The sequence below is a fragment of the Lagopus leucura genome, unplaced genomic scaffold (genome assembly GCF_019238085.1).
Source record: "Lagopus leucura isolate 7727_CA_CO unplaced genomic scaffold, USGS_WTPT01 Super-Scaffold_100015, whole genome shotgun sequence".
Taxonomy (NCBI): Eukaryota; Metazoa; Chordata; class Aves; order Galliformes; family Phasianidae; genus Lagopus; species Lagopus leucura.
The window spans coordinates 8,383,393-8,524,373 of record NW_024962269.1 but is presented as its reverse complement, the minus strand read 5'-3'; the positions used below and the strand labels follow the sequence as shown (position 1 = coordinate 8,524,373).

Here is a 140,981-nt window from a genome sequence, read left to right as displayed (position 1 = left end):
TGTTTGAAATGATTATTCTCAGGAGCATGTTTTTTCCTTACTTTCTTATCTCTCACCATGTACAGGAGGAGGTACTGAGCCTTCCTGCTCCCTTGTTCCTTTCCAATTTGGACAGAGGAACCCCCATGTCCATCTCTAACTGCACTGACAATGTGGATTCCAGTATTCAAAACTTTCCACTACATAAATCTTAATTTCTAGTAGCTACAGATCTTTCTAATTCTGTTTTTGCTTCTCCATGCCAAAATATCCTGGCTTCTATTTCAGCCTTTATAAATAAAATAACAACTCAAGCATTCTTGTTTCAGTAGCTCTTGCAAAGCAAAGCCACCAAACTGATCTTGTCCTCCAACAGCAGCATCCAAAACCATTCTGTCGAGCAGAAGGTTAAGCATGGGACCTTGCCTTTTATCTTTTCAAAGAAGAAGAAATCTGTCATTTTGAGTAAACTGTACTGTACTTTTTATTTTTTCATTTATTTATTCCTCTTTGTAAATTCTAGACCCAAATTCTAGAAACAAGTGGGCAAAAATTTGTTCAGCTAATCCAGTCTGTAACCACTGGCCAACTTCTCCATCAGCAAATATTTCAAAATTTGGCATGTTGTCAAAGATTAAGCCAAAAAGCAAGCTGTCTTACTGAGTGAACACCGTCAGCTTAAAAGCAAGCATCCTCAAAATCTACCAGTTGAATTTCTTAAAAGCTGAAAGTATTGTTGTGGGGAAGAAGTAGAAAGACCTTTCAATCTACATAACACCACTTGCACCAGAAGAGCAATGTAAAAATGAAGTAGGTGTAGGAAGCCTTTAACAACATAATCACTGATAAGCATTTTACAAGAAAAGGGTGCTGATATGCTGCTGTCACCAGAATAAGTGTGACTTCTCAGCTTCATGTCACATCATCAATTATATTCATATAATGATATTGCAAAAGCATCTTTTTTTCATAGTTTTTCTTGAATGTTGTAAATGGTACCAACTTCATAAGGGTGCCATCATGCAACTTTTCAACTATCTAGCAATATCAGATGTCAGTTTAAGATTGAAAAACAAGCATATGCCACTTAAACAGTAGTGAAGGGCAGGAAAACAAAATGGATTAACAAAACCATGAAAATTTGGACTCATGCAGAAATTGTCCCAGAATCATGTTTATTGATAACACAATTCCTAGGGTTCTGGTCTTGTGTTTCACCTGAAAGGCAAGCTCTTAAGCTGCACAGTGTAAAAAATGATGATCCTTCACCACACTCTAATGTTTCCATGTCAGAAATCATAAGACTTTTGTCTAGATGATCACTTTTAGATAGGTAGCTCAACTCTTTCTCAAATGACCAGTACAAGCCTCATTCCACGTGAAGAATTCCTCACTGGGAATCTCTGTCCTTAGCAACAAACCAGATCCAGATGTGTGGCCATCAGACTGGCAGTTCTTAAACCACAAGTGATGTGCTGAGAACAATGCCAGCTTCTTGATTAAACCATTACTGGCTCAGGAATCATTTATAACACAAAAGATGTTTCTCCTCATCCTGTCTACTAAATGGCAGCAGATCAGTCTTGTTCTCAGCACTTAGAAGGCATTTGTAAGCATGCCAGCAAAAGAATACTGTGGACTTAAATATGCCTGTTCATTAATGTTCAGCTTCAAAATAGGAGACTAACAGACCACTTGGTTTTTGTGTCTACTCTTAGTCTGGGAAACAGCTCTTACATTTCATAACTGCCTCCAACATCACAACAAATTGGAGGGCTTAACATTATATTGAGACACGGCTAATTGTATCTTGAATCAAAGTAAGGACATTAATCTATACAAATACAAGTAGGGTGAACCTTAAGCAAGCACATGAAGATCAATTCAGGGATTAAGAGACTATTTATAGATCATGGAAGCATTGCTCATGTGTTCACATACAGCTCTGCCAAGCAGCAAACTTTCATTGCATTATGATGCCAGCTACAAAATACCATCCCAGTGCAAAACAACTTGTGTCACTCAATTTCACTGAACTAAGATGGCAGATTCTTCAGAGTATATTCCCTTTATTTGCAAATAAGTTTTGAAGGCAGTAGAAGTCAGTAACCAACTGACCAGGTAAAGATGAATTAAAAGATGAATTAAAAGCTTCATGATTGGGGCTTTTGTTTTATTTATCCATTTGCTGGGGGGCAGCTTAAACCACATATAACAGTAACCCCTTGACAGCTTTAAATCCAACCTATTTTATTTGTGAATTTCTTGCTAGTTGAAGGCATAAGACCTAATAAATAATGTTGTATTGTAACACACAGACTGAAAGGTTCACCAGAGGCAATACAATGTAGTTCATATGGTATGCACTGGGTGTCAGGAGGGCACCTGCTAATGATCTGCTGAGGATTTGGGGGAATTCCCCAGCAACAATCACACTACCAAAGAAACAAGCCAAGAGAAGGTAGTCATTAGTGTGCATTTCACTTACAAAACTGGAATATTGGTACCGAAATCATGGAGCTTCTTTTTGTATTACAGCCTGTCTCCTCAGCAATGAATAATCTCAGAAAAAGAGACATTTCAGAACAAAATTAATAGGCAGTAAAAGAGAGTATGTATGTCAGTTATACTATGTGACTTAAACTGCAAGTGGCAAGAGCGCGGCTTCTCAGTAAGAATCTTGTTAATCATGTGGAAATCAAAATGCTAGCTGAACACCTTGTTAGAAGGGGAGGAGATGTGTCCTCTGTCTGAAGTAATGTCGTGCCTTGACAGATTGCAGACATTTAGCAGCGACTGAAAAGCAAATAGTTTCACAAAATATTCACTGTTCAATTGTAAAGATATCTTGGTAGGAAGTAGTAAGCAAAAACAAAGGTTTTTCTCGCATTTGCTTCTCCAACTACACAGTAACAGAGTCTATTGTTTAAAGAGTAATTGTTTAAAAATATGTCAAAGTGTAACATTTTTATAGGGCCTGCCGTGTCAGTGTTGGAAATGCTATTTAAAATAGGTATGTGGTGAGAGAATCTTCTAAGCCCTAATTAATTGGTTTCATAAAGCGTTTTCAGATAAACAATGTGAAGAATGCTATTTCTTGTATATCTTTGAAACATGTAAGTGTGCACAATGAAAACTGAAAGAGCTACCTCCACAGCTGGAGTGACTCAAAATTTCCATGATGTTTGTGCCACTCGTACACATAGTATTCTAACTTAGGATTCTGGAAGTGTATTCTCAGGAATATATTTATTAGCAGGAATTAGCAAGAATCACTTGTAGAAACGATATGGCAAAGAATTATAAATTTGAAAGCAATCTGTGAAAGTTGTATTATTGTCAGCTTTAGATTACAATAAATTTTCTAATAGAGGAAAAGACATCAGCTGCTCTTATTTTGGACTTTTAATCAACATTATATAGGCACTATAAAAGACATTAAAAAAAAAATAAAATCCTTGCCCTTTAGTAGGGCAGCAATGTAAGACTGAATTTCTTGCATGGATCCAGTTCTCCAAAACTGCAAGGTCACATTACCCGTACACTCCAACTGAAACAGTGCAGGTTGATGCACACCAGAAAGAAAACAGTAACAACCACAATAAAAAGATCAAGGAGATAACTTTATTGTTATTATTTGAGAGCATTTTTGCTATGAATTTACATATTTGAATAATTTTAATGCTAATACTAATTCAGTTATGGAAATGTATGTCTGACATTCACAGCAGTAGTATGAATCAGATGTAAGAGATTTTAAGAATGTAATTGAGCATGGAAAAGAAAAGCTGTTAAATTGTCCTAACAAGGAAGTTTAATCAGAAACAAATCAATTATTTACTCTGAATTCTTTTTCCTCTCAAAGCAGAGAAGAGATACTACCTACTTATGAGAACAATTGCTAGTCCCTGTAAAAATACGTGCCAGTGCAAAAACTCAGACTGTAACAACAAACTGCATACATCATAGCAACAAACAAAAAGCTACTTAGAACATGCACAAATCTGAGTTCATGTGAGGAAAAGGAAAGGGAGGAGAATCTGAATAACCTCAGGAACAAACGATTGAAAACAGTGTGCTTTGTAACCCAAGCCTTGCTGACAGATCTCACAGAACTGGCTGGGTTTAACTGGAAGGGCCTCTGGGCAAGTATTCCTGTCCCTGGGACCTCCGTGGCATCACAAGTATCTCAGAAATCCCTGCAGTTTGATCACCAAATCCTTCAGTTCTTCTTCAATACAAGTCAATTCAGCTTCTGCTCTATCCTCTTGCTGCTGGGGAAAGGAATCTCAAAACAAAGTTTTACGAATTTCCATAGCAAAAAAAGCCACAGCATGAACTAGCTCAGGCCATTACACAGACCTTGAAATTGTGTTGCTCAAAAGCATAAACACTCCCTGACCTTCTGTTTTGCTGGCTAGCGATCAGGACAACCTTCATAGCTATATAATACAATACTGTTGAGCTTTAGTCAGCCGTTGATTTGTAGCCATTCTGTTACATGAGATCAAACAAAAGCTTCTGCTAGGGCCAATTTGAACTGCTACAGTTAGATGATCTTTCCCCCTCAGTATTAATGCCTACTATATTTCCTAGATAAAAAACTGAGCATATTAAGAAGGCAAAGGAACAGGACAGCATTTTACTGACAATCACATGTAAGACCTTTTGGGAAAAGGATTTTTTGCAATTTTTTCTAATTTGACTGGTGAATATAATCCCATGACTTCACATTTAAAAATGGCTATGATCCATCAGATAATCGTACAGATAATGCCAAAGAAAAGCCAGCTGATTTTTAAAGAAGGAGCATAGCATAAATATTACAAGGTGAAGCAAATGTCTGAGGCTTATTGTCTACATGTAGGGAAAAACAAGAAAAAAGCCACCTACACCCATCCCCCCAAAAATCACAAGAAAATGTTATTTAGTATTCAATTAGCTCTCACTTTCAAAACTTTTTGAATTAGTCCATTTGCCTTTTATCTGATAGAATTTGATAGGCATCAAGGTTGTAATTCTTCTTTCCTTTGTCTCATTTCCTGATTATTTTCCTTTTTTTTTTTTTTTATTTTTTTTTTAAGACTCTAGATTTCTTTCATGCTATTTTCATTTCTGTTCCCTCATTTTTCAGTGTCAACTTTTTTATTCCTTTCTTAGGCTGTCTCACAGGTCTTTCTTAGTTTTTCTCTCTTGCATAGCTTTCTCTTCCTCTGATCGAGGCTGCCCCAACCATTATCCTTTTTGTTCATTAGCCTTTCCCTCTTTTCTCCTCAGCCCTCTTCCATATTAATTAGCTTTCTGTAGAATGCAGTGTATTACTGACATTGTTCATGACGTGTTCACATTTTCACAGACAAAGTTCTCTGTAAGACAGGCAGTCACAAATGTTGGCTCCCACGTGACAAACCAACCTGTGAACGATCATAGAAAGATAGGAGAAAGATAACAGTGAAGAAAACTTATTAATGCCCAGGTCATCCCTTGACTGAAAAAAAAATACTCCCAGACAATAATGTATCCATCCACATTGTCACCATTTCCCTCATCCTTTTTTTTTTTTTTTCCAGTTCCCATGACAACTGATTCATTTCATAAAAAGCTGGCACTTTATTCCCCTAAAACAAGCTCTCAAACTGGTCTCTTCAGGTTCCCCTGAATGTAACAGGTATATGGCAACGAATCAGCAAGCTTCACAGCTTCCAGGATTTTCAGAGCCTCAGCTATTGGAGGGAATCAGGGCTTTGCCTCCTTGCCACTCCATGTGTGCCTTGAGGCAAGGAAAACACAAAGGTGCTAGTTTCGTTCTTCCAAGTCAGCAGCATGACTTTACTTTTAAATATAGCCTCTGTGCTACTTGCTGCTGTATGGTTGGTATACTATGTCTTCTTGTGCCCTTTATCCGATTTAAATCGCTTCCATCTTGCCTAAGGTTCCCTAAAATTCGTTCTGAGAAGCACACCGCATTTTCTTGGTCTCAGTTTTGTCCTAATAATAAACCTAAACGCAGAGAGGTGACATATTATACTCCTCTTTTAGCCACACGCTGCCATAAATGCTGACAAGTCAGGAGCTGTGACGAATACCTTTCAGCTCCATAATTTAAATTGCTGCTGTATTTACACCAAAGCTCCAGCAGATGGCAAAAAGATCCACCTTGTGTTTCTAAGGTCAGCGCCTGCTCTGATAGGACAACGGAGTCTTTCTTCTCGCTTTCGTACCTGAAGCCCATAAACGTATTAAATCAGTAACCTTGTTCTGTTTGTCAGAATTTGCCGAGTTAATCCACAACTTTGGGCCACTGCTGGAACGAGGATGTTAAATACGATGGCCTCCGATGGAAATAAACGCACCCGGCCATGTGCCTTGAGGCTGTTTGGCCTCATTTGCCTTTAAGTTGTTCGATGCACACACCGAATCGATTGCTTTTATACATAAACTGCACAACGCACACACCCAACAGGCGTCCATATTTTAATGTTATTCCACAAATAGTTAAAAGAGGCGCCCATGCTTGTTTTGCCTGTTAATGCACCGAGACAGATCTCCGCACCGCGGCACGGCACTCCCTCTCGCCTTCGCACGGCCCAGCTCGGCCCTCCGGCGGGCAGCACACCGCCGCGGCACGCAGGGCAGCGCCCGCCCTCACCAAACCGCCTACGGACACAACCCCGCTCCCTCCCGCCGCCTACACGCGAGCATGGCCGCGCCTGCCGGGCGAGAACGGTTCCGTCGCGCGCTTGCGCAGAGAGGTCGCGGCGCATGCGCAGCGAGCTGCTGACGTCGCGGCGCGCGGCGGAGATGCTCGCGCCGCCGGCTGAGTGAGGGTTCGGCCCGGCGCGGCCCCTCAGGGCGGTGATGGCGGCCGCCGCCGGCGGTGCGCCCGTGGAGGCGCCTCCCGCCGCCACCGGTGCCTCCGCCGCCGCCACGAGCGGTGCCGCCGCCGCGGAGAGCGGCGCGGTGCTGCAGCGGGAGCCGCTGTACAACTGGCAGGCCACCAAGGGCTCGCTGCGGGAGCGCTTCGCCTTCCTCTTCTCCAACGAGCTGCTGAGCGACGTGCACTTCGTGGTGGGCAAGGGCGGCCCGCGGGGCGGCGGAGCCGGGGCAGCGCCTCCAGGCCCCGGCCAGCAGCGCATCCCCGCCCACCGCTTCGTGCTGGCGGCCGGCAGCGCCGTCTTCGACGCGATGTTTAACGGCGGCATGGCCACCACCTCGGCCGAGATCGAACTGCCCGACGTGGAGCCCGCCGCCTTCCTGGCGCTGCTCAGGTCAGCCCCGGAGCCGGGAGGTTCGGGTTGGCCGTCTGCGCTGCTCGGCCTCGGCCGGGAGCGCCGCGCATCCTGCCCGCGCTCCGGCCGCAGTCGGGACGAGGGCGCCGCGTCCTGCCGGCGGCCTGCGGGCTGCTGCCGCTCCCCGCGCTGCCTTCCGCGAGAGGAGCGGCCTCGTCGGGCTTTTCGATGATGTAATTGCGGTGCGGTGATGGGATTTAGTGACTCGGTAATCTCTGTTGTCGCTGCCCGACCCCCGAGCAGCGCCGGGAAGGAACTGAAACTGTCGTGCTGAGCTTTTCATTTCATTTGATAGTTTGCTTTGAAAATGTACTCGTAGAATCCTAGAATATTCCAAGTCGGAAGGAACCCGTGAGAATCATCACATCCCACTCCTGGCTCCATGCAGGACCGGCACTCCTCTTACAGTGAGCTTTTTATTTTTCAGAGGCAGAGCAAATTGTATCACTTTACCAAAGTAGTTGACATCCCTTTTGAAGTCAACACGTTTCAGATACCTTTGGCTGGAGAGAGCACACTGCAGAACGCAGTTATCTGATCTGATGCACAAGTCACACAAGTGAGAGCAGGAGTGCAGTGATGAGGAAGAAGCATGCAAAGCGGGTACTGATTTCTGATTTGACCACAGTAGGTTCTGTTACTTCTCTGCCCACAAACCTGTCTGCATTTTATTTTTATCCAGCATAGTGGTAAATAATCGTAGACACAGTTACTCATAGTTTCTCTGTGCATCATGCTTGTTGCTGAGGTGTGGTCATACAACTCATCTGCTCAACGTTAGGATTTTTTTTTTGCTTGGCAAAACTTCTATAAAATGCACTAAGCAGATTTCCATAATTAACATTTAGAAAATAGCAATATTATTGCCTGGAAGGAAATTTGTAGTGTCTCTGAACTGTAATGGAAAAAAAATAGCTTTCTTTTTTTGTTTTGAGGTGAGAACAGTGAGAAGAAGAATCACACAGTGCTTTAGCAATTAGGGAAACAAGGTTTGCAGCAACTGATTTTGTTTTAAGAAAATCCACAGAATGGTGACTGTTGCTTAATAGCAAACAAACTGTATTTTCTGCTTTCATAGCCAAGAGGGAGTGGCAAAATGTAAGGTGAGGGGTTGGTGCTGAGTAGTGGGAAGTTGTCTTCCAAGCAATAATGGTTTCAAAGGTTAGAAGTAAGTCACTGTGACGTGTGTGTGTGTGTGTGTGTGTGTGTGTGTGTAAGACAGCCTGTTTTTTTCTCGCTGTTGGCCATTAAAGTACTGAAGTAATGCAAAAACTGTTGGAGATAATTTACTAGTGGCTAGAAACTGAAGAATTTTAACACCTCATAGTCACCAGGTGATTTTGATGACCTTTTCAATTTTTCCGTTGGATATATTTATTCACAATTTTATATTGGCTGCAGTTGCACCCTTTTTTTTTACAGAAGAAGTGATGTTCAACCCCACTGAGCTGAGTGGAGGAAGAACAGCAGCATTAACACAAAGTCGTGCCAGTTCAGGCATGCCATGAATGGAAGTGTCAACAAAGAGATGGAGCTCTTGGCTCATGAGCAGGGAGGTTTTTACAGAGAAGACACACCTAGAGTTCTTTTTTATGAGCAGATGAATGCATCGTGATTATCTGTCCATATACTAAAAGGAGCCAGGATTATACAATAAGCACAATGCACTTTATTACCATACATAACAGTTCTTATAGCTACCTTTGGGCTTGGCAGATCTGTACTTTTTAGTAATTGCAGAGGACTTCCGGCTGTGAAAATTGCAGAGAAGTATTGGCATTGTCAAAAACTTGAAGTATTGAACTTGAAAGAGTGAGGACAAAAAAGTCCTGGTATGTGACATTCTTAAAATCTTTTGGCAGTGCATAGTGTAAGTTTTCTTAGTTCAGAAGTCTGCACTGTCACATACTCTGTTCCCATCGGTGCTTATGCCAGTGTTGGTCCATGGCTAGAAAGAGATCGTGAGGTCAACGTGATGGATTTAATGCTGTGTGACTTTCTGTTATCAGAACTTTAGCTACTGAAGTCCCATTAGTTTTGCTGTTGACGCACTTCTGGTTAGGGAGTGTCTCCTTGGTGTGTCCAGGCATGCACAGCAGGAGAGAGATGGGAGCATAGAGCTTCAAGCGTGTCTTCCATGGGATGACAGAACGTCCTGTGGCTAACAGAACACACTTGAATGAAAAGCTTGTGTGCGTATTCACTGTTATCACATTTAAATTCCTCTATTTTGGCTGTGTAGTTGTATTTTGTGTGTCGATTGGATGGGGCAAAAGCCTGCGAAACAGGGAAAAGAAGCATTGGAAAAGAGCAGCTTGGAACTGTACCCTAATTCTCAAGGCAGTGCAGAAAGTGAACCAATCCATACGTTGGCTGCATGTTGTACATACTTCAGGAATAAAATCAAAATTGTGTTGTAAAAACAATTTGGTGGTTTAACTTTTTTTTCCCTTTGTTAGATATAATGCAGCTTTTTTGCAATCCGTTAATTTTTGACTCATGTAGTTTTGACTCCAAGTTTCATAAAGCTATGGAAGGAAGATTAGGATTTCTTGAAGCAGGCTTTTAAAAATCTTAAAACCAAAATCTTGGTGTGCTTTTCTGGTATTTAATAAAATGCACAGAACTGCAAGATCAGCTTTAAATGTACTGTCTGAAACTGCTAGCAACACAATTCACCTTTAGTTAAACTCCTTTCTAAAAGCTTTGGTGTAAATTTGGTTTAAAGAATTAGATCTCCCCCTGCTGCGAACAAATGTGAGCCTGTTGCTTTCACAGGTTACTTCTATTAAACACAGAGTGATTGTTATTGCATCAGAACCTATTTCTTCCATCTCAACTTATTGTTTGCCATTTGTTTTTAGGAAGTCTGAAAAGAAAATACAAAGAACTGCAAAGAAAAGACTTGCCCTTTGTTGTGCAATTCATGCATTCAAAAACGTGTCCTGGTTTATTATATTTAATCACCTGTGTTTGTTGGGAGCAGAACCATGTACCACGGATAAATGTCTGTAAATCTGATGAAATATTGATAAGGTTATCTTCAATGTCATCTGTCATTGTAAGGAAGGTCATTTTTAAGAAATTGTCTCTTCCATACAGAGCCTCAAAACAAAGCTTATCTCACCTGGTCTCAAGTAACAGCTGTCAGTATAGAGGGGTTTGTGCCTGTTTTTATGGAAACTTTTATCCTTTGGTTTGCTCCTTTATGCAAAAATTTCAACAAATCATGCAGCCTCAAACAGTGCAGAGAAGCCAAGGCTTTTCTTGTTGCTGCCTGCAGCAAGAATAGAAGAGTCAAGGTCATCTCTTAGAATTCTACTCCCTTTTCCTTCTGAGCATTAGAGAATGGTGACTGACACAAGGCACACAATTATCACATCAGATGTTGACACTCTTTTCAAGAGTTGCAATGAAGCTAATGTGCATTTCAGTAGATTGAGATAAGTAATACAGCCATGGAGGGTTATGTGTTGATATGTGCACCAAAGATGTGTTTTTATTATATATATTTGTATATTGATTTCTAGGTTTCTTTATTCAGATGAAGTTCAGATTGGTCCAGAAACAGTCATGACTACTCTTTACACTGCAAAGAAGTATGCAGTTCCAGCCCTGGAAGCACACTGTGTAGATTTTCTAACGAAGCACCTCCGAGCAGATAATGCCTTCATGCTCCTCACTCAGGTAGGTAAATTTAAGCTTATTTTGGTTTTCTATGAAAATTAGTGTCTGGGGGGGAAGTGAGCATATAGTATTACTTCACAGTGGGTTTACCATCACATAATCTAATTTTTGTGTGAAAATAATTTTGTTGTTTTGTTGGCATTTTTACAGACTTTCTTGGCTTCTAGTGATATTAATGTAGAGGAAGAAAAGAATAAAACCTTTTTTGTTGTTAATATATGATGTATTGGGATGCTTCAGATGGGTTCAGTTTATTAAGCTTATGTGAATATCTCAATTGGTTGTTTGTTTTTTTGTTAAGACAGTTTACTGTGACAGATTTGGTGTCTACTTCTTCAAATTATATGAAATGAAAAATACAAACATGAAGGAAAACCCAGATGGAGTATATTTTCAATTATGTACTCCTCTTGGAATTTAAGTGCCCTGGAAGATAGAACCACAAGGTGTAGAGAAATCATCCTATTTTATTCTAGACCTATACTAAATGAAAAAAATACTTGCTTATTAGAATTAGTAGCTTATCAACAGGATGCTTGCAGCAGCAAATTAACTGAAGATGTACTTTACTTTCTTAGGCTCGTTTGTTTGATGAGCCTCAGCTTGCTAGTCTTTGTCTTGATACGATAGACAAAAGCACTATGGATGCAATAAGTGCAGAAGGATTTACTGATATTGATATAGGTAAGTTCCTTCTTGTGTCTTAAGCATTAAACTTCCCAAGGGAATCATGCTGTTGTGTTGCTACACACTATTTCTCTTTTCAGGGTTGCACAAATCAGATGCAATGTACAGAATTTGTGTAAAAAAAAAAAAAAAAAAAAAAAAAAATCTAAAATGGTTTGAAATTCTGCTTGTAATTCTTCTGGTTTCAATGTTTTTTCTTTTACAAAAAGTCAGCAGTGATAAATCAGTTTAGTTAAATTTGATTGTTACTGTGTCTATATAACATTTCACTTCAGTTCATCTAGATTATGTCTCAAACTCAGACTGAAGGAAGGCATTCCAGCTGCTTCAACATCTTGTAAAGTGGCTGTTAACTTGTGTTCAGTGGACTGATACCCAGACTGTGAATGTTGATCTCTACTCTTGATAAATCTCAAATCCAGCCTGCATTTCTGATATATATTTTATGACAGCAAACATTGCTTGCTCAAATTCAGGGCATATAAAAACTTCTGAAGACACCAGGTTCAGAATGCAAAACCAGCTTTTTAGATTCATCATCTATGATGAACTGAGAGGAAAACTTGGACAGACTAAATGTTAAATGGCCTATAGAATTTTTTTTTTTTTTTTGCTTAAATTGTTTATGAAATGCAGCAGTGAATAAGAAGTACAGGAGAAGCTGCTCCTGTAAAATGCATGCACCTTTCCTCCCACCCTGCGTTACGCCTTCAAGCTTTGTGGGAGGCAAATGTGTCAATGTTTAAAATCCTTTTCATGCATGTTTAAACTGGCTTTATGTGCACCACTGCTTTGTGTGTCTGTAGTTGATGCAGACTGGCAGACAGGTACTTGGATGAGAACGTGGCAGTGCTGTCATAGGTGATTTGGTTTTTTTCCTAGTGTACATTAACATCATGTTAACACTTTACATGATTGCTGCCAGTTTTGATCTTGCCATAGCTTTGGAAATTCTGTATTAAGATTACTTAAAATATGTAGAACTTGTTTGGATGAATAGTGATGTACATCTGTTAACATTTTTTCTTTAGACACATTGTGTGCAGTTCTAGAAAGAGATACCCTTAGTATTCGAGAAAGTAGACTCTTTGGAGCTGTTGTTCGTTGGGCAGAGGCTGAATGTCAAAGACAACAACTGCCTGTGACATTTGGAAACAAACAGAAGGTCCTTGGAAGAGCTCTTTCCTTAATCCGTTTTCCATTAATGACTATTGAAGAGTTTGCAGCAGGTAAGTTTTGGGATTCTTTGTCTTACTGTTAGACCATAGCTCTGCACTGCTGGTCTGAGTGTTGAGTTTCTTAACGCTCTGTTATGTTATTAACACCTTACTAATAAGCATTGTGATGCAATCTTAAGGAAAGCAAAACATCTTGTATATAATATACCCTGGCTACTGAAAAATATTAGCATCATTCTTGGTTTGCAGATAAATGTGGTTTGAATACAGCAGTTGGAGTAGTTCTTAGAATTACCTTAGAAGTTTTTTCTTTTTGCAGGCCCTGCTCAGTCAGGAATCTTGTCAGATCGGGAAGTAGTAAATCTTTTTCTACATTTTACTGTCAATCCTAAGCCAAAAGTAGATTATATAGACCGACCAAGATGTTGCCTCAGAGGAAAAGAATGCAGCATTAACAGGTTCCAACAAGTGGAGAGTCGCTGGGGCTACAGTGGAACAAGTGATCGCATCAGGTATGGCTTTGGAAACTATTTGAAGGAGAGACAGAAGTGTGGGAAGAAAGGCAGGGTATTACTCAACTTCTGCTTTTTGGCAGAAGATATAGTAACAAACATTTATCAGAGAACCAAGTTCAAAAGTCTGGAGTCCTGGAGTGTTTGCTGCATATCCAGTTTTGAAATACTAAGTCTTGATCTGTTTTTATTCCAGTAATTAATAAAAAAAAAAAAAAATCAGGTTATTAATTTTTTTTTAAAGCCCAGTGGCAAAATGTCACCTTATAAAGCTGATACCTTAATAAGGTGGGGCTTTTCCTTACTATTGACATTTAAATGCAGAACACTATTGAAAATATGAATGCCGTGCTATTTCTGGGTTAGCTTTCTACACTACAATGCGAGTCTTTCTTGCTTGTCTGGGAACAAGTTAACAGACCCATCACAGTTGCTTAGATTCCTTTATTGGCTTCTGTTTTACTAGGTTCACAGTTAACAGAAGAATTTCCATAGTGGGATTTGGATTATATGGATCTATTCATGGACCCACAGACTACCAAGTTAATATACAGGTACAGTGTATTCTATATACGCTTATTTAAGCAGAAACTATGCTTAATACAAAAGGTTTGGAGTATATTTGGATAGAGTAGGAGCAGTCTGATAGGTCAGGAGTCTAACCTGTTTTATCCCCAGCAGTCATAACTGGATGACCGGGGAAATGTAAGAACAGTATAAAACTTACCTTCCTTTTCAGTCTATTCTTCAGTCATTTTCAGAATAGGTATTTCTTGGGGCCGGTTTGGTCTTTCAGTTTGGTAACTCCCAGTGAATTGTGCTGCAGAATACTCCTGTGGTCTAACCTCAAATTCCTGCAAGTTGTCTGTAACTGAATTTCACAGCTTTACAATCGGTTCAGTTGTGCATTAAGTCTGTCCTCTTAATAATGTTTCTAGTAATTCAGGAAAGAATTTTGCATTTGTCATTAGCAGCTGTCAGAAATTATTGACATATGTAATGACTGCCAAAAAAGTCTGCTAAAAAAGCCCACTGTGTCATCATGAAGGTACTAGAAAAAAGATAAGATGGCACTGTGTTACTTCATGAAAGCAGGGCATGCTCGCATCTTGGGTCCTGTGGGAAGTATTGGTCTCTCACTGTAAAGTGCAGAAGGTAGTAAAAAGAATAATGAAAATTATTCATAAGCTACTGCTTTATGAAAGTGTGACCAGAAATGCTAGGACACCTTGTGTTTGTAGGGGAGGAAGTAATGAGCAGAGGGGAGCAATACTTGTGAGAGCAGTGGGTAAAGTATCCTTCTTTTGGATCTGATTGTGTTTGAATGTGTGCATTCACCTATGGAAGACTGCTGAGAAGATTGTAGAAGAGAGCTGTGCACTAAATCTTCCCTAATGAGATAGTTCTGGATGGTGGGGGAATGGAGCTCAGACTCTTATTTTAGCTTCTTTTGAGCCAGCTTCCTTATTTTCCTTTTTGAAGTTCAGCACAGCTGTGGTAGATTTGATTTTGTTGTTCGTGTAGGAATGTTGACTCTGAGTATATTATGGACACTGTTACATAGTGTTTCCATTATGAAATTTTAAATCTGATCCTGCTAATCACTCAGTACCAAATGAAGGGTTGTGTTTCTTCCTACTGAGCAAGTGGTGAGCAAGCTCATGAAACGATCAGTGATAGTATCTAAAAATGTCCCCCCTGCTTCGTGTCCTGATGTGACACTTGCCCAGTCTGAGAGGCTAGTTGAAGACGCCACTAAAACTGTATTTCCTGCTCCTGTAGCCTGTCTGATCTCTCTTAGGACGTTGTGCTGAGGATTGCCTGCTAGTAATGTTGATCCACCACTGTATCCTCCCCTTTAAAGTATGGAATTTCAATCCATTTGAATTCTCTTACTGAGTTTAGCTTTGGTTTGATTCTAAGCTTTCTAACAAAGTTTTAACTTTCTGCAGCTGCACTGTTACTCTGTGCTGTGCGTGTCAAAGCCTGCAATTACAACGCTGCTTTGATTTACTGGGTGTGGAAAAATTTGTGAGAGAACCTGTGACTTCAGTTAGGAACACACACTCCCCATCTTATTTGTCCCCACCTTATTTGATAGACATCTAGCATTTGCTGGTAATTCTGTTTCAGTTTATTTCTTCACGCTGTATTTAAAGGACAGTTTGTCTTCTGCTTCCTGTTTGATGCTTACTGCTCTGTTTTGTACTTAAGGACAGGAATTCTGTGCTGCCTACCAGGTTAAATCATACCAGTCTGTTATGATAAAGGAATATTACTTCAATACTAGAATTGTTAGTATTTCTTTTGATTGCGGATGGAAAAAAAGACCATGAAACCCTGTTTCAGGGAGCATATCTTGCCTGAAAGAAGGACTTCATGGTTGTTGTTATTGTTGATAGTTTCTAGTGGAATAGTCATTAGAAGTGTGCATGTTACTGTAAAGCTCTGATATCCTACTTCTCCAAGAAATGTTCAGCAGTGTGGATTAGAAATGGAATGAGAAGTGTGATATCTGCTGTTTGTGGTGTCCTGGCTAGTGATTCCTGTTTGCCAGTAAAACTGAAGGCAAAAGAAATATGAGATGTGAACATAAAGACATAAACAGTGTAAAGCATGGAAGAACAAGTCCCTGCTTTATTCTAAGAACACGTCATTGACTGTTCATCTGTAAAATCTTGTTTACTGAATGAGCCACAGCCAGTGAAACATTTAGGTCCAGCCTCATGCGCTTCTCTCATGCGGGCTGTGTAGGTGTGCAAAGATCAGCAAATCTAAGTTACAGGATCGCGTGTAGATTATTAAGGTCAAATGCTAAAGGTTTAAGAGCTATTTATCTCCTGTCAGACAAAGCCTTTAACCTGGTTGGTGTGGCACTGTGGGCTAGATCGGGCATACAGAATGGACAGCCTGTGTAAAACTCAGAATCTGTGGCTCAGCACAAGGCCAGGTCAGCCCTCACAGTATTACTGTTAGGAAATTAAAGCTACCTTTTAATCTGAGGTGCACTGTTGTTGTAATTAAACTGGGTGGAATAGGCAAATGTTTTCTTGTAACGTTCCAGTGTGCATACAGTGAGAGCCTTTTGCAAGTTTGTAAATGTAAAAGCACAGTTCTCATGTTTTTCTGCAGATAATTGATTATGAGAAGAATCAAACTCTAGGACAAAACGATACTGGATTTAGCTGTGATGGAACTGCCAATACATTCAGAGTTATGTTCAAAGAACCTATAGAGATTTTGCCAACAGTTTGCTACACAGCCTGTGCAACATTAAAAGTAAGAACGCTTAACAGTATAAAGTAAAACATTATTGTAATGCAAAGGTTTATCTTTTATCTGTTTTGTGATGGGAATGTGTCGTCTTGGGGTCTTATTCTTGGTGTTGTGTGGAAAGGAGGCAGTAGCTAAACTGTGTGGTAACTTTTAAAGCTGCTTTCTCTTTGTTCTGTGCACAGAATTTATAACTGGATCCTGTGTGACTTCCCACTTACAGGAGTTAAATCCTAATGGAAGTCACTGTGGATCTGTGTGGGCAAATGCACTATTTGGAATATTTAATCTGGCAGCTGTCTTTATCAAAACTTGTTTGATTTCTTTTGTTAAGGACCAGTTGTAATCAAAAACACTGAGATCTTTCTTTTCTTGCTTTTATATGCCAGTGCTAAAATAGAGGAAAATAATGATTTGTCCTAGGAAAATTGACTCATTCAATGTTTTCTGTAAACATTTTTTATAAATAAAATTATTTTAAAGATGATTCCCTGTTCAGAAATCAAAATCAAGTGGATTGAAAAAAAAAAAAAAAAGTGCTGCATCTGAAGTGGGAGAATAAGTGAGAATATAGACAGCTTGTATGACAAGGAGAAGTATGAGAAAACGTTTATTCATTATTAGTGGGATAAAACCAAGTGGTTTAGATCTACTGTCAGAGAAACCTTTTTTATTTAGACTCACAGAATCTGTTTCTGTTATCTGTAACTTATTATGCAACTTGTGTTATGTGGATACAGACATTTTTACTGTTAAAATGATTTAAGTCAGTGGTGTTTAAGCTTCAATATTGCATGGGTCGTGCTTCCATTTCCATTCTGCTGCTAATCTCTTGCTGTTTTTCAGGGTCCTGATTCCCACTATGGAACAAAAGGATTGAAGAAAGTAATCCACGAATCTCCTACTGCTAGCAAAACATGCTTTGTCTTTTATAGTTCGCCAGGTAACAATAATGGTACATCGATAGAAGATGGACAGATCCCAGAAATAATATTTTATACATAATTTCATACGATCATCTACATGTCAGCATATCAGTGGACTTTCAGGGTCACCCCTAGTGAGCTAGGCAGTGCTGTGAAATGACCTGGATGTGTAAAAGCGGAACTGACTTGTTTGAGAGGTACCAGGAAAGCGATTTTATCTGCGTCGTGGTTGGTGGAACCTAATTTAACTTTTCCTTTTAACAAAGTGTGCAGTAAGTACTCTGTATACTGAAGATTGTTTTGAATGGTATGTTGTGATTTAATGGCTTTGTATTTTGAACCCTTTGTTTCTCATACAGTTGAATTAATTTCTTGAACTGGAAAATACGTACTGGTTATGAATTTCATCTGTACCTTTTCCTCAACTCATCTAACAAAGACAGTGCCTCTGCTACTGTACTCCCAGCTTGCACTTCTCTGTAAAATAACCTTGGAATGACCCTGTGGACATGAATTACTGCTGTGTTTTTTTTTTTCCAAGTACATCAGCAAAGCTGGATTCATATTGCTATCAGTGGTGAGTTGTTGAATGAGTCCTGGAGCGTTGATGGACTTAGCACTCCAGGCAGTATCTGCAGCTGCAGTGAAGAAATGCTATAGCAAATCCTGCAAGGAATGGGTCTTTCCAGAATCTCTTTTTATTAAGAAGGGCTGTTTTGGAACATAGAGCCGGTTATGGAAATAGCCACTGTATATACATATGTGCCTATAAGAAAATGTACAATGTGAAAATGGGAATACAAGCCTTGTTATGATATTATTTTGACTGGGTAATAATCTAATACTAAAGAATTATTATCAGCTGTGGCCTATTTGCGTGTAACTTGCTCTGTGGTCATCTGCTGCAGGCCATGGAAGCCATCGTTTCCGGTCGGGTTTCTCCGCGGCGGGCGGCCGTGCCGCGCATGCGCAGCAGAGGGGCGGGGCCAACGCCGTTCCCGGAAGGGCCGCGCCGAGCCATGCCGGCCCTCGCCGGCTTCCGTCAGCGGCTGGCGGCACCGCTACGGGCCCGCGGCGGGGCCATGCCCCGGAAGGTGCGGGCGGGACGGCCGGGACCGGCGCCCAGCGCTCCGTGCCGGTCGTCCCGACGCCCGTTTCTCTCTTTCAGGGAAAAGCGGCCGGGAAGGAGCCCGCCGAGCCCGGCGCCGCCGCGGTGCCGGTGTTGGCAGCGGGCGACGGCGGCGTCAGGGTGTCGGTGCGCGCCAAGCCCGGCTCCCGCTGCAGCGCCGTGACAGGTGGGCGCCGCCGGGCCGGGAGCGCGGAGCGGGGCACGCGGCGCCGCGTGATGCGCGTCGGGGCCGGACGGCGCTGTGCGGAACTGCGGAGCGCGTGGCCGGGCGGAGCCGCGCTCTCAACTTTCGTTCGGATGACGAGCGGCTCTCTTTCGCTTTCCTGCACGTAACGCCGTCCGCACAGCCGGCTGGTCGCGCGCGGATCGGAGCCGCGTTTCGCACAGGTGCGCAGCGCCCGCGCTGCCGGTGGCTGCGGGTCTTGGTGGCGTAAGGCGGCGCTGCGCCCGCAGCACAACGGGGAGCCTCAGCGCTGCGCCCGGCGGCTGCGGTGCCGAAACCGCGCGCGGCTGTCCGACGCTGTGCTTTGTGCTGGAAGCATAGCGTTCTGCGCTGCCAACAGCTTTAAGGGCTTTAAAGATGCAGAGTCGCCCGCAGATATGGGAGTTAGTCGGGTCTTAAATTAAGATGCTTTTGAAAGCGTAAACATCCATTTCTAGGGAATGACAGTTAGGCACTCTGAACGCTTGTTCCGTTCCCCGTTGTAGATGTGACAGCCGAGGCGGTAGGTGTGGCTATTGCTGCACCGCCTTCAGAAGGGGAGGCGAACGCAGAGCTGTGCCGCTACCTTTCCAAGGTGCTACAAGTGAAGAAGAGTGACGTTATTTTAGAGAAGGTACTTTTTTTTTTTTTTTTTCCTTGCTTTTTTGCTTTTTTTCCCCTTTCAGTCTTATTCTGTTGCGCTGTAAATTCGAGGCTCTGGGATGTTATTCATAGAGTACAGCAAGCTCAGTCCAAAACACACTTGAAAAGCTTTCAATTGACTTAACAGGGTGGTTTGCTAAGGAAAGAAAACTGGGATAAGAAGAACCACAGCTGATCTTGAGATCTTTAATCAAAATAGTTCTAATTATGTGTTTTCAAAAATGTATTTGGGATGTGCCTTCTGTGGCTCTTAAAGAGCCTTTTGTTTCCATTTCAAATTCAGCTCATGTAATTTGTGTTTTGCAGAAAAGGTGCATTTTAGGGGGAAAAAAAATTGCATTCATTTTTTGAAGGCACTTCTGTATTTTCTGACAAGTACCTGTGGCACACAAGTAGGGTGTATGGAAACATCACTGTTACGGCTGGGCCTTAGGAGTTTCTTCACATGAGCTGTGTTGTGTGTTGACATGTGTTGACTATGTTAGGGTGGAAACTGTTTTATTCATCATGCTGAATAAATAATTAATTTCACTTTGTGAAGGTGAGGACTCAATGAAAAATGGTGCCTCTTATTTTTCTATATTTAATGCACTAGTTGGAGAAGTCTTTTAAAAGATGGTCAGGGCAGTATGATCAATGAACTGAGCCCTGCTTTGGGGAAAGGTAGAGGTGCTGAGGTTTGATTCTTTTTTTCCTGACTCCTGTGTAGATTCTTTAATTCTGTCAGCATTTTACAAATTACAGTTTTCCTGCCTTGAAGAGTTGTTCAGATTTAATTAATAAATATAAATGCTAAGCAGAGCTAAGGATAAAAGGGACCAACATTTTCTGACCTTCTTAACTCAGTCCTCCAGTGTCCACATAAGTACAAGCTCGTGTTTGTTTTCCTCAGACCACTGTTTGTTCTTGGTGGAGCACTGTGTCAAAGTTTGTACTTTATTTGTGTCTTTCCATTCTGATTTGCTAGGTGCACACACTGAGTGGTTTTTGTACTGGTTGCTCTCTGCTGTGTGCTACTTGCTTCGTGATAACACTGACAGAACAATCCAGTGTGGCGTGGTTTGGTATAATACCAGGCTTACCACGTTTCTATCCAAAAGGCTTGATTTTCATTATCAACTGTCCAGGCTGCTTCAAAGGACTATTTTTCATTTTAAAATTCCTGCCTTATTTCCACATGGCAGGGTTAAGACATTTTTCTCCTTCAGGAGGCTCCAAGTGGATCTTCCAAACTTTTTATTATGCATAGGTTAAAATGTAGCACGTTTGTTTCTCTTGTTTTTGCTGAATCCTGGCAAATGTGTAGCTTCAGGCAAAATGAAACGAAGTTGCATGTTTACCAGTTCTGATGTAAAACAGCAATTTTGTCAGTAATATAAAAACATGTCAATGATATTTAAAATAACAGCTATTTGAATCCAAATATCTTATATGCTATATACAGTGCAGTTTGTTGTCATTTAGTGGATATTACCAAGTGGAGAGTTCAGCTTAAGAGTAACTAATACTCTGTTGGAGGCAGTGCTGAAAGATCCGGAAGTCCGCATCTACCAAAAGTTTGTGGTAACTCTGTAAAACCTCAAACAAGATACAGTTGGAATTTTGCTTCTAGCTAATACAGTAGAATAATGGAAACATATTTTTTGTTCTAGCCAATAAAAAAGGCAATATTTCAGGGCATGCTCTGGGAGCTGTAGCTGTTTTTAAAAGGAGAATAGATAAGACATCGCTTTCAATCTTTAAAATAACAAGAAAGGATGATGATGAACCAATTCTGAAGCCTGTTAATTCTGCATAGCTACTCACTGAGAATTATTTTAACTATCTATGTGATATATTGGCATCACAGCTTCTTTGAAATGCGTGTTTGGTGGTGATTCTCTGCAAGATGACTTTTGTGTGTTTCTAATGCAGGGTGGTAAATCACGTGATAAAGTGGTGAAGATTTTGGTATCGCTGACACCAGATGAAGTGTTAGAAAAACTGAAAAAAGAAGCTTCCACTTGACCTAAAACAAGAGTGGAAAATGGAACAATGTTATGCATCTTGGTGAACAGAATGATGGTTTTTTCTTATGTAAATTGGTCCTTCTGGGAATTTGGATACTGACTGGGAAAAGATATGCTCTTCTGCTCCTTCTTTCTTTGTTACTGGCACTGCTGTGTAGCTGAACTGTTCATGTAGGTTTGGTAGGAAAAGTGGTGTTTACAGAGGCTCTGTGTCTGCTTCTGTCAGTAACACTTGTCCTTTTCCCTGCTCTCTCAGGGTTTCTGAATGCAGCAAAATGTGGTTCATAAAGCAGAAGGCTTGGAGTGATGGGCTTCAAAGGCATCAGTACAATGTGAAGCGCGAAACAGTCTGGGTGGTACAGACCCTGGAAGTGTTCTCTTTAATATCTGGTGCCAGGTGTTGGGTGCAGTTCCACACTATGCTAAATATGCATATCTAAAATTAATGTATTTAAAGCTAATGTATATACTGTGGTTGGTCATCACACAGGCAAGCTAAAACCAAAATTACTAGTCTGTAATTAGTTACCTGAAAAGCAGAGCTATAATTGTGGTAGCTCTACAAAACGTATCTCAAATGTAATGACTTTTTAATAAAAGAGCAAAAAAAATATTACCAAACTTTGTTTTGCATTTGTATTTTTAACAAAAACATTATTTCCCAGGCGTTAGGTACTAGAACATTACTTTAAACAGAACTATTATGCATTTTTTGTCCAGTTTAAAAATGAGCATCGTCCTACCCTGTAGCAAAACTAGTGGAGCCATGGGTAGAACAGAACAAGAGATCTGAAACACAATGGGCAACTGTAGCCCAGTCTTAAGGGTAGTGAGAAAACTGAACTTCTTAACGTGGTTCAGCGGTCAGAGTAAGAGTTCAATGTATGAGATAACACATGCATCTGGTAGGAATTTGCTTTTTCATCTGAGTCACCACTGATGTCTGAAATTGTTTTATCTTTACTACAATTGCCATATTTTACACATAAAGAAATGCATCTATATATTTAATAGCTATGGTAAAAAAAAAAATAAAGTACTAACGTTACATATATGAAAGTTACAGCTAAATTCCTCTAGCTAGTCTCATCTGCTGCAAACTGGAGCTCACAGGTTCCATTTTTCATTGTTGAAAAGCTTTTGTTTTTTTGAATGTTCTGCTTCCTATTATCCTAAATATTGCAACGATCATTTTTGGAGTCGGAGAACTCACATTTGTCACCTCCATGAAGGTATCTTATTTTAGGAGATTTTACGAAAAATCTTGTTTGGACTGTTTGGGGAACTGACTCTAAATTGTGACTGGTATTTGCTTAATGTTTTGCAGCTGAGCTGCTTATTTTCTCAGCCTTATGGCCAGCCATACATTGCCTTACTTGCATTTGCTTTTCAGACCATATGGGCCTATGTCTATGTACTGTTCTGTCAGCTTTGGTTTGCAGCTTGTTGCCATTTCATCTCTTCTTGCCCAGCAGAGGGGTGCCATGTCCTGCAGAAAAGTCAAAGCAAGCTAAAAGTAAACATTCATGGTTGGTTGGTTGGTTGTTCTTGTTTTGATTTTATTTATTTCTCAAGCTTCTGTTTACTATGATGGGAAACAGCAATGCGAAGATGGAGGAATCCTGCTTTCCTAGCACTGCATCCTGAGATGAATGCTGCAACAGCTGTTATACAAATTTCTCCAGAAGCTGGTACCATGTGTTACATGGCATGTACTATATGCTGTATTGAAATACTGTGTTATGCTTTACTCCAGACCCTGATGGAGCTGGAAGCTGGGTAGGCAGGTGTAGTGTCTAAGGTGCGTTGGTCGTTGGTGGTTATCTACAAAAGTAACCAGTTTAATCTTTTGATTTCCTCTCTGCTTTTGTTCGGCCTGCTCTGGGAGCAGCATGGCAAAGAAAGCCTTCATGTAATGAAAACAGAACTTACTTGGTATCACCAATCTAAATTATTTCTGAAGGATAATATAAGTAACTCTGGAGTTGCTGTGTCTGAGGACCTCTTACATCAAAGTTTTCATGTAGTCTCCCTGTTATAACTATAATATCTGAGTCCCTGATATGTTTGTCCTGATGACTTGCCTGGGAGGCAAGAAGATATTGCATGACACAGCAAAGAGGCACAGTGGAGTTAAGTGGCTTGTGTGCCCAAACAAGATGTCAGTGCCACAACTGCAATATAGGCCTGGCTCCTTTACATCGTATATTGAAGTCCAAGCCCATCAACTCTCCTCATGAGCACAGTAGAACACTTCAGTGCTATTTTCAAAATGGGGGTGGCAAATATTCTATCACTTCTCAGCAGAATGTATTTTTAGTAGAACAGTGCCTCGTTTTACCTACTGGTCACCCCCTTATCCATGTGCCTAAAAGTATCCCTTGCTCTAAGCAACGTGATCATTCAACTGCTTGAAATCCTGCTATTTACTGAAGCTCTGCCCTCATTTCCTAATGTTTTGTTTGACTGATTTCAGTAAGTTCTGATGTGATTTCATATCTTAGTTGTGGGCAGTCTGTGTATTTTTGTATGTAATTGAGTTGTTTGAACATGGAAAGTAGAAGTATCTGAATGCATTCTATGTCTATGCAGTCTTACGGTGTACAACATTCTTGCTCTTTCTTCCTCTCAATTAACATTTATTTTCTAAAATCAAACTTTGAAAGTAGGTATATGGTGTAGGTATATGGTTTCATTGCAGCACTACTCTAAGATGCTAATGAAGGCTATTTAATTACGTCCTCTGAGGCTGACCTCCTTGCTCTTTTAGTTTCAATCCACTCCATTTATCATCTGCAGCACATCCCCATCTCTGCTTTTAGTCCCATGTGATTTTAAATCCCCATTTCTTCCTGTATCATCAGTCCAAATAATCCTGTGTAATTGACAACTCTGTCAATAACTGGCAGTGGCAATTTACCAGAAAGTGCAGTTTAATATCTTCCTTCCTTCAGCCTCCAGGAAGATAGATACACCTGCTCCTTCTCCTCATTACCTCACATCTCTCTCTCTCTCTATTTCCCCTCTCCTACTGTTTATTTGCATATGTAAAACCTGAGCCAGCTGAATCCACCTTTTATTATTATTCCAGCCCACTATATTCCCCTCCTAATGTTTTTTGCCTTTATCCCATGGGGATGATTCACTGCCACATTAGTGTGAAAATGTGCTGCCATCTCCCCCTGGGAACGCAGTGCTTTACCTGCATGTAAAGCCTCTCTTGCTTATTACTCTCTGCCCCAAGTGCAGCAGCCTTTCTTGGCTCGTAATGTAGCCAACACAAAATAAGCAGACAGAAAGCTGCTGAAGAAATGAAATGCATGCCTGAAAGGAAGAGCCTGGTACTGCTCTAAGGTAATGGGAATTCATTTCTTCCTGGTCCTTCATATATAACTTACAAGTAACTGTTAGTAAGCCATGAAGAACTTTGCTTTCCTCTGTAAATACTTTGTTTGTTTTTGTATTGTCTCCAGAGCTGGGAGAGCTGAAGTGACAAAGTAGGCTACCACACCATCTTACTGCATGCAGCTCAGTTTTTAGAAAGTTGTTTAAATACCATTTGGAGTTTCTAAGCTCATGTGGAAAAAGAAATGTATCGAGCATTGCTATAGCAGTCGGTCACTATAGAAACATGCTGTAAAGATAACAATTGACTTTGGCCTTAAGGAGAAAAGAATTTGAATGAATTTTCAAAGCCTCTTCTGTGCTGCTCGCATGAAGCAGTCTGCCTTATGAGAATAAGTGGGGTTACAAATGATCGTCCTGGGGTAATTGCCATGAAGCTGCCTTTCTTCTGTTACAAGGTAGGTGTGCAGTGCGCTTGGGAAAGGCAAGCAGCGCATTGTTCCTTCAGCCAGCTTTTACTGTTCGTGTCTTGCAAGGATTCATTGAGGCACAATTAAAAAAAAAAAAAAAAAAAAAAAAGCAAAGCTCCCAATACATGTTAGGACATCCTTTGTGTCCACCTGTCTGCAAGGGGCACCAGCAAGTTGAATTTTTGGAGATAAACTATTTATATGGAACCTTTTTATTTTTTTAGTGCCTCTTGTCAATAGCTTCTTCTAATTTCTTCTAGATGCTACCACATTATCTTTCTCGTTCCTTGGGGCTTGACGGCAGTTTGTGTGAATTTGAATGCATGTTCATTTTGGAAGGGGAAGAAAGACCTTGTGAGGTGATTTTTGCAGTCAGAGAGCAAAGCCATCCCTCTGGAGGGGCCCTGCAGCAGCTTTGCTGCCTCCTGGCATTTGCCCTTTAATAAAATGTCTCCTTTTGTCTTCAGTGAGTCTGACAGCAATCAGCTAGCACATATTCGAGGTCAAGTTCCTGCTATGAGGAAAGATTGCTATTTGCTATGAGCGTGCACTTCTAAACAGGAATTTTCTTCATTGTTTCAGCTTCTTCATCGCTGCCTTTTGACAGTGAAAATGCAGACTGTTCCTAATAAACGTGATAGGTTCATGGGTTTTCTTTAATTCCTTTTTTTTCTTTTTGTTTGGATATCATGATTAAGCTCATCATTGTCTGAATATCAGTCCTGATACATATGGAGAGGGGACCAGCCAGGCAAATTGTACTTGACTAATTTCACTTAATTAGGATGTCTGATTCTGCTCGGTCACTTCCTTGCAGAGTTCAGGTTCAACTACTAAAGCAGACCCAGAGCTTTTTGGTGAAATATTTTTAAAAGATGATCAGCTTCTAATGATGTTCTTCAGACTTCTTTTTGCTGTGATTTCTGTCATTTATCAGCTAGAATTTCTAATGAAGTGCCAGGTGATATTTCTGGCAAGGTGTGAATGTGAATTGAGAGCATCTGAAAGCAATGATTTGACAATAGCTGTCATTAAATTGCACTCAGGGAAGCAAGACAAAAAGAAGGTGTTGTGCCAGCTGTATTGAGGTTGGCATTGTATGGGGATTTGAAAGGGTTTTTTTTAAATCTTCCTATAAAATTGATCTCCATGAGATAGAGGTTTTTTTCTTGCGCCACTGCTTATATCTGCAAATAAACATTCCACTAAATATATGTTTTATGAAAAACGTTTAACAACCTTTTATTTAGAAAAGCTTTCATTTCTCAGCTGCATGCAATTCCTGCTCAGCCCAGTGGACCAATTCAGTCTTTTCACCTGAGAAGGATCTCACAAAGTGCTCCAAGTTGTACATGCCTGGGCCTATAAATTTAAACAAACACATCTTGTTAGTTCATTTGAAGGTCTTAGCTATTTCCAGACTGGGTTCTTGTCTTTGTCCCACGGGTTTCCATTGGGAGGTACCTTGATTAGACTCTCTGAGGAAACAAAATCTGTTTGCTTGTCGTGGGTTTGTGTAATAGGTAAACTTCTCATATCTGAAAATGAAGAAGATAAAACATGAGGAGGGGGAAAAAAGGAATAATTTTTGTTTTATAAAGGTCATTTATTGGTTTATTAGGCTGGGAGCAGTTTTTCTTTGCTTGTTGGAAGTATTGACTTTATATCCTAAGCTCTGCTGGAGGAAATCATGCACAGAATAGAGGAGAAACTCTGGATGTTTTATAGCACTTTGCTGCTTAGCACTCAAGTCAAAATAGGAAAAAACTGTCACAAGAGTAATACTTTTGTAGGCATATTTTCAAGGACCATAAATCTAATAATTTGCAACATAATTTCCCCATCTTCCACAGTTATTTGTTTGCTTACAATCTGTGAATCCAGGTGGAAGGAGGATGTTATACTGCCTATAGCCCTCTTAGTGTGAATTGTGAGCCCTTAAATGCCAAACTATTTTGTTGGGTTTTTTTTTTTAGGAAGTAGAGATTCATCTTCTGAAATCAGAGATCCACGCAAAGGCTGCCCATTTGTTATATGGAAAGAGCATCTACTGGTGCTGTTGTTATTTAGAGGTGTGTGAGTTAAAATACAAATATAGATGGAAAAATCTGTGCACTACTCAGAGCTCATCTATCCTGCCTTCTCATCTCGTGTAAGTGAACTGATTCTACAAAGGCAGCTACAGTTTGGTGGTGTTTTTTTCTCTCTGTTGACTGAACTTCTGCCTTCACAGCAAGTCAGGACTAATGCTTTGTAATTGCTCTGAGGTTGGCGCATCCCCCTGACACCAGTGTCATCCAGCTGCATCTCCCAAGGTCCCACCTTACAGCAGAGCTCCCTCAGAAGCACTGTGAGGTCTCCCACAGGTTTCCACGATGCTGACCTGGCAGCCCTGTGGTCCCCTTGCAGTGGGGCTGCTGCCAGAAGTGCTCATTCAGGTTAGTGCGCCCCGTGTGAGTTTGCTCTGCAGGGGGAGGATAACCGTAAATTGTATTAAAAATTGTTTCCAAATGAGACATTCCTTTCTTTTTCTGTGTCAGGAAAGCAGTAAGACTTAATTAAAAGAGAAATTCAAACTCAGAGAAATTCGTACCGATCATTGCTCCTCTGCTGTATTAATTTCCAGTGTTACAAGAGGACAAATACCAAAGGGGATGACGTGTCAAAATTTAAGTGGTAACACTTAGGAATGGTGAAGTCAGGTCTTCTGATTAAGTGACTCTTTTCAACAGTGTTGTACATGAGAGGGAAAATCAAACACTTGTTTTCTTTTGCCTTGCTGCCTGTGAGCAGCATCAAGCTGAAGTGTTACACAGTTGTTTTCGGCCACAACAACCCCAGGCGACGCTACAGGCTTGGGGCGGTGTGGCTGGAGGACTGTGTAGAGGAAATGGACCTGGGGGTATTGATTGATGCTCGGCTGAACATGAGCCGACAGTGTGCCCAGGTGGCCAAGAAGGCCAATGGCATCCTGGCTTGCATCAGAAACAGTGTTGCAAGCAGGAGCAGAGAGGTGATTGTTCCCCTATATTCAGCACTGGTGAGGCCGCACCTCGAGTACTGTGTCCAGTTTTGGGCCCCTCACTGCAAGAAAGACATTGAGGCCCTGGAACGTGTTCAAAGAAGGGCAACAAAGCTGGTGAGGGGTCTGGAACACAGGCCATGTGAGGAGAGGCTGAAGGAGCTGGGAATGTTCAGCCTGGAGAAGAGGAGGCTCAGGGGAGACCTTATTGCTCTCTATAACTTCCTGAAGGGAGGTTGTAGTGAGCTGGGGGTCGGCCTCTTCTCTCGTGTCATTAGTGATAGGACCAGGGGGAATGGTTTCAAGCTACGGCAGGGGAGATTCAGGCTGGACATGAGGAAGTATTACTTTTCAGAAAGGGTGGTCAGGCACTGGAATGGACTGCCCAGGGAGGTGGTGGAATCACCGAGCCTGGGGGTGTTCAAGGAAAGACTGGATGTTGTGTTGAGGGACATGGTTTAGTGGGAGCTATTGGGAATGGGTGAACGGTTGGACTGGATGATCTTTTAGGTCTTTTCCAACCTTAGTGATTCTATGATTCTATGATTCTATGACATCCTTTGTCTCTTCCAAAATGAAGTGCTTTTCTCCACAAAAGAGCCTTTGGTCTGCTGCTACATGCCTGTTCAGTTTTAGGGGATAAATACAGCCTACGGCTTTAGAAGGTCAATAAATCTGTGACTTCTTAGCTGTAGCAAACAAGTATGACTGCCACCAGATTTGGCAGGAGAAAATACACTGTCAAGACTGTTGTGAACTTAGAATTGGCAGCAGGGGAGAGTGAGCTGTATTTAAGTATTTTAAAGAAGAACATGTCCTAAACATTAAGATGTGAGCCAATTTTAAAGACTAGGACTGCCAGTTATCTTTGTGTCCAGTTCCATGAGGATGTTTTCAAAGAAGAATGTCAGACTTAAAATAACAAGAGCATATGAACTAGATATAGCAATCTGTGTTTTGTCCTTTTCCTCCATTCCTTTCTATCTGTGATAACCTATGTATTCTCATTGTAGATTAGATGCAGGTTCTTGGAGATCCATCCTCTTTTCCGTAGGTAAAGCTCCAAGTCTCTAGTTGTTGCTGTGATACAAATAACAATAGCAGCATAATCAAGCTTGTATTTGTTTTGTGGTTATTCTGAACTCTAGAGGCTCACAGTAATTATAATACCATTAAATACTAATGGCAAAAGATTTAAGAGTAGATCATGAGACTCATGGAAGGAGATGAAAATGTTGCTCAGTCTTTTTCAGTACCCCAGGCACTGCATTCCTCTCTTTTATAGCAAAATACCAACTTAAAATAATTTCCAAACTGCTGGAGCATAGATCAGCTCCTCTGTGCTAAGGGCAAAGCATGATATATAAAAGGCAGGTTTATGTGGGAGAAGCTAGGCAGGAATCAACTCAGTCACAAAAATCAGTTTTCTGTGATTTTGGAGCAGTGCATCTCCCTCCATTTAGCAGTCAGAGAAACTGCACTGAGTGCTCAGAGATAGGAATATAACTGTGAAGAAAGCAAGTCTTCTGTATGTCTCAGTATTGCTCTCACCATGAAATCTGATTGCTTTATGAGTTGTGGAGCTGGGGTTATGACTTCATTTCGAAAACTTGTGGAGTGTACTGATGTGAAAGCATTACATGACATGGTTCTGTGACCCAGCCCTTTGCCTCACACAGCTGTGTTCAGTACCAGCATAGTGATTTATTTAAGCCAGTGCAGAGTGGTATCTGTCTCCTGTCCTCTATCATAACGTGTTCACAGTGTAAAGCTCCTTTCACGTGCTTGACTTTGTGTAAACACAGGGGATAAGTGCATCTAGAAACCAGGTAATGGAATTAGTTGTGCTAAGACTTAAGGTGCCAAGCTCCCCTTGTGAGATAGACCAGCTCCTCGCCAGTCCAGATAGAAAGAGAGCATCCAAAGGGAAGGAGCAGTGCATGATAAATGCCTCTCCTTTGGCACAATTACAGTGGGCTCATAACAAATGTGAAAAATGCAATTTTCCTGCAGCTTTTTAATTTCCTACTGATACCTTTCACAGATGTAAAAAATGTTTGTTTTTCTTTTTTTGTCAAAATCATTATGATTTAAAACCATATAAATTTGAAAGCTTCTTCAAGGTTACAAAGGTTAATTGAAACATTTATTTTAACTGTTCCCAAAACATATTATGTTTGATTTTTTTGTTTTATTCGTGTAGCTCCTCTTTGCCTTGTGTATCATAAAGTTTGCTGACTGAGGGCCACTGGACAAGACTTACAAACTATTTTAATTTAAACAGCATCTTGGCCTACATCAGTATTCAGGATGTCGTGCTTCTCTTCATCTGATATGATGTGTTGACTTGGAAACCGAGCAAGGTGTGGACACAAAATAATTGATTGAATTAAATACAATCATAACTACTGATCAGTGGTTCTGCTGTACTGCTTTGCCAATTAAAATAGAAGTCCTTGCTGTTACTGCATGGGAATCTGCCGTTTGTCATCTGCCTGCAGACCATCAGCCCTGTTTCACATGGTGTGCTCTGCAGTTCTGCCTGCAGGCCAGCATGGCGCAGGGACAAGCAGGGCAGCATCAGGCTCAGGAGCTGCGCAACCCAGCATGGTGTTACCCACCGCAGTTGCAGTGCAGATGTTGCATGCATGAGATCCTTCACGCGTTATAACATTTGTTTAGGTTCCCAGCATGCAGCAGTGTGCTGTCTGCTCCTATGTATTTATGTCTGTTATGCTCACAGGAAGGAATGTGCTTTACTTAGCAGCTTAATCTGTAGGAATTCAAATAAATTCTGCTTTTTGACCTCTGCTTGTTTTTCAGGTCTGTTGCACTGTCCGTCCCCCTCTGCTCTAAGGCAAATCTTCGTGAGATGTCCTTGAGTTTTTAATACCTTCTGTCCTTTTCTGTTGTTAAAAAACTCCTTTCAGCTGAGGCATTCTTCTGCAGTTAACTATGAGATTGCCACATTAAACTCTGTGTGGCTGAGCCATATTATGGGAGCTAGGAAGGATTTTAATAGGTTCCTGGGCTCTCCTAAGTTCCTGAGTCTAATTTAAACCAAAGCAGCACATCCATACCTTCATGTACAAGCATACCATGGATGCTTCAACTATGTCAGCTTATGCTGAACAATGTGCCTTTGCCCGGTCTGTAAGGAACCAGACAGTGCTGACATTTGGTTTCTCTTTGTGTAGCTACTTTTCCATTTAGAGACTATTTTAAGTCCTCGCTCTAATTTTGCTGAAGGAAACCAAGATGCAGACATTAAATCTGGTCTTAATTCAGGGTTGTTACAACCATCTTGATGCCCACTTATGGAGGCATGAATTAAAAAAATAAGCTGACATTCAGCTGTTAAAGTTTCTTTTTGTGTGTATGTGTTACAAGCCTTAGTTTTCTAGCAATCCTTAAGGTTTCTATGCTAGTAGTGGAAGACCTGGATATCTTGAGAAGGTTCTCTGAGCCATGTGGACGTGTTCATGGGCAGGTTTGTGATTTCTAAAGCATATTTGGAGAGTGTGATCCAAAGAGAGCAAAACTAAGCAGATAAACTCATTCATCAGCTCATGTCCTGCAGCGTGCCATTTGCGTATGCAGCAAAAGTGGAGTTGAGCCAAAGAACAGCTGAGTTTGTGGACGGCTTTGAATCCAAAGTCACGACAGGACCTGCTGAGATGTCTAGGATCCTCCCCCAGAGCATTAATGAGAAAGAGATGCCATCTGGAAGAATTTTCTTGCCAAGATATTGTGATGCCATCTTTGTCTTCCAATTCTCATCAATTACACATGGCTTTTAAACAGATTTATATTTTACCTTTCATCAAATGATTTCATCTTCTCAGCTTCTGAGAACTCTTTTTGACCTTTCAATAGACTTTTTTCAGAAGAAGACTTTTTATTTCTGATAAGACACATTGGTAGTGATAATCTGCCGCTTCTTTCCTTTGCCTGCGTCAGTGTTTTCCCTCTTTCATCTCACTTGACTCTTCCACTCCTCCTATCCCACTGCATTTTGTTTCTTCTTCCTTTGCTGTAGATACGAAAAAACAACTTGATTTTTAAGAAATTAATTAAATGTAAATGAATAGTACATTCAGTAGTAACATCATCAGTTTTATTGATGTGGAATCAAGTTTACGCATATTGTCCCTTCATTTTTAATTCACCTCTGTTTAATTCAGTATTTAATTCAGTATTAACTTTCAAATTGGACAATTCGTACTGCTATGATGAGGCTGGTTTTATGCAGCTTATATTTTAGAGGGTTTCTTCTATTACACCCATAGGAGTTAGAATCATTTAGTATAGGTCTAGCTTTGAGAGCTTTCTAGGCCACATAATCCCAGCTGTGCACTTGTAAATACTGTGTTGTGTAACTACACAGTGAAATAAAGGCAGCGTTTAAATCATCGCTGCCTGCACAGTGTCCAGAACGTGTTTGGATTTGTTTAAAAGAAAAAAAAAAAAGTCAGGAGAGTAAATCAATTCGTTCAGCAGAATGTTTCTAACGCCTCACATGGGGCACAGCGATCCAGCTGAGGTTGTTACGCGCCGTACCTGTACATTTAAATGAGGCAACCCATCTGGAAGATCTGCAGCTGGAGTGCACAGCACAGAGAAGGGAAGCGAGGCAGTCCTAACAGTTTTACAGATGGGAAACTGAGACACACAGGTATTGAAAGTGGTTTGTAATTGAGCTGGGAATTAATACATGTGTCTGGTTCTATCTTTGAAAACATCCTTGGCTTTTAACTTTCTCTTTTGTTCACACAGAATGAGTGGCACTGCAGCAAAGTTGTCTTTTCAGAATTATACAGTAACTCTGAAAAAGTCTTCAGGAGCATTCAAGAATATGAGAAACTGTTAAAATGAATATCTGACATAGAATAGTATAATGCCTGTATAATGATAGGAGGGAGAGAGTAAAAAGAGCACGGGACTGAAAAAAGCGCACCTTTAGGCGGTATTAAGAGTTTGTCTAATGCAAGTATGAAGGTAAGCAGAAGTAGGCTGATCTTTTATTAGCTGGCACTAAATCCATTTTGTCTCTTAAAGACTAAAATTGTTCTGGTGAGGTCTGGAGACATTCTTCAATTGGAGTTACACAGGCTGCAGGGCATGTAATCAATAGCGATTTGTTTATCGTCCCTTGGATCTATCTACCTTATCTAGGGGGCCTTGAAAATTCTGCTGATGTGCTAAACTGCTTCCAGACTCCTGGGTCCCTGTTGTGCTTCTTGTGGGCCACAGAGGTCCCTGCAGTCTGGGGGAGGAAGGAATTTCTCTTTCCTTCCCCCAGGCAGTGGAGTGGCAGTGAAGTCATCTGATAACCAGTCATCCAATCTCAAAACATATTTTCCCCTAAAGGATTCAGTATACAGAGTGAGTGGCCATGAAACAATAGCTGCTTTAGCCCAGCCCCGCACCTTCTAATCTTTCCCTGGGCAGTGCAGCGTGTCCTTCCCACTCCCACCTTTCCTTAGGACAACAAAAACCATAATTCTGCTGATGGAAATGTTCTCTGAGCTGCATGGCTGCAGAAATAGGATTTGCCCCTGTGGCAGTTTGAGGTTAAGCTTCTTTATGTTCTTGCAGCAGTTCAGCTGCGGTTGGGGTTTAGATGAGTGCATGTGGACCCCGAGCTTGGTGCTGCATCAGTTCATTTCAAGTGGGTGTTTTGAGCACGTGGCATATAGATGAGTAACACGAGCTGGATCAGAGGAGAACACGTATCCACACAGAGCTCTCGCATTAAACCTGAACTCCAGAGGTTTCATTTGTATTCAAGTGCTCATGCAATTAAAACCACTGAAGCAAGCCTTTGCCATGGAAAATCTAATTTTATTACATAAAAAGAATATGTAATAGTTTGGGGTTGGTTGCGCTTGGTAATTATTACTGTTAATTTATTTTTATTGAGTACGTGGCTCAATAGAAAATAGGTCTTTCCAAATATTTCTTCAGAAACAGGCTTCAGACATGAATTTGGACAAGGAGCATCTGCCTTCTGATCACGAGAAGTGCTTGGAATGCAGTGGCCAAAAGCTGCATGAAATGTTATGGTATGCTGATATATGGTTCTTTAACCTTTATCTAAACAGTACTAATTTTAGCCTTAGATTTTTAAAGTTTGTGGGTATGTATGAAATACCATTTGGAAAAGAAGCTTTTAAGAAAAATCAGCATTCATTTGTATTCCTGCTTGTTACCAGTAAACAAAGAAGGTAACCAATGGAAATGATGCCTAGTGCTTATTAGACTTGCAGAAAAATGTGGCTATTATCAACTTTTACCATCTCCTGTAATAAATTTGCATTTTAATAGGACAGGGCACTTAGGAAGTCGAGGGGTGAGTGGCACTGCAGAAACACTTCAGCACTGCTGTTCACATAAACAGATGAGGACTGACAACCACTAAGTGCAGCCCATGCTGTACCAAGGAAGAAAATAGACCATAGTAAACACAAAACAATAAATTCCAGCCTGCATGGCCTAATGCAGAACCAGTCCTCTTGAGAGGAAAGATCATTGTGCACCACCATGTTAGGGTTGCTATCAACTGTCCTGGCAGTTTTGGAGCCACTGGGTTCTGTTTTGTTCTCCAGGTTCTGGGTCTGTGCACCTTGAATTGGGCTGTATACTATCTAGGTACTTCTAGAGAAATCTGATCTACCACATTATCTTGCTTAGCTCCAGATCATTAGAATATCAGCACTATGCATAATTTAAGCAGGATTATATGGCTTTCTTCTCATGTGCATAAAACAGATGGTACCAACTTTACCTAATTGGCAAATGAAACGTAAGGGAGGTGCAGTTCTGTTGAACCGCTCCGAAGGCAGGAGCTGCCCTAAGGAATAGTCTTGTCTTCCTTCCTTGGCCGCACTCCTAACCCCTCCTGTCTGCCAGGACCAGAGGACATGGGTCTGCACAAGATGAAAAATCCACCCAAAGTTGTGTGATTCAGAGATTTTGTGAGGAATAGCAGTGGTAGCAGAGGGGAAATGTTAGCTTAAATTTGATATAGAGAGACCTTTCCTTCCAACCTCAGTATAAGGAGCAAACAAAACCACGTTTCTTGGCTAAGCAGAATATTTATTTGCAAATTATGAGAAGGAGCTTAGATACATTGAAATAAATTGAAAGAGCGGACGATGAAGTACACATTTTCTAGAAGCTGTGTTGATTATACCTATACCAGAAATAAGACATTCTCTTCAATGTCTGCAATCTCTTTTGAAGTGCCTCTTGAAGGTATTTCAGCTTCAAGCTAACCTTTCAAGGCACGTCTGCACATTGCTATTCCCAGCTGCAGAGTTAGGGCAAAATAGAGGTTGAACTGCAGTGAACGCTTGTAAAATTGTATCTCACAAATCATGCTAAGAACGTTTTCATGCACTTTCTTTTGCTTTCAGCTACATAGTGACTTAGTTGTTGGCTTTTTTAAAAGTACTAGTTGGGAATTGTATGAAATTTGAGTTTTCTTGCAAATAGTTTGCATCTGTAATCTAGCATGGTAATTCTTTGGTGTGGATTTACCATCTACATGGAATTGCTGTACGTGTTCAGGAAGGGATTTCAAACGGCTGTAAAAGCTGTACTCAAACTTTGGTCCTTTTCAGACTCCTGATAACATGGCAGTCATTTCTTAAAGCGTAACATTTATCTTTCTTTTGTTTTATTCATATTAATAATGACATCCGAGCAAATGTCAGATGGAAGAATTCTCTTTAAGTCAGATTCCAGGCACTGAATTTCAGTGTTTACCTTGAGAGCTTCATCATATTTAAAGCAAACCATTTCTGTAGTGTTCGAAGCTGCAGATGTTAATGTTGTCTGGTTTCAATTTTATCATCTGCAACAACAGTACCTAATGGTTTTATTTAGCTTGACAGAAGCAATAAACTGGACTTCATCACAGATAATGATTCATCAAAGTGGAAACTTCTAGAGGTAATATATATTGAATTGTTTACCTTTTTGTCTGGTGTGAGGCACGCATTTATTTAGAAATGCATTCGTTAACAGAATGGATTCTTGCTGTAATTATTCCAAGGAAATTTTGTATATCATACAAGTTCTTAAAGTTGGATTGAGTTTTAATGGTGACACAGCTGGTCAATAGCATGAATCAAGGATGTAAAGGAAGCTGCACTTGGTCTTGGTGTCTCTCCTGATCACACAAAATATGACACCTGAGACCACTGAACATCTGATTCTGGTAACTTCAGACAGGCCATCCAATGGATCTGCTTCTACAGCTTGTTCACAGTTGTATTTATTCACTCACTGAAAGATACTAAAATTAAAATAGTCATTGGGCTTTTGAGGACAAGTAACAGATGAGACAGAACCCATGCTTTTTGCCAGGTTTTATTTCAACCTGAGATGCTGCTCCAGATGGTAAGGAGGAAGAATATCCTGGCACAGCCTGGCGTTCCTGGCACAGCAGGCAGCATCGGGCTCTTTGCAGAAAGAGCTGCTCTCCTTTCTAGGAGGTAGGAGTCTGGGTTATCTGGCATCTTGCATGTGATTCTGCATTAAAAAGGAATTCCTCCAAACCACCTTGCAGGCTTTCTGCAGTGTGCAGAGAGGAATTTTGGATGGTCTCTTAAATCCTCTGGTGTAACAGCTCTTCCACGTTAATGGCAGTTAAGTATCAAGGATTAAAAAGGGTGCATTTTATCCAGGAGAACTCCTCGAGGAAGAACAAATCTTCCACTACTTTTCCAAGGTTAAACAACTGAATTCAAGGCAAGTACTCTGGGGAGTATGATACTAAATATTGTATCAAAGCTCTTAATATTATATGAAAAAGGAAAAAGAGAAGAACTTAGCAGGCAGGTGAAAACACTTGTAAGGACCTTTAGCACCACAGACTGTATACTCTGTACTCAACGTTGGTGAGACTGCACCTTGAGCACTGTATTCCTTGTTGGGCCCCTCACTACAAGATAATGAGCTGCCGGAATGCATTCATAGAAGATTGATAAAGCAGGTGAAGGGGACTAGGACACAAGACTTAGGTGCAGGTGAAGGAACTGGGGCTAGAAAAAAAGGAGGCTGAAGGGAGGCCTCATGGCTCTCTACAATTATCTTCAAGGAGGTTGCAGCAAGGAGAGTGTCAGTCTCTTTTCTCAGGTGTCAAGAGACAGAAAGTAAGAAAATGACTTCAAGACACTCTGGGGAAGGTTTGGATTGGGTATCAGGAAATATTTATTCACAGACCTGGTTGTTAGGTACTGGAATAGGCTGCCCACAATGGTAGCAGAATCCCTGTCTCTGGAGGTATTCAGAAGACGTGGACATGGTTTGGGGTTAAGCAAAGTTTGGGCTTGATCTTAAAGGTCTTTTCCAACCTAAATGATTCTATTTAAAAGCTAGACACAGCACATTTCTAAGATCAACAGTAACCATGCTCTTTAGTTTTTCAGCAGCAGTTTATGAGCTGAGACTGCTTTTGACTTCTGTATTTAAACTATACACAGTAGTCTGAACTACTTACCACATAATGTCATGACTTTTACAACAGTCAACAGGGATGATTCTGTTTCTGTACAATAGCTGTAGAAAATGTCAAGTACAAAGAAATGCACAGCTCCCTCGATACAAATTAGCTTATCGTGCAAATGGTGAAATAAGGCACTTTGACCCTATTATCATCAGACGTAAAGTAAGGGATTAACACTCCAGACTTCTAATTAATTACAATGTCTCATCCTCTTTATTTTAGCTGAGTAGGCCACTCTGCTAATTCAAACTAGCAGCTGTCCAGTATTAATACTTATCTGTTAGTACTGCTTCTTGAGCAGCAGTCAGCCTGGATGAGCGTTGCAATTCTGAAAGCTTCAAAAGCAGATTTCATAAATATTCAGAAACATCCTTAAACTTGAAATAGCTTTATTGTGTGAATAATTAACAGTAATTAAATTCTACAAACAAACAAAAAAAACCAATCCACTCTTCACTGCTTATGCTATTTTCTCATGAAACAAAGTAAAGAACAGTACTGAATATAGTTCCTGTGTTGTATAACAGCCACACAGTATTTCATACAAACTAATTACAGTAGACATCACAGTTCTACAGCTTTACTGAAATGGAAATCCAGAATATGTTATGCACATACCAAATTTAAGATGATACAAATTAATCTAAGCCTGGTATCACATCTCAGGTTAAACTACTATACCACTGAACTGCTAGAGTAACAAGATAAATATTTAAACTACTTAATTCTTACACTAATTGTTAGACCATGTTTTAAAAGGAATACTGCACAAAGATTTAAGCCATTGGTTCAATGGACAGGAGCTTACATAATATGGGAGATCTCATTTGTCCTACAATTGACAACAAATCAAATATTGAGATATCATACCTTTATCAAACACCTAAGAAGTTCCTATTTGAGTTTTCATAAATTCCAACCCCCCCAAAATGCTTCTGTAATTGCAGATTTCTTCTCCTCTTTAAGGCATTTGAAATTCAAACTAAGCTTTTCTCACTATCGAAAATTAAACTAAGAAATGCTCTCTGGAGAAGGCCACTGTCTGTCACTTTTACAAACAGCTATCTTCAGACAATGCTACAGGCTGCAGACAAACCACAGCCACCTTACCCAGACCTGTTATGTTTTCCAAAATGTACCAGGGAGGATCTCAGTGGTGGAGATAAAAGAATATGAGATGGATCTTACATTAAACGTATACAGACTAAACAAGCCATATAATGGACTTCTATTATTCATAAAGGTATTCCCTTTTTCAGTTCACACTACAGATAAACAACATTGGACTTCAACACAGATTCTTTAGTTATCTCTAAACTATCAAAAATAAGGAAACTGGTGACAAATGAAATCTAAAACCTAACTTACTACGTAGTATTACTGGACTTTCCATCCACAGGTACCATCAGTAGGGATGGTAGCGAGGCCCTGGGTTGTAGGAGTTGTAGCCATATTGTCCATAGTAGGATTGTCCTTGTCTGTGCTGCTGGTAGTTGTTACCCCAACCTCTGTCTGGCCTCTGATTAGATCTGTGGTCACTCTGCCAGTTGTATCTGTCCCCTCTAAAATACCTGCCATCTTGAAACCTGCAAAGAAAAGAAATACCAAACACTCAAACTGTGAGTTTTTAAAAGATTAATGACAATGAATTCTTTGCATGCAACTAACAGCACAGTCTTGGAATTTGTACCGCAATATATTGCTTAATGCTTCAGTCCTTTGTGGCTTCCCATACTCAAGAGCACGAGCATATAGCATAACTTAATGACACTCAATGAGCTAATTATCAGTGGCACTTAACCACTATTGAGGCTCAATTATTGCTTTCCAGCTGTAGCACTACTGCTATAGGCAATGTTAATTGTTCGGTGTTAGTATTATGAAACATACCATATCCTGGAATCACCCTTTTTCAGTCTCACAGAAATGAGATGTTACTGTCCAGAATTAAGTAAAAAGCTACAATTACATTCTGAAAAATAATAATAATATAATTCAAAGTATTTAGCTGTAGGAATGTAATATTACCTTTGCTAGGCAGAGATGATAGATTTTACAGTCTCTTCTAATAAAAGAAATACAGACTAGTCTAATAGACTAGTCACAGAGCAGCAAATATTCAGGTTACAAATGAAAAGTGTTTTGGACAGCTAGCAACAGGTCATCATGTTATTAGACTGTTCCTTTGCATGTCTTAAACATAGATAATTAAAAGGGGTAGTTCTGCTATCATTACAGATTCCTATCTTTATTCTGAAATAAATAAATGGTAATTTGACCAGGTATTTGTCTTTAAAAATAAAAAGGACACCAGTACCGATCTCTGTTTCTCTGATTGCCACCAGATCTGTTTCTCCATTCTTCTACTATTGGAGGGGGATCTGCAGGACGTTTCAGGTACTCTTGGTACTCTTTATCATCTGACGTGAACCGATGAGCGAACATCTTCTCATAGTCCAGGGGTACGTCGACCAAGGAAGTCATTCTGAAAAGGTTAAACATTTTGAACAATAAAAGCGCATTTAACAACTTATAAAGACTCCCACTGTAACAGCTCCCAAAATCCAGTCAGGGCAAGGGAAGGACAATGAAAATTTACTCTTTCAGATGAGCTCAGCAGTGAAGTTTTGGGTTGGTAACACAGATTACCTAATGCCATCCGTATCTAAGACTGTAAAAACAAACAAAATGCCTTCATTGTTTCAGCTGTCCTGAATGGGTTGTCTGACAGAAAGCAATGCCAATTCCACATCCAACCTCTGCGTCTATATTGGACACGCAGACACTGATCAGGCTAAATACTTGATAGCTAATCTAGACATATTACGTGGCAGTGTCACTGAATCAATTTTGAGCAAGATGAATTGCAGCAAAAAGAAATGGGGCATTTGAGGGTCAGCAATAGAGAAAAAGCTATTTCTCCAGCATGCGCTCCCAAGCCATTCTGAATTTGAAAAGCTTGCTTAGGCAGAATACAATGCAAATCTTACAGGTAACTACAGCCCGCAAAGCGATCAGATTTATTTACCATAATCTGTGTGTTAATAACTTGTTTGAGAGAAAGAACAGACCTACGCTAATGTTCAACGGCCTCATAACACAGCTCTCAAATACCACTTGTGCTTAAGGCCTTTGTTAACATACGTGCCTATACGGGAATCAGCTCTGCCCTACCAGCAGACTGAGAGCAGCTCTGCAAGCCCTGCCTTAACGAGCCCGGCGCGCTTTGCAGCATTACGGGTCTCCGTCTTTTCCCTTCCTGGTTAAGCCCTTTGCTGTTTTGCCTGCTCTTTGCAGGCGGAAGGACGGAGCGGAAGGGGCTCCTGGGGACCCTGAGGCCTCCAATGTATCTCAAGGGCTCCCACAGGCCGGGCGGTGACGCCCCGCCGCAGCCTTCTCTCCTCAAGACGAATTAACAACAACGTTCATCAGCGGGAGGCGACATGGGACACCGTCACCTTCCATCTCCTGAGGCCAAACGCAGCTTGGAACGAAGGACTGGGCTCCCTCCCCTCACAGCGGGCCGGGCCGGGCCGGAGCCCTTTACCCCGGGACCAGCCGCGCACCCACACCCCCCCACACCCCCCTTCCTCACCGCCGCCCCGCCGCCCCTCACCCAGCGCCGTCAGCCGCCGCCGCGCGCAGATCCCGCCTCTTCCGGTGCCGGCGGAGGGCGGGGTGCCGCAGGCTGGTCGGCTCGGTTCCGCGAAAGCGGCGTTTGGTGGAGTGCGGGCCGATATAAATGGTGTCTAAGGGTTCCGCCGTTCTTTCCTTGGCGGCTTCTGTAGCAGCCCGGTTCTGCAGCCTCGGCACCGCGGTGGTGGACGAGGCGGTGTGAGTGCGGTGCGCTGAGAGCCGCTGCTTTGTGTGGGCAAAGCGAGGCGTGCGCGGCGGCTGGGCGTGCTGCCATGGTGCACGTGTTACGAGCCTCTGCGGGGCTGACATTTTCCGCAACCAATAACTGTTAGATTTTTAAAGCAGAGCGTTTTCTCAGTAGAAAAGGACTGAGAATTTTTTTTGTTTTTTTTTTTTTTTTTTTTTTTTTTGTAGAACCCTTTTGTAGCACAGCGTTTTTTGTTTGTTTTAGTAAGTTCGGGGTCGCTGCAGTGGTTTACTAGAGAGTCGTTTCAGGCAGCAGCGAACGGGATTCGTAACCACGTGCATCGCTGACACAGAAAATGTGGCAGCCAAAGCGACAGCAGCATCGTGCTCTGGGAATGCTGCACCCAATGAGTGCCCTTTGTTGGAGGTAAACAGAAATAATTACAGCCCGCTCTCCTGCGTGACCTGCAGCAGGAGTGCGTCGTGGCTTGCAGAGTAGAAATAATGACCTCGATCCACACAGCCCAATGCAGATGTCATAGCATGAATAGGTAGTTCTAAAGCAAACTAATTGTCATTAGGCTGAAAAATAATATATTTGAGCTTCTGTTTTCCCTTTCTGGTTCCTGTACTCCTGACTGCCCCTTTTAACTGGGCAGAGAAATGTAGGATTTTATTTCTTCTCCTGACACGTTTCCTTTTTGACCACTGGATATTGCAGTTCCAGATGTGTCTGCAAAGGATTTCATGCATAAAATTCATAAGGTGATCCTCAATAAAATGGTGATACTTTTTTTTTTTTTCTGAGTCTCTAGTCTGCTGTTTGAGGGAGCGTATTATTCATTACAGCACAAAGCTTATTTTAATATTAAACTTTTAATTATAGACTCCAGTCATCCACGCTTTGAAGCACATGCATAATCTAATCATGTATTAAAGTTGTTTTGAAGGCAGTGCCCCCGTTGTTAATTCTTTGAGCGCTGTACTTCTGGTATTACCATTTCACTGAGGTGCTCCACTCAGCATTTTCAGTACTAGAGAACCATTGCAGGGAATGGCTAAACCAGGGTAGCTCATGTATAAATATATATTTAAATATACACACAAGTAATATATGTGTGTCATTTTTACATATATTCACATATGTATGGACCTTCTGGGCTGTGACATCAAAAAAGAAGTCGCAGTCTGAGGGACAGTTTCTTCAGATTTCTTGTAGATGTTTTACTGGGGTTCAGGCCCCGTGTGAGAAAGCCAAAACAATACGTGATTTTTAAAGGAATAAGACACTCAGAAATAGATTGGCACAAGGACTCTCAGCGCCCACTAAGAGCTTCACATAGCACAAACCTGCATAGGTGGCCAAGCACTTAAAAGGTCTCGTTGCAAGTGTTGTCAAGACTGAGGGTTTGATAATCCACTCTTGCAATCTTCCTCCTCACTTCAAGCCTCTCCAGGTAATTAATGTGTTGTTTTAGTACAAACACAATCTCATGATCAGCATCTCTGAAGTCTACTGCTGTCTGATAAAGTCTCAAAGGTTTTATTTTTTATTTTTTCTGTGGGTTTCGTTATGTTAAATGTCACACTGTTAGATGAAGCTTAATCTTGTCAGATTCAAACTGAGAGCTTTTCCTTTTAGCCTATTAATGGAGATTTCATAGTGTGGATCTTTCTGCCTGAACAAAGGAATGTACACTAAAACTAACAAAGTATTGTCTGCCCTGAACTGATGGAAAATTGCAGGGTTCTTTTTATGATTATTTAGTCTTAATAACTCATATTGTTCCATCACAAAACTTCGTGTTTGATGTTTTCCATAAACTCCCAGCTTCTGACCCTGCGTGTTTTCATTATACTCAGCTGTCATTTAAAAAATGTATTTCTAGCCCTTGTTATTACGGTGGCTTTTTGGGGAAAATAAATAAATCTTTTGTACAGAATAATCAGCCCATGCTAAGAAGGAAATAGGAAAGCATTATTAAAGTTGTATTTGTTTAAAGTCTTACATTTTATACATTTTGTCATTCCTTTATGCTTGGGTTCATTGCTGTATCTCAGTATAACGGTGACAGCTGTGGCATTTTAATGAAAAGTCAGCATGTACCTTGGTAGCAGAAAAGAAAGGAGAACTCGGGTACATCTCTGCGTCTTTAAACAGAAGGAATCCTTTTAATTCAATGTTAATATCTACCAGGATATATCCACAAAGAAGCTAACGTCCCTTGTAATCAAGGCCTGTCTGATCAAAGTGATATTTGCCCATGAACAAACAAGATGATAAAATTCCATACGTTGTTATGGATTCTGCTGTTTTGTTTGCTGTTGTTCTTAAACAACAGTGTATATATAAATGTGCATATATATATATATATATTTATTATTGTTTTTTTTCCCCTTCTGTTTATTTATTTTCCCAGTTACAGTGTAACTGAAAGCCTGGGCTGTTTTTACAATAAAACACCTCTTCCCTAGATAATTTATTCTGGGAAATGGTGATGGCTGGCCCTGCTAGAGAGTGAGACTGTGTTGTGGCTGCAGGCAGGTACAAAGGGCACTTGTGGTGGCCTCGTTATTGATTACACACGAAAGTAAAGCTGTGTTGCTGTGTATATAAGAGGCCATAAGGCCACCAGGGACATCTGAGTAACTAATGACCGTGAAGTATTAGCTGGATCGTTCACTGCACTGATGGGAAAGCAGAGGTACTCCTCAGCCAGTCTGTGGAAATACTTGGAACTGGGCTCTTTGTCTGGAACCTCCTGTGCTTGGAAGATCAATTCTCATCATGGGGAGGTGTTGCTTCAGCTGGAAAGGATTATTGCCTAGATGAATCTCACTTAATAACAAGAGTGAGATACAGCAGTTGCTGCTGAATGCCTCTGAAGCCCGTGCAGTAATTCCATCAGATCTCTGCCTTTGCCATTGCACTGTGTAATGTCACTGAGCTTCAGTGTGCCTTCCACGTGCCTCCATATGCTATTGTAAAGTGAAGTCCATAAAGGAACAGACTGCACCATTTGTACCAACTACACGGAACTTAATGCAAGAGATGTTTCTTTCCCATTACAATGACCTTTAAATGTTAACTGCCTAAAAAAATAACAGGGTCCTTTTTTTTAAGGAGGATAAAATGCAATTCCTGGTGTTTGATTGTGTTACAGAACACCCATTTTGGTGCTGTGGGGGCAAATTCCTTTGCACTAAACTTACAACGGAGTAACTCTTGATTAGAAGGAATTTGTTTCTAATTTAAGGCAGTATGAAAGAAGGCCTTTAATTTTCCTAAGAGCTATTTTTGTTGTATCAGTCTTTTAAAACTTGCAGCCACATTAAATTTTATTTCTAGCATATTGTTCTTAAAATGAGTGCAGAGGCGGTGTTATCAGACTGTCATTTACCCATATGTATATACAAATTAAAAATCACTACATTCTAGCTGCCTCCTTTTATCTTCACCTTTTAAACTGCCCAAGCCAGCCGTGCCCTTTGGGATCTGTAAGAATGAATCGTTTTTATTATTTTTGCTCTCTTAGACAGTAATTACAGAGTAGCATGCTGTCTGTTTTTTAATATTATGGTGCTGTTTTAATCCATGGTGCAACACCATTAACTTCAGCAGAGTTACACTAGAAGTGAATTTGTCCCCAGGAGGCTTTTTGAAATGCTCAGTTCTTTCCTTATGATTACCCAGAGGAACAGAGGAGAAGGCAAGACAGAGGGCCCTTTGATAGGAGGAATGTGGTTCAAAGCAAAGTCTTGTTCCTGCTGTTCGTGGTGCTCCATCTGTTCCTCATTTGGGCTGGAGGTGGGTCAGGCCCCGCAGAGGCACACGTGCTGCGGATGAGGGGCAAGCAGGGGCTTTGCACAGCACATCTGGTGCACAGGTTATGTTCCTTCCACGGCTAAAAAACAGTGGGAGGAATGTTCAGATACTTCACGCGTACTTCTGCGGAGCTGTTTGAAAGTCAGAAAATGGAGTAGCCAAATGTTAAGATATCAAACTCATCCTAATCGTCAAGCTGTCTAAGCTCCAACCCAGCCACTTTTTAGATGTCAACCAATCCTGTGAATGGGGATGTATGAATCAGTGCTGCCATGGATTTGCCTATTGTAAAGATACTTGCAGAATATACAAGACGTACTTGTAGAAGTTTCTAGATGTAGTTTTATTCATACTCAATTTTCTGATATATTTTGGTATTTAATTTTAGTTTGGACTCATTTCTAGCATTCCTCTCCAGGCTAATAAATTCAAATCTGCTGCGTTGTAGAAACATCAGAAACATCAGTGTGCAAGTCTGACACAAATTTGTAGCACCTCGCTGAGTCCGAGGGGGAATGCAGAGAATTCCTTCGTTGCTCTCAGGAGCAAGAAGGGCTGGGACTGGGAGTAAGATGTGACAGCAGGGCTGGCAGAGTAGGGGCCCACCACATAGACCCCGGCAGCCCAGAGGAATGGGCAGGTTGGAGGACCTGATGCTGTGCAGGGAGCAGAGCCCAGGCTGGGCCCAGGGCAGGGCTGTGGGGAGACCCAGGGGCTGCCCAGCATGGGTAGGGCCCGATGGTGTGCTCAGTACCCCAACGTGCACATCTGGGAACAATTTGTGCTTAAAGCAGGGACTCAGATCCCTGCAAAACCTAGGGTTTGGCAGAAGGAAACGGTTATGCCTCTTTAGGAAACGTCTAACATTTCTCCTGGGTTGGATGCTCTGTGTAGTTTGCATATTGCACGGCAATCACTTGCCTCAGATACAAAGCCACGTGTTCAACCTACAAAGGGGATAACCAGGTCCCTCACTGTCCCCCCAAGGTTACCATGAAACTGTTTGTTAATGCAGAATGTCTCTCCTCTTTCTCATCTTCTCCTTATATATAAGAAGACTTCTTGCATGTTCTCTGCAGTTCCTCTTAGAATTAGGGGCCATTAGAGAAAGCCAAGGCTACTTCAAGTTTGGAGTGTCTTCTCAGTCTGAAGTAATCCAAAAAACCTTGTGGAGCAGTGTTTCTCTGAGATACCGATTTGTAGCGAGACCACACCATGTTGGAGCAAGGCACGGTGTACACAAATGGACTGAGCTGAAGAGAAAAAAGCCTGCAGGGTCTGCAGGGTTGGCTCCTTGCTGGCATGGGCTCCCTGCTGCATCCCTCATCCCACCTGTCACCTGGAAACTTGCTGGGCAGAGACCATCATTTTGTTTTGTTTCATTTTATGTCTGTGCAGTGCTGGGGCTGAGCCCTGATGGAGGGTCCAGTCAGCACCACTACCAGCAGCAGTAACTCCCTTCTGTTTCTAAATTAGGGCTGGTGATCATTCTTTCCAGCAGACAAGGGTTCCTAATCTTTCAGAAGCCTCTGCCATGTCTACCACCCCCAGTTCTCCTCTGCCCCAAAGACCTCAGATGGCAAGGCACATTGTCCTCACTTCACCCAGCGTAGCAATAATTCCTTCTCCATCTTTGACCCTGAATTCCTGTGGCAGTTTTCGTTCCTGGAGCCTTTCCACGGTACGGCTCTTTTCTTCTCCTTCCAATTTCAGGTCTCTCTCTTCACTTTTCCCGTGTGTTGTTGCCATTTCTTTCCCATCCCTCTGCTACAGGGTGGTGACAACCCAGCTAGTGCTCAGCTGAACACTGCTTTCTAGTGTTTGCTGGGATCTAATGCACAAGGCTGTGCTTACTACTGATCAGTGTAAACATAAAAACTATAAAGATGATATCTTGGGAAATGCAAAATTATGATAGAGCTCCTAATAGAGGCTCATTTAAAAGAAATGCCCAGAAGAGCTCACACTTATGTGAAACCACATGGTAATTTCTGGTGATACTTGGAATGTGACTGTTTCATGATGCGCTATGGCTGCTCAATTTAAGAATAACACACTGTTATTTTCTTGGTCTTAAGTGGTGCTGTGGGGATATCACAAACTTCCTGAGTAAAAACTTTAATTAAAAAGCAAGCGTTAATCTCCAAGCAGTAGCATCTGCAGCAAATTGCCAGATAAGACTTTGCCAACCTGAAAATCTCAGCAAGATTCTAATTAAATCAGAGGGAAAAAAAAGATGAACTAGATATACGTTTTATTTAAGGATGGCAGTTACATAAGATACCCGAGATCTCATGGTTGCTATCTGATGGGAAATGCTTCTGCCAGATCTCAGGGGCTATTTGCTGGACGAGAAACCCTTGTCTCACCGGTTCTGAGTACTCTCATGCTGCACTCAGCAGGGCAGGGACATCACTGCAGCCCTCTGCTCAGCTCTGAAGCCACGTCGGTCCTGTTGAAAGCCACAGCTGATCCAGCAGTGAAGCAGTACGACAGCGTGGTGTGAGGAGATGCCATATCACAAGCAGGGCCATCTTTCCAGTGAGACATGAAAACACAGTCCTGACTATGTATGGTTATTAAAGGTCCCAGCACACCTTTTTAAAAGCAGGGCTCTTAATCCCGGTGTGCTGGCCAAAATCTATTTTTGGGGATTCCACTCTGGTTATCAGCATTTCTCGTATTGTTCCAGTTGGATCTGCTCTTGGCCTTTGCATCCCGTTCCAAACTGGGCTCCTCTGTTTTGGAACAGCTGATATTTTCCAGAGACAGCCGCGCTGCAGCAGTGTGTGAAGTGCTCTCTTCATGTCCATCACTTGCCTCATAGCAATGGAATGAGGATTAATCAATTATGTCCAATTCGTGACACCCATGAAGTCAAAAAGCATTTTTCCTTTGGCATCATGTGGACCAGGTTTACCTCTGTATGCCTGTTGATTTTGAGATTCCTGCACGTAAAAACAAATAGAAATGCAAAGCGTTGCCTTGTTGAAGGTGTCTGCAGTGAGAATTGCCTTACCTGGTGACTGCAAGCATTGTAAAGGCTGTTTCCTCAAGAGCATAGTTACTTGTTGCAGCAGGCATTGTTGTGCAGGAGGAAATTCCAGTTTGTTGAGTATGGCTTTGAGCACACTGTGCTGCTTGGCCAGCATTTGTGGCTTTGCATGTCCCATACATTCAAAATACGCTTTGTTTCGCTTTCAGAGCTGGCTCTGCTCTATTCCCAGTTCAGTTAATGTTATGGAATGCTATCAGAGAAACCACGTTCTGAAAACCACGAAGAATTCAACTTCAAATATGGGGAGAAAGCTGACACCAAATAACAATGGCTGCTGCTTATTCTCTCTGACCAAATGTTAATTCTTCTGGGCAAGAAACAGCGCACTTAAATTACAGCTAGACTTCTAGAGACTGCAGAGAACTTTCTGCTTCAATCTCCCACTGCATACCACTCAAGATGTCACATTTCAAATTGTAAATCAGCTTACAGCGTGGACAAATGATATCACTGAAAAACGTTGGTGCAGGATCACCTAACCTCTTCCATGCAAACGGAATAATAGGAAAGAGCGGTCATGGGCTATTCTGGGAGAAGTGTACTCACAGATGGACACACAGAGAATATTCAGTCAGCCACTGAGGAGCAGAGCAACAGTAATAAATATTATTAAAGGCAGGTGTGGATGAAATTAGCTTAGCCCTGTAGGGGAACTATCAAATTAAACCTAGAAAAATGTTAGTCCATACACAACATCAATCTTGTGCTCTTCTGCAAATGAACAGTAAATGAAAAATAGTGGATGTGTGTCATCCAGACCTCACAGTGTTGACTAGATTTCATTTTCTCATGTATGCAGAAACAGTTTTGATGTGTGTGTATTAACACTTCTCCACTGGCTATGGATGAATTTAAAACACCACATCTGAAGTGCGCAGCTCCAAGCTTTTCTGGAGCTGTTCTGAGCCACCTTCCACCAGCCCTGTGGAGTGAGGCTGAATTCCATAACTGTGTGCCTGCTGTCATCTCCTTGGCTCCAGAACCCAAACAGAACTACGGCGGAAAATCTTTGCATGATATTGATAGGCATTGCTGCTGCTCCTCATCCTTTCTTCAAAACATGGATAAGTGCTCTGGATCTAGAGCAGTACTTCCTCAAGTGCTCCAGCTGTGAATATCTCGCTAAAATACTTTATATATATATATATATATATTTTTTTTTTTTTAACAAAAATTTTGCTAATTTTCCCAAAATTGGGATTTTACACAGCCTCCAGCACTGTGAAATTTCTCCAGAAAAGTGGAATCTGTGTATTACAGTGAGCACTTTTTCAGCTTCTGTTAACTAGCATTACAAAACATTGGGTCTAAGCATGTTGACAGTAAATATTTTGTGAGAAGCCAAACATGAAGCTGACAAAATATTATTGTGTTTGCTTAACTAATTGGTAGAGTTTGTGTATTTATCCAGGTATTGTTGCGGAACAAAATTATGCTGTTGGGAACAGGAATGCAGAATCTCCCTTGAGCTGCTGTTATCCATGGGGTACATACAGCCCAGGTTACCACCTAATGGACTATTTTAAATGGCGTTTCCTCATCAAAACGTGCCTGGTGTCTTTGTTTGCGGGAGCTGTGTGCCCAAATATCTCATGTCTTTCATCTCTCTGAACCAGGTTTGGCTTCCCTGAAGTCAAGATGGTTTCCCCAGCTGGAAGAGGGGAATCTTATGTGGAAGTACTGTGTGTGTCCTAATGAGCTTCTGGGAGAGGTGGGGGTTCACACCAATAGTCCTCAACCATCAGTTTTTGTAAATAAGATTGAAAGCCCATGTGGCTTCATTCCACATGGCCTTTGTGCTGCTCAGCCCTTTGGGTAACTCATACAGGAGAGAGATCTGGCTATTCCTGCCTACCAGGAAATGTATCAGCCTTTATCAAGGCATGGGGCTTTTGTGGAAATGGATCAGATACGCAGTGTACCCGTGGAAAAGTCTAGCTTTCTTGGTAAGACAAGCAAGGAGATAGCTAAGGGGCAAAACCATTTAATGAATGAGTTCTAAAGAAATACAAAGAGTGAGGTATTTCAGACCAAACTAAGTATGAACTCCTGCAAGCAGCTAAGGCTTCTCCAATGGTTCTGGAGAATTAAAATGCTCTGAAAGGTCTGGTCCAGCCCCAGCCTCTCTTCCTCTGTCCTTTCTGACACAGAACAGGAGACAGGAACAGCAGTTTTCTGAGACAGAGAAGACGGTGGATCCTTCTGGGTGAAGGGCAGAGGGAAGGACAGGCAGTGGGAAACCACATGGATCAGTGCATCCCCCGGCCTCTTGTCCCACTTCTCGCCCCAATCACCAGGCACAACTCTGTTCCGCAGAGCCCAGCGCAGCCAAGGCGGCGGAACGGGCTAATTAAAAAGGCAGCTTTAAAATGCCAGCCCCTGGTTGCTTGGAAATGGAATCTAACCATGGTATTATTTTTGAGCTTGGATTTTTTAATCTAAAATTCCATGTGATGGAAGAGATGGGTATTTAAACAGATGTCTGCAATTTCTTTAAAAAACAGAGATTGAGTTACAGATGGTGAAAAAGGGCCTGAGAATTAAAAACTCCTGAGCTACAAGGAAATTTACATGTGAGCAAAATGACTTGCTGAGATGAATGGTCCTGCAAGTCTGCATGTTTGAAAAATAAGCTTATTTCACCAAAAATATGAATATATTTTCCTTTCTGCATTGTCTGCTTCTCTACTGGCAGCCTTAGCCATCACCATCATCAATCAGCCAAGCTGATTGGGAAGGTCCTGTTTCTAACAGGCAATACATGCAGGTTTTTCCTTCTCTTATCTCTCGCACAGACTTTTGGCCTTCCAGGACCAAAACTCTGGATCTGAATTAGTTTAAGAGGAAAATGAATTTACTCCATCTGTATATTTGGTTCCTGATTTCTCTCACTTCCATTTTATAAATTACAAATTAATGGACTTTCATTACGTTGGTCTGAAAGGAAACCAAAGTCCTCATCTCTGCTTCCAAATGAAATTGGTTTTTTTTTCCTTCTCTTCTGGTTTTGAAAAGAAGATAACCAAAATAAACATCAAGGGAAAAAAACAAATAACTTCTAACGCAACCTTTGAAGTGCAAAGAGCTGCATGTTGGGAGGGAAAAACTGAACACATTTGGGAAGTGCTGGGGAGCAATTCAGGATCCAACATATCAGCTGGGAGCGTTGCATCTTACTGCGAGGGGCTGATATTTGCGTGTTTTACAGGACAACCTTTTGAAAGTTAGATAGAAACCACTTGTACTCTCTCTATTACTACACTTAGATACATGCTTCCTGGCACCAACTTCTTATACATGTAAGAATCAATTGCAAAGAATAATAAGAGAATGTTCAGCCTATTCTGTTATAGATGATTGACAAAATGGTTTTAAAAGCGGCCTCTTCCTTGTCACTTTTAAAGACACAGAAGAGAGTCCTCACAGACTGCTCTGGGATCATTTTGGTTCGTTTTGGAGAGTGGAAAGGAAAGCAGCTTTTGCCTTAGGAATCAGATGGGTGTCAGCTGTGGGGCTTTTCTGCCCTGCCGTGGGACTGGTTGAAGGTTTCACGTTCATTGCAACTGAAAGGACAAGAGCATTGGGTTGGGTTCTTTTTAAACCAGATAGATTATTTGTCCAAATTGTTTATTAGATATTCGATGAAGTGGAGTTTAACAACAAAAATCATAAATCTGAGCATTTTCAGCAGTCTGGCTTAAAATGCTTTCCCTTCACAGTTGCTTGTCTTTGAAATTTTATATCCAGTGATATTATAATTACATTAATTTTCCAGCTGTCAGGGGATTTTCAAAGCTGATTCTCTACTTGAAATGTAAAAATCAAGAATTCCTGGCAGCTTTTTTTGGTTAAACTTCTGGATAACGTTTCAAGCTGGTTATTTGTCAAAGGGGAAGAAAGAAAAAAAGAAAGGAAAATGGCATGGCTCTGTTATGGTAAAAAAATATATATATACCTTTCCTTCCTCCCCTTGGGAAAAAAAGGGGGGGGGGGGGGAAGAATCACAGTATTGAGTATTTTATTTAATACTGTCTGCCATGGGAAATAAGGAGACTGCCTTGGAGTATAATCGTTCAAAACGGCTGCTGCTCTGAAATACAGTGATATATGAAATAAAGGAGGGTGGCAAAAGATGAGAGCAGTGAGAGTGAGACTGAAGGAGAGCACAGAAATGCTGAAAGAGAGGAAGAGAGCGGTGAGCTGTGTGCTCCACAGGCTGCACTGTATGCACATGGAGTGGCTTTCTGAAGGGGCTGTTCCCTCTGCATCCTGCAGACAGACATGGTGCCTTTAGGAGGCCCATGGGAAGAGGAGGAACGTCTCATCTGAAGGACTTACATCCACTTGCAGAATGGGGCTGTGTGAGCTGTGATGGGGATCTGCGCCCTCTGTACTTTGGGTCTCCCCATACCACAGCCCTGTAATGTTCACACACGTGAATACCAAAGGAGGAGGGAATCACCACCATCCTCTGCTGGAGCTGGGTCAGAAGTGACAGATCCTATCACAGACGGAAGCTTTAGAACTGATTCATTTTAAAAGCATATTTATAGTTCTCATTTGCAGAGATCTCAGAATACCTAAAGGAAATGGCAAACTATATTATACCAAACAGTGCGAATCAATGGGAATGATGCACAACTTAGGACTCCTTGTAGCAGCAGAGGAGTTAAGATGGAGTCGTCCATAGGGCGTTGGCTTCATGCAGTGCTGATGGCAACAAGTGGTTTGCACAATCCTCAGCCTTTCCCCACCCCTAGGGCTTTGCTACTGACTTCAGCTGGGGACAGAACTTCATCCTGTTTGGCACTGGCCAGGAGACCACAGTGTACCACGCTTCATAAAGGAGAATACCTCATCCTTATGGAGCAATGGAAGGAATTTCTGAAGAAATGTGGTTGTGTTTTTTGTTTGTTTTGTTGTTTTTTTTTTAGTATGTGGGATTGCAATTCCATTTTGGCTCTCCAGACATCAAGAAAAAGCTGTTAGGGTGATGGTCTGCGTTGGTGTCACTGCAGAGGGGGTTAAGCAAGCAGCCATAAAGCCTTTCCAACAACTTCAAAACTTTCCATGAAGGAACGGATGAATTGACAAGAGATAATAAGAAAAGACAAAAATAATCATCTTGCTGGCAAGGTATTAATTATAGCTTTGTGTGGGAGAAGCTAAAATCCTCTCTGTGGACTGGGTGCCTTCTCCCAGGGAACAACTGTGCCCGCTCTGCCAGCAGCAGGACAGCAGGGCCACGGCTTTGTATGGATCCTCGTCCTGGGACTGGGAGGGCAGCAGCACTGCCACGGCAGCGCAACGCGGCTCTTCCACCTTAGGGCGATTTTGCCTTCAGCAGTAAGAAAACATCCCCCTTTATTTTCACGGAACCTAGAGGGAAGTAACGCGTGGCCACCGTGTGTGGCACTGCTTTGCAGGGCTGCTGCGAGGGCTCAAGGCTGCCGCTCGTCCCTCTGCTGCAGGCTGTGCCCGGGGCTGGCGGGTACAGTGCTGGCGGGGCCGGGGGGGTTCGGCCTGCCAGGGGCTGAAGCTGCCCGATGGTTCCAGAGCTCCCTGGGACCCATGGCAGAATGCCGGGATTTGGTCATTCCCCTAGGAAAACAGAAGCGCGAAAAGACGCGGGCAGAGCCGGTTCCCTTCTGAGCCAGGAAATCTCCGGCTTGCGTTTCACGGGACACCCTTGGGGTCGGGGCCGGAGGGCTCTCCGGGCTCTCGGATCGCAGCCGGATCCGGTCGGCTCACGGCCCCACGCCGTTCTCAGTCTCGCGGTGACGGAGCAGCGGTCCCGGTGCGCGGGGCCGCTCGGCAGCCACCCACACAACTTCCCCCGAAGTTTTGGCCCCGGCAGCCCCGAGGCGCGCGGCAGGAGCCGGAGATATGGGCCGCCCCATCCCTCCGGGCTCTCCATCTCTGCCGGACACCCCCACCCGGCAGCGCGGCTCCTGCCCGAGCCGGGGGCGGGGAGCGGAGGGACCCCGGGGGCGCGCCCGCCGCTCCGCCCCGCTCCGCCCCACCGCCCCCGCGCTGCCGCCTGGCGGGGCGGCGGGTGCCGCGGGAGGCTGCTCGGTGCCGCCGCCGCCCGGGAGGGAGGTTATGTAAGGGGGAAGGGAGGCGGCAGCGGGAGGAGGAGCAGGACGCCTCGCCGTGCCGCCGCAGCCGGGAGCCGAGAGCGGGGCGGCCGCATGTGCGAAGTGGGAACCCGGCCGCCGCTGGCCGCCGAACGCGGGGAGCCGCCCGGGGGGGCCGCCGCCTCCGAGAGGTGCCGAGACATGGGGTGAGTCCGCCAAGCCCCGACCCGGCCCCGCCGCAGGTGCCGGAGTGCCCTGCGGTCGCTCCCGGTGCCGCCGTTTTGTAGCGCAATTAATTATTTACCCGCGGCGGGAGCTCCCAGCCGAGCCGCGCTGGCGGAGCGAGCTGGAGCAAAACCCCCGGCGTGCGGGGCCGGCAGTGCGGACCCACCGGGACGGCGGGCAGCGCCGGGGGTGCGCGACGGGGAGCGGGCGGGGGTCCGTTGGGCAGCGCTCAGCCCCGGGCTGCGCCGTGCCGCCGGCAGCTGCCCGTGCCCTGCTCTGGCTGCGGGAAACGTGGCCGAAACTTGCCCGAACTGTGTCGGGCGTTCGGGAATCCGTGCAGATGTCCTCCGTCCTTTTATTTCTAATCTCTGCTCGCATGTGGTGATCTCTCGCAGAATTCATCTTGAGTTTTCCCCAAAGCATTCGTGCCTTTCTCCTATCCTCTAACTTTAACGCGAGGACAAAAGCCGAGTGCTGGCGTTCGAGCGGTGTGTGAGCTGAACATCGGAGCGGAGGTGAACGTGGTTCCTTAGGCTTCAGCCTAATGCTTGGAGAACCTCAGGACCAAAACCGTTTCGGGGGATTCCAAGCTTCCATGCTCAGTTTGCTTTAGTTTGGTGCCATTAGGCTCTCGTACACCTTTTTCTCCTCCCTACCCCCTGGCTGGGTGCTGCTCCCCAGGCTCTGGGCATCCTTGTGCCACTTCCAGTTGTGCAAGCTCCCCCTCCGGATTGGTGTATTGCCATCAGAGTGCTATAATTTGAGACAATATGGATAAATAATGAATTAAAATGCCATGCGTATGCCTGAATTTGATACTCGGCAGCACTGAATACAAACCCAGAGGCAGAGGGGAGAAATAAGATCCAAGTGGATGTCTCCTGATGTTTCATTGCAGGATGACAAGGGGCTCATCTGCTTCTTCAGCGTGTAAAGTTCCACTAGAATTAAATAAAATACCCTTGGGGTCCTAGAAAGCAGCATCACAACGTGCTTGCTGCTGGAGCAGTGCAGCCCTGCTGAATTCAGGCTGGGCTGCAACACCTGGCTGAGGGGAGCCCACCTGTGCCCCTGCACCTGGGTGTCTCTAAGGGCAGGTGTCTGCTGTGCTGTTTTTATCTGCTCTCTGTGCTGCTGGGTGAGCTCAGCTGGGAAGTGCAGCCAGGGGATGAAGGCAGTGCTCCCAGCCCTGCTTGGTGCTGTGCTGCCCCAAGAAGGGCCCTGCGGTGCCCTGGGTGCAGGTTGGGCTGCGCTCTCCAGTCCGGTTTGGTGCCTGATTCAATGTGTGTGGCTTCAGTTGGTTCCTGTTGGTCTGATAGGGAGCTCATGCTCCTGACACCATTCATTCCCAGGGCTGCAGCATGGGCTGCGCACACCGATACGCTCTGTGCTGAGTGGTTTTTGCATGGATGTGTTGGAGGTGTCTCACGTCATTACCTTGCCATTCACCTTTCTGGCACAGAGAACTTCAAGTCTTGGTAGGAGAGCTTGGTACACCTGGCCAGGAGCCATCTCCATCTCTGCCTGTGTGTGTCGCAGCCTTGTCTTCTGTGGAATGGGCTCCTCTGTGCTCACCCAGCCCCATACTGTGCTGTGTGGGGCAGTGCGAAGCTCAGCCTGATTTGGAAGAGCAGATTTTGTCCCAGCGATTCCACAGGATTTGCTTCCTGGGCTCAATTTGGTGTCACACGTGGGGCAGATTTCCATGGGAATTGTGGCAATAACTTGACTCCCAGCACTGAAAATATGTTATTATTATTTATTTTCTATTTCTGTTTTCTTCCTTTGGGGGTGACTGTTGCTAATGATTCATTTAAGTGCTTCCTATGGATTTGGCAGTGATGGATGGTGCTATGAAACCCGATAGAGCCACTCGAGCTCAGCAAAGCTATTTAAATTGCTTATTAGCTGTGAGCTGAGCTATTTAAACTGTTGTTTTAGTTCAGCTTAGTAGGCAGCAAGGTAGTGTCAAGTTTTACAAAAGTCATTCGCGTGCTCAAAACCAATGAAGGCTGGAAGCCAAAGGATGTTGAAACAAAAAGTGTATGAGCAAAACCAGTGTGGTACAGTGCCTGTTGTGTCCATGCAAACCATATCTCTGGGCCAAACTGTTGTTTGAGGTCTCACTATGCAGGTCTCACTATGTTTACTTTGTAGGGAAAAACCTTCTCGTAAGTCACAGCTTTCTTGTACCCAACTTGTCTGACAGCTGTCGCCACCTCAATAATGCAAGGGACTAAGCTTAAAAATAACACACTGTACCAAATTTCCAGTTGTAGAGGCTTTTGTCTGCAAATCTCTTGAATTGTGTGTTGCCGCTGCAAGCCAAGTGCAACTGAAGCCCAGAAGATGGGCAGCTACTCTGGGGCTCCAGTGTCCGTGGGGTCTGCCCACTGCTCTAACAGCCATGGTCTGACGTAGTTATCCTCAATCCGAGCAGTATAAGTTAACTTTCCAGTTATGAAGCTGCTTCACTTACAAGGTGATTTATGGAGGTATGGGCTCGCTGCATCCTTTGTGCTTATGCTCTTTTACTGTTTTCATTTCTTTAGTATCTTTGCATTTCCTTATCTGTCAGTTACAAAATACTTCTTGTTATGAGGCACGTTACAAGTTTGGATTAGATGTGGAAATCGCTGCTGAAGCTGGTATTTATATTATCTGTTGGATTAAAATTCAACTAATTTAAATATCCTCTGGCAATAAATTCAAGTTTCAAATCTGTTTTTATAAAACCGTATCAAGTGAAAATCAGGCCTCTGAGTGTTAGAGATGACTGCAGAAAGCTGCCTACCAATATGAGAGCAATGTGAGTGCGGCTGTGTGCGCTTTATAGGTTAATGATGAATTAGCAGACGTTTCTGCTGGCTGGCGTGAGGTGCTCCTCCGTGCTGCTGCCATGGGCACCCAGTGGGTGTCCCTGCCTTCTCTGCAGGGAGATGGAGAAGATGAGGTCCCAAGCCTGGGTCAGGCACTGCATGGAGCAATCTCATTGCACAGAGACTGGGTCCTGAGCAGATCTGTGCCCTTCCTGCGGTGTTTATTATGAGAAGGGGCACTTGGGGGCTGGTGTTTCTGAGAGCAGTGCTTTTATTATGCAGCGACATTTAAGAGCACTTTCCCTTCTGCTGGTAGCCGTGTCCATCAGATGGATGGCTGCAACGATTTGGGAGGTAAAAGACTAAAGGGAGAAGGGAAGAAAAAGGTGAAGGATACAAAAAAGACGTGATGAAAATAGTGTTACAGGAGGATATTAATTTTGGATGCTGTCCAAGCTGGCCTTTCCCAGTACCCACAGTACTTCAGATACCATGGTGATAAGATGCTGAAGAAGCTCTGTGATGGGTAGTAGCATCCTGGTGCAGGGGATGTTCCCTGGGGCCTCCATCCAGTGCCTGCTGGGATCAGCAGAGCCTCATGCCACCAGCTGCTGTGGGGCTGGTGTCCTTCAGCTGGGGCTGGGAGGAGGAGCTCTACTGCTCAGCTTCCAACTGGTGGTCGTGTTGGAGCTCAAGAGGCTGAGATCTGACAGACGCCACAGCTCTTCTTGTGATTCTTGAAGCAGCTGGCTGGGTGATGCTTGGTTTTTCATTACCTTGCTTCCTTATGTAGCTATTCCTATTTCTGCAGAGTGGGGACGAATAGCTGCTGTTCCACTTTGCAGAATTCATTGTCTGTGTGCAGACAGAGGTGTCTGCACACAATCCGGTAGAAAAGTCAGGTCCAGAGAGCTTCAAGTTCTGCAGCAGCATCTTGAATTCACTGAAATGGATGGGAGAACTCAGTTGACCTCAACAGAATGTATAAAACCTGTTCTTTGTAGCTCCTTTCACATGTCTAACACAACTTTAATCAGGGTAGAGAGGCACAGAGCTCAGGGAGGTGGGGGCAGAGACATGTGGCTGCCGTAAGGACGTGTGTGTGCTCGGCACTGCTGTGTCGTGGGGTGAGCCAGCAAACTAGGTTGTCCCAGTGTTGGGGCATTCCCTCACACCTGCTGCTGGCTGGGAGCTCTTGTCCCTTCTTACACAGCAATGTGAGAGGTTTGTAACGCTGCAGATAAATGTGTGCAACCAAATTAGTGCAAAAATTCCCAGTGTGAATAAGCCCACAGGAAAATAAGAGAATGGAAGAAATTGTGGAGCAGGCTAAGAGAAGAGGAACGGGAAGACGGGGTGAATGAATGAATGACATGAGAGAGAGACTTGGGGGTTCAGGGGCCTGTTCAGGAGACTGTAAAGTCTGCTAGAGAGAATGTCAGCAGAATACACCAGCACAAATCCACAACTGGCAGGAGTGCCCTGGCACACTCAAAGCCCAAGTTACTCATGCAGGAGGTGCTGAAGACAGCAAGCAAAAAGAAAACTTTAATGCTGAGAAAGTGATCGCAGCCAAGTTTCTTTCAGCTGCTAGCCTAATTAATCACTTAATTTGATTGCCGCTTGAGGACAGGCTCATAAATAAAATATCCTCCCTGAAGTTGGGATGTCCCTCTTCTATCTGAAAAGAGGAGGGTAGTAGGTCTCCTGGTAACAAAAGCATCATTTGAAATATTAAGAAGAGTTATTTGATGTTCAGCTCCTTTAACTGAAAGTAGTTTTAACTGGTTTGGGATGTGACGAAGTGTCTGAAACTGTATGAGTGGGTTTCCTGTATGGCTGGAAGGGACAGAGAGGAGCAGTCAGCTTGCTGGGAACCCGAAGCATGGGTACCAGTCTGGTTTCGCAGCTTGATTTTCTGCATTGCTCTTTATTCACTCATTTGGTTGCATTAATGCAGTGCCTACAATAAATAGCCTCACCCATGAAAATATATTTAAGGAAGCATAAGCATTTTGAGTCAGCCATTTGTTTTCCTGTTGACTTTTTGATAGGGCAGTTGCTGAGTGGGGAGGCCTGCAGGGTGTCCCACGGTCAGCTCCATGCCTGCTTTCACCTTGAACGCCGTCCATCACCTCTGTGCACCTTGTGCTGCAAGTACAGTGTGTGGCTTATTGATGTTGTGCTCTGGTGGTGGCTCTTTAGGATGTAAATGTGCTTAGGGGAACATATTTCAGCAAAGTTTCTCCCAATAATTCAGCTCTGCACTGTAAATAGCTGACAATCCTGTTATTAAATCTCAGAATGTGGCAAGGCAAGGGCACTGCCTTCAAACAAAGGCAGGAAGCATTTAAGCTTGAGCTATAAAGGAACACTTTTAATGGCAAGAGCAATTAGGCAGGGAATAGGCCATTAACATCAAGGAAGGTTACTGCTGCACCGCAACCACACATCACTCTGCACGGGTTGCGGACGGTGAGGAGGGCTTGTGTAATAGCTGCTCCTGCAAAATGTACGAGATGAGATGGGATGTTGCAGTTGATCTTTGATTGTATTTTTGATGACACATCCTAGCTGCTCTCTGCCTGTTTGTAGGAGAGAAATCTGCCCAGCACTGCTGGCTCAGATGTTCAGAGCTTACCTCCTGCGTGGCATGAGGAGTTGGCTGCTCGCTCCCCGTCGATGCAGTGACCATTAAAGGCGATGGGGCCCTCTTGCATTGCTTGGAAATGCTTCATAATGATAATTTTGCCACTGGGGTCACGATTCAAATGAAGAAAATATTTTAAATAATTGATGCCGTAGGCATTTTCGGATTTGTTTTAAAAAATCAGTGTTGCTGGATGACATCACTAAGCGGGACAGCCTGCTTAATGACTCATATGGGAGCAGTAGGCTCTGCTGTGTAGGTGTTGTAGAATTTGTGGGCTTCATGTTGAAGGCTGGCAAGGCTGGGAGCGTTAGCTGCAAAACAACTGTGGCTTTATTATGGGGAAGAGGGAGCAGATTTGACACAGGGGAAGGAGGGCCTGGCAGTGGAGGTGTGAGCAGAACTGGCTGCTGGTTGTTGTGCAGAGCTGGTTCCCTTCTGTGGCAGCTCATCCTCCCCCCCACATGCCAGCCTGATCTTATTTATCCAACGGGCTTTATTAAAATGTGAGATTGTAGGGATTGCTGAAGTGACAAACTGCCTTATTTCCGTCTGGAATTCTCACTGCAGCCTACAGGATTTAGAAACTTCAAATTTTCTGTAGGAGTTGCATTCCTCTGCCTACACGTGGGGCACAGAATGAGCCCTCTGGAGCTGCAAGGTACTGCTCCCCACTGGCATTTGCTTTGTAACAATAAGAGAAACCCTGCCACTGCGTTCTTACCAGCCCAGTTTAGTACATTGATGCAGCAAGGCAGCAGAGACCTCTCTGGAATACATTCAGGACTACATAGCCAGCTTGTACAATATATATTTTTTTCCTGGAGCTACTCCTAGCTGTGCTGAAGATCCTTCCTTCTGTAGACTGTGAAGTGGTGTGTTCAAGTGCCCTGTGTAATTACTTCTTGTTTGCCTCTGCTTAATCCTTTGCAGTAGATTCTCAATACAAAGGGAACACTGTGTTTTGAGGAAAAAAATATGGAGCTTCAATCTTGAAAAACCTGGGAAGGAAACATGAATTTTATCATGTGGAGGTCTGAGCATCTTATTTTCAGTATTTATCACTGCTTGTTCTTGCTTTGGAGGAAGAACGGTAGTGGAGCCAGTGCTGGGAGCAGTAAGCAAGGCTCTCCCTTCTGCAGACACAGTGCTTCAACAGAGATGCTCGCTGTCTCTACTTCATATTAATTGCATTGCAGGGACTGACTCAGGTTCTGTGCTTTGGTGAGTTGTCCTACAATTTGCAGCAGCAACACTCGCTTGTTGCCTTTGTTTAATTCCCAGTGTTATTGGGCTTTTGCGTTCAGGCTTCCCACTATGAATCTGTTGCGCACATCTAAAATGTCTTCCTGCAGTAGCTTAAGTGGGAGCATGTGATCTGTTTTGTGATATTGGAAGCTGTCAATGAGAGCATTTCAGTAAAGGGGAGAGATGCTCTGAGTGGAGCACATCTCAGTGGCCAGAGCCTGGGGCCACACAGTGTCCGCTGCACTGCTTGCAGGACACATAGGGTGTAGCAGCAATTTACTGGCTGTGTCAGTGATGCCCAGGGATGCGGCAGAAGCCCAGTTCTGGGAGGCAGCTCAGACACCAGTGCAAAGCTGTCTCCAGCGACCTATTATTTGTGACACCTCCAGGATTTACATCTTCCTACCCTGGTGTTCCCCTGCTGGCATCATCCTATGTCTAACCAGGCTATACCTGCACGCGTCCAGGAGAGAGGTAAGCCTCCAACTCTTCCACCTCCGTGTACCCCAAGATGCTGGCAGCCAGAAAGCCAAAATGCTGCCACACCTGCCGGGAAGTTTCTGTGTAGGTGGATCAGCCCCAGGTGCTGCAGGTAAAGAAGCAACTGCCCTGGAGTGTATAGGAAGAGATAATGCCTCTTTGGACAGTGTGTGTGTATGAGTGTAATCCAGTGATTGTCACAGTAATCTCCACTCCTCCAGCTGGAAGAGGGAGAAGCTTGTTCTTTCATGAGACAATAAAGGAGATTTAGCTGCCTCAAATTCACACAAAGGTGAATGAGAGCTCTCTTCCTGATGATTTTATCTTGTGTGGATGACAGCTGTCTGTCACTTATATGTACTCCACTACAGGAGAGAGCCTGTTTTTTTTTTGTTTTTTTTTTTGTTGCTTGCTTACAGAAGTTGTCTCACGAGCTTTTATTTCAGGGATCATATAAATAAATAATAAAAAACCCCAAATGCATAGCAACATTCTGATTTGTTTTGTGGTCTTTTTCAAGACAAACGGAAACTGGCTTGACTGAGAACTTTGCTACACCCGGATCCAAGGCAATTCAGTCAAAAGCTTCCACCTCTTTCCTTGTCACAGGGGAGCACTACAGCTGTGGAGCCGGGGTCTCGCTGCTACTTTCCTAAAGTGGCCTGGGGATGAGGAGGCCAACCTCCTGCACAGCTCCATAGGTCTGCATGGACCTGTGCTTCCTCTATGAGCTCTCTCCATGCTTCTTTCACCTCCTTCTGTGCTTCAGAGCAGGAGAATGGGCTTTCTGCATAATGTTAAACTCTGCTCTGTCTTTGGAGAGGTCCAAAGGACAAATAATGTCTTTAAAGTTTCCTCACGGCCCCCTTGGTGTTGCTCTTCTCAAAGTAATTTCCAAGGCACAGATAGTTCTGAGCATCATGACCTCCAGAACTGCGTACAGTGGGAGATGCTTTAGCTCTGGAGGACTTAATTTGCAGTACTCAGCCCAGCGCTCCCACCGGTTTCACCTGGCTTGGCCTGCAGAGAGCAGGCTGGGTTTGCAGAGCACTGCTGCCTCCAGCTTGTGGTGCCTGGGGCAAGGGCCTTCCTGTGCTCATGGTCACCTCTTTTCCCTCTGCAGAGTCTGCTCTGAGTTGTGTGCTTTCAAAGCAGTAACCATGTGTGCCCGTTGTTTAGATCCCTTTACAGGAATGTCTCTCCATTGACTTAGAAATTAGTGTTCCAAATTCTGTGTGGGAGGAATTGCCAAAGTCCTTATATTTTAAGCTTTAAATGAAGTCTTACAGTTTGGAGAGGAATCAAAATATCTAATCCCTGTTTGATCTTTCCTTTTCTGCCTTATGAATTGGCATCATCGTCTTCAGGAGATGCAGCAAGCTCTGGGAGGTCTTTCCCATGAAATGTGGAAATGTAACATTGCACTGATTTATAGTGTGCTTTCACATAACTGTTACATCCATACAAGTGACACAGGGCTGTACTGAAAAGAGTTTATGCTCATCAGCTCCATTATTGGATGTCCCTCTGAATTATTGGCCAGAGGAGAGGCCAGGCACGTGGCTGCGGGGTGCTCTGGACATTTCAGTGTTGCCTGTCATTCCTTACAACAGTGGCTGGTTTTTGTAAGGCCAGTAGGTCTGTCCACACCTAGCACTTCAGATCTCAGCTTCTTGTCCTGTCTTTTGTCTTCTCAGTCTTCTGCCACCTGTCCTTGCTCCTGGAGCTGGCTCCTGTGTTTCACTGGTGACTGTGTGGTGATACAGCCGGTCAGTCTGCTTGTCTATGGAGAAGTGGGCCATTGAAATGTTTTGTTGTTTTTTTTTCCCCTGCTATTTAAGAGTAGCAAATCTTAAAAGATCTCTCTGAATGCTGGTTTCTGTAGCAGACCCTGTTGAGTCCAATCAGTTTAACTTCTAGGGTGCTAAAGTGTAAACCTGCAAAAAGCAGAGTAAGAACTTCTCACCAATTGGCACCTTGTCTGCAGCAGCTGGGTGAGCAGTTGATCCATCCTGCACGTTAACACCAGGCACTAATTTTAGACCATGGGATCTAAAGCTCAGTTCCCAGCTCTTGACTTGCTATAATTTTCTCATGGCAGGTGGGGGAAAATGGTGCCTCCTTTGCTGGTCTAAAAAGTGTATGCATCTGCCTCCACTAGCAAAGTGTCTACTGCCATGAGAGTGCACTTCAAATTGCTGTGTAACACAAGACATGATTTTTAATCCTTTCTTAAAACCGATGTTTAGAGTTACATTCTGTAAATGAAGCAAAAAGTCATTGAGTTGTGTAACATGGCTTATTCTAGCATAAAAAGCCTAGCTAGAATATACTGAACTGATTTTGGTTGTGTTTGTTTGGTGTAAAGAAGCAGTAACCTAGGGCAGGGAGGATCAGCTCTCCTGCATGTGTTCTTTGGTGATTTTGAAGGGTGAATTCAATGCTGCTCCATAGATCCCACTAAAAGTTTGAAGTTCTACAGCAGAGTATTAATGAAGGACGTGGCCACAAGAAGGCTGTGTCACTGGGGATGTGTGTTGGCCTGATGTATCACCCACCAGTGCTTTGTCTGCATTTGGTAAATGGATGAGCTCCAGGCATTGCACTGAAGTAGCGCTGCCCAACTTAGTGGTGTTGATCCGGAGCTGAGTGGGATGAGACCATGATTGCAGTCCAGCTGGTGGGGGTTTAAAGTACAGCTCCAGCAGAAAGGGATTTGATACATCAGGAACAGTATATACATACCTGAGCACAGCCAGCTCGCAGAGTGGCTGGAATATCAAACAGCTGATAGCAGCAGCTAAACAAGGGCAATCAGAACAGCTACGGTGATGTGAGCTCTCCTCTGGCTATGACAGCAGTGCTGTGCCCAGCTGGGGACTCATCCGCTCCCATCGATAACTGTGTGATGTCTGTCGGCATTGAGCCTGAGCCCAGTGGGAATTCTGGGAGAGAGCCTGGCCCTTCTGAGCTGGTTCTATCCCAGTCTGTGGAAAAAAAGTATTTTAGATTATCTCATTGCTTTAAACGTTTCTGGTAAGTGTTAATATACTTTTGGTGCGGTGGAAATAATTGACATATGGCTGTAAGATTTGCCATCTGTCCAGAGAGGATGAAATGCAATTAGTCCATGTAGTCCATTTATCAATCCATAAGTGGCAGTATTCACAGTCCTGGCAACTTCAGTGGCTGACAGAATCAGCCCACCTGTCTGGCTATGCTGTAGTCAATAAATAAATGAGATGGGGGAAAGCGCCATTCAGCGGTGTCCTTCACCCTTGACAGACGTTATTTAAGAAAGCAAAGTCTGCACTGATGTGAAGGAGAAATGTTATGCCTTAATTTTGGGGGATACTTTAGTTCTGGAGCCCTGACAGTGGCTGTTTAGAACTTGGGTGAATTCTGCAATGCACATCTAAAAAACCCGGGAGCTCCTCATCTGGTTTTAAGTCTTACCCAGCCACATCTTGGATAGGAAGTTCATAGCAAGAATGTGTGCTACCTTTTGTATATCTTGTGTATTTCCAGCCAGCCCATGTTATTTTCTGAGTCTGCTGAATGCCATTTTTCACGTTATTTGCATTATAACTCCTAGTTATGTAACCTGCATCACATGAAAAATGCTGATGCTCGAAGTGAAATCCTCACAGAGCCCACACCTCACATAACCCTCACAGCCTGGGCAGCAGTGCTGCAGTCGGGGATGTCAAGGCCTTGGGAGTGGAGGGCTTTGCCAACAGGTGGCTGTCAGCTTCAGGAATTGCTGGGGGAATCTTATCTCTGTACTGCCCACAGATACGAGCAGTTTGCTTTACTGCAGAGTTGAAGACTGTAAGGGTTTAGTTTTGTGGGAGTTTTGCTGATGTGCTGTTCCCTTTTCTTTTGGGAGGAGGAGTACTGGTGTTTTGTGTGTTTCTGTATACACTGTGTTTCTTTGCATATAACCTGCAAATTGTTTCTCAGGTTGAGTTGTGCCTCCTCTCTGAGGCTTAGGAGATTTTCAGAGAATCCTCACTTCTGTGCTGGGCTTTTTTATACCAATGAGTAAGTGCATTCCTGAGATCTGTTCTGTAAATCTGATGGCAGCAGATGGTGTTATATTGGCAGAGATTAAAATTATCAGTGAATAACATTAGCCTCTAAGTGTTTGAAATTTCCTTTGTATTTTTAACTTGAAGTAGATAAAACATGCCATTAAGTGCTCTCGATGGCTGCTGGTATGTAGGTCACTCCAAAAGTAATGCCTCCTATTTATTTCCACGGAAACTGCAACAGATACAAAGAGCACAATAACACTGGTAGAACAAATTCTCAGTTAACACTGTTTTTCAGCTTAGTCACTACCATTAGCTATGTGTTTTCATCAGCAATGAACCAGAGACTGCATGCCATGCTCGTAACAATCTGCACCAGCGGAGGTGACCTGCTGTCACTGTCGTCAATGCTGAAACACACCAACACCACCTCACTGTGCGTACATCCTCTGGTTGGTCCCCATAAACGTTTAGCAAGTGTCAGTGGATGTCAATGGGTGCATTTTTATTCTGCATTTTTATTATTTAGTGGCACTCTTTTGCTCCATCCACACTTCCATGCCAGACACGTTCTGTCAGACTGTCCCTCTGCTGCCATCTGTCCCACAGCAACAACTTGGAATGGGATATTGGTGGGAAGGTTCTACCTCTGCTGCCAGCCCACCAAATCTCTGCCTCTGAGCATCATGGAATAGGAGCCATTACTTTCAGAGCAGCCTTTGTAAATGCAGTAGCTCTAAGAGCTGTTCTCCCATTCCTCAGAAGTGCTGCTCTGTGCCAGCAGCAGACAAAGTATTACAGCTGTTGAAGCTATGCAATTAAAATTCCCAGGGAATGGCAATCTGCTCCACGTGGTCCAGACTCAGGGAGCACAGAACAGAGCTGTGGCAGCACTTGTTCATGTCCAGGCCTTTGGGGGCTGTGAGCGTGGCAGACGTGCTTGCACTCAGAGCTGTCCTTTAAAATGCAGTCTGTGTGTTCCTGTCTGCATTTGGTGTTTTCTGTCCTTTGGATGGCTTAATTGAGGAGGAGGCTGGAGCCAGAGATCTGTTTAAACATGACACTGCTGTGACCAGGCCGCTGCTGTCAGCACAGGCAGGCTGAAACATGTGCTGAAAACCTGGTGTGAGCCCGGCTTTGCATCTTGCTAATCCTTTATGGAGTGAATTGCTTATTCTTTTAATTTCTTTTGATTTTTATGTGCCTCAGCTGCATTAAAAGCATGCATCCTTGTGTTAAGCCATCCACTGACACTTTCTGTGTCCTCTAACAGAGCACCCAGGCCTGGGCAGTGCTGAGCCCCATGGTGCTGTGCCAGCAGCTCCGTGTGCTGCGCAGGTCACAGCTGACCCCATGCCTGGCCGTGGGCAGGATGAGCCCGATCGCTTTCTCCTGGCGTTACGCTTGGTGGAGTTCCTGATTCGCTCCTTCAGGCGGTCGATCAGAAGGAGTTATCTGGCTTGTTCTTTAAACTGAACTGATAAGCTTCCCCTCCAACCCCCCTTAGTGTAAATGGAATAAAAGCCTCAAGGGAGAGCGTTTGAATAGAATATGAAAAGGATATTGATAATTGTGTGTGTAGATTAGTGCAGAAAAGTGCTCTGCTCCAGGGATCTGCTTAGTGCCATGGTGTGTAAGGTGATAGAGATTTTAATCATGTTGTTTTGCAATAGTAAGGCTTTAATTAAGCTACTGATTAAAATAAACTTTTTGGATTTGTTTGTGTGCAGATGACCTCATCTGCCATTTAAATGGTTATGACAAGTAAAAGGAAAATGTCCTGAGCTTTAATCCTGATTATGAAGATGCTGCCCTGCTGGTGGCAGTGGGTCTGCATGGTCGGATGCACTCAAGGTCTTTTGTTCCTATATTGCATTTGTAGATACAGTGTATTTTGATCATATATCCTCTGACATTTAATCTTTCATTTTTAAATGAACACCGAACAGTGCGCGCAACCTGAAAATATCCCCAGCCTTCTACAACACAGAAGACATTGAAAAGGATTGATAACAATAATAGAAATGGAGGGATTTTCCTGCCGGTTTGCAAACACAAAGTTAGTTCCCATCTAGCTCCAAGCATTGTGTTGATGATAGCTTCTCCTTCCTGATCTTACTGTGTTAATGTGAGAGGGGCACCAACCCACCTAGATGTAAGGAGGATGGAACAACGTGTGGCAAGGCTGGGGTGTGCAGAGTCTTGTTTTCAGGTGCTACTCAAGGAAGCTACTGCAGGGCATGTCCCCAGCCAGGCTGTGCTGTGCTGGCTTTGTTCTTATCCATCCCATGTGGGATGCATTCCAGCACATGTTCACAGGTCTATGAGTTGTGAGGAGTGCATGTCTCCTGCTTGGGTGGGAGAAGTTGGCAGCAGGGCAGGCTGGCAGCCCCTCAGACATGGGGCTACCTGCTCCAGGATTTATGCTTCCAATTTCGGATCCCAGTCTGTCACTGCAATATTACAGGTGAGCACTGTGCTCTGGAGGAGGCTATTCTGGAAGCATTGGCACTGCTGGGGCTGAGGTGAGCCCTATGGATGTAATTTTAACCTATCCACAGGAATTTATAGGCTTTGGGGGAGGGGGGTTGTTTATGTGCTGATGCTGCCTCATTCCTCAATGAGAGTAGGAGAGTTTGTTTCTAACCTGGCGAAGGGGATAAACAGAGTACTATTATTTCCTTTCCCCTCCCCCAGTTTTGTTGGTTTTGAATTTATCCCTGTGTACATTGGAAGCTGTGTAAACCTTTCCAGAAATGCAGATTTATGGATTCTCTTTCAATGCCTTCTCAGGAAGAATCTCTGAAATAAGAAGAGTAACGACCAGTTTCACATACATACCTATACTTGGGATTTTTTGTGTGATTTTTAGTTTTAATTTTATTTTTAGAACAATGTTACCTATAGTGGAATAGTTCAGGGTCCTTTCAGCTTCTGCCTCTTGTGTGTGTTTATTCAGTGAGTGTCTCAGAAGGCAAATAACTGCTTGGAGATAGCCCATAAGTAAAGCGTGAGCTTTTTCACTGTCCACCTTAAGCCTTTTCATTAATGTATTGTCTTCATAAAGGCTTATTGCTATTGTGAGCTCTTCCAGATGCTGCAGTGATTTTTGCACTGAGAGCTTTTGTCCTGAAGACTTATTCTTTTGGACTTACTCAGCTGCTAATCAAAAATGAGATTAATTAATATCTGTGCTTTTGACAGAAAATTTCTCTTTAGCTAGCTGATCTTTTTTCTTTTTCTTTTTTTCTTTTTTTTTTTTGGTCTAAGTAACTGGAACTATTATGTTTCCTACAAATGTAAGAAGCACTTTTGCTGATTACATTGTCTGTTGAAATAATAATGACTTTAAAAGATGGAAGCTAAAAAGATGTCTTTCTTTTTCATGAATGTAATACATTTCTGCAGGTGAGCTGCTACTGAAACTAGTACAAAGTGAGCAATGAAGAATCATGCCAGTGGCCATTTGAACAAGTTGCATGACCTCCCCCTCAGTTAGCACTGCTGCAGCAGGGGCGTAACAGTGGAGCAAAGCCTGGGTGCAGCTGTGCCCTGTTCACCCCACCTGTCTCTCTGGGCCTGGTCACCCATCTGCTGCACACAGCAGATATCTTCTCTTCCCTTTTTCTGCCTGCCCTGTTTTGCTCAGAGTTGCTTCTCCATCCTTGCAAGTAATTTTCGCTGTGGCAGTAGCTGTGTGAGAAGGCCTGCTCCCATTTCAGGACCAACAGGAGCTGACCAGGTGCACGACCACCTCCTATTGCAGAGTGCCAGGCAGATGTGGTTTGTGCAGGAGTTGAAACCTCTGTCAGCATCCCTCAGGTCTGCTGCGATCGCTAATTTTTACAGTAATCACTTCTGTTGAGCAGTGAATATTCATCTGTTGAGTTAGGCTTTTCCAGTCATGTGATGAAAAATTTCCCAGAGTGGGAGATCTGCTATCAAACTGCCCTGTGATGTTAGCAGTAGTGAAGCTGCAGATGGGAAATGAGGCAAATTAATTTTATTTCCAGGCTTGCTACTGGCTCCGTTATCCCAGGATGCCATCTCTTTCTTTATGGCTGCTTCCTCAGATGTAAAATGGAGCCATTACCACCTGCCTGCTCTGTGATACCGATTTTGCAGTCTTGCAAGTCAGAGCAGGCTCTGTGCTTCTGATGGCTATGAGTGCTGGCAGCCAGTGCCCAGCCTTCCGTGTTGCATCTGATGAAATTTGACTGACCTGAATTAATTAGCACATGCCAATTTGGGAGGGTAGAGAGCTGCCTGCTTTTGTAACGCTGGTTTGCTGCCATCACATCTGCAAAACATCCACACTTAGCTTTTGCCTCTGCTCTGCTCCATGCTGTGCTACCTGATGGTGACAATGCGTGCTTGAAAATCCCAGCTGCTTTGCATGGGCAGCTCTGGTTAGATTTGGACAACTGAGTCTTGCAGAGGTGTGAAAACAGGCCCACCTTCTCAGTGAAGAATCTGACCCTCGCCTGACGCTGCTCAGTGCCTTTCCCTGATGAGGAGATGTAGGCCACCATGAGGCCTCTTCTCTGAGCTGAACAAACCAAGTGCCATCAGCAGCTCCTCATGCACCTTGCCCTCTAGATTCCTCCACATCCATACTACCCATTTTTAAGAAGCTGGAGCACCAGCATTTCCTGGCGGCTTTGCTGTCCTCGTCCCACAGGGCCTGGATGGGGACCATGGAGAAAAGAACTCTTTATTTTAGCAATGTTGCCCATTTTTGCATTGTCATTAATTTACCACGTGTGGCACTCCAAATTATACTCTGTGTAAATATGTACGTATATAAGAGATTAGTTCATTTTATTACACTGTCATAAAGGCAATAATAATGATGCTTGATCCAAATTACCATTGGCACAATGCTTATTGTGCTGGATTTAGCAAATATGTGTTTTTGCATTGTGTTGCAGTGATGCAGAGTATGTATGTCACGATATAGGATCTTATGTGCATGCCGACTGTTCCTTCTGAAAAGATCCTCATCTAATGTTTGTTAGAGCACATCACTGCAGATCTGTTGCAGCTGTCAAGCAGTGTAAATCTCAGCATGTGCAGAAGGTGGCCTGTAGCAGGAAGCATCACATTCCAAAAACTGCTCTGCTGCGTGGACTGGAGGCACATGCATCCCGCACCAGATGCGTTTTAAAGACACACACTCATAGAATTTGTGTGATTATTTATCAGCTGTAAAGGAGCACTGCACCTTGCACTGCTATGGATGCAGCTACTGAGCTTCAGAGCCTTCATTCTTTTGCTTTTATAATGCCTATGAAGAGATTAGCAGCATATTTCTTAAATAATGGGGAACTATTGCTTTTTACATGAAATTTGTTTCACATGGCACAGAGACGGATGTTAAAAGTCAACTAAAATAGATAAAAACATGGTTTGAAAATTGTAATCATATTTATAGAACATGCTGGCCACCTTTAATAGTGCAGTTTATCAAAGTGCATTCTCTATTTTAATCTGCATTATTAAACAAAGAATCATTGGCTATAATTTAGACCTCCATTTGCTAGATTTCAGGCTGCTTTACTCTAAATGGTGGATGTTAACGTCAAGTTGATTTTTTAAAGTTTTTTTTCCTTTAAAAAGAAATGTATTTAATCAGTCATTAACAATTTTGTTTAAAATTCATGAGAGTTTTAAACATTCCTAAGTTCTCTTTGTCTCTTGATTTATGTCTCTCATCTCAGCTGCCTGGCAGAGCTGCTCTCCTTGCCTGAATGTTCCCATTGCCACCAAGTTACAGGGGCTCGTGCACCAAACAAGAGCCAAGTTAGCCTTGTAGCTTCTGGATATCTCCACATTTACTTTGTATGGTTGCTGCTGCAGTGAGGCCAGGCATAATTTTAGCAGTGTTTTCTGGTACTGTTAAGGTGACTTAACAGAAATGTGTTTATAAAGTTGCTTGTGCGTTGGGTTTTTATGAAGGAAAAGTCTGAAACTCCTTAAAGTTCAGGCTGCGATATGTAGGTCATATTACTACCAGTAAAAACAATAGAATCTGCTAAAAATATACAGCTGAGTAGAAGGCAAAATTCTAAATTATCCTCTACTCAGGGGACGTGTATATTTTTAGAGTAAAGGAATAAATCACTTGGGGGAAACCTCCCTTCCCTGCATTCCTTATTGCAAACAGACCCATGGCCTCCAAGGACGTAATACTGCTAATCCATATAACGTGTGATGGAAGTCTTAAAAGAGTGTTACAGAGCTCTGCCCTGCTTTCCTCCCAGGCAGGGACGGCAGTGAGGGTAGCGTTGGAAATGGGAGGCAGATTCCCATTGCGGCTGGTGAAGAAGAGGCGCTGTATGTGCTGTTCCTCCATAGTTGTAACATAGCAGTTCCTTTGTAATGTAAATTGATTTTGCTGAAGTATTTCACACAGTTCAGCATGCTGTCTATTCAGGAATATGCATGGCAGCCCCTGGAAAATGTCAAACCTTACCTATGTCTTGCAAGGAAAAAAAATCATGTCATTTTCTCCCTTCTGAGGCCTTGTAGGGCTCTGCAAGATCACACAGTGTTTGAGCTACTCCCCTCAATTTTAATTCAAGTGTAATGATTGAGAGTGTGTGTGATGGTTTGTGCTGCTCCTACATGCGGTACCTGAAGTTTTTGTGTTTTAAAAAGAGGTGGATTTAAAAGCAGCTGAAAAAAAATTGAATAAAAACATAGTTCCAAAATGACAGGACTGAGAATGATTTAAGAGATTTAATTGTATGGGTGGGAAAGAGTAAGGTGTGAAGAGATGTCTCTGGCCTTTCACATATCTGCCTTCATTTGCTTTGTGTGTGGATGAGATAAATATTTGGGGGAGTTAACAGTGGTGGACTCTGTTGTTATACAATTGCTTTTGAATACTGTCAGAATTCTGTCAAGTTCAACTATCAGTGATAAAATATTTTGTATGTACTGAGAACATGCTGAACTTAATTAAGTGCACTTAATATATACCATTATAAGCTGTAGCTTTTAAGAACAAAAAGCATAAACATATATAGTTATTTAATATATGTATTTATATAAACAGCATATCTTGATTTGCAGTTCACTTCTAAACTTGGCTTAAAAGTATGACTTGAAAATAATTGACTTTTGCCACCTGTAAGTGATGTTAATTGTGCTCTAGAAGCCTTGATGTGTACTGTGCCTTGTCCTTCCAGCCCTGCATCCGTTCTGCTGTTGTTTGTGGTTTGGGTTGCCTGTGTGTAGGGCAAAAAACACGAGGTATGAGGCATTCCTCATGGGGCATAGGGCTGGGATGAGGGAGGCCACAGCTCACCCGATGCAGTCGTGTGCTGGCAGGCAGCATGGGGCCTGGGACCCGTTTCATTTCCCCCTTACTGCTCATGCTGATTAACTGCCCACGGAGTAGTGCAGTTTTAATGATAGGGACTTTAATATTCCAGTAATTATACTGTGCCTTTGCTTTGCTAGCATCATTAGCACCTCTGCAGAGCAGTCCTGGCCCCAAGCAGGCTCACAGCAGTGAGCAGGAGAGCCAGCTGTGTGGGGTTTGTTGGTGCTTTTGGCAGAATGTGTGGATGTGGGAAGAGTGAGCACACATGAGCATCCCTTCCTGGAGATTGGTATTTTGAGGAAAATTTGGGTTTCAAAGTCATCATAACACAAGGAAGAAAAGTTAGCTTTGTGCTGCCTGGTCAAGTCTGGGCTTCTGGGACATTTCATCTTCTGCAGACTCATGCATCCATTTCTCCTGTCCCTCCCTATTCTAGAGAACAGCCCATCTTCACCACCAGAGCCCATGTCTTCCAAATTGACCCCAGCACGAAGAAGAACTGGGTCCCCGCAAGCAAGCAGGCTGTAACTGTTTCCTACTTCTATGACAGCACGAGAAACAGCTATCGGATTATCAGTGTGGATGGAGCCAAGGTAGGAGGTTGATGGTATCCCAGTGTGTTTTCTGTGTGGAGAGCATCATGGCTGTCAGCCCTGGCTGGCAGTAGATGTAGATGAGCTGCGTTAAACACGTAAATTGATAAATACTTGCTTTTTCTGTATATAATCTATTGTGGACACTTGTAGTGACAATTGAAAAGACAGTGACTTAAAAGTTATTTTTCCCAAATGAACAGACCCAGACAGGATTTTATCTCCAATTAGTTTGACTTCATGGTCTTAATGTGCCAAAGGCTTAAACTGCCAATGCTTAGTCTGTAGCACAGTGCTTAAACCCACCTCCTGTGCTAGGTAGATAACACTGAGGTCTCTTTGGTGAAAAAACATTCTTTTTAAGGAGAGCAAGGAGATAGATACGTGCAGACTAGGGCTTTTGATTTAAATGCCAAGTACATATTCCATTTTGCATGGTTGAAATGTTTACAGGTTAGCACTTAATTTTCTACAGCTTTTCTACTGGAGTTCATCAGCGTTGAGTGACAAATTAGGCATGAAGATGTTTTCCCCACACATGGGGTTTTTTTTTCCTGACTTTGTTTTACATCCCTGAACAGTGTTCTGATGTATTTCCTGCAAAAATCTTCATCACTTGAATTGACAACTGCTCTAATACCTTTAATGCCTTCTTTTTTCAATTTGTCCCCCCCAGTTTAACTTGTGAGGTGACTGCTTTTCCCTAGCAGTCTACAGAAGTGTTAGTTAAAACATTCCAATCTTGCACAAAAATCATTAGTTATTTTTTGCAGGAGTGCAAAACGTAGAATAAGAAGACAAATTTACAGCCTGTTTACCCATGTTCCTGCTTAGATGAGGGTGTTGAAATATTACTGTTCTGGGAGAGAGCTACCTCAGAAATCATCCCTTAATAATCCGTTTATATTTGTCACTCTTATTTAAAATGTTTGTTTTTCCAAACACCCTCTGTGCTGTATTTGGTTATATAGTGGCTTATAAATCAGCCAAAGCACCTGTTTAAATTGATGGTGATGTTCGCTGACATCGGTAGAGCACTAATGCATGGCCATCGTTATGCTGTTCATGCTGGTATGCTCACCTCCAGGCTGCAGCAGCTGGGCTGGTGCCACATCCTGTGGCCTGTGTGGTTTGTGGGTGTGCACACATGCGTTATGAGCGATTAATGAGAAGCCAGTAATTACTGTGTGTGGAGGGGGAAGCCATGCGCCTGCAGCCAGAGCATCCTGCCCAGGGCTGCAGACTGGATGGGTTTCAGAACCCCTTCATCTGTCCAAAAGGCATTATCCAAAAGGAAACAGCCCCTTGTTTGAGCGTGCCCTAGAATTAAAACTTTCCCCTAGGGCTTCCCCAGCAAGGATCAATTGCTCATCACATGAATTATTCCTCTTGTATTGAACCCGTGGTGATTAAGGAGCAGGTTGAGAAGAAATGCTGCCTGCACACTCGCCTCTGGAGAGTCCCGTTTCCCAGCCTGTCCATTTAAGAGTGCTGATGTGGAAAAAGAAGGGTGTTTGTACCCAGCTAACGATAAAAGTTCCTCTTCTCCCTCACACAACTGCTGCTTATTGTAGTGACCTACTTTCCTCTCCCAAAGTGAAGCCCAGTATGTCTGTGAGGAAGAGTAAAGGCAGCATTGGTTGTCTGTCCTGCTTACATGTCACTTATTAGAATAGTCTTCGTGTGTTGGCAAGTATCAGGCAGATTAGCATTGCTGCAGGCAAAATTATCCCTCTTTTAATGACAGAAAGCTGAAGCTCAAGGGAAATAAGTGATTGGGCCTAGAGGGAAGGTGTGGATGAAAGATGCAACTCCAACAGCTCACCGTCCTTGGATGCAAAGCGCCTGTTCTAGCAGTTTTAGATACACATGTGATGCACGCTGACTTGCAGAGAAATGTCATTTAAATCCAGAATGCAGAACAACACAGGGCTGCTGAAGCCTGCTGGCCTTGCTGCCATGCAGAATGCAAGGCAGGTTGCACAGCCAGCACAGTGCAGGCTGAGCACCCCTCGGAGGCTGGGGCAGCTTGCTGCCAGCCTGGCAGGCTGTGCCCGGTGCAAACCACTTTAATTTCTCTCCATTTCCAAGCCTGGAAGACAACAGGTTTTATAATTCCTACATCTTCTACAAAAAAGAGGTGCTGTGGACAGTAGAAAACAATTTATAGCAAATGATTTCATAGATACCATAAACACTTGCACTCCATGATGTTAACTGAGATACCGTTGCCAAACAAAGGAATAGATTAGCCTATCTTTTAATTGCATTATAATTGACTTCTATGTTGTCTAGAAAACAATTTCATCATGATGTTTTAAGAAGTTTCTCGCCAGAGGCTGTTTGCAGCATAATGAATGCTGAAGGAAATGGTACAGTAAAATGCAAGAGCACACACCGATCTGGAGTTAATGAGGCAGCCAAGAGACTTTGCTGTGTGAGAGTCCGCAGCTTTGTGGGCAAAAGCCAAACCTGTTGAAAAATGACAAAATACAGCAATGATGCAGGGAGAACGTGAACTCAGAAGTGTCTGATTGCTGTGTAGTGTGTGGGGGAAGCCGCATGCAAGGCCCCTCATTAAAAATGACCTACATTATGCTGCAATTTAGAGGCAGAAAGGAGGTTGGAAAGCATGCAAATTGCTCAGACTGGTATCTTCCAGCATCTGCTGGAATGATGGTTGGTAGTGCCCATATTGGTGTTTTTTTTCTGCTTGTTTTGAATTGGAAATATGTATTATCCAGGCAATATAGATGAGGGAGAGGATATGGAACTTGTTTCCATATAGAATTTGAGAAAGATATAATCCTTGTTGGATCTCAGAAGCAAACTTCTGTCCTCATTTTCAAACGTTCTGATGTTACATGCCTACAAAACCTGTGATTGTGACAGTGTTCTTTTCATCTTTAGATAAATAAGTTGTTAACAAAAAACATAAAGCTGTCTTAAAGATTAACAACCAGCAATAAACTCTGTAGGGGGCATTTTGAGACTGCTGGAGCCAACTAAACTGTTGCAGTGAGAGCCACGTCAGATGGCAGTCTGAAATTGTTTGTGGGATCTTTACTCAGGTGATTAGGAAAAAAATAAAATAAAATTGGAGTTGAAGACTAATGGATTGCAAGAGTAGGTTTGGTAAATGTTTGATATGGAAAGAGGGGCTTTGTGTTTCAGAGAAAATAGATGTTGACTGACGCTCATTCCCATTTGCTGGATGATTTAAAAGAGTTTACTACTAACAATTGCCTTGAAGATGGAAGACAGTGAGTTGGGCATAATTTTGCTAAAGTGTTGAAGAGAGAACGAGAAAAATTACTGAGCTAGAAAAGCAAAGTAGATCTGTTTCTGAAGTAAATTGCAATTATTAAGAATGAGAGTGGGCCAAATTTTGCCAATCAATATACACTTACTGTTCTCCAAAGTGAATCTAGTTTGTAATACAGTATGATGAAGCTGTTCAGTTGTTAAGTGTTTTGTGTTCTGGTTGTTACAGTACCCTCACACTCTGTCTGGGTGCATTGTACCAGGAAAGTCTGGTGTGATTTGGAGGGCAGAATCAGAGCCCCAGCAGCATTTGGCAGCAGACATTTGGGGCAGTAGGAATGGATGATGTGTAAATCTGCTAATATTTGGTATGTTTCTGGCTTTCTCGGTTCCTGTACCAGTCCTAATTGCTACCCACCTCTTCATGATGACGCTTTTTGTGTTCCCACGAATGGAGGCAGGGCATCTTCTGCACATTTATTGGCAATTCTGAGTTCTACCAGTTCTGTACTTGGAGATTCAAAGCAAATTATTTTCTTTGCCCATGGAAATGAAATTATTTTAAGTCATAGTTGTTAAAAATACTCTAGGGTACTTTGCCAAAAGGTGACTCTTAGATTAGAGGAGCTTCCCTTCACAGGAAAAGAAATTGCGGGGTATGGTAGCAGAGATGAAATTCCTTCATCTGGCAAGTTTCTTTGTGTGTTTTTTCTTTCATTGATGTAATTTCAGCCATTAAACCAATATCAACTCTTGCTCAGGAAAAGCCTACCAAGTAATTCAAGTAATTTGAATATTACAAACTTGGAACTGAATTGAAAAAAGGCTTCCAGCAATGTGTGCATTGCAACAGCTCTGCACTGCTTTGGCGGTTTTTAGCTGTGTCTCCAAGACCTCATGGATGTGACTTGTGATGGAGAGGGATCAGAACAGCCACCACTCCTCTTGTCATATTCAGAGCAGATGTGCTTCTCCGTGGCAGGGCGAGTGTGGCCCCACCACCCTTCTCCACTGTAAGCAGATAATGGTTGTCATAATTTCATAGTGAAATGATAGGAGGATGTTTTACTGCCATGGGTAAAAAAAGATGATGGGAGGAAAAAGAACAAGGAAAGTGACCTTAGAAAGTGAAGTGTTGTCTTTTCTTCCTTTCAGTGGGTGTAGAGAAATCCTTAATAAAAAGCAGTGATTTTTCAAAGGTGTGGGTGAGAAAATATGTGTTTTGTCAAGGAGACAGAGGTTCCTTTATTTCCCGTTTGGCCTGCCCTACTTTTAGTGCTGTGACCGCCTTTGAGCTGCGCTGTGTGCTGCCCAGGGCCGGGCGGGCTGCCCGGTGCCTGATGCTCCTTGCCTTGTGCGTTGCTCTGCTGGCAGCAGCACTGCTGTTCCCGGAGAGACCCTGCTGGTAACATCTGGTTAATTTAGCAGAAAATACTTACTCCGGCTTCACAAGACTTTTTCACCACAGAGTAACTGAGATGGAGATTTCTTTTTTTTTTTCTTTTTCTCCAGGACTTTTCCTGTTGTGTTCTTTATGCCCTTCATCCCATTTCTTCCAGAGTTCTTCTCTTGTTGTCCCAGGACTGCCCACCATAAAATGGAGAGGCACGAGCTCAGTATTATTTATGCTTCTGTTACTGAAAACCAATCAGAAAAGGCCCTGTCAACAAAAAGGTGGCGTGTGACACGGCTGTGTAATGAGCCCCAAAAGCATCCCAGCTCCAAAAGAAAGGCAGTAGGGAGATGGGCAGGCCTTGGGCTCTCGGAAGCTGAGTGAGGCTATGTTTTTGATCCAGAAACCTTCCTATGCCAATAGATCTCCACTACTGAACTAGCTTTCTGCTATAAAGCAGAGAAATTAGCCTATGTGATGGCTTTCATCTTCTCTTTACCCTTATCATGGTATGTTAAGTATTTCACGAACTATTGGAACCATCTTCAACATGATTATTAGCACTGGAGATTATACTGGAGCCATAACAGAGTAATTCCAACAAATGGAACTAATTAACCCCCCACATCAAAAGAACATCTTTTGAAATATGAAAACACAGCATAAAATATAATTTTAATGCACAATCCTGTTTTCCAGTGTGCATATTTTGTTTATAACAAACATCTCACTGTTTTTATGCTAGCGTGATGACTAGTAAGTAAAAACAGAAGTTGTGGCTTTAAATATGGAAAATATAATGTAGACAAGTACTTTGCCACTAAGACAGACCAACGACCAACCTGTGTGTATATGTTAAACTTCTGCAAATCCGTATTAGAACCTTTAGAATGATCTGATGCCATTTGATCTACTGCTTGGTAAGGCAGCTGCAGTGGGGCTTCTCCCACTTCAGACTTCCGAATAGAAGTTGGAGGTGGGTGCTCATCTACCAGGCAGGTTCTAGCACCAACAGTGCTGCATAAAGTGCTTTGGAATTGATACTAGAAGAGTCTCTGACTGCTTCTTGCTGCCCCTTTTGGGCTTGTTGTTGCTGTAAGTATGGAGCTTTCTTTGAGAGGCAGCTGCTCTGTTTGTAGTGATGCGCTCCTTGGTTATGTGTGAAGAGCAGATTACGAGCAGGGGAACATCTGTTCTGCCCTGGGTCATAACTTGCCAGGCTCACCCAAGCTGTGGCTTCTCATTCAGTGAAACTAATTAATACTTTTTCCATCCTGGTTTTAACTTCTGTTTCCCAATTCCAGTTAAGGATGTAGCGGAGCTGTGGTGAGCAGGGCTTCTAGATTTGTTGTGTCACTCTGAAGGGGGCTACAGGGGAGACTCTCAATTCAAGAGGCTCTTTCCACCATACAGGAGGTGCATTCACGCAGCCTGTGGAATAGCACAGAGAAGTGTGACTTCTGGGGTGATACCAGGAAAATGCCTCTGATGATGTCAGGCAATAAGCTGGCAGCTAAAGCTGGGCAGATGCAAATAGAAAATAAAATACACGTTTTAAAGGTAAATAGTTGCATGTAGCCAATGCACTGCAGTGTGCAATGGATCCTTCTGCTGCAGAATCCAATGCTTCATATTCTTCTCGAAGAAATTTTGAAATAACAGTGAATGAAATTAAGGGAAAATGACAGTCCCCAACGATGTTTAAATATTCATGTTATCTGCATTTGTGGTGTACTTGCGGTTTTGTTTCTCTCTAGACATTAAAATAACTTGAGAGTATTTTCTTTGAAGTTTGGCGGTGAGGAAGAGCAGCATAAAGGAGATGCAGAACTGCCAGCCAAGCGTGGGACTGCCTGCATGCATCATGCTTTATTTGCTCAAGGTGATATCATATTCAGAAATTCAGGCAGAGGGGAGGTGCGGGGTCCCATAATTGGGAAGATGATATGGTAGTCTGGAGTGATGTCTGCAGAAGTTTCCAGCCCTTGCTGATGCTGGTTGAGGTGATAGGGTAGATAACATGGGGTGCACTTGTGCAAGCGGGGCCCTGAGCATTCAGAGGGAAATACTGAGTAAGTGCAGCAGTTTTTTTCTGAATTGCTGATAGCAGTGGAGATGAGCTGGGAATGGAGGGAAACATTAAAAATGTTTGTGCAAACAAGACCCAGAGCTGCAAGTGAAAGAGAGCTTGTCAAATGCTGGGAAATGGAGCAAAGTAAATACTATGGATGTGGTGGGAAATGTGGTGGGTCCCTTGAGGCTGAATCAGCCAGAAGTCCTGAGCATCTGTGGAGGATGAGATTTGGGTAAAGCTTTATAGCTCACATCACTGAAGTGTTTCTGTATCAATCTCTTTCCAAGCTATTACACTTGAAATGTGAAAAATCCTTCGCACTGGATTGTTTCTGGAAGGAAGTCTTCCATAAGCCAGTTAGTGAGCTCAGGAGAGCAGAAGACAATGCCAACAACTGAATCTTTGACCAAAGAATGGGAAGCACACCTGCTGCTGTTTGATCCTTCCTGGCAGGTAGAGTGCATGGAGCCACCAGCTCCGTGGAGAGACCACACACCTGAACCAGTGCTGCAGAAACCTATTCATACATGCAATTTATGGGGGGAAAAAAAAACTTGCTAGAGGATTTCTGGTTGCAGTGGCAAATATGGAACCTTCCTTCTTGGATAGGTTTTCCCTTTTTATAACCTCTTCATAAAGTTGCTTGGTAAAGCTCTGTTTCAGGTCGTGGTCTTTGATCTTAAGAGAGCTTTTGAAGAATCTTTAAAAAATCTGAGGGGGAAATGATCCATAATTGTAATCAGGTGATAAGATAAAATCAAGGTTTTTAGTATCATCACAGGCACAACATGGAAGATTTTGCAGATGCTTTCCCTTATCTTTTTGGTTTCATTAATTAAGCAAAACAAAACTCTTGAAGTAGGCATATTTTTACATTCCAAAAGCTTTCGCTCTTGCTCACCAAAGCTCAGGGGCATGGTGTTGCTCAGCTTCAGGGGGCATGGTGTTGCTCAGCTTGGGTACAGGCTGTGCAATATGCTTTTTCTTCCAAGAAATTTGCAAAGGGGGTTGAGGAACATAGTGCCCAGGGATGAGCTGAACACCTGTTTTTTCTACTCAAGTTTTCCCCAGCTTCATCCCAGAAGGACTTTGCTTGATTTGTTGCAGAAGTGCTGCACATCTATCAGGAATCGCAGTGAACACAGCTCTGCTTAGCAGTTGGTTGACTGATTCGGATTTTTTAGTCCCTCTTGTTGTTGTTGTTGTTTAAGTTCAGCTACCAAAAGTAACAAATCATTTCTATAAGCTGTGCTTTATGGAGCTCCAAGGAATGCTTTTCCCATGAAACAGCTGCATCCATTGTTTGTTCCCTTCTTCTTGCTGTAGTGCCAGAGGTATCTAATACCTGAAAATCCCAATTAGAGTTAATGTATCAAATGTTCTAATCAAGTAAAGCCAGATGGAATTTATAAATAAACTATGCTGCACTGTGTGCTCTTAAAATTCAAACATGGAACATAAGTCAGTGCAATATTTTCCTGGTTTTATTGCAAACATACAAAACCCAACACATTTCTTCCTCCTTGACTCTGCATTGCGGAGTTGCATTCTCTGGTACTGTAGTTGTTATAGGGAAAACCAGGAGTAGTATAAAAGTCTGTTAACTACTAAATAGTAGATAACTTACAAGGCTGATTCTCTTTGGATTCTCTAACCTCCACCTACCTTCATTTTCTAACAGCAAAATAAGCCATCAGGAATCTCTGAGGATGCAGGAGGGTTGTTGTGTCATCCCACAGCTACTTCATATCTTCATTTGGGTTAGAATATTGCTACTGAGTGTTGCAGGACCTGATTGCACCTGTTGTGCCGTCTTCTAACAGTGACCTCGTCTGGGTGCTTCAGAAGATGTCATGCAGGTTCTGCCATCTGCCAAGAGTAACGTACTTGTCTTTCTTGGTTGTTCCTCATTCCAAAAGGCAGTTCTTTCCAGATTTCAGAGAGGCAGTGGTAAGCTGTCTTACCAACAACTGCTCACTGGGGTCTGTAGGTTGCCATTCAGAACAGAGGAGTCTTTAAGGATGGCTACAGTCTTGTATCCCACCCATGTCATAGTGCTGATGCCCTGCAGCCCTGCTCCAGGCTGCTGGCTTCTGCCTCTCAGACATCATTCAACCTTTAAAAGCGGTGTTGGTCATCTTTTTTGTTTGGCTCATTCAGTTTCTGCATCTTTAACTGTAACTACCTTCTGGTGGTGTTTTTGTGATTTGTATGTGGTGGAACAGCTTGGGGTCCTGGGATAAGTCCTGTCTGAGCTCTGCACAGGGCCTTCAGGCTGAAGAGAGGAAATGAGGCTATGGTGCAGCTTCAAGGGTGCAGGCAGAGGAGTGCTTAAATGCTTCATGTAGGGATTCGATTATGCTTAGATGAAATCCCCCAATGCACAAATGTGAGACAATTACGTATTTTTTGCTTTACCTAATTGTAAATAATGCAGCATTCACCCAATTTGTAGCCACCAGGAAGAAATAATATCTTTGCTGAATTCTTCTTCATCTCTGGAAAGCTAGAAATGCTACCTGGAAATAACACACAGGCTTACCTGGTTGTATGTTTTATGAAATGTTGCATGAAATTCCTGGGTGACAATTTGTTCCAGAGCAGAGAGGCTGGGAAGCAGTGCTGTAGCTTTGCTTCAAGGAGCAGCTGCTGGTGCCGAGCAGGGTGGTGGGTGGATGTGTGTGCTGTGCCGAAAAGGAAAAGAAATTCTCGTCAGATGTCAAAGCAAAAATAGGAGATTTTAGATTTAGACTGGGTGGAGGAGGTGGGAAACCAGCTCTGCAGAGATGTTAATTACTTCAGGAAGAAAAAGAGCACAATGGAGTAGGTGTAGCAGGAGGTTTACTTAATAGAATTCACATCACTGTGAACCCACTTTCGTTGCATTTAGACAGGTTCACAATGAGGACTTTACAACAGAAATAGTTTAGTAGAGGAAAAACAGTTATTAGTCTTTTTATTAGGGGGAGGGCATTTTTTACGTATTTTCTCTTACAGGAGGCCAAGAGCTACTTCTACCTATATGTCGTGCATGGCTTTGGATTTGCTGTGTTACAGGGTTAAAAACGCACAGCTGTGGGGTTGCAGAGTGGATCTGTAGGGAAAAGAGAAATAAGTGCAACTGCAGAAATGGCCAGCAGTGGCAGCATGTGAGGGTTGTGATCCCCTCACATTGAGTCCCCTTCTGCACTTGCTTTCTTAGCACTGTGTGGTGTGGATGCTTCTGAAATCTATGTCTGGGTGGCATAGCTAAAGTCCTGCTTGCCTGGCTGACCTGGCAGCTGTCCCCTGTCCATTGCTGCACCCCCCCCTCTCTTGCACACAAGTGATGGAGCAGAGCAGGAAGAAAAGCAGAATGAGACATTCAGTGTTCTTTTGGGCATGTTTCTGGTGCTCCTAGTCTGATCAGGTGAAGTCCCAGGTCTGTCCCAGGTGTATGTCCCACACATCTCTGTGTAGGAAGTACAGCAGATAAGGCAAAGTTCAAACATGTGTAGTTGCTGCTTATAGTTTTCCTTTTTTTTCTTTCTTTCTGAAAGACCCTTCTACAAAGTCTTAGTAGAAATGGTGAGGAGAACAATTTCTACTGGCCCTGGTTTGTTAGACAGCTGTAATTAGTTCTCCTTCATTACAAGTTTTTTTTTTTTGATCAAGGCCTGTTCTTTTTGTCATCCCAGTTTCTTGTTGTGTGTCTTCATCCCATTTGGAAGGTGGGCTCAGGAGGTGATTCCCTTTGTACCTTTTGCTAGCCCTGTCATGGCTAATGGCATGGGCGTGAGGGTGTGTGCTGTCTTTGTAAGCTGGAGCAGAGATGATCTGATGTTTTGGGGTCACAGGTGAGTGGTTTGTTTCTGCAATTCACTGTGAATGTGGTGCTTTAGGCTCTGGGTTACAGTAGCTTTTTTGTTTTCTTCAGAAGGAGGTGAAGAGCTCTAAGCCCCACACCAAGGTTAGCACTTTCCTCATTATGTCATTTCATGTAATATACAGTTTCTGCTTCCTTAGACCAGTGATTTATTGGTGAAAAGACATTAAGTTTCAGTCTAGCCATCAGCAAAGAATGGTAGCTAGTGAAGATAAGTGCAAATCATGGCAGTGTAGGTGGATAAATTCCATGAGGGAGTTGCTGAACATGTGAGGGAGAATTTCTCTGCAAACCCATCCCTCTCCCTTGGTCTTCACGTCCGGGTTCACGAGTGCTTCTGATTCACATTGGCTTGATGAGCTGGAAGAACCTGCTGAGCCTGTGATAGCTGCAGCCCGAGGACTGGCAGCTCCCTGCCCTCATCAATTCTGTTTTTAGATTGAGATACGTCTTCACTGAAGATTAGCAGCCTGGTGGGTTGAGGAAATTAAATTTCACAAGGGCTGCAAACTGGAAAGCACATATTGAGAGGTGTGAAAATGAAATGGGGAGGTTTTAATGTAGTGACTTCTTAATGAGAAGATACTATGCCCTTGAGCCTTAGGGCTTTTCTGGAGGTGAAGTTGCTTCAGAACAGCAGGTGATGTGAATTTAAAGAGGAATGATTCTGGAATTTCCCAATCTGCTGAACTGGGACTTTGGTCCCAGAATAAAGGGTGAGATTATTTCTGTCCCATTTCTGATTTGATTTAATGCAGTTCTAGAACTTCAAATTGGCTAGTCTAGCGATCCCACAGCTCTTACTTTGGTCTGTTCCCAGGTAGAGAGGTGTTTGCCAGAGCTGGCTCTGTGGGTGCGTGTCCCAGCCAAGGAAATGTCCTGGTGCTGCTCAGGGCAGCATGTTGGTTTCTCTCTGCCAGATGCTCACAGCCATTGGCTCTTTCCTTCTGGGGACGAGCCTGCTCCCATCTATGCTGCTGCTTCTGGAAACGTAGCACGATGCCAAGGATGTCCCAAGCTGCTGGTAGCCCCTGGCTGCTCCAGCACTGTTCTGCATGGGCTCCTGTGCACGTGTTTGCCTCACCTTGACTTGAGAAAATGCCTTTCAGGAAACACATCAGTGTGATTTGGTGATAATGGGGAGTTTGGGAAGGACCCTTTAAATGCACTAAGCATCCCCCATGATAGAAGGTAGCTGTGTGTACATACACCATGCATATATCATGAGCAATTTGAGCTGCCAATGCAGGTTTTTTTTCTACCCAGGTTATCTTGTGACCTCTCTGCTTGTTTTATTTGGCAGCTTCTCTCTGTGGGAAGGCAGTGGGGTGGGTATGTTTCAGCCTACGAGAGCTCTGCCCTGCACAAGCTTATTTACTTACTTTTATCTGATGAATGTGCCCAGTGTGTGTTCCTAAACGTCTCGAATCATTTCTGGTTGACAGAGTACTACCTTGTACTGTAAAAATTATTCAGTGTCATCTTTAAATAAAAATTTAGATCTGTCAGGATTGTTTTTCTCCCAAGGGAAGTGAAATTAGCCTGAGATTTTGTTTGGCTTGTGTGGACGTAGCAGGAATGTTTGCCATCTGATGTGCTGGCATCTAGATGAGAGAAAAGGCAAATTTTTTTTAACCACATGTAGACAATGAATGAGTTTATTATTCTGTAAGGTGCTTATTACATTATGCTCCTCTTTGCCTTTGTCTGCGGGGAGAACCCGTTAACCACTTCAGGGACTGATGGCAGCTCATTAGAGCTGTTTGTCTATGAAGCCATTAACCTGGATGACAGTCCCTGTGTTTATTTGGGGTTTTGATGCTGTCAGAATTCCATCGTATGTGTTATAGGAATGAGGGCCTGTGCAAAGCTGCTTCATAAGAGTCTGTTTGAATGCTGAGTGGACTCTTCTTACAGGACTGCGGTCCTATGGGAAGCCTTCCCACGCGCTGTGGGTTTGGCTGGGACTGAGTTGATTTTCTTTGTAGAGGCCTGTATGGCGCCGTGTTTTGGATTCTTCATAAAACCAGTGTTGATCACGGGTACCTCACAGCGCTGCGTTGTGTTCTCCTTCTCCTGACTGTTTCCATGCAGCTCTGAGTTGCTCTCTCAGCTTTTTCTCAGGTTTTCACTTGTCTCTGGTGTCTGGGGCATCTGACTGACAGAGGAGGGCTTTAAAAAAAAAAAAAAAGCTAGAGCTGGCTTGCAAGCAGTTTCACTAATTGCAGCTTTTTATAAATTTAGCAGATGAACTGACAGTTTCTTGAAGGTGTGTGATCACCACAACCTTCCCTTGGATTCTGCACTGGCTACAGAAAAAATTAACGTCTAAGGTGCTAAGCTAATATACTTCATCGCTCAATAAGTTGCTTTGTGTTCTAGTTTGCAGTCTTCATTATTCCTCTTATCGCTTCTTTCATGTTGGACTGTTGTCTAAAAGTTCCCTTCAGCGTGTTTTTTGTGTTTGTATTTTCTAGATGTTTATTTTAGGAGTTTTTATTACTCTCATTGTCAGCTTCCTGTGAAGGAGGTTCTCGCCTTTCAATGAGAGGGGTCATTTTATTAGCTTTTCAGCCAAAGATGTCTGATTTGATAGGCACAGTAGGGCTGAAATAATACTTTTTATCCCTTGAAATTTATGGTTGTTTCAGAGCTTCTAAAATAACTCAGTAAGACAAGTATGTGTAAGTAGTTCACCTGTCTGACGTAGGATATACGTTAAGCACTTCCTTTAATGTTTATGGAAAACATCCTGATTTCTCATTTGGCCGTAGATTTCACCCCCTTTCTTATGACTCATTCTATCCAGTCCTCCTATTGTCACCCTCCCTTTGAATTGTCAAATCCATGCATAAAATCTTTGGAGTTTTGGTTTTCTTTTAATTTAAATTACTGGAATTGAACTTAGGTTTTTATATCGGCCACCTTTCTGCTGCATGACTCAGCTGGAGCACAGCACATCTGGGCAGCTTTCCTTATGCCTCTGTGAGACAGCCATACAAAGCCATGTCTCATCTTCAAAAGTTCATTTCTACGCAGCTTATGTCAGCCACCGCTGCTGAAGAAGAATCACCTCTTCCCCCGTCTCATCCTGGTTCTTCCTATTAAAAAAGTAAAACAGAATTTACTAGCATCAGCCACCTGGCCCTGCCCTGCTTTCATCCTTTTGGTGAGAAGCTTCCAGCAGCAATGATTTCATATTGCTTTTGAGCTTGGTCTGGATCGACTGGTTGTGTGCTGACATTGGTCCTGTGCACACAGCAGGGAATTGTACACTTGTTGGGAAGTGATGGCACAGTATGGGGAGCCACCAAAGATGTGCAGTTTCTAAGAAGGAAAATAGAAGCATCTGCACAGAGGGTAGAAGTTAGGGAGGGGATGGAGGCAAGGAATGTTCTTTCTCTGGTGAATTTAATTTACGCTTTTTGCTAAATGTAAATGATAGCTTAGGAAAAATCTGCTTGGAATACCTAGCAAATGATGTTGCCAGGATACTTCCTGATCATGTTAATTAAGCTGTCCCACGGATTTGGCTTAATTGCTGCATAATTTGCATATTGGAAATGATGGTACACGTTACTAAAGAAAGCTCCTGTTCTGCTAGCAGGAAGACAGTTGCTCATGAATTCATTTTCAAGGGAAGGAGTCTCTAGGCTCATATAATGATGTATCTTGAAAGTAAAGTTGAGATTTTTGATAATGAACTGGCATGTATATCTCATTCCTTTTGGTATGGTTACACTTGATGCTTTTCCTACCAAGTTCCTGAGAGACTGCATGCCTGCAGCCTTCTTCTTGTTAGCCATTTCTTTGAGCACAAGAACCACTGCTGCTTTCGAGGCTGCTGAATCAGGTATCAGTCAGTGTGAAAGTGGTGGAATATTTGTCCTGAAGACACTTATGTTTGAAGCTGGATGTGCATTGTTGGTGATGTCATTTACCACCCTCCCTGGTTAAGCTTACTGTTAAACTATAATTCATGCACTTCCATGCTGAAAAAGTGAGATCAACTCCACATTTCTACCAGGGACATTTTATACCCCCTCCATCCCTGCTTTCAGTTCTGTGGTGTTAAACTGCAGGACTATGATGGTACTTTGAAAATAAAAGATGACAAAACATCACAATTCCTGCATCAAGTAAGACAACGTGAAATATGTGTTTTGGGAAAAATTGGGAGTACTGCAGCTTCTCTGTTCAAACTGCTAATTGCTTTGACTTATATGGTTGCTAGGATATAAATTTCTGATGTGGCTGCTTATAATTCTTTTTTGATCTGTTTCTAAACAGGTGATCATAAACAGCACAATCACCCCCAACATGACCTTCACCAAAACCTCGCAGAAATTCGGCCAGTGGGCGGATAGCAGAGCCAACACAGTGTTTGGGTTGGGCTTTCCCTCTGAGCAGCAGCTGTCCAAGGTAACGGGGCTCCCCAGCAGTCTTGTTTGCTGAGAGTGAAGAATTGCGTGTGCCCATCCAGCCTCTTCCAGTCTGCAAATCCTTTTCATCCACGTGCATTGGTCAATTCCTATAACTTGCTGGTATCTCTGTATACAGAAGCAGGCTGCATCTGTGGTCTAAACTATGAACTAAATTGGATCGCTGATGATGGCTCTAGTGTGGGGATTTTGATGTTTTGCCCAGTGTGGTTAAAAACATTCGCAATTCCAGATGCTCACAGAGCTGTGAAGCCAAATGGGACCAAGGCTGCACCTCCTGGAGCTGCCCTGACCCTGGTATCAGCGCAGCACAGCCCTGGGTAGGGGCCGGCTACAGCAGCACATGACTGCCTCTGCTAATGAGTAACAAGCAGTTTAAAATAAATTCCCTATTGTTAGATCAGTGGTCTTGCCAAGTGCTCATCAAGAGGCTGAGGTGTTTGTTCCTGCAACAGAAAAGCATTATTTATCTAGCACGTAGTAGCCACTTGAAGCATGGCTACTTGGCATCAAGCTTAGCAGTTAATTAAACACTGTGTCCTAGGACATGGTACACAGCCTCTCATGCTGCTGTCCTCTTGCATGCTTTATTTAAATGCAGTCCTGAGAACTGAAGTTTCCTGTAGTGTCTAAGATACCTAAGGCAAGTCATTGCAATTGGAGGGAGACATTTCAATCACTTGGATTTTTACAAGGTTTTAGTTTTCTAAAACTATTTAACTGAGTTTTTGCAGTTTCCAGATATGTGTTTTTTGCAAGTGTTTCTTAAATATAAAACATATTTTACCTTGCATATTAAGTTACTTTTGGATTTGGGATGTCTGTTAAGGTGCCATGGCAATAATGGGATGCTGTCCTGGGGTGCTAAGGCCACTCAATCAATCACATGCAAAACTGCTTTTTAAAAATGTGACGTTGGTGATAGTGAGGTTTTGTGATGTTCAGATGCAGATGAGTGCTTGTTTCACCTCAAAGAGGTATTTATAGCAGCTAAATAAGTAGTAGGAGGGTTAATCAAGGGGAATCATTTGTTTTGAGTAGCAGGTGTAAGCCATGATACAATGCAACATTTGGGCATCTTTAGAGTCAGCACATTTGGTGTTCCTTACAGCCTAATCAGAGAGATTTTACCATATTCTCTGGAATTGACCAAAGACATGCCTAGAATAAGTTTAATGCTGGTATCATTAAGTGACTCTTTAGTCTGTCTTTAATCTGTGAAATGCCCATTGTCCATGCTACAGCCTTTTCCTTGCAGGAGAAGCTTCCAAAACCAGCAGAAAGGCTGTTTCTGGTCAGAATGTTGAAAAGGGATGGTTTAAGGGGCACTTCTGAAAATGGCTTAAAATGTTGTGTTTGAAAATCTGACGGTTGTCTGTCTTGAAAATGTTAGAAGAACTGTTTATTTCTGCCATGCAAAGCAATGGGACCAAGATATCCCTTATGATCGTGCTCTTCCATTTAATTGTTAAGCCATTAGTGTGAAAGATCAAAGATGGTGAAGAGATGACAGAAGTATAAGTGTATTGGGAATAGCAAAATTGTTCCATTTTATGCTGATGTCATTACACTCTTATAAAAGATATAAATAACAGTGTGCCGGGCTTCCCCAAAATACCTGAAGCTTTTAGCCAGGAGTTGGGAGGATGTGCTAAAACTCCTGTGAACCAGAGTTCAGTAGCCCTGGCTTAAAATAAATAAGTAAATGAAAATGAAGGATGTCTGCTGAAAACAATGGATAATAATGAGTTATGAGAAGTGGTTAGCACACCTATCAACTCGTGCATTTTTTAAGCATGTTGGCTGGCCTAATAAAAGATATTGCCTCTTTCTAATGGTTTTCTTCTCTTGAGATGCTTAAGCATTAATCCATACCTATAGGGACAAGCAGTTCAAATTAAACATGAGCCATTAACAAAAACTGCATCAGTGACCTAGTAACCTAATTAACCACAGACATTGGGACTCTCCCAATCAATGTGGATGGTAATGTCCTGCTTAGGGTCCTTTGCCTCAAAAATGTCTCAGATGTTGTTACACCAAAATTGAAACAGGAATCAAACCAGAATTAATGGTCTGTCTGTTTGTGATGGAGAGGCAGGGCTGATGCTGTAAAACTGGTGATGTGTTTTGCACACCAAGCTGTAAAGTAATGTTTCTGCTATCACTCAGGATGCTGTGGTACAGACATGATAATCTTAGGAGCAGTAGCTAGCCAAGGGCATAGGGACAGAGATTTATATAGGTGAGAAGTCCAGCAAGCCCAGACTCTGCACATTAAAAACCAACTGCAGCCAGTGCCTGGGAAGCGCCAGACCTTCGCTTTCCATTTATGCACGTGGGTGTTACGTGTGCTGTATGATCCCTGGCCACTTTCATGAGCAAAAGCTCTCATCCCTGATAATCTGCTTGACACTGAGGAAAAGCCACAGTGGCAATGCCACACATGCAGTGTGGGTCAGGCACCCAGTGGTCCCAGGTGGGAGCATTGCATAGACCATTCCACAAACGCAGAGGGTGAGGAGGTCTATGTGGGATTGCTGTGGGTGGGAGCAGCTGCTCCACGTCTGATAGGAAGAGACGTGAAATATAGTGCCAGAAAAGGAGCTTAAAATTCATGTGCACAAAATAATGCTTCTTAATGTGTAAAATGTTAAGAAGCTCTATTTCTACATATTTACATATTTCTCCAGGTGACACGCAGGCTGCAGGTTTTTAACAGCCTCTAAATAATCTGTGCGATGCACAACTGCATCTTTGAGTCCCCACTAAATCTCTTTGATCAGGACTCCCAGCGATGCAGTGCCCATGGGCTGCTGAGTTTCCCAGGGGTGGGAGCAGCCAATCCATCCTGCAGCTCGGTCCCACAGCCTGCCGGGGCACTGAGGTGCATCAGCAGCCATGGCAGCCTGTTGGAGAGGTCTGCAGTTGGTGTTTCTCCTGCTTGTTATTCTTTTGTGAATTGTGGGGAAGTTTGTCTGCTCAATGACATCAGGAAGGAGAGGGAAGGTGAAGGGAGGAAAGATGGCAAGAAGTTGGTTTTGGAGAATTAGACATGCCATAGCCACTTGAGACTGCATTTACTGCGTTTTCACTTAGTACAAGCTAAGAATTTCCCTGTTTTGAAAAAGCACTCTATTGTTGCAATGGCTTGATAGCTCAAAATCACTTTAGATCTTGGTGGTGATATGCAATTTTTTTTTCAGTACCTCAATTATTTGTCAGTTTTTTATGTTTGAGACAGAGTTGGTCAGCTGCTGGAGAGAGGCAGCAGTCAGCATTGGTAACATAGAATCGGTCAGGGCTATCGCTGTTGTGTTTCTGCACTCAGCAGAATAATCAAGTGAAAGGCTTTAATTTCATAGCAAGCGAAGGGGATCCTCTTTAGCTTTCAAAAATAAACTGTGAGCAAAATCTAGCAGCTGTTAATTAGCTAAGAATAAAAAACGAGCAGTGCCAGAACTCTATGGATTGCAACCAAATGTATGGGATAAACAAATAGCAGGGAAGTCTTTCACTTCAGTTTCTGTTGCAGCCCTCTTCACAATGTAATCGTGCTTACAAGTAAGGATAATACTTCCACTCTTAAAGCCGTGGGTCTGCCTGAGATTGGTGAAAATCTCACCTACTGGTACTTGTTTTTGAAAGCGTTAAGTGTGTGTGTTGGTAAACTGGAGGCTGAAATCCACTGTGTGAAGAGGTCTTCATCAGTTTTGTATTGAAGGATGCTTTTGTTTAGTCACATATGATTTCCATTATGGCACTGTGTAAAAACATCCTTTTCTTCTTGGCTCAGATGATTTTTCACAGCAGTCTCCTGTGTGCTTTATGAAGATAGCTGTGAAGATAAAATTTGATAGATTACTTCTAATTCTTTTTTCATATTTCATAAAGTCCATGAAGAACCTTCATAAATTTTTCATACTTGCCCATAAGGATTTATTGGAAAAGTGAGACTCAGAACAGCCCTTTACTGTGTGCAGGAAATCCAAGTGCAGAACTTATGTTGACACAGTATTTTAGAAATAATCCTTTTGCTGCAGCTGTTTTGTCACAGTGGGAGACATTACAGAGATATTCTACGTAAAGTTGGAGTCAAATAATGGAAGGACAAAATGTAGAGTAGGTGATGCTAATGGTCTTCATAGAGCTACAGAGGTAATCAGGTCATTTTTTGTGTAAGGACTGCACATGCCATCAAGTAAAAGAGCAATACTTTACATATGCAATTCCAGCTGTTGTATAGAACATAGCAGGATTCAAGAGCTCCATATTCATTATTCATAAGCATTGTTACAGTCTGTAAGTGGCTTGCAAACTTTCAGTTGGCTTTGAAGATGTGTTCCTGCATGGGATTTAAGAGTGGTGTGTGTTTGCTGGAAGTGAGCCTTCCCATTCCTTGACTATGAAATTGATTTTTGTAAGGCTTTTATTTACAGTTTTGTCGTAGGTATTCTGAATTTTCCAAGGATGTAATGGCAGTATTTTTAGCCACGGTGCAGTAAAATAGATCTGTTTATATGTACTTTTAATGTCCTTCCTTCCTAGTGTTTCAAGTTTTCCAAATCACAGGTTACTTCAGCAGAGAGACAAAGTTACCTGCTCACATACTGCCAGCATCTTAATTACTTTTTTTTTAAATGCGCTTTTCTTCCATCTTTGCAATCATCCTTTTAAAACTTTGCATGCTGTTTAAAGCCCCGCACCACTGATTGGCTGCAATAATACTTGTATTTCTAAGCTGCCAGACTGGCTTAGGAGCAGATGTCCTCCAGCAACTTGTAGGAATGAGACTGTTGCTTTTCATCTTTATCTTTCCATTCCACTGACTTCCTCACTTTGATATTTATAGAAACCACTCAAACCTTTTCCTGAAGTCTTCTACCTTTATTTTTGCCAGTATTTAGAAAATCAGACCAAAAAAGCTGCATTTTCATAGGTCCCTGTAGCACATCCAGATCACCTTTTTCTCTTCTGTCTTAATAATTCCTTGCTCACATGCTGCAGATGTCTGACGAGCTCATTTGCATTCTTTAATTTAATTGACTTGCTCTGAGGAGTAGAAGACTGATAATTTTTTTTTATCCAAATATGATTGTATGACTCCATAATCTTACATACTTTGGGCTTAGTATATAAGATCATAGAATCATATATACTTTTGACTTTAATAAACTGTCAGTGTTGAATGAAGAATGTCAAGGGAGAAGAAATAAACAAAACCACTTCCTACCAAGGGGCACCAGCAGCTCTGTGGAATTCTACTGTGAGCTGCAGAGAATCCTTCTTTTAGGAACGGCATTGCCGTGCCTTTGGAAGCACCTTCCTGCCAAAGAATTAAAATGTTTTTTTCTTGCCAAAAATAATAAATTATCAAATTTAGTTGGTCACTTCTGGAGATCTATGAGACATACAAAGATAATAAACCAAATAATTTTATATACAGTTAATAATTTTAATAAGCATCTTTTGTGCTATTTCCAGTTTGCAGAGAAATTCCAAGAAGTGAAAGAGGCTGCCAAGCTAGCAAGAGACAGATCTCAAGAGAAAATTGAGACCTCAAGTAATCATTCACAGGTTTGTAATTTAACATTAATACCTATATGCATACAGGATAAATAATTTAAAGCTAGATTTTCTAATGAACTACCAGCCTCTGGCAGCAGGCTGGGGGAAGTATATCAAATGAAGATTGCCCAAGGTAATTATCGGCTGCTGGGCATTAACATTGTCAGAGGAATATTTTTCATCCATCCATGCTCTTTGCCTTCATTTACCTGTAAGATTTTTCAGCAGTTCTGAGCTGTTACAAATTTTTTAATAGCTGGGAGAGCTATACATCCTTTGATTTGTACTGTTACACATAGGTTGGGTCACTAGCAAGTATATCAGCATAATTCTGTAGCAGACAATAAGTAAGATTTATTAAGATACACCTTTTTGTTATCTGTCTAATCTACTTCTGTAGGAGTTCGTTTTGCCAATGCAATGGCTTGCTTCACAGCCACCGTGTCTTTCATTGCCTGGATATGATTCATTGAAAGCTGCATTGCAGAAACAGGCATCGCTGTAGTGAGGGGCTGGATGGAAGAGCACATGTTGCAGTTTGTATAATATGCTTCTTAGGCAGCACACTTCCATGCAGCCTAGTACCTCTGTGCCCAGTGAGCACTGGGCAGTAGTGTGTGAGCAAAGAATGAGTGCTGGTTTGGTGGCAGTGCTTGGCCTGTGCTGGTATTTGGAGGAAGGTTATATTCATATTGTTCAGGAAATAGAGCTGGATGACTAGAGAAAAGGTGCTGAAGCCTCAGGCCTGCAGCTGCCCCCCTGGGAGAGGTTCAGATACAGCTCAGCGAGGCTGACTTTGGATATTTGTGGTTTTTGAAGACTTTGGTCATGGCTTTTATGATTCTCTGCTTGTTCTGTATTTGTGGTCAGCAACAAGCAGTGTGTACAGGTCATCTCTTTGGAGCAGCAGAATTTTGTATATTTTTGGGTTGGTCTTTCTGTGCTTTCAGGAGCACTGTATTGTTTCAATACCTTAAAAATCACAAGCAATCAAAGGCCCTTCAGAAGCCTCATCTGTTAAAGCAATTAAAAATTATTTGTGAACACTTCAAATTTTCATTTTGTCCGTCTTTATCATTCTTGCATTCTTTTATGAAGAAAGCAGCTTTTCACAGAGTGTGAGTATTCAGCTCATGACATGTTATCTGTCCTGTGCATTTGTACCTCCTTGCACTTATATGGGTACAAGCAGAACAGCACCCCTTTCTGGCTGACAAGAAGGAAAGCCCTCTATGTTGTTCTTGTGTGCCACAGCATGCAAGTTGTGTTACTTTTGGGAGTCACAATCAAGCTGCTTGGCAGGAGATGTGGGATGTAGAAAGAAACCCTGCATTAATCTGTGTGTTGTGCCACAGGAATCTGGGCGTGAAACACCATCTTCCACCCGAGCATCTAGTGTGAATGGGACAGATGATGAGAAGGCATCCCACGGTGGTTCTGCTGAGGCACAGCTCAAGTCTGAGAATGATAAACTAAAAATTGCTCTAGCCCAAAGGTGAGGTTCCTTTAATATCTTAATTGCATGGAGATGGTGTGCTGTAATCATCTGATGGCTAATGGTATTAGCAGAAATTATTCAGATGTAATAACATAATCTAAAATGATGCAGCAGAAGGAAGGAATGAGCAGATTTTAGCAGGCATCTCCTGGTATCTGATTGGAAGATATTTACCTTTTCCTGATCTGGTTCATGATGAGATCATCTGGCCACACCACCTTCCTTTGCAGAATTTTAGATCTACAGAAATAAGACCTAGGTCACTGAGAAGCAATTGCTACTGGTAACATATGAAGTTAATCTGTTCGTCCCCTTTGTTTTTGCTGCATTTACTTCAATGCAAATAGGTAGAGACACTTAAAATTCTTAAAGGGAATGCACTGCAGCATAAACGGTTGAAATGAAAACTATAATTTCACTAGATTTTCTAGAAGTCTTTGGGGGATGTTTCTTAAGCTGCAAATAGTGCCCCTTGAAGCCACATTTTTTGCTACTTGCTTCGACAAACTATTTGAAATGCTGAGAAAAGTAATTTGCAGCCACAGTGAAAGTACTGAACTTGGAATATGCGAAGCTGTGGCATTAGAATAGTGCAATTCTTTTCTAGAATCCTGCTTGCTTTGTCTGCCTCTTGTATGTGAATATGTTTGTGAATGGACAGAAAATAGATCAGGATCAAACTGCTCATAAAAAGCTCTTTAAAATAAAGGCAGCAGTGACAGGAGCAGCATTACACAGTGAGCAACTTTAAGGTTGCATATTTTACACTTGAAGTACATTATCATCATTTCAGTAGCATAACCTGTTCTGAATCATACTGGTTGCTCATTCCTCCTGCTGAAGACACCTCCACGGGCACAGAAACTGCTGTGGAAGAGATTTCAGAGCCTCCATTCGCTCTGTTGTTTAGTTCAAAGCTCTGGAAAGTGAGTAGCTTCATTCTTCAGCATTATGTAAGGCATATTGAAGGCTGAGCATGAAACAAACCATGTGTGGATAGTATCCCCTCCTCTACATTGTCCATCCTGAATGGTCCTAGCAGTGTTGACAAGCTGTAGTGATGCACAGGTACAGGACAGCAGGGTACATCGGTCAGACAGAGAGTAACAAGATGTGGGGTTAAATGGTCAGCCCATCTAACGGTGTCCGGTCCCTCCCAGTTCCTCCAATGTAAAGAAGTGGGAGACAGAGCTGCAGACACTGAGGGAGAGCAACGCCCGCCTGACCACAGCGCTGCAGGAGTCCGCTGCCAGCGTAGAGCACTGGAAGAAGCAGTTCTCAGCCTGCAAGGAGGAGAATGACCAGCTCAGAAGCAAGGTAGCCCTGCGCCAGCAGCAACCAGGGATGTCAGGGCACCTTGTGAGCTTTGACGCAGGTGGCCAAAAACAGTGAACAATGGGAGAGGCAACCAGCAAGTTCAAATTGGCAGTTTTTAAGACACAGATACAATTATGGGTTCTGGATAGAAGGTGTCTGTAGTGAGAGCATTAATTGAAACAGTCTCCAAGGAGCTTTGAGGGTTAGCTGTGCTCTTCTCTTACGTTGCTGCTGCTTTGTTTGTGTGTGTGTGCTAGGGGACGGATGTTGTAATTGATAGAGAAGTCTGGAGGCTGAGGCAGCGGCAGGGGAGTTCACAGAGCTGGGATCATAGGGGGATGTGGACTGCTGCATAGTATGGAGCACTGACCTCTTGGCTTGGACAGCGTGGTGTCGGAGGGGCTGCTGGCCAGGATGATAAACAAAAGAGTGATAAAAGTAGGAGTACAGCTGTTGCATGCCTTTCAAAGCTCACTTCAACACTGCCAGAGGGTGGCTGAGCAGGAATGGTTATAGCATGGTCACCCACACAAGGCCCAGCTGGAACCATGCAGCAATAAAGCCAGGCCTGGAGGTGGGCAGCGAGGCTGGGAGCTGCTGCTGCGGCACCAAACTGGCTCCTAACCACTTCTCAGTGGCTGCAGCCTAGAACTGAAGCAGTTATTTAAACACCCCTTGCTATAGCTGCAGTGTCACTGCCCTGCAGGCCTGCCGGAGCAGCCATGCAATCAGTACCATGTGCTGTCATTTTCCACACAGTGAGGTTTTCCCAAACCTCTTCCCAACCTGTGGGGAAAGCTTGCGGGAAGTGTGGCTCCTGAGGTGAGGAGATGGCTGCCCCTTCCTTCCTGTGGCAGCCCCAGTGACAAGCAGCCCCAGAGGAGGCCATGCTGAGAGCGTGGGGTGGATTTCTTCTCCTTGCCACACTGACATGCCCTGTCCGTTACAACCTTACACTAGTTTCACAGAAATGACATGCAGATTGTTTCCTCAGCCCCACTTGTTGTAGCAGCTCAGTGTTTTGTGCATCCTTGAGTAATTAGGTGAGGTACTGTGTGAAAGAAGCTAAGTGCAACCCCAGTGCTCCCTCATGGATGTGTCTGTGGATTCTTTTGAAGGCGAGAAGCAACGATTTTGTAGTACTTGAGTGCTGTGATCTGAGAAGCAGATCCATGACATGTTAAATTTGACTTTGCTTCCCTCTGCTCAGTGGAGCAATGCCTGCTCACACTGGCTGTGGTCTGCCCCAGATTTTCTGAAACATGACTATTACATCTGTTTTCTGGCATCTCTTAAAGATTGAAGAACTGGAGGAGCAGTGCAATGAAATAAATAAGGAGAAGGAAAGAAACGCACAGCTGAGCAGACGTCTCCAGGAGCTGGAAACAGAGCTTCAAGACAAAGAGCTGGTAAGTGCCGTAAATACAGACAGGGCGTACATTCATACGTTCCGGAGCTGGAGTTGCTTCTCACTTTGGGCATAGATTTATGGTCTGGCTTATCTACAGCTGGGGAAAGCCTGTTGTCTCAGGGTATTGCCTGTTTCTAGATTTCCTGGGCAGAACTCTTTGGCAATAGTTGGATAGATTTTCTCAGATCTCAGTTTCACCATATTATGTGCTGTGACAGCACACTTTATTCTGGTGGTTTGTGTATGCAGTGCTTTACTCCCACAAGAAGAGCTGGAGAGGTGGAACAAGTTGCCCCAGGCCAGACAGATGTCTGCTGAAAACAGTTTTTGTTGTCAGTGCCCGCATCCTGTGTTCCTCAGACATCAGGAGCAGCAGGATTTTTCATTAAAAAGACATTTACAAAGCAACTGGGCATTTGCGTAGCAGGCCCTGTTTTCTTTTTTTTTCCCCCAGATGGCTCATATGCTTCAGCTTACCCATTTTACAGCCTCCCTCTGATCTCAGGACTAAGGCCAAAAGTGAGAAACTTGAATTCATTTGGAGTAGGCCATTTTGTCATTTTTTATATACAGGGTGGTCATTTTTCTGAGGAGAATGATGTTGATGGCTTGGGGCCCCTGAACAGCGGGAAAAATAATGGGATCCTTGTCTTTTCCTTCATTACAGTGACCAAATGCTCTGTGCTGTTTGAGAAAGAAAGAGCTGTCAGCAGGTGCAGTAAAGTTTGCCATGTGCCATTACAACGTCTCAGCTGGCACTCTTAAAAGCAGTGCTCTTAAGGGGCTTTAAGATGGCACAAGGAAATAGTTTAGGGAGATGGATTTTGATGCACTGTTATAAATATAATATGGTTCTCAGCATTGTATTTCCAAGGAAAATGCCATGCTTTCTTCCCAGCCTTCCTGTGGTAATAGCACATATAAGAACCCTTATTTACTAGCATTTTGCTCAGATTTCACATTTTTGTGATGCCAGATGAACCAGAAACTCAATTGTCTTGTGAATATCACCTGTCATCCAAATCATTAATTTGTTTTCAAACTGCATGCTTGCAGTAGTAGGTCCTTGATTAGGTCTAAGCCACCCAGAAGTAACCAGCGTGAAGCCCAATTGTGAACATTGCCCTCCAAGAAGAACTGCTGATACTCTCTTCATGTAGAAAATGGAGAGAAATTTAAAGACATGGGAGTCAGGATAGAATTATCTATTGCAATATTTATATAGGCATATATTGGACATCAGATGCCATATACTATATAGTATGTATTTATGCACATACATACTGTATTATAGTATATATAATAAGTAAACAGCATAATAATGTATAAGTAGTATAATGTTTTTATGTTTTTACATACAAGTTCTCAAGCATTGTGTATGTATGTACATATACATATGCAGGAGAGCTCATATCTCAAAATAAAATTACTCTTCCTTTCCCCCATGTCAATAGCTGGAATATTGCCTGGATATAGTTATTCATATATCAGTTAAACAAATTATTCAGTGCAGTTCAGAAAAGTCTGCAGTATATAATATAAAAGTATGCAGTGTGCTGCCTTACATGAATGTAAACCGATGCTGAGAAACAGAATATACTCATATTTGTTCTTGAGATCATGACCTGTGTGGGCAGCATTTCTGCACTCTCTTCAAGGCACAGCTTCTCTTGGACCTGCAGATGTGCTTTTCAGAGATGCTGTCAATCAATCTGCAAGATGCACTGGCTTTCTTAGTGCCTTTCCCTACTGACCTCAGTGGTGGTGTTCATTTGTGGTATTAATGCATTAAGCACTCTTTATTTCCACCAGACATGGTCTCCTACTGAGTCACGTTGTTCTGTTCATGAACTCCTTTCAGTTACTCCTCTCAGTTTTGACAGCAGGGGTAGAACAGAACACAAACCTGGGGAGGTGTTGCCCAGGGCTGTGCAGTAGGAAGGAGCCCATCGCAACTGTGCTCTGTAATGATGCCTCTCTACATGCAGCTCATAATTCCACTGGCCCTTTTTGCTGCCATCTATCATTGTAAATTCATGTCTAATTTGCTCTTTGCTACCATCTATAAATTGCTCATAGCATTACAGCACTTCAGATTCTCTCTTATTGAATATATCTTTTGAGTAGATATGTCATTTAGGTTAAGATTTCATTAATATAATTAATGACATCCATGCTAGAGATTGGATTACAGTATCTGTTATAGAAGTACAAAGTCAAAAACGCAGTGAAAAATGTATTCTAGCATATTCTTGAATGCAGACATGCTATTTTGAGTATTTAAATCCAAATACAACGCAGAATATAATAAAATATGCAAAATTATTCTCAAATTTTCATTGTTCTAAATTGAAGCTTGCAATGACTTTTCTTTTGTGTTTTCAAAGGAACTGGAAGAGCTCCGAAAGCAGGGTGAAATTATACCACAGCTCATGTCAGAATGTGAATCTGTATCTCAACAATTACAGGTACAGTTTAGCAATGAAATTAATTATAAAGCAATTGATGAATTTATTTTATTTTATTACCCATGCAGTTCTATGTCTAATTCAGGGTTTAAAGGCAAAAAAACCCAGTTTGCAAAACCAAAAAATACTTGCTAGTTGCAAAATGCACCATGCCTTTTGTAGCACTGACACATTCATAGGTCTGTTTCTTCCCTTGCACAAGTTAGCATACCCTGGTTCACTTTGCATCCATCTCCTGCTGGTTCCAGACTATTTCACATCCTATATTCACACTGTGGGGCTGCCCCAGCACAGTCTGTGCTGTGCTCAGAGCACCCCAAGACCTGTGGCTGATCACTGCAGAGGCTTTTTGGGAAGTAACAGATGGGCAGAGCTGTGTGCCATTGGGGACAAAACTCATGGAGGCTGTGCTGGTGCTTTGTGGCTCCATGGGACTTGGGGTGCATGGCCATGCTGCTGGAGGTGCTTGCACCCTGTGGGACTCATGGGGCTGTGCCTTGGGTGCATAAGTGCACTAATTAATACATAGAATGTATTGCAGTAATGTAAGCAGTCTCATCAACGAAATCAGTCCAGCCAATGGCACCAACACTCTAATAATATAATCGGTGTCAAATCAGACAGAAGTATACTGAGGGAGACAGGTGCTGAGCGTGGTTTGATTCATTGATGCCCATGGCTTTTAGTGAGGGTAAGCATGTGCTTGTGTTAATGAAATGGAGACCAAGCAGAAGAGCTTGTGCGGGAGCAGAGCGCAGGATGGGAGGTGTTAGCTGGCTGCCCCACAGCATGCCTGAGGGCTCCCCAGGGGCAGGGGCAAACTTTAAAAAAAAAAAAAACAAAAATAAAAACACCTATAAATCCTGAAGTACTGCATAAGGCAATAACATTCCTTGAGCAGTATTTTCTAAAGCTTGTTTTTCAAGATTAAACTACCATGGATAATTCTGTATGTAATTGCTGGCACGAAATCTAATTCTGCAACTGTGGCAGTGACAGAAATGTATGTGTGGTGTGTGATTTAAATCCAGCTGAATTTTAAGATATCAACCAAATGACAAAATCTGATGCAAAGTGTCTTTTCCAGTTAATCTGTGTCTTTTTCTGCATGGGCTTTTCTTAATCTGTCCAACACATGTTGGTTTCTTCAGAGGTGCCTGTGTTAATCAGTTTGCTGAAGTTGGAGCAAACTTTTCCAATCTGATGCCATTTGTTGCTTTGCTCTCGTAAGTGCTGCTCATCTTTCTTCTCTATGATTTGTCTTGTTATCTTTTTGTCTTCAAGGATGCTGAGAATAAGAACAAAGATCTTGAAGAGAAAGTCAGAACACTAAGGACAGAAGTTGAAGAGAGCAAACATAGGCAGACCAACCTTAAAACTGAATTAAAGAATTTTTTAGATGTACTAGATGGGAAGATAGATGAATTACACGATTTCCGACAAGGACTGTCTAAACTTGGAGTTGACAACTAGATGGCAATAGATTTTTGTAATCTAGGGTCTGGATGTTTGATGTTTTGTTGACCCCAATCCATGTGTTTTACAAAATATAACTAGAATGTTCCACCTGTTTGCATTGTTTTTGTACATAGAGGCTGAAAATTTGCTGTGGGTTATTTTGGGTTTTTGTTTATTTGTTTTCCAAACCAATCGTGCTGCTTGCTGAATTCTTTTGAGGTTAGAAACTTTCTATGCTGCTGCTCCAGCTTTGTGGGGTTGGGAACAGGTAGAGGGTTCTGTCTCAGGAATCTGGAACTAGATCTACCTTAAAATGAATATGCAGTTAGTTGTTGCAGGGAAATTTATATCTTTCTAAAGGGCTGTTGCAACCATAGAAACAGAAAACAAGTCTTTTTTTCCCCAAACTATCAGCACCCCTAGCAACGTATCCTTTTATTCCTTGGCCAAGCAGAGAGATTAGATGGAGCTCCTGCAGTCTGTAAATCAGCCTGGTAAAATGTGCCTGTGATGAGCTGCAGTCAAGTGAATCACTTGACGTGCATGCCAGTATCTTTAGGGACCACATCGATCAGGCCTGATTCAGAGAGTAAAATCTAGAGGATTTCATATAACCTTCAATTCAGGCTGCATGTGCTTGCTTGGGTCCAAGGCAGCGCCAAGACAACAGTGTAGAAAGGAATTTCAGCTCTTACACTTCAAGTCACTCATTGCCTATAGGTGAGGACAGCTCCTCTTGCTTGGCATGGCATCTCTCTTTGAACCATCATCTCAGTTTTGAACCCTTACTGTTCAGTCACTGTGTGTGCCTCTGCAAAGTGCACACTGAGTCTTGGGACCAGATATTAATTTTAGGAGGGGACATACTGCTGCTTTGTACGCAGTGCAGGTGCATCTCTTTGCACCTCTATCACTGCTGCTCGGCTGCCACAGCAGGGGCACAGGGGGCGTGATCAGAAAAGCACCAGGAGGTCATAGGAAGCAGCTTCCTGCCCAGAAGACTTGCAGGTAATGACTGCATGAAACCAAAACCCCTTTCTTTCCTATGATTCCTGTGTTCCTCCCTCAGGGGACAGGCGGGTGGGAGTTAGTTAGACTTAGTTAGTCACCAAGTTAGACTGACAAAAAAAGAAAAGCCCCAACTCAATCTCTAAGGCAGAAAATGTAGTCTTTGTTTATTCAGCAGCTCTAAATATGTTTTGAGAAATGGAGACTCACACCGGACGGCAGCGAGGACATCGCTGCGTCACCAACTGATGTGAGAAGGACCAGAGAGGAGCCCACATTTTGCTTTTATCCCTAGGAATGCCGTCGGCTTCTTTAATTTCTTTCTCCGTATCCTGGTTTGAGATTCTGTTTACACTGCATCTGAATTCATTCAGGAAAGAACTTGTGATTATGGATATTATATTTGCTTCTATTGGGTGGAAGTTTGGTGAAGCACCAGGTGAGTGCATTCCAGAAGTGACTGATTCAGTAGCCACACTATAATGTTTGCATATTATTTCTTAGGGATTTTTTCTTTCTTGGCGTGTTTCTATTATAAAAGTGACCTTTAGAAGATGTGGGTTATAGATGAAACACGCGTTGAATTATTTTTGCACATGGCTCTATAATCCACATGCTGGAGATGGGTTTTGTCTGCCATTGTCCTAGGAGTTTTCATTTCATCCATTGTGTTACCATTATTGCCTATTGTTCAGACTGGACGTTTTGTACTCTTTTAATCCTTTTAAATGACACGTGAAGCTGGGACCTTTTATAGTTACTATGACCATTTAAGTCTTAAAAAAATGCTGTAGGCTGTTGAAATTTAAAAATAAAAATAAAAATCAGGTACATAGCATGTAGGCGTGTGAAAATTAAACTTTGCCAGCCTAGAATATTCAACAGTTGCATAATGTGGGGTTAGGACAGACTTCTCAAAATTGAGAATGACGTCAGAAACTGTGTGTGGTGGTGAGCAAGCAATCTCCATTTTTAGTCTTTCTATTTGATAGCAAGTCCATGATCATGAAACAGGCAGCTTGTCCTGCTTCTCCTCTTCCCCCCATACTGCTGCAGAGCTCCATGTGTGGGGGAGCAATACAGGCAGTCAGGGCTCCTGGTTGCAGTGCTCATCATTCTGCACTAAGGACCCTGCTCCATCTCCTGCTTCCTTTTGTCTGTTATGTGATCTTAGGGCTTCTTGCTCTGGTTTTAATATAAAATACGGTCAAAGGAGTACAAAAGACTGCAAATAAATGATACTATTGAGATTAATCCAGGCTTTTTCCAGCTTTAGTCAGATCTGTCGCAGATCCCAAAGCTTGATTTTATTCATTATTACAGCTCAGAGCCATGTAGACCCGTATGGCTGGTCTCCTACCTCAGCTGTGTGGCTGCATGTTTGCAAAGGCCTTCTGCCTGGCTCCAAGTGCCACTGCTGCCCCTCAGCCATGCCCTGCCCCGGTGGCACCTGGAAAGCTGGAGCTCTGGGAACAGAAATCTGCCCTGACATTCTTTAGTGAGAGCGTCTGTCTGTCTTCCATGCTCTCCAGAGAGATACTCTTCTGACACAGTGTTAGAGCTGCTGGTAGTCTTGGTTTTTCTCTTGGTGCAGTGGCCAAAGTAAGCTGAACAGATCCAGTAGAAGTGGTCAGAGGCAGAAAAATGACTTGAGATAATTGTTGTCAAGGGGAATGGAATGTTTCTCTGGCATGTTAGTTAGCATATTGGAAGATGACCTTAGCCTAATCGTTAGAATGAGTTCAAAATGAGAAACTTAAAACCTTGTTTCACAAACCAAAATAACACAGTTTAACCTTTTCCTTTTTTTCCTATTTGGCTGAAGCCTTATTTGCTGATTTTTGACTCAAATTCACTAGTGGCATTTTCCCAGAAAGTGTATTTTCAACAAAATTAGCATTTGCCAGTGTTCCTTTGTCCATGTCTAATAGGCATTTCCTTTATGAAGTGAGCTAAGTGCAAGAGGAACTTACTTTTGTAAGAAATTCAGTGCCACCTCTCACTTTCTATACCCGGCATTCAAAATACTCTTCTTTAAAAATGGTTTTACACTCGGTGTGCCTGGGCCATGCTACTCAGGCAATGCCTTTTTTATATTTATTTATTTTTATTTTTTTTTACAGACAAACATCTGATTTTACCTTTATGTGAGGGATGTAGGCTTTTTTTTTTTTTTTTTTTTTTTTTTTTTTTTTTTAGATCAATGAAATGAGTGAAGTGGGAGGGCTTCTGCCATCCATGACATCCTGTCATTACTTTTAGAGCACTGTGTCCCCATCCCAGCCAGGCACAAATGTCTCTGTGCTGTGGCACTTCTCTGTTGCCCCATTTCATTTTTTTTCCCCGAGGTTCACTTTCTCCCCATGGCTGTCTTGTTCATTTCTGGTCATCTTTGGCTGCATCCCAGCCCCCAGAGGATGGCCCCCACACTGCTGCAGCCCAACGCGCCTTGTTAGGCTTTACAGACTAAACCCATCAAAGCTTCGGTGGCTTCTCACAAGTACAGCGTTGTCTTCCTGAGCCTCTGGATTAAGAAAATAACACTGCTGTCAGAGTGAAGGGCTGCATGTCTCAGTGTATTCTAGATGCTGATTCCAAAGGGAAGAGGTTTAAACAGGATTTAGGGAGGTGCGTCTGATTTTGGTGATTGTTGTGGCGGAAGCTTCAGTGCAGGATGTGCCCTGTGCTCAGCCCCGCACTGATGGAGCACCAGAGGTCTGAGATGGCCTTAGCACAGGCAGTTCTTGGCTCCTGAAATCTGTTGGTATCCAAAAGTCTTCAGCATATCAAAGATGGAGGGAGGGGCGAGAAGTGAATATCCATGCACAGGTGAGTGGCCCAAGAGCCAGGCAGCTTGTGTCAGAACACGGGGGAGTGATGAGGCTCTTAGGCACAGTTGGGTGGCTGCAAGGCATACAGCTGCCCTGGGGTTATGTCTGACCCCATAAGTTCACTCACCTTTGTGTTAAGCACAGCAGTACGTAGGCACAAGGCGCTTAACCCAGAAGCAGCTCCAAGCTGAGGTCCCATGGGCACGTGCAGGCCTGAGAGCTCGGCGGCGTTCATGCTGACCTCTAGGAGATAAATTGACCGTTACATGAAGTTTGCATGTCTGAAGTATTGGTCTCTGTGTTAACCAACATACCTGAAGTGAAACCCACATTCAGGAGACTGCCAACAGAATGACAGCCATACTTCCCATTGGGTTCTCCAGGCAGAAAGCAGAGTGGGGCGTCTCGCAGTCTGACTTTGTGCTGTGCTCTGTTAGCGCTTCTCTTTTTATTTTATAAGACAGTCTAAATACATCGTCTTCAAATGAAGGTGCCTATGCCTCCAGGTTTCTTTTTTTTTCTACGTGTATTTTGAAATAGATAGCTCTTTCCTTTCTGGTCATTCAGTTACCTAATAACGGCACAGACAAGAAAGGCACATGAGAAAAATCAATCCACTAGTGTATTTTTTGTGTGGTATTTGGGGGTTTACGTGTTTGTTTGTTTCTAACACTGGTCAGCAATAATTATTTTAGCCATATACTAGCTAAAAAAAGACCAATAAAGCAGGATTTGTGAGCTAAGCTTCTCCATTTGCAGTGTGCTGCCCAACCCGGGCATGTGAAAGGGAGCTGCGCTCAGTAGGAGTGTTTTGCAGCATTTTGTTGTTTTCCTTCCCTGGCCTGATAGTGATCACGAGCATAATATTCTGTAAAACTCATCATGAATGGTGAACAAAGCACATTGTTTTTAACAGAAATATATCCCTTTGTCATTGAAAGTTCTTAGTGTGATCTGCGATACCAAAATATTTAGATTATTATGAGACTTTAGTACTGAAGATATCCATGCTCCCTGTTTTAACTGTTTCAAGTGAAGTTTAGTGAATGACAATTTGTTGATACACAACTGTGGGAAAACACTGCAGTGCTCTAAATGTATATTTTTATTTGGTTTTGTTATATTTAGTATATGAGTTAATAGAAACTGGAGTGTTTACTACAGTTGGATCATTGTAATAACATCTCTTACCTCGTCATTTTGTCTGCTGTGAAAATATTTTTTTTATTTTTTTTTTTTTTCAAATTGGCCATAGTCAATGTTAACATTTAGACTCCTAGTAGCAGTAAATGCTGGGTTTTATATATATATAAATATATATAAAAGAAAAAATTGATTTTTTGCTTTATGAACTTATACAACTTTGTGATTTTTATCTGATTTTATTGTAACATAAAGTTGTTTTACGTAAAAATATATAGTTTAAGTAAAATCTCTTGTCTCACTGTCTTCATTGACTTCAGCAAATGGATAGTGTTTCCCTGCAGTGTATCACGTGGTTGCAAAGCTGGACTCGAGGTAATGCTGTCACTCAGTAAGGAATGTGATTTAGATCTATCTGTATGCTGTAGTGCATTAGATACATACTCTAAAAACCTTATTTCCATGAGGTAGAGCTTAGAAACCTTTGTTCTGCTCTACTGTTAGAACAGCTAGATTGGGGTGCAGGGCTGGGCAGAGAGATAAGTGCTGTACTGGAGAAGTCATTTCTAGATATATTGTGGTATGAAATTTGGGACTTACTGCAGTCTGGGTAAGACCCCTCACTGGTAAGAGGCTCTGTGTCGTCCTGCTGGGAGATGCTCAGGACCAAAAACCTCATGGAGTCCTGTACCTGGTGGAGCAGCCTTGGTGGCAGCTGGAACTGCTCTTTTCTTTTGAGGGATGTTCTTTGGAGGGATAAATGGGACCCAGGAGTAAGCCTCTGCTGTTCTCCATTAAGATCCTGAGGTTAGCAGCACTCTCCCAGCAGAGGCAGTTTCCCAAGGTGAAACATCTGTGTCCCACAGCCCATCCCTGAGTGGGGATAGCACTGTGCTGCTGCTACAGATTGCACATAAAGATGCTTTCAGCATCCTTGTGTTCATCACACAGAAACAGTGTTTGCTGTCTTGGCATTAACCCAGGCCTCCCCCAAGGGATTTATAAGGTTTGAAGATTGCTAAATGGATGAGGCTTGTTGTGCCTTTGTTACTCTGGGTTACGTGGCTGCAAATGTCAGCACTGGGGTGAGCGGGAAGCACAGCCTCTCCTGACCTTTCTCCAGAGCTCCTCGATCAGGAGCCATCCATAGCTCTGCCAAATAGCTCAGTAATCTGGGGCAGCCCCTGAGTAACCAGGAGGTGTGAAAGCGGCTCATGTGCACTGTAGCAGTTGTGGGAAGCACTGCTCCTTGCCGGCTGCCTGGCACCCGGGTGACGAACATTCCCAGCAGAAGCAGCCAGGTCAGTGAGCTGAGGTGTCAGGGAAATCAGCTGCCGCATGCCGATAATGCCTTCATTGTCACTTTTGACTGGATTCCTATCAGGAAGCTTGGAGAGCCTCCAAAACAAGGTTTGTACTTCTCAAATTATTCATTAAACAGCTTTTTGCCAGGCTGTGTGATAGCGAGCTGTGATATGCTGCCTTGGGATTTCTGGCGAAAATACAAGTGAAGGTGAGATGAAATTTCAGTGTAATATTTGACACATGAACAGATGAATGACTTTGTAATATGTGCTCCTTTTGGTATTCTCCTTGTATCAGCAATCCAGGAAAAGTTTAAGCCCTGACTTGGAGAAAAAAACACCATCTGAGCAGTCGGAGTCCCATACAGCAGCAGTGTGCTGGGTGAGATGGACTCACCGTGCCTCATGTAACTGATGGCAGGGCTGGATTTTCAGAGATGCAGTAGGAGGCAGTGTGCTGAGCACCCTGTTGATATCCCAGCCAGGCCGGGTGCCACGGGCTGCCTGAGGGCATAAATACCCGAGGAACGATTCTTGGTGGTTTGCATTCAGATCTATGAGCAGATACATCCATTGGTACATGATGGGCATTGATTGGAGCTTTTTTTTCCTTTTCCTGTATTGTCTGTTTGCCTTGTTAGGACTGGTGGTCTAAGGAAAAGAAATCTGTAGCAGTAATCAAGAGAGAGCTTGTCTCCTGAGTTTCCATAATTGGGTATGATTTGTTGCATATGCCCTGGATTGAGTGTAATGTATGCTGGCTGGAGGGAATCCAGGCATACAGGGAATTATAAATAACACCAGGACAGGCAACCTTTTTGCATTACTGTGTCATACTGAATGGTATCAGTTTTCAAAGCTATCCACTTTCAGGCTTTTGTCGTTTGTTTCACTGCTGCCATTAGCCAGGGCTTTCCATTTACAGGAGATGCAAGTTTGCACCGTTCATTAACCTAGAGATGAGTGATGCCAAATGGGATCCTGGAGACTCTTGAAGAAAGGACCCAGGTAATTATTCATGTCATTCAAACTTTACTTGCATAAAGCTGTGATGGGTGCATTTGTAGAGATAATCCCTGGCTCTGAAAGCTGGGAAAGTGCAGTGATTCACTCTCTCCTCTCACTGCAGAGGTCCCCTGGCCATCAGCACAGTCATTGCTGTGGGAGGGAAACAGCTTTAGGACAGCACTGAGAGACACACACAAATGCTGCTTAAAAAGCAGGAAGCAGAAGTAGTGATACATTGCACAGCAGCCCAGCTCTCCTTCATTAAACTGAGAGTTTGTATGCTTTATTGGTTTGGATGAAAAACGAACAGGGTCCTGTGTCCCTAAGGATGCACAGCCTTAGCTTTCTGCTTCGTGTCCCACCTAGGGTAGCTGGTGTTTGGGGGCCAGCTCTCTGATGTGTTAAGGTCCTTGGGCAGACCCAGGCAGCGTTTTTCTGCAGCAGAGAGAGCTGCTGCTATGGATTTGTCATTGGTCATTCAGGGATACAGTCAGCTGTGTAGCTCCTCTTTCAGAAAGAAACCTCAAGGCACCGATAGGCTATTAATGATGTACAAGTCCTCATTTCTGCGTGTGATAAATGCATGCAAGGGCAAGCATTATGGGGGTGTTGGAGTGCTGCTGTGTTTGCTAGGGACTGTGGGATGCTGTCCCAAATGCCCCACACAGGAAGTGCTCCTTCACAGGCAAGGTGGGCAGGGGAGGCATGAGTTGAGGCAGAACACGCCTCTCCTTTGCCCCTCTGTATGCTCAGTGTCCGTAAGCACTTCTCAGTGCCCTTGTTCTGAAGTAGCTGACTGGCTCTGGAGAAGGGATGGCAGCAGGCTCCACGCAGCACAGTGGACGTGTGGGTGTGGGATCTCTTTTTGCCGTCACCACTGCTGAGCAGGAAGAGACTGTGGGACGGGCAGTGACTCACTTGCTGATGAGTATCAACTCTGGCGTCTTTGTAAGAGCAGCACAGATCCGTGTTGTCACCCCAGTGCCTGTGCTGCCCACTCTTGTGGAGCCAGAACCTTGCTGCTGGCACCAGGATTCAAACCCATCTCTGTGGGCAGTGGCTGGGGGCTGGGAGGGGAGTGGGAATGGCTGCTGGCTTCAGGCTACCCCATGCTTCCATCTATAGGATGGTGTTCGGAGCAAGACAAAGGACTGTTGCCTTGGAACAGAAGGGTATTGCAGAAGATTTTATGGCACTAAGAGTGACTAAGTGCAATGAACTCGCATAGGACCAGTATCCCAGTAGGATGCTGTGCATCTTTCCCCAGATGCAGCCTGCCAGCAGAGAGGGTATAGGAGAGGTCTGTGCTACCCATTGTAGTTCCCCTGGTTTCAGTCTGGTGAGCTGTTTGCCACAGAAGTGAAGCCCATGTCATAGCATTTCCCCAGACTCCTCATCCTCTGGCCATTGGCAGCTCGGTGTTTGGCTATGGATTCCTCCTCCCTCCCACTCGCCCACTTGCAGCCACCTGCCCTCTCCTCTGCTCCTGGCTGTGTCCTCTTCTCCCTGCTGAACAAGTCCTGATCCTTTGGAGGTGCCATTGCCACTGGTCAAGGGCAGAAAACTGGACAGAGTCCAGCAGACAGATGTGGAGGATTTGAGACCTGAGGGAGCCCAAGAACAGCAAGGAGCTGGGGCAGAAGGGGGCTTCTTGTGAAAATGAGCAAGAGTAGATTTTGGTTTAATATGTTTTCGGTGCAGTTAGCAGCTCCTTCTTGCTCCTGGAGCAATGGCTTGCTATAGACAGCTTGTTTTATGCAGCGTTTTCACAAGTAGCTGAGCTGTTAATGTCACTGCTACCTGAGCAGATTTAATTCTGCTGCTTCTCGCTTTCAGCTTACTGTGACATGCTGAGAATGAAAATTGCATGCTTTTCTACTAGGGAGAAAAAAAAAAAAAGAAAAACCCACTATGTTCTGGAGCAGTTTCCAGTGTGTGCTGTCCCCAAGGATTTGCTTATGGATTGTTGGGAGCTGCTTCCAATGCCAGGCCCTGCGGCAGCATTTCTTAAAAGATACCTTCACTGCCATTCACCTTTTATCATCACTGTGGATTTAATTGAAATGATGCGTCCTTCTTTCCTACAATATCATGTTACTATGACACACAGTGCACAGCTGTTCTCTCTGATGAAAACAGGAAGTTTTGGAATTAAAGATGCTTTTCAACTGGAAGTATGCGTAACCTCAAGTCTCATTTTCCTCAGAAAGAGTGCACATTTATCTACCCACCTCTTCTCTGAAAAGCACTGAAAGAAGCAGCATTTTGCATCTTTTTATTAGTCGTAATGAATGCCTTCACACACATCAGCTTTGTTCCTCTTGCTCCACGTGTCCTGGCATAGACTTGCATCTTCTTATTTTAAGGTATAAAAGGAAGGAGTGGAAGTGGGCTGAGGGGATTCTGTGGCACAAGGGCCAGTGGGAGGCCAATCGTGTTCCCAATGATGGGATTACAATCTTCACCCAGGTGGGGCTGGCAGGGCAGCAGACAGGGAGTGAGTCATAGTCACAGAATCACAGAATGGCTTGGGTTGGTGGGGGCCTTAATGCTCACCCAAGCCCTGCTGTGGTCTGGCTGCCCTCAGGCTGCCCATCCAGCCTGGCCTTGAACACCTCCAGTGATGGGGCACCCACATCTCATGAGAGCAAAGCAGAGGAGCCTAGTATGAGCCCTGTAAAGACCAGGTTAGGTCTTGATTTTTGGTAGAAACAGTAACTCAGTGTTGCTTTTTTCTTTCTTGGCTTTAACAAAGCAGCAGAGGAAAGCATGGATCTGCAGCATGCAGTCATGGTGTGGCTGGGGAGAACTCTTGTTCTGTTTGCAACGATGAGAAATGAAACTGAGTTCAACATCCATGCCATATCAGAGCCATCCATCAGGGGATGAAGCCTTGAACTGTTCATTTATGGGATGCAGAAGTGACACTGCGGCCTGCTGGCAGGCATTGCTCATGCCCTCAGGCCAGGCAGGGCTGTGCAGGGGCACACAGGATACAGCCTCAGCTGTGAATCAGCCATGTGTGTGCCGTGGCTTGATGACAGAGGAGCCTCATCCATCCTGAGAAGCAGTGCAGTGACAGAACTGCTGACAAATCCATCTCTGTGCTGCCATCCCCAGCCAATGCTGCGGGCTTGCGTGTGCTGGGTGCTGCAATCCTGCTGCGATCAAAGGGTGGGCTGTCAGAGCACAGCTCTCCTTGTCAGCCCAAGCAGTCTTTGAATACATTTATGTTAAGTCTTCCTAAAAATACTGCCAGCAGCTGCCTGGCCTGCCTACATCTCGTTAAAAGCTCATAAGGCACAGCAACAGGGGTTAGCAGGAACTGAGCCCTCACCACTGTGCTACACAGCAACCTCCTAGTGCTATGAACCCTTTAAAGCCAGAGACCTGCATTTATATTCAACAGATTCTGCAGGCTGTTCCTTCACTGGCCCAAGAAAGGGGTGCTTTAATGGCAATGCAAAGAACTTCAGAGCTCAGCACCAATCCAGCACCATACAGAGCTGCTCACCCCAGAGCCAGCCCTTAGTCCAGATTCTTGAGTTGTTCTATCCATCAGCTCTTGTGGATTTACAGATTAAATAGATCTACTTTTTCTACAGTAAAACAAAGTATTTGCAAATTTGTTATTGATCTACATATTTCACAAATATTTGAAAAAAATACATGGATTTACATATATCCTTATTGTGAATTGCTGCATGGTTGACACTTGCTCTCAAAACCAGAGGACTGGAAGTAAAGCTTACAGCAAAGCAGAATCCTAAAATGAGAGAACCCAGAATCCACTTCAGCTGTTTGGATCTGTTTTTATTAATGGTCAGTGTAAATTCCAGAATAAATTTTGAATCATTTTTTTCACCATCTATCCAAAGTAGATACAGCCTTTAAATGTAACATTGAGTTGTTAAGGAGGCTGGTCCAGGCACAATGCAAGTAACTACTGCTTAACCAGATAATTTAAACTCATGAGAGGAGCTATGAACACATACTGATGTTGCCAGTGGAGAAATGCAGCGCTGTAAGACAGAGCTATATTCAAGAAAATACTCTATACAGCATTTTGGCTTTCCTCTCTGCCACCACTTCTGTGAAACTGTAGATATAGGAAAAACGCTTTTTGTCTAGAAACACTCCGAGCTTCCCACTAAAAAGTAAGCTTTTCAGTAATTACCACAGTAGTGATTATCTCAAACCTGACGGCAGTCTTTTCCAATCAGCACTGTTTGACTTTCGTAAGTGCACACCTTATGACATAATGGTAAGAGAAGTATCCAGTGCAGTTATCTGAGAGCAGACTGCATCAGACAAGCAAAATGTCTGAGAAACTTCTAGACAACAGAAGCAGGAAGATGAAGTACCAAATTATGCCTAGTTTGCTAGACTGCTTTTGTCACCATGTAATGAAATACACTTTGATTTCATTTTTCACTCCATTTTTCACTTCATTTTTGCGACAGCAGTGCTGTGGAGTAACAACCTAAATATAATGTGTGTTTCTATCCAGTATATCCAGTATTTTTGCTGTCTGCAGATGTGGTGAAAGCTATATAGCGTTGAGCCAGAAACAGCTGTTAATGCAAGTGGATGTTGGAGTATGACATTACATGCAAAAATAAGAATCTGTAGCTCCTGCAGAAAATCAACAGGACCCTTTAACTCTACAAACATTTGTGCATTTTAAGAACACATGCACAAACACAATCTTACTGTTCTTTCATTTTGAAAGGCACTCTTCTATGACACGCAAAAACACGACCAATACTGTTCCAGTCAGTAGTCTGTTAGTCTAAATTGGTTAGTTGTCCCATTCTCCATTATTCTGATCATTATTTTCCTCTTCAGAATCAGCAGACACTTTCTTAATTCTCTGGATGACTGCTTTAATGCTTCTTTCTAGCTCATTAGTAGAGTCTTTACTGACATCTTTCTCAGTATCTCTACTCACTTTTCTTAGTTTAACTCCTTGCCTTATGGCAGAGAGAATGTTATCTTTCACAGAGGCATACGGATTTGGCTGTTCCACTTTGCGGAGATGAACTTCACCACGTTTTAGAGAAGCCAACACCTCATCCATCGTACCTGCAACAGATAAGTCTATCATTAACAGAAGCAGGAAGACAAGCATGGTTACAAGTACAGAATCCTACTTGTGCGTTCAGGGTTCCTTTCATCTCTGCTAGAGACAGAAGGAAGAATAGTCCCTTCTGGTACTGACTTGTAATAGCTTCTGCAGTGCCATACTCTGGCACTGAAGAGTTAAACCTTTGTATCTTGAATTGAGAAACCAACGCCTCTTCAACATTATACAAGGTTGAGCACTAACAAGGAAATTATACACGAAGGAGAATGCTTCTTTTTCATTATAACTTTATGGCTTTTCAAAAAAAAAAATTACTGAACCAAGAAATCTCTTGTATTCCATATTAGAAACAATCTACCACTCCTAGCTTGCTCAGATGCCTGCTGAGACTGTCAATTGCATTTTTGCTCAGCCAAAAGAAAAACGAAAAGATTCGAGAAGAAGGGTTTGAAACTACACCACTGAAGTCAGTGGGAGCCAGATCACAGCTTAAGCAGGCAAGCAGACAGCTCTTTTCTGTGTAGACTTGAAGAAAATAATTCCCATTTTACAACATGATTTAAATCTCAGGCTATGTTTATGGACTTCAGACCATAAAGAACACCCCAGTGAGAAAGCTCCTGCTGGCTCTATTGCTACGCACTGCAATTTGTGTTGTAGCCCTCTTGTTGGATTCTTAGACTGTCAGATGGGAAAGCAATTCCCCTGGACAGCAGTCTAGTCCTACAGCCACAGGTCCAGACCACCTGTACCTCACAACAGCAAGGATCGTTGCCACGCACAGTGTTAGCTGCTTGAGCACTGAAAATGCAACATCCTGCTGAATCCTGTGGTATCTTCAGAGACTGACAAGAGATGCTAGAAGAGGATCAAGCAGAGACCCACAAAGTTGTCTTGCAGTGCTTCTTAGTAAGAAAGCTACTAGCGAGGCTGTTCCAGCGGCAATCTGAATATTCTGGTGTACAACTCATGTTACTAATCAAAGCCTTTTATGAGTATCTGTGGCACAGTAATCCCACAGTCTTCTTAGTCTGAAGTCAGCACATTAATCCACTGGATGCACAGTAGTTTGTCATGCTAGCCTGTGTTCAGCCTTCCAACTGCTCGTACTTCCTCACACCTTGGAAGAACTCAAAATGCTTAACTTTACTCAGAGTTTCTGCCCTTGGTCTGCCTCTTAACTGAGAGGATACAAAGGCTGCTTAAATGTATTGTGAACAGTCTGAAAAGGAATGATCTTTATATAAAGACCTGCTTCAGTTTAGCATGAGCTCTACTGTGACAAATGGCAATGGAAAAATTGCTGCCTTCCAACTTAGTTCAATCTGCCCAACTCAGTCCAAATACTTGCTTGCTTTAGAGACAAAAATAAGTCTGTTAGCAGGATGTAAGCAGTGCAGCCTCGAGAGACTGCTGAGCTCTATTCTCATTCAAACGACTATGCTTCAATTGCAGAGTTCAGCCTTCAATTACACCTGCATGATCTTGCTAACAAAGCAGAGGGGGTAACAGAGCAGAATTTTTGCCCTAGGAATGCAAATATGCCAAAGCTATCCATCTACCTTTCAAATCCTGATTGGATTCTGCATGAATTCTCTCAAGAATCCTTTGTTCAGAAACCAAGCAAATTGTAAGCGGACACAGGCTGTGCATACCTTAGAAATGCAAGCAGCCCAGCTGCTAGGTCTATAGTACACAAGTCATAAACACTGAAGTGTAGCCTTAATACAACCACATATCTACCCACAGTAGTCTTTTGACTGGACAGGGATTTATCCTCATCAAAATGAATCATTCTGTTCAACTGTTGTGGAATTGTGGAAAAAATAAGTCTGGTAATAAAGGTTGCTTACCACCAACATGAACAACATGAATAAATTCCCCCTACCTGGAATTTCTGACACCTTTGTACCTCTTACACCAGCAGGATCTTCAACAAGTGCAGATGTTTTAAAATATCAACCTGAATGTTCAACTAGACAGCATTTCCCCAGAAACACCAAGTGATACACTCTGCAAGTCAGGATCCTGTGGAACATACCAAACCGGATCAACCAACCGTGGTTATTCATTTAGAATCCTGAGTTATGGTGTTACTGCACGCTGGTCTCTTAAACTAAATTTCTGAGAATTTCTTTCTCTCGAGAAAGGCTGCATGCTATTACTGTCGAGTACCAGAGGGAGAACTGAAGAATACCAGAAAGGAAGAAAGAAAAACATCCGTCAGTGTGAGCCTACTTACCTATGCAATTATTTATAGACCTCCTGGACGAGTCATCCTGCTTGTGCATTGCAGGGCTTTCTAAAGGGTCATGAGAGCTAAGGGGAAGTGGCTTGTCCTCTATTGTTGGTCTTGTCTTTAAACGCAGGGGTAAGGGAGGAGGTAGTGGTGGAGCAGGTGGAGGAGGTGGAGGAGGTAAGGATGGAGAGACCAATTCCTCGCTGTGCTTTTCTTGCTTCAAATCATCATCAGTAATAAAACTTTGGACAGGGATATCTGCTGGGGTATTCTCATGTGAAGTTTCTGATACTTGTGCTTCTACTAGCAGCAAGCTCTTTGGCTGCTCTGGTGCTGGTCTTGGTCTTGACAGAGGAGGACAAGCTACTGTAGCCTTCCGAGTGGTGTTTCGTGGCAACCTGAGACTGAGAGGCTCTGGATGAGATGTTTTCAGAACAACGTGAGCTGGACACTTCTGAAAAACAAATCATAAACAGAAGGTCACATCTCCATGGAACTAGCCAAACCAACATCCTCAGAGAGACTAAAAAGCACAAACCTGTACCACTCAGCCTCTCTAGATGAAAATTCAACACCAAACATATTTAAAGGAATATAAACGTCTTTCTTTCAAAGCCACTTCCTCTTCTGTTCTTTGCAGCAGGCTCTCACCTAAAGAAACTATCTCCTTATCCGGCTGCGTTCTCTTTACTCAATTACACACAACCCTATTTCAGGCTATCCAAATGGTAGTCTGAGATTCGGACCATGCTCAAGATATCTGATGTTATGTTTTCATATCATATAGGACAACAGTAACTCACACTACTTACCTCCCTGAATGTCTTCAGTCTCTCCAGCGTTTTCTGACGTTCCTGGCTTATCCAAGCTTTTTTCTTTTTTTCTTCCTCTTTTTGTTTGTCTCTTTTCTGCATTAAAACACAAGTGAGAGAGCATTGGTGTGTGAAAACAAGCAGCTGCCTGATTCTTCAAGGCTGCTGTTCAGTACTCACTATTTGTATGCTGTGATGCTGTTGGAAATGTTTTTTCCACTCTTCTGCTTGCCGGAGTCTCTGCCGATGACTTGCTTCACACTGATCCTGGTAGAACAACAAAATTCATACAATCCTTGGTTAGTTCATGCTCACTGTGTGCCATATGTGCCATTAACTCCCTGTGCACAAGTTACCTAACAACGACCAGTGCCAAGTGCATGGCCGTACTGTGAACGATGGCTAAGCTCAACAAGTGATAAATGTGAGACATTATGAAGGTGAGATCTATGGGACTCCTTCATGGCTAAAGCCAATTAGATTTGCTTTTTATCCTAACTAATGATAGTTATTCATGCTACAGAGGGAATATAACCCAGATCCGAAAAGTTGCTTCTGTTTTATGTTTAGGTTAAAAAAAAAAAAAAAAAAAAAAAAGAAAAGAAAGAAAGAAATGGAGAAAACAAGAAAAAGGCAGCAACAAGCTCTGGAGAAATTTTACCCAAGCCTCACCTTGTGGCAAGGGGTGGTATGACATAAGAAGGAAGGCAAAGAAGAAGTTAGAAGCACACTGCGAAAAAAAAATACAAGGCTACTTTCCCTCTGTCCATTTTATTTGCCATAGATTCTATGTGCAAAGGCCAGGGAACCAAATGTAGGTGAGACACAATAAACGCCTACCAGGACGCCTTGCGTAACAAAGCTGAAGCTGCAGGCTTCAGTGTTTTCTCCAGGAGTCACTATTTGTCAATCTATAGGGGGGGGAATAAATCCATATGACTGTGCAGGCAAATCATCTGGCATTTGGTTTTAGTATTACGTAACCAGTAGACACCAATTAAGTAAATGAAAATAGAAGCAAAGAATGTGTCTGCAGAGGAAGCAGTTGCAAGCAAGAGACAATGATCATTCGCATAACATCCTCAGTGTCATTCCCATTCTGTCCAGCCTAGCTAGGAGTAGAAGGCCAGACAAACTTAGCTTGAGCTCTGCTCTCTGCTTTAGTGAAACTGTGCAGGTGTAAAATAAGCCCAGCTCACTGGGAATGTTCACGAGAGTCAACTGTGATCTCACCTGTGTCTTCCTAGTGTTCTGCTTCAGATAATAAAGACAGAAACTGGCCCCTGAACAGAACTGAGGCTGGAGAGAGAACTGCAGTATTTAAATTTCCTCTCCCTCCAAAGGTATCACTGTGTGGGTTGCTCTGTCACTGCAGCTTCCTTCATAGCAGGCCAGGTTTTCTTCTGTGCTGTAGCTGCTTTGTAAAAGACTGCCTGGGCAAAGCTCTGGCTGGCCACAGCAGGGTTCTGTATGAAGTTTATTTGACTTACATCTCCCATGTAAGCCTGTGTTCTCAATACACTTGAGAGGTACTCGTAGCACACAGCAGAGCATAAAGTTGGCTTAAAACCACATAGCCCCTCTTCCTGTTCTGGAGGCACAGAATCACACATCATTTTCTACGCTCCACCCAAACCTTTTCTATTTGTTTCCTGTCCATCCCTCGTGACTCAACACTCATGACATTGGCTATAGAAACTGCACATCTCCAGGACTGCATTTACTTTTTTGTTCCTGAGGTAGGCTCTCCTCGCACAGACAGTCCCACGCTTTGTCTCCAACTGCTTAGTCTTCTGCCTCAGCACCGTCATTTCTGACAAGTGAGCGTAACGGTGTTCCATTGTCTGTTCAATGACCTTGAGCTCCTCAGGATTTTCACATGTATCATAGTAAACAACTTCATCCTGTTTCTCTAAAAAGGCATTTGGTATTTTTTTAAAAACCCAAAAATTGCCACAGTTATTTAAACATTTAAAGAACTAATGACATTTTAAAAGCCACTGAGGGCAGTGAGTTAGTTATTAGAAAGTGTAAAGCTCCAGAGCTAAGCTTGGACCTTTCAAGCTTTACGCAAACATGCCATGCTACTCACAGGGGTGTTTTGCAGGATCAGATTTATGCTGTTAACATTTGCTGTTATTCAGCTTCCTCTCTCAAATGTCTCTTTGTGCTTTAACTCCTACCTTCACCAACTGGAGTATTCCTGGAAAACTGACGGCTGTTCTGAACAAGTCACTTGCTTTACTATTTACCAGCTCTTAATTAAGCAACAAGCAGGAGTGATGTTTACTTCACAGGATACATGGTAACAGAACTCATCAAGGACAAATAAAAATAAAGATACCTTGCTTGGTATCTTATATTATGAACAAACTTTTAAGCAGGAATATAAGCAGCACTCAAGTAGCATCTAGATATAATTACTTCTTTGTCATTACAGGATGTATTTTGCAATTTCTACATGCCAAATTGTAACAAACTTGTGATTAATTTCAGGACATGTTTCAGTAGGTCACAATATCATAGTTCCTATACATATATCCTGTAGCCATGTGAGCAGTAGGTATTTGCTATTTTATTATTATTATTTTTAATATAAAGTGCAGGTCACCACTCTTGTGTCCTAGATATATGCTTAATTATGTTTTTATTCTTACCTTTAATCTGTCTCCTCAAAGTGTCCAACTGTACAATAAGCAGCATTTCTTCATGTTTCAATACATCAAGCTGTACATTATATAATTCCAGTTGGGTTTCATAATAATGTATTTCTAGCTCCTCTGCTACAGTTACATTCTCTTCTTGTTCATTGAGGTTCTCCATCTGTACAGCCCCAAGCAGAAAATAAAAAGCACTGATAACAAAACACGCACACAGGAAACAAGCATGCATGCATGCATACTTCAATCTATGAAGTTGATACCTGCAGAACCTGGCCTGTCTGGAAGCTGCTAAAGTGCTTTGGTATGGAAATAACAGAATATTAGAAACAGGTTGGAGAAGTCCAAGGAGGCAGCAGCCTCAGTAGTCTAAAGATCTTAAGTCTACCAGGAAAGACTTCATTGTGATGTGCACAAATAACACCACTGCTCTTGGAAAATAACAGTCAGATACACCTAGCAGCAGTAAAACAGCATGAAACAGAATAGGTCAGAATATTAAGTAAATATTCTGATTTTGCAGTGTCCACTGAAAATAATATCTGCTCCTTATCTGCCAAAAATCGACAATTTTAAAGGTTAATAACAAAAACACTAACATGATACTTGAAACTTGTACAGGCATTTATCTTAACCTTTCCTAAGTGTCTCCATGTGTGCAGGAGCAACTTTAAGAACTGAAAACCAGCACTGTCTCATAACTTAAAACCACACTGAAAACCATCTAGTTCAAGCTTTGTGTTTGTTAAATTAAAAATTGATTTATCTTCCCCAAAATGTGAAGAAAAACCAGCTTGTTGTGTCATCAGATTCAGGTCAGCTCTGCAACCCTGTACAATACATAGCACTGAATGCAGGTGCTTTGCTGAAAGAGGTCTCTCAAGTTTTTCATAAACAAAGAGATTGAAAGTCTACCCCTGACCCTGGTGATAGGTTTTGATCAGCCTTTCACAAAACACTGACAGCAAAGGAGGCTTTGCAGAGTCTTACATTTTTCTGAATAGCAGCTCTCTTCTGTTTCAGGCATAATTCTCTTGCCCTCAGATGCTGAAGGGTCTCTTTAGCCAACATACATTTCAGGTTTTCTAGACGTGGCAAAGCTGAAGCCCAGGTGGCTTTACCAAATCTTTCCTGGTCTTGTTCCATCTCCTTGTGCATTGCTGCAGATTACAATATTGCAATAAGAGATGAGAAATGGAGAAAACCAATAATCTGAGTGCATTTATATTACAGCTGCAGTAGTAAAAATGCTGATGCTATTAAACTATATCTGAAGATCTTTTAAAATTAAAGAAGATTGAATTTACTGTTTTATACATAAGTAAAATACTTTATTGACATGTCTTAGCAGTTACACATTGATCTGATATTTGGGTGCAAGCAAAATACAAGCTGTAAATCAAATTGGTTAAAACATGTGAATCTTAGGTGAATAAAATGTTTCTTAAGCTGGACACTCACCCTAACTCTGGAGTTTGAAGAGAGAGCAGCAAAGGTACTAAAAAGAGCTCTCAATATCCTAAATCAAGTATTCAGAAAGCCTTTTGTGTAAACCATTCTGATTACCTGACAGAGCCTTCACAGTTTCCTTGAAGTACTTCACAGTTACATCCTGAATGGAGCACACAGCACTCTCAGCTCGCTTAGTCCATTCTTCAGCATCTTTTTGCAAAGCTGCTACTCTTTTAGGTCCCAGGTTATCATACTGTAAAGATTTCTGCAAAGAGACAATTTCTCAGTTATCAGCTGGTTACAGCAGTGGTGCATCTTGCACTGTGCTACACTGACAGACATTCCTAGGAAGACACAGCACGTGGCAAGCACGGCCTTCTCTCCTGCCACAAAGTGAACCACTCCTCACACCTGTGCATGATCATTCCTCATTCTGAGCTAACTCAAAACCTTTGTACCTTAACCATGACCTTGAAACATTCACTTTGGATCAGTTTAGCTTTAAAAAGTATGTTAAGAAATAAGATCTTAAAAATAATGACCAATGAGGTGCTTTTAAGTGTTACTAAAAATGACACAAATACCCTCTTCTATGTGCTATGTTCACTTCTATTTTTCCCTCACGTGTTGACAGCACATCACCCTGTCAGATTCTCCAGCTCAGCAGTTCTTTCACATAGAAACAGAGATATAGAAAGGAAACATAAGAGAATTTTTTCAAGACCACAGAGAATACATACATACAGGACTAGTATTCATTTTTTTTCCTCTTTGAAAAGCATCCATATTTCAAATGAGCCTGCGCAACCTTCTGAATTATACAGTAGCAAACTTTGTGCTTCATCCTCCCAGATCTTCATTTTTTATACAGCATGCTGCATATTTTACCCTCAGAGTTCAGACTTAGAGCTCCTAAAAAACCTTCCTTAACCTAAACTTAGTATGGTTCAGCTCCTTTCTGGTACACTAACAGCTCACTCTAATTTGAAAAATCAAGTAGTGGACAGCCCACTTTCCCAGGGACATCATAACTTTCACTGTGTGCTTCCAGTTTAAGGTTCACACATAAGAAAATGAAAAAATGACAAATTTGAGCTTGTACTCGTAAAAGGAATGGCACCAATATATGTATGTCTCCTTAGTCAGGTCTTCTCTACCTTTTGTTTTACTTCCAGAGCTGAGCTGATGTAGTGCATCAGCACTGGGCAGAATGGCATTCTCATTGTCACAAACTGATCCCACTGAAGGGAGCATAAATGAAAGCTACTTAGGTGTCTGCAATTGCAGCTCAGTGGAAAATAAAGCAGACAGGCAGAGCTTGGGGATGTTTTCCTATTAAGCCCTCAAAACAGAAGGAAGGGAGACACTGGTGGAGTAGAGCTGCAGTTTCACTCAAACCAATACCACAGATTCAGATCCTACAAGAGCAGTTCTGCCCCAACTCTACACTTCTCAGTCATATTTGATGGCTTCACAGGAAAAAAAAAAGAAAAGCAGGTGAAGGCAAAACCAGGAAGTACGAAGTGATACCTCATTCTCACTCACCTGTAAACTTCATAAAGACAGAACCTACCAGGATTTCCAGTTTGCACAGTGTTGCCAGTTCCCGCATGTCTCGGAAGGGCTGCAGCAAGTACTGGTAGAACTGTGTTGCCATGGTAACCAAATCCTGATAAGCTTCATCTTCTTCCTCATAAACCTTCATCAAAGCCACCATTGTGTCAGCGCTTTTATGCTGCTGAAGAACCTAGTGGAATAAAAGGTAAATCAGGCTTGGCTGCTTTACATCTGTGTGTGTTGGCTGCTGATGGGCTGCGGTGGAAGGCACCTGCTATTTATCACCAGGTGAAATAGGCACAGCTTCCCAGCACTCCAGGCAGCCAGCAGCCACCCCAGCATGAAATACTATTAACACCATGCTGATGGGCACTGATTGCTCCGTATTGCATTAGGAGACTGCAAGGACTCTTGCCCAGGCCCAGGTCTTCCTACAGCAGAAACCCCAGCAGTTGTGTGCAGGTGACTCGGTCACTGCTTTTTATAAACACAAGTGGTAAGAGGAATTCTGCATACTGAAAGGGCAAGGAAGGTATTCTTAAATTCTTGCATCTCTTCCAGAATCACTATATAGGCACTAATAAGAAATGAGTGTCTAGACCCCAAGTTTCTGACTTCAAGGTTAGAAAAAACAGACTTAAAAATAAGAATTCTACTCCTGATACAGCCTGCAGTTAAATCCCATTGTCATTTGCACAATTTCTAATAGTTTACTCAGATTACAGTCCTCATGACAGAAGATTTTATAACCTGTAACTCATGCAATGAGCTACTCTCTTTCTGACACATCAGTCCCCCTTTGATGTCTTTAGTTGTTCCACAGACAAAACACAAAGCTAGAAGCTTCCCCTAATGGCTTTTGTTTACTGGTTAAAATCAAAACTTCCAAGATTTTTCTTTGACAGCAGCTGCCAGAGACCATGGAGCACCCTACATAGCAGGACACAGCAAGGCAGCTGTGAACCACAGATCTCTCTGAAAAGACACTGCTTGATCTGTGGCTCCTTGAAGGAAGGAGCAAAGCGAGAAAAATCATCTAGAAATGCTGGCTTGGTTGTGTTGCAACTGAGAAGCACTGGAATTAAATCATCATTCTTCCTCCTGCCAGCTGAGTCCAACAGCAGGAGCAAAGGTCCCAGCTGCAGAGGAATCTCCCCAGGGAAGCTCTGTGGCAGGAGAACAGCAGGAACCCCAGCATTTCTGATAATCCCTTGAGATCTGAAGCCCCTCAATCACTCCTAGGTCCACCTGGAGCAGTGTAAAAGACTATCCTTTCCTCCTGTCCTCATAGAAACAATAGTTCACTTTCTCACAAGAAAATCACTCATCAGAATTTGCTTTTGACAGGCAGAGGGATTTTTGCTTTTGAGTGGGTTTCTTGTCTGTTTGGGCTTGTCTGGATAAAATCCTTGCTTTTACACAATTACACACAGTAACACCGTACAAGAACACACTGCAAACTACAGCTGCCTTTCTATAGAGCATCCTTCTGAAGCAGTAACGGCACTCCACTGCTCAGCAGCAGGTGCTCAGCCTGGGCTGCCCAAGGTGCAGACCCCCGGCCGGCCCGCAGCAGCACAGCCCGGTCCCAGCCCCGCCCGAGGGCGCGTACCCGCCGCAGGCCCTCCTTGGCCCGGGCCAGGTGGCCGCGCAGGGCCTTCCCGCGGAACTCGTGCAGGCTCTCGAAGTATTCGTCGTCGCGGTGGCTGTCAGCGGCGAAGAGGACGTCCAGCAGCACGCGGCCGCCGCACAGCTCCAGCGCCCAGCCCAGGTAACGCTCCAGCTGCCGGCACAGCTCCGCCACCTCGGCCTCGTCCGGCGCCGCGCCGCCGGGGAACAGCACGGCCCAAAGGCCTCCCGAAGCGCCGGGCGACGCGGGCGGCAGCGCGGGCAAGGCGGGCTCCAGGCGCGGGCAGACGGCCGCCAGCTGCCGGTGGACGCCGCGCAGGGCCGGAGCTGAGAAGAGGCCGGCCCAGCTCTGCGGGGCCCGCTCCGCCGCCTCGGACCGGCAGTGGCAGGTAACGGCGAAGGCGCACTCCACTTCGTTCCAGCCCACCAGGAAGCGGAGGCGCGGCGGCGGCTGGGGCTCGGCGAAGGCGCTGTCGCGCACGGCCACCCACCCCTCCAGGCTGTCCGGCTGCGGCTCCATGATGGCGGCGGCCGCCGAGCGAGGCGAACCGAAACTCGGCCGACTTAAGGGAGCGGCGCGCAGCTTGCGGAGGGGCGGGGCCCGGGCGAAGTAGCGCGCGATCCCATTGGCTGGAGCCGATCGGGGCGGGGGCGGCCGGTCCTCGCGCCGTAATACGGAAATAAACACTGCGCTGGGATGGGCGGGAAGGAGGGGCTGCGCGCGAAGGCGTGTGAGGAGGCCTGGGGCTGGGGCAAAAATAGAAAAAAAAAAAAAACAACAGGAAAATGAAAGGAAAACAAAAGAGAAAAAAAAACACTATTTTTTGTAAAAAGCAGCGGGCAGAGCGCACCAGGCTGTCAGCTGAGCAGGAGGTGGCCCTGCTGCCTTCCCTCAAAGCAGAATCATGGTGTGTACCTCAGGCTGCGGCCATCTCCCTGTGCCACCGTCTTCCTGTGCTGCTGTGGGACTTAGCTGTAGCTGCTCCTGCCACAGATCTGAGGAGGCAGCTGTGTGCCAGCAGCTCTCTTCCAGCCATCGTTCCCTGCCTTTCCTGAGTTGTTCCCTTTTTCACCACAAAGCTCCATGTTCCCTTCCTGCCATGCAAAATGGAGGCGCCCAGAGGCTCCCTTCTCCTGTGCAGCATAGCAGCTTTGGAGTTGTGTCTAAATCCAGTCTCAGAAGATGGCCTCCAAAAACAGGAGTGTGAAATGAGCCATCTTCCACGTAGTATTGCTCTTCAGGCATCATCTAATACCTGGCCTGTGAATATCCCATCCTTTCTCAGCAGTTCAATGACTTCAGGAGGGGGGTGGCATACAATAGCTAAGGTTGGAAAAGAGCACCCAGTCCAACCATAAACCCTTCCCCACCACACCCCTCAGTGCCACATCCACCCTGTTCTTGAACACCGCCAGGGACGGTGCCTCCACCCCCTCCCTGGGCAGCCTGTGCCAATGCCTCGCTGCTCCTCATGAGACGAAATTTTTCCTAATATCCAACCTGAATGCATACATTGGCCTTCTCCAGTTAGCCCCTATGGAAGGGCTTGCAGGCCTCACAATAGAGTGGGAAGTGACACAGCTTTCTGTATAGCACGTATCTCTCATCCGAGCTTGTGATCAAGGCTGAATTTAATTTACGGTAAACAAAACATTGTGTTCTGGTCTTTGGAAGTAAAGCTGACACTACTAATTTTTCAATAGATGAAAGCCTGTGAGATATTGTAGTTTAACAACAAAGAAGCATAAATAAGCTCCCATCTGAAAAATTAATAAAATCTGTCTGACAGCATAAATGTTAACATTCCTGCAAAGGCTTCATCATTTACGCGAAAACATTTCTGCTCTGATCTTGCAGATGATAGAAAAACTATCAGCAGTAATGAGATTATGACTACATGGGTAATTAACTTGTAATTCCTTACTGAAACAGCCAACAGTTGCACTGCTAAAAATGTGAGGAAATGACACCAAGTGTAATTGGAATGGAGGAAAAAGCAGAGCTCTGTTAAGATGCAACAGACATTTCCCATCACACTGTCCTTTGAGCTCGAGAAGTGTACACTGCAATGTCCTCAAACACACTTCAACATCTCCTGCCAGCCAGGTTAGCTCACTAGCAAGTTCACAAGCAGAACATCTTGCATTCTGGACAACTGAAAGTTCTGCGGGTCTGAGTGGGTATACAGAGCTCGAGTAATCACAGTGAACACAACCTTCAGCAGTAATATATGCCTGTTTTTTATCAGGTGCTCCACTGCTGAGCAGACTGAAGGGTTATGTTTCTGTGAAACCTCCCCCTGGCTTGGCCATTAGCCTCTTGCTTCACTATAAATAGCTTTCCAAAGGCCCAGCATACACACACAGAGTGGGGGCGGTGTATAAGTGCACGTCATGCATTTTTTTTCCCAAAATTCTGGTGGTTTTTAGGTTTTCCTAGATATCTTTTCTAGAATCCAATCTCGATTCCAACTCAAATCACTAGCAACATTTCCAGTAATTTGATATACAAACAGATTTTGTTATAAAACTTTTGCGAAGAACAACAGAGACATTTCAGTTTAACTGTTCCACTGTATGCATCTGTATATCCATTTTAATTTGTTTGTGAAGAACGCACATTTTGTGCATGCAACACAAGGTAACGTGCCTAGAACTACAGCCTTGTAAACCATGTCTAGAGTCAATGACTGCACTCTGCTGGGTTTGTTATTGTCAGCTCAAAAACTGAGTGTGTGCTCTGGCTTTAGAGGGGGTCTGTATAAATGTTCCAAGTACTCTGGCTCCAGGAATCACACAGAACCATCAGAGCCTTTTCTCGGTGGATGGCATTTGTCCTGGTGACACTCAAGTAGTGTGCTACTCAAGGACAGCTGGGACACATCTATATTTGTGCCATTGCTCATTGCTGGCATGTCCCTATCTGAGGAAAGAGGCAGTCTAGAGTTACTGCAATAAGTCTTCCAACTGCAGTCATAGGAAAGTGGCAGGGAATAGCTTTTGTGTGAATTAATTTTTACTATGGGAAATAAATGTGAAGTTTGATGTCACCTGAGCTTTCAGAAGAATTTATGACGTCTTAAGATAGAAGGCAAGTTTTTAGGTAGTAACATTCTTTACTGTATTTTTTTCGTTATTGATGGTCACGGACTTAAACATTCTTCACTGTAATTGTATCTGCGTCTGTAAACTGAGCAAACATATCATCTGAAAATCTTACTTAGGCAGCAGGGTTCCAGACAAGCTTAATTATGCTCATTTTAATTTATATAATTTAATTTTATTTTGGTAGGAAAAATACTTGTTCACTTTTTTAGTTCGTTGCAGCTCGCAAAGCAAACCTTACCGTTACAATTATGGGGGAAAAAGTCTTTGTGGGAGACAGACAACATTTGCTGGTATGTTTTAAAACCTTTTCTCTGTTCCATACGTTAGAATTTGCATGATTTATTTTATTAGCTCTAGCATAAATAATAGTATTTCTGCATAACTTCCGTGTTTTTTGTCTGTAGTAAGAAATTGCTAGCTCCAGAATCTACATTCATTTCTGCAGTGCCAGAAGAGAATAGTGAACTACTGTGTATACTTTCTTAGATGCCTAGGGGGCTGGACTGTTTTCAGTCATTGATACCCAACTGCAGAGTGAGAGATTTCTTAGCATTTTTCACCTGTTCAATAAGTAACTTTCTAATAAGTCACTGAATTTGTTGACAATGATAGCAAATTAATCCTCAGAAATATTGCTAAAATATTGATGAAACAAATTTGAGGTGATAGCAAGTACTTGTAACTATGAAGACTGTAAAAAGTAGTTTGAAAGCAAAACTTACGTGAAAGCTCCTGAAATTCTGATGAGTAACTGAACTTTTAGCTTTTAGGGGTTTTTTTGTTTGTTTGTTTCTGTGAGAAAATGGTTTCCAAGCTTTTTGTCTGTTTCACTGAATTAGACTAGCTGTAACTATAGATTCATTAATATTTGGCTGAAATATCTCCATGAACTCTGCTGATTGTAGTAGTCAATTGCTCAAAAAACAGAGCTGAGTAGTTTTGCAACCATGATTTTGCTGAGTGATGGCGGGCTGGGGAGACGTTGCAGCTCTGACAGAGCACCTGGTGGTCTTCCTGTACCAGCATTATTTCGTTTGTTGTTATTAATAGCAGGATGGTGAGAAGGAGTGGGCCCAGGGAGTCAGCATTGAGATTGCTTTTGTACCTCTAATGTTGTCCCTTGTCTGCTTTATCATACAGCTTTGCATTTTACATCCATACGTTCTTTTCTCACTTCCCACATTGCACAGAATGGATGAAGTGTGCAAGCTCCAGGTCAGATCAGGCTTCTCTCAGTTCAAGGATCTGCCTTGCTTCCTGGAGACCGTATGATTTATCATGGGGATCATCATGAACCTTTTTCTGCACACTTCCTTTATGTTAAAAATATATATTTTCACAACACCTGAGAATCCCCACAGGGCAGTATTTATCCTTGTTCTGTGGAAACGACAGGAGAACTGAAGTGAGAAGAAAGCCAAAAGAAACATCAAGTTTCAATTTCAAGAAAGACAACCTGAAAAATCTAGAACAGGATTTTTCAGGTCATTAGCTAACGTTTTATGGGGCATCAGTGGTCACAAGAGAGGGCATCCTACAGGATGCCTGAATGACAGTTCAGAAACAGTCCTTTACAGCAGCTGAAGGGTGAACACACCTCAGATCAATCCATCTCCAATTGCATACAACACCACTAAATGCACTTGAAGCACATCCCAGTGTAGAGCTGAAGATGGGACGACTCCACAGTTTGGAATTTAGATGTCAGGTCACAGATGAATCACTCAGAAAATACAAGATACATACTGAAGACAGCTCTCTGCTGTACTTTGTACAGAGGTGAGAAAAGCCAGCATCCCACTAGGAAATGAAGCTTTAGCCTTTCCCATGACTATCTCTAGGCCCAGAGCTGTCCTCAGCCAAACTTACTCCTTTCTACACTTTTGAGAACATATCATGCTTGATATCTAAGCATATAGCTATTATTTTTCTTTTCTTTTACAGGACTGAGATTCGTCATCTCAAAAGCCTCACAGAGGATATCAATGTCATCCAGATCTGTCAGTGCAAGAGAGTATGAAAATAGCGACCAATTTCCTGGTCACTCAGCTTCTCCACCAGTCACAGATTCCAGTGAAACTGAAGGCTTGATATTTTATCACATGGATCTTTATGGATCAAATGAGAGGTTTGATATCTTTCCTGAAGAGCCATCTGGTCAAGGAAGCAGATTTCTGAGAAATACCAGCAGGGAATCTGCATTGAGTAATGAAAAATGTCAGAACTCACAAGAAGCTGCGTATGACTTGGAAAAGGAGGTTGCAGAGCTGGCCAGGATGTATGGGCTTGATGAGGACAGAGAAAAAGAGCTTGAGCTTCTTGGAGGGCATCTGCAGACAGTGGGCAGCAAATGGCTACCTGCTCACACACAAAAATCGGGATTGCAAGACTCTGCATATAATGGATCAAAAAGCAGCTCTCCGGTGAAAGATCAAAGTCAAAGCACAAAGCATCAGGAACTTCCTGATGAGGTTTCTCAAGATGAGGATCAGAGCAAAGCCAGAGCAGAGGATGAAGCTGATAGCCACACGTGGTCCAGAGAGGGGCTTAGCAGCAGTGGCGTGTCAGATGAGCGGAGCAGCCAGGCTGTCAGTGAGGAGGAAGAAACGGCAGATGTTTTTTGCTGTACTTGCAAGATACCAATCCGAGCTTTTGACAAACTGTTTGGTGAGCACAAGGATCATGAAGTGGCTCAATTATCCAATGCAGTGGAAAGTGAAAAGGTAAGAATAGAATAAGTGCACTGTGGTGCCTCTAAAGAGTGTTTGGACATACTGAGATTCATGCTGGGTTTTTCTGGTAGGAGGAGATTCATAAAAACATGTGCAAATTGGAAGAGCAGATTGCTCAGGTGGAAAACTTTGCCAGTCACTTGGAAGAGATCTTCATTACTGTAGAGGTAAGGCATTTCTTCTAGAGTTAACACTTTGGTACTGGGATCGGAACTGTTTTGACAGAGTCACAGCATGTTGTTGTTAATGGCATAAGTTAATTACAGTAACTGAGCACAGAGTTATCTTGGGGTTTGCCTGGACTGAGGTACTCAGGAAAATTCATCCCAATCATTTCTTTTTTTCAGATGGGCTAGTAAAAACACATTAAATCACTTGCATTCAGAAATAAAGCCATTCCCATTCAGCTTAACTTGATTTTAAGTGGCCAAGGACTGTGATCTAACAAACCCATCCACAGTGTACCATTTGTGCTTACACCCCATTTACAGAAGCCTTTGGGCCAGTTGCATCAGGATGCAGCACTTCAGCGTTTGTGCTCCTGCAGGGCTGATGTCAACTTGGCCCTGGGGGAGGGGACCCAGCTGGCTTCAAGTCAGATGGAATTGGTACCTCAAAGCACCTACTGTGTTTTCTCTGCTGCATGTGGCACTGAAGAACATCGGTGTCTGAGCAGTGGGCAGCTGCTGGCAACAGAGCCTTGTTGGCTCCTTAAATCTTCCTTCCTAATGCTTTCTCCAGCAGTGCAAGAGGATACCAGCATTAACTGCTCAGCTCCCCCAGAGCAAATCCAGGGATCCAACTGGGTTGCCATGGTTTCTCTAGTGAAAGGATATGCTTGGCTGTGTAGGTGGAAATACTTGGGAAATTATGGCTAGGATATTTCCCAAACAGAGCTTCCTGGGTTTAGGTTGGAGACAGTTCTGATGATCTTGATGTCTGGAACCAAATCTGACACTCTCTTTTGCCTCAGAGGGGATGAATGATTAGTAAAAATGCAAATTAGTCAAGTAACATCTTCTGTTTACTGGCATTGCATCCCTGGCAAGGAGATTTTAAGGCAGGCCCAAGAAAGACTTCTTTTGCTCAGTTATGGTTCAGGTCTGACATAAAACAACAAAACCCCAAATGCCTTGCAGGAGAATTTTGGGAGGCAGGAGCAGAACTTCGAGGTTCATTACAATGATGCAGTGCAAGTGCTTGCTCAGAAATATGAAGAACAGTTGGAAGCACTGGGGGAAGAGAAGAGGCAGAAGCTGGAAGCACTGTATGAACAGCTGGTCAGTTGTGGGGAACATCTTGACACCTGCAAGGAGCTGATGGATACAACTCACAAGCTTTACCAGGAAAACGACAAAGTTGCTTTTATGAAGGTAAAGATTTTTGACTGACAAGACCTCTTCTAACCACTTTTTGCTGCTTGCAAGTAGTTTCCAGCTGGGAAGTCCCCAAGCAACTTAATTGCTAGAGAGAATTTGGGGTGCCAGGTCCACGTGCTGTTGCTGCTCCAGGTGTTTGGCATGGTGACATTGACTTAGTGGGGCAACACAATGGATCCAAAATACAGCTGCAGGGGCAGATGTTTGTCATTTGATTGCCCAACGATTTATGAATCTTGGTAGGGTTTAGAGAGAAGATACCTCTCTAAAAAGCTTACCTCAGGAAACACTGGAAATGCTTACTGATATTCATTGCCTTGTTTAGGCTCAGCTTCCTTGCTGTACACCAGGATCACAGCAGGCACTGATGCATCCACTTTGGAAGATGTTTCTTTTTCTGCTCATTTTGTTGAACAGTTCAGCAGAACAGGAGGCTCCAAACTAAATGAATTATGGGCTTCTGCAAAGTGATGCATGAATCCCACTGTTGAGAAGGTGTTGAGAACTATTTTTCTTAGCAGGTAGAAAAATAATTGGAAAACAAATGAGAATTTTCACTGCTGATCAGTGCTTGCTCTGAACTGAGCTGCCCTGTGACTCGACTGAGGGGGAGCATTTCTATAGCACAAATACACTAACTTCTGAACTGGACAGCAAACAAAATCTCTCCAACACCTCCCATCTGTTCAGATGGAACAACTTTGCTGTGTCAGTCCAACCAGTTGAGCTCTTTTCATGAGCTGACTTTTCCCTTTGCATCTCTGGCAATAACCTTATTTTCTCCCTATCTCATAGTTTTACACTGGCCATAAGAACCATTATTTCAATCTTTTAGGGGTGGGACTGAAGCTCATCTCAATGAATAGCTTTTGCTCTTGAGCTTTCAGCAGCTTAGGTCTCTTCAGGGACCAAATGTCTGCCTTCAAGAGAAATGGCCACTCTCTGACCCACCGACTGCAGACCAGTGCTGGCCCTGGGTCTCACAGACTGTTCACAGTTTGGCTCGTGGGTGGTAAAATTATGGTGGTAACTCTTAGATTCCCTCCACTGCAGATCCTTTCACAGTTATTTTTGCCAACATCGTTGGCTTCTGTTTGTAAAGGATCTGTTGGGACTTTGCACACTTGAGGAAGGAAAGAGTCTAGAGTCTAAATGGGTAGATGCTGGTAAGTGCTTGATGTTGCATGCTATCATAAATTGACCTAGGATCCACTTGAATGGCTCTTACACAAGGCTTTACTCTTAGGGCTGAATGAGAGCCCGCTAGCTTACTCTAAAGGCTGCATTTGGAACAAATTCATATAGCACAGGTCAGCAGCACAATGTAGTCTGCTTTGGCCTTATGCAAAAAAATGTATCTTTTCTGTCTTTAATGCAAACTCTCTTTTTTTTCTACAGGAAGCAGTAACCATGGTTGACAGGTAGTATCACAGTCTGGGATTTTGTGTCACTTTTCCTCCTGCTAGTTGGATCTATTTTTGGAGACAAATTGCATGTTCTGACTCCATTCAGGCATACAGATTTCACCTGAGCTAGTAGAGCCACTGAAACCTTTGTATTTCTTGTTCAAAACACAGCAAGAGAAATTGCTCTAAGGAGTTCAACATCCCAAACTCATTTTGAGCTAATTTCAAAAAACCTAAAAGGAGAGTTAGAACATGAAAAGCTACTGTTTTTAGCTTAGTCATAAAGAATAGATTTCAATGACTGAGAAATAGGATTTCTAAAGATCTTGAAAGAAAGGTTCTGGAACAAATCTGCCTAAAACTGTTGTCTCCAACTAGATTAGCAACAAGCTTATTTATGCATTAATAAAGCGGGGTTGGAAGTCAAGCTGTGGATGCTCAAGACAGATCATGAAAGCTGTTACAGCAGCTGGAAGAAATCTTAAGGCATGCTAAATCATTTGCAGAAAAAAATATTGACTGTCATCCATGATGAAAACACACACAGAAGATACTCTTCTGTTTCATAATTACACTGCCTACAACTTTGAAGTCCAGATTAGTAAGAGAGTCATGAATTCTAAATAACAGGATGAAAATTGTGGAGCTAATGGCTTGCTTCTCACCGAGGGCTGCTTGGGGCAATCTCACTCACCTCAGTAGCAGTGTGCCACAGCCACCTTACTGCATGAGTGGAGCAAAGTGTGGTCCTTAAGTCCCATCCACATCCAGCTATTTGGATTTGGCACTTTGGAGCAACGATCTGATGTGTGGCCACACACATCCAAGAGCACGGGGAGGCTGAGTTTTGTGCAGTTGTGGAAACACTATCCTAAGCAAATAGCTGTTATTGTAGAGTTTGCTGTATTCCTCTTGACAATAGATTAACGTAGAATGGTATCTCCAATACTGTGACACTTCCAATTAAACGTCTTTTGTTATTATTGTAGATTGAAAGAATTCTTAAAGAAAGAAGTGAATTTAAAGCTTTCAACACATCCAGACTTCGAAGAGCGTGCCATAGATTTCTCAGAAGTTGAACAACTTATGAACTCCATTAATTCTATTCCAGGTATTCTTCCTATCTAGTCGTTATTTTAGACCTACTTACATTTAATTAAGTGTATGCATTAAGCAGAAACCCATTACTTCTTTTAAAGGAAAACTGCAGAGGCAGAGTTAGCTTCTCTCTATCTTACCCTCTAGATATTTTTGTTTGCCCATATGTTCAGAGATTCAGGAAGCTATTTTTTAATTTGTTTTTAGTATAAAATTATCAGAACTTTCAAGGTTAGTCTTCCTTGCTCATTGCTGGGTGATTTCCTAGAAGACTCACAAAGACTTGCCCCTTCTGTTCAAGGATCAGACATGCTGAGTTAGGTGATAAATTGTCTTTTCTTGTAATTGCTTGAAAAAAGTAGAGAGGGGCACAGGCTGTATTAAACAACCTGCCCAGCTTTCATAGGACTGTGGCTTGCTCCTCTGCTACTTGGCAAATATTTTTCCTGTCATTCACAGCAACCAGAGCAAAAACCAAACAAATTCCTAATGATTAAAAAAAAAAAAAAAAAGAAAATGTGAGAGAGTAAACCATTTCTGGCACATTGCATATAGTAATAGTCAGATAATACATTTTTTCTGTGCATATGCTGTGGTGTTTGCTTTTGTTGTTGCTTTCTTTTTAAAATAAAGTAGCATTTGCCACCAGTTCATTTGTGCTGCTGACCCTGCGTTGGATCTTTCCTTCATCTTTCCTCCACAGGATCCTCAGCAGCAGGGCTATTCCAAGTGGTGCAATGCCTGTTGGAATGTCACTCCTGCAGGGCTATATTAGTTGACTGAAGAAAAGCAGCTCTCAGAGGCAGGGGAGAGGAAGTTTACAGAGGAGTGGGCTGAGGTTTATGTTATTTTGTTGTTTTGATTTTAAGCAAGACTTAAGTTCATACACCAGAGGCCTGATCGTCATCTCCAAATATTTAACAAGTCAGCTCCTAACTTTTCTCAATGCGAGAGGAATATGACTTTAGTCAGAGCCCAGACTTTGTGTTTAGTCTTTTGTGGAAGGAGAATTGTTTGCCAGTGAATAACAGAGCATGCTTCTTATACTTTCAAAAAATGACCCATTTTTCCACTTTGCAGCTCCTTGTGCCCCTGTGATCAATCCGCAGGCTCCCAATGCAGCAACTGGCACCTCACTGAGAGTTTGCTGGGGTCTCTTCTCAGATGACACTGTGGAGTGCTACCAGCTGTGCTATAAACCAGTGAGCAATGAGAGGCACAGTGATGAACAAGCAGGTAAAGGAAACTGAGAAACAAGGGGACAGCTCAGTCCTGCTGACAAAACAACTGGTTCCAAAGTGCTTCTTGATTTTGTTGTAGCAACCAGTGCACCTTCTATAGCTACTCTCCCTGCTACCAACATGTGTGCCACCATAGCTCTAGCTTCTGGCTTTGTCACTCTTCTGCTGCAAGGTCTGCCATGCTGCCAGCTGCAGCAGGACCCATCACAGAAGCAAAGACAGGACTGGGGGAGCAGCTGGGATCACAGGAATGGGAAGGGAGCAGAGGATAGTGCCAGGTCACAACAAAAGCTTTGGGGGGTAGGAACTGCTTTTAAACACACATGTACCACATCAACAGCAAAGCACTGTATTTTTAGAAAGCAAATCATCATATTATCAGCATGCCTGCTTAAACCCCCGCAGTCATTTTACAGTTTATCTCAATGCTAATAATAGGTTGTAACTCCCCATCACCCACACACCCAAAAAAGAACCAGTGGACCATCCAAAAATCACCTGGATTTATGATAAAACTACATTTGCTAATAATAATGTTTCAGAACCTTTTACTGAAAACACCAAGAACTTCTCCAGCCACAGAACTCCATAGAGTGCCAAACAGACAGTTCAAAAAGAGAAGCAGAACCTGCTCAAATTTCATAAAGCAAAGAGTGACAAATGAGTATTGAAATTGCTTCAGCTGGAAGGAGCTGACCAGACGGCATCCACAGTGTGGGAATGCACAGGAATTTAAAAATAAAAATTAAAAAATCAACGACAGGTGGGTGGGAGATCTTCCTTTCTCTCTCTCTCTCTTGTGTTGTTTTTTTTTTTGGAGCAATGTTGCTCCTATAGAGACTGAAGCATTATCTGATTTCTGCTTTCTAAGAGGAAGGCGTGGTGAAGCAGCCTAATCAAAGGGTAGGGAGAATAGGAGGCTCTTGAACTCAGAACACAAAATAAGCCACAACTGCATTATTTTAGGAGGCTTTGGGGGAAGGTTTGTAACTGTGTAAAGGCACCGTAAATGCTTTGTTGTTTCCATTTCAGAGAATATGCTAAAAGTCAAAGAAACATACTGCACCATTTCTAATCTGTTGCCGAATACACAATATGAGTTTTGGGTCAGTGCTTTAAATGCTTCAGGCATCAGTCCACCAAGTGAAAGAGCTGTTTATGTAACAGGTAAGCATAGTTTGTTCATGTGACTGTGTGGTTTTCATAGTGGAATTCACAGTAGCCTCTGGATTTTATGCAAGTAATGCTTTCTGGGTGCTTCATTTCCTCTGGTGCAAGTTTTCTGAATACAGGAGAGTTTTCTACTTTATTTGGAGAGCCTATCAGGCCAATTGCCCTTTTTTAAGAATGTAAGAAACAGAAGCATGGAGATAGAATAACTTTTTAAGCATAAACTTATAGGAGACCTGAGAATAGGGCTCAAATCTCACAATTCTTCCAGATGGATGCCAGCCATCCTTTTATTGCTCTGTAGCTATTTTGTGAGGTCACGTCACCTGCTGTGCTGTCCTTTGTAACTGCAGTTTAGCCGAGCACATTTTGATTAGTATGACTTGTCTTCAGTAACTCTTGTACTGGTAAAAAAGAAATAGATTCCAGTTCTCTTTTGTGGAGTCAAAGTGAAACTTTTAAGCATTCATTCCAGAAAGCCTTGACATCTCAGAGTAGAGAAGGAATGCACCTTTATAGCTAAGGTCAAAACAGTGAAAGGAAGGATGTATAACCCATCTCTGTCATTGTTCATTCTCTAATTATTTTGGAAACTTTACAGTCCAAATGAATTTTTTAAATAGTACTGTTAATCACCTTGCCTGCTGTTTATTGTCTGCTGGGGAGGTAGATGTCTTTGACTATATATTGCTCAATTTACAAATATCTAGCAGCAATTGCTTAAATTGCTCTTCCCCCCCTTTTTTTTTAGCTCCTTCACCACCTATCATTAAGAGTAAAAAGATACGAAGCTGTGAAAATGCAGCACTCGTGTGCTGGGAATCTAGAGACGTTAATCCTGTTGATTCCTACACGGTCGAATTGTCCAAGCTGACAGACAAAGAAAATGGCGACGTTATTACTGAGTGAGTCACTGTTCTACTACGTCCACAACCTGTAGTGATGAAACCATTTCAAGTCATGTGGCTTCAGGTAGCACTAAGAAAGGATCCATGGCCCTTTGGCCAAAAGCCAAAGGCAATTTATTTAGAAAAGTACAAGTCTATGGCTGTGCAGAGCAACTTCTGGGGAGCAGAGGACAATATTGGGCTGAAGAAATGAATTTCATGATAAACATTTTAGTACCATAAGATTGGATTTGCTTTGGGTAGGGAGTAGAAAAACCCACATGTGATTAGTAACTAGCCTTGACATTATCAGTAACAGTAACATCAGGCACAATGTTACAATGACAATCAGATACCATCTCCCTCCCTGAAAATCAAGCTGGATTTGGCAGTTCATCCATAAGACTTCAAAATAAGGAAAATTTAAATTAAATTTAAATAATTTGATGCAGTTGTAAGTGATAATTATGTGAATATTTAAAACAGATTATTTAAAATAATTTGACTTTCATGTTTGCACAATCCATGAACATCCTGTGGCATTTTTTCACTTTCATTCTCTGCTGGAAACAATTTGAAGACATTTCCCATTTCAGAGCTGCAAAAATATTTTTCCATATGAAGTTTGAAATCTGAAAATTCAAGTTACGGTACCTACTTGTAAGTGGTCAAATGAGATAATTGTATTTTCTCCTTATTCTTCATTTTGCCAGGAACTTCTGTTAGGAACTGGATGTGACCACTTACGAGAAGCTAACTTAAAATTTGTTTTACATTTGTAGGAATTCACCTTCAGAAACATTCCTCTCAGTAAATGTAGTTGTATAGATGTTTATGGAAAATGAATATAAAGGGCATAAGGGGAATGGCAGAAACGAAGGTAAAAATCTCAGACTCTCATATCTGTACTACTAGCAACTCTTACTCAAAACGATGAAGTCTTGTTAAAGAATTACAGAAGAAGCTGATTGTGTGATTTGTTCTTTGTTCAGAAAAATAATTTCAACCTGGTTCTCTCCCTTATCGTTTTCCATGAACTTATTTTCTGTAGATCAATTGTTGGGATTCCTAATTGTGAAGCCCTAATTCATCTGCAGCCAGCACAAAGCTATCACATTTCTGTTAAAGCCCTCAACCTGGGTGGTTCCAGTGAGAGAAGTGAACCTGTCCTGATACACACCACAGGTATTGTACAGCGCGGATCAACTCCCATTGCCTGCTGTGGCATCAATTATCTCAACAGAAATCTTCCTGCTGGTTTCAGTGGTGTCTGGATCAGGTCCTAGTCTCTTACTTCTAATTACCCACCTAGTAACCTTTTAGAAATTAAACCAATCCAGCCCCTTCCCCTCTCCTCCCCCCAAAAAAACACTTTTGTAACAGTAAGTGCATTGCTTTAGCTCTGTAATTCAAAAAGATTTTTGTTCTGTCCATTTGAGACTTGAAAGTTATTAATTTCCAAACATTTAACAAGACTAGACCAACCCAGTGCTCCTAGATATCACTGGCTTGCCAAGTTCTGACACACCAGGGAAGAGAAAGCTGAGGTGTGATTTTATTTTAGTTCGGAGATTACCCTATAATGCAGCTGCTGGAAAGTATGGCTGAGACAATTGGTCGTTTCCAGAATAATATGGATATGCAAAACTTCCTCTGTATTTATCAGCACATCTCCAGCTTACCTAGGGGAAGGTCTGAAGGCTTCTTTATCTGTTGGAAAAAGCAACCCAACATTCAACTGGAAAATTTGGTTTTGATAACTATCACTATAATAGTTTTATATAACTACTGGTTTTGATATTATCATCTCTGCTCTTACTGCCACTCTAGACAAGCGTTAACCTTCTCCCCCAGGGGGAAATTAGATGCCCTTTTCCCTTCCAGCCTCTAATCAGAACTCAGATTAATGGCTCATAGGTAGACACCTGTTTTCTTTACCGCTGCTGTAACAGAGCTTCAACATCACTGGCTGTCCCAAACCTTTCATTTCAGTCACAAATGCATTTATGCCATCCTTGCATCTCCTCTGCACTTACCTTCTGTGAGAGACTTGCAAATTGTTCTTATTCAGAAAGCTGACCCATGCAAGAATCTACAGATGAACTTTAACACAGTTCTGGCTACACTGGTAACACCTCAGAAAAGAAATGGTCATTCTCAAATCCCCAAACAGGAAGAGCCTTATTGCGTGACTTTTGTTTGTGTCTATTTCAATTACTTAAATCAAACTCAATAATTGAAATTACCCTTTCTGCTAGCACAGCATATATTTGTTTTCAGCAGCACATGTGCTTAATTGCTCTGTCATTGTTTGTATTATACTTGCACTGAAGTTACTTGCAGTTTGATTATTTCATTTTGGATTAGCATGAAGAGATTTAACTCCTCAGAGGCTACATTACGCAAACAGCTGTAGCAAATTGCTC

At 42.9% G+C, this 140,981-nt stretch overlaps 6 protein-coding genes and 1 long non-coding RNA gene across 13 annotated transcripts in view; 5 read left to right on the top strand and 2 right to left on the bottom strand.

Moving 5' to 3' along the window:
* Window positions 1–6,837: 6,837 nt before the first annotated feature.
* BTBD1 (BTB domain containing 1) lies at window positions 6,838–18,403 on the top strand. Its single transcript, XM_042876058.1, has 8 exons — window positions 6,838–7,247; window positions 10,799–10,955; window positions 11,534–11,639; window positions 12,674–12,871; window positions 13,140–13,332; window positions 13,799–13,886; window positions 16,465–16,611; window positions 17,452–18,403. The coding sequence occupies exons 1-8, from the start codon at window positions 6,838–6,840 to the stop codon at window positions 17,608–17,610; spliced, it is 1,458 nt and encodes a 485-aa protein (XP_042731992.1). The 3' UTR covers window positions 17,611–18,403.
* A 93-nt stretch (window positions 18,404–18,496) lies between these two features.
* Window positions 18,497–22,155, top strand: CUNH15orf40 (chromosome unknown C15orf40 homolog). Its single transcript, XM_042876059.1, has 4 exons — window positions 18,497–18,625; window positions 18,700–18,826; window positions 19,369–19,496; window positions 21,440–22,155. The coding sequence occupies exons 1-4, from the start codon at window positions 18,497–18,499 to the stop codon at window positions 21,530–21,532; spliced, it is 477 nt and encodes a 158-aa protein (XP_042731993.1). The 3' UTR covers window positions 21,533–22,155.
* A 16,102-nt stretch (window positions 22,156–38,257) lies between these two features.
* RAMAC (RNA guanine-7 methyltransferase activating subunit) lies at window positions 38,258–41,590 on the bottom strand. 2 transcript variants are annotated; one of them, XM_042875912.1, is made up of 3 exons: window positions 41,502–41,590; window positions 40,203–40,370; window positions 38,258–39,471 (listed from the first exon to the last, which is right to left on the bottom strand). In XM_042875912.1, exons 2-3 carry the CDS (start codon window positions 40,367–40,369, stop codon window positions 39,291–39,293), a joined length of 348 nt encoding a protein of 115 aa, XP_042731846.1. In that variant the 5' UTR covers window position 40,370; window positions 41,502–41,590; the 3' UTR covers window positions 38,258–39,290. The 2 variants fall into 2 exon arrangements, with proteins under 2 accessions (XP_042731846.1, XP_042731847.1); XM_042875913.1 differs by having other exon boundaries at window positions 41,481–41,520.
* A 13,193-nt stretch (window positions 41,591–54,783) lies between these two features.
* On the top strand, window positions 54,784–102,915 carry HOMER2 (homer scaffold protein 2). Of its 3 annotated transcripts, XM_042876069.1 has the most exons (9): window positions 54,784–54,874; window positions 73,891–74,047; window positions 88,934–89,065; window positions 94,570–94,662; window positions 96,009–96,148; window positions 97,312–97,468; window positions 98,767–98,877; window positions 101,267–101,347; window positions 102,632–102,915. In XM_042876069.1, the coding sequence occupies exons 1-9, from the start codon at window positions 54,870–54,872 to the stop codon at window positions 102,818–102,820; spliced, it is 1,065 nt and encodes a 354-aa protein (XP_042732003.1). In that variant the 5' UTR covers window positions 54,784–54,869; the 3' UTR covers window positions 102,821–102,915. The 3 variants fall into 3 exon arrangements, with proteins under 3 accessions (XP_042732003.1, XP_042732005.1, XP_042732004.1); XM_042876071.1 differs by lacking the exon at window positions 88,934–89,065; XM_042876070.1 differs by lacking the exons at window positions 54,784–54,874; window positions 73,891–74,047 and adding an exon at window positions 81,066–81,231.
* Window positions 102,916–108,976: 6,061 nt separating this feature from the next.
* Window positions 108,977–112,288, top strand: LOC122182669. The gene is made up of 3 exons (XR_006179911.1): window positions 108,977–109,197; window positions 110,017–110,099; window positions 111,982–112,288. It is a non-coding gene; the product is annotated as an uncharacterized LOC122182669 (long non-coding RNA).
* Window positions 112,289–113,891: 1,603 nt separating this feature from the next.
* Window positions 113,892–126,059, bottom strand: WHAMM (WASP homolog associated with actin, golgi membranes and microtubules). The gene is made up of 10 exons (XM_042876144.1): window positions 125,518–126,059; window positions 123,922–124,095; window positions 122,463–122,613; window positions 121,887–122,056; window positions 120,894–121,059; window positions 119,961–120,148; window positions 118,417–118,503; window positions 118,237–118,332; window positions 117,428–117,878; window positions 113,892–115,184 (listed from the first exon to the last, which is right to left on the bottom strand). Exons 1-10 carry the CDS (start codon window positions 126,052–126,054, stop codon window positions 114,901–114,903), a joined length of 2,304 nt encoding a protein of 767 aa, XP_042732078.1. The 5' UTR covers window positions 126,055–126,059; the 3' UTR covers window positions 113,892–114,900.
* Window positions 126,060–128,443: 2,384 nt separating this feature from the next.
* FSD2 (fibronectin type III and SPRY domain containing 2) overlaps window positions 128,444–140,981 on the top strand; it is a 20,256-nt gene continuing 7,718 nt past the window's right edge. Inside the window, exons 1-11 of one of the 4 annotated variants that reach the window (XM_042876140.1) lie at window positions 128,444–128,637; window positions 128,852–128,932; window positions 130,587–131,365; window positions 131,446–131,541; window positions 132,514–132,747; window positions 134,152–134,174; window positions 135,149–135,270; window positions 136,338–136,493; window positions 137,531–137,665; window positions 138,420–138,573; window positions 139,607–139,740. In XM_042876140.1, coding sequence (XP_042732074.1) covers window positions 130,628–131,365; window positions 131,446–131,541; window positions 132,514–132,747; window positions 134,152–134,174; window positions 135,149–135,270; window positions 136,338–136,493; window positions 137,531–137,665; window positions 138,420–138,573; window positions 139,607–139,740 — 1,792 coding nt within the window. In that variant the 5' untranslated portion in view covers window positions 128,444–128,637; window positions 128,852–128,932; window positions 130,587–130,627. The other 3 variants (XM_042876142.1, XM_042876141.1, XM_042876139.1) reach the window with 3 other exon arrangements.

Coding starts and splice junctions, on each gene's coding strand:
- BTBD1 (XM_042876058.1), top strand. CDS start 6,838: ATGGCGGCCGCCGCCGGCGGTGCGCCCGTGGAGGCGCCTCCCGCCGCC. Junction 13,333..13,798: donor GGAACAAGTGATCGCATCAG/GTATGGCTTTGG, acceptor CTGTTTTACTAG/GTTCACAGTTAACAGAAGAA. Junction 13,887..16,464: donor ACTACCAAGTTAATATACAG/GTACAGTGTATT, acceptor GTTTTTCTGCAG/ATAATTGATTATGAGAAGAA.
- RAMAC (XM_042875912.1), bottom strand. CDS start 40,369: ATGACTTCCTTGGTCGACGTACCCCTGGACTATGAGAAGATGTTCGCT. Junction 39,472..40,202: donor AATCAGAGAAACAGAGATCG/GTACTGGTGTCC, acceptor TTTTCTTTGCAG/GTTTCAAGATGGCAGGTATT.
- CUNH15orf40 (XM_042876059.1), top strand. CDS start 18,497: ATGCGCAGCAGAGGGGCGGGGCCAACGCCGTTCCCGGAAGGGCCGCGC. Junction 18,626..18,699: donor GCGGGGCCATGCCCCGGAAG/GTGCGGGCGGGA, acceptor TCTCTCTTTCAG/GGAAAAGCGGCCGGGAAGGA. Junction 18,827..19,368: donor CCGCTGCAGCGCCGTGACAG/GTGGGCGCCGCC, acceptor TCCCCGTTGTAG/ATGTGACAGCCGAGGCGGTA.
- HOMER2 (XM_042876069.1), top strand. Junction 96,149..97,311: donor AAAATTGCTCTAGCCCAAAG/GTGAGGTTCCTT, acceptor GGTCCCTCCCAG/TTCCTCCAATGTAAAGAAGT. Junction 98,878..101,266: donor AGCTTCAAGACAAAGAGCTG/GTAAGTGCCGTA, acceptor GTGTTTTCAAAG/GAACTGGAAGAGCTCCGAAA.
- WHAMM (XM_042876144.1), bottom strand. CDS start 126,054: ATGGAGCCGCAGCCGGACAGCCTGGAGGGGTGGGTGGCCGTGCGCGAC. Junction 124,096..125,517: donor CCAAGGAGGGCCTGCGGCGG/GTACGCGCCCTC, acceptor TTATTCCACTAG/GTTCTTCAGCAGCATAAAAG. Junction 120,149..120,893: donor TTTGAGGAGACAGATTAAAG/GTAAGAATAAAA, acceptor ATGCCTTTTTAG/AGAAACAGGATGAAGTTGTT.